Source organism: Pinus tabuliformis, chromosome 4_1 (assembly GCF_031772625.1).
Source record: "Pinus tabuliformis cultivar Carrire ecotype Pingquan chromosome 4_1, CPIR1, whole genome shotgun sequence".
Classification (NCBI taxonomy): domain Eukaryota; kingdom Viridiplantae; phylum Streptophyta; class Pinopsida; order Pinales; family Pinaceae; genus Pinus; species Pinus tabuliformis.
In genome coordinates, this window is record NC_142303.1 from 785,080,138 (window position 1) to 785,224,316 (window position 144,179).

The 144,179-nt window shown below is 37.2% G+C and overlaps 2 protein-coding genes and 1 pseudogene across 4 annotated transcripts; 1 reads left to right on the forward strand and 2 right to left on the reverse strand.

Annotated features, from left to right (window-relative positions):
* Positions 1 to 25,945: 25,945 nt before the first annotated feature.
* On the reverse strand, positions 25,946 to 75,336 carry LOC149178527 (polyubiquitin-like; annotated as a pseudogene). Its single transcript, XR_016258210.1, has 4 exons — positions 75,145 to 75,336; positions 72,720 to 74,344; positions 68,637 to 68,638; positions 25,946 to 27,145 (listed from the first exon to the last, which is right to left on the reverse strand). The product of XR_016258210.1 is annotated as a polyubiquitin-like (transcript).
* LOC149178528 (uncharacterized) lies at positions 28,177 to 29,665 on the reverse strand. 2 transcript variants are annotated; one of them, XM_089423661.1, is made up of 2 exons: positions 29,584 to 29,665; positions 28,177 to 29,373 (listed from the first exon to the last, which is right to left on the reverse strand). In XM_089423661.1, exon 2 carries the CDS (start codon positions 29,067 to 29,069, stop codon positions 28,182 to 28,184), a length of 888 nt encoding a protein of 295 aa, XP_089279787.1. In that variant the 5' UTR covers positions 29,070 to 29,373; positions 29,584 to 29,665; the 3' UTR covers positions 28,177 to 28,181. The 2 variants fall into 2 exon arrangements, with proteins under 2 accessions (XP_089279787.1, XP_089279786.1); XM_089423660.1 differs by having other exon boundaries at positions 28,177 to 29,350; positions 29,584 to 29,630.
* A 36,675-nt stretch (positions 75,337 to 112,011) lies between the features above and the next one.
* Positions 112,012 to 113,055, forward strand: LOC149178529 (uncharacterized). Its single transcript, XM_089422127.1, has one exon. It carries the CDS (start codon positions 112,012 to 112,014, stop codon positions 113,053 to 113,055), a length of 1,044 nt encoding a protein of 347 aa, XP_089278253.1.
* The last annotated feature ends 31,124 nt before the right edge of the window (positions 113,056 to 144,179 follow it).

The window sequence follows — 144,179 nt, forward strand, 5'->3', positions numbered from 1 at the left end:
ATAAAGAAGTGCATGCAAAATCTTGGTTAGTGCATTTGGCTGTAGGTACCAAGAAAAGAGTTCATCATTGAGTAAGACCTTGTATATTTGAGTTGAATGGTATGTCTACATCATCACATATAAATGTGCTTTCGTTGGGATCATATAGTATGTTATTGGGTATGAATTGATTGTACATTCATGGGACTAAGGTGGATTTTTATGATAAGGCTATTGAATGCTTGGATGATGACGAAGAGAAGAGAAAATTGTAGGGTAAGAAGAAACCTACATCAGTGACAATGGTTACAACTATGCAGGCCAAGTGTAATAGCAGGAAAGGATGTGTATTGTTGGTAGTTCATATTTCAGTGATAAAGGAAAGGATGTTGAGGTGTTGAAGAGGTACCCAATTTTGCAGTAGTTTCGAGATGTATTTCTAGCAGATATTTTAGAGTACTACCTCATAAGGAAGTAGAATTTTCTATTGAGTTGATGCTAGGAGCAACAACAACATTAAAGGCACCATACAGGATGAGCACTTTGGAATTGATGGAACTGAAGTTGCAGTTGAAAGAAATGCTTGACAAGGGATACATTAGGCCAAGTGTGTCACCTTGGGGTGCATCAGTAATGTTTGTGAAGAAGAAGGATGGTACTCTCAAGTTATGCATTGATTATAGGTAGTTGAAAGAGGTGAAAATTAAGAACAAGTACCCTTTGCTGCAAATTGATGAATTGTTTGATTAGTTGAAGGGAGCAACGATGTTCTCAAATATTGATTTGAGATCAGGATACCATTAGGTACACATCAAATAAGAGGACATTTACAATACTGCCTTTTGGATCAGGTATGGGCATTATGATTTTGTTGTAGTTCCTTTTGGTTTGACTAGTGGTCTAGTTACTTCCATGTGTTTGATGAATAGTGTGTTGCGTCCTTCTCTAGACAAGTTTGTGATAATATTCATTGATGACATATTGAGATATTCTAAGAATGAGGAAGAGCATGCAGAACACTTAGAAGCAGTGTTAAGACTGTTGAGGGAGCATCAGTTGTATGCCAAACTTAGCAAATGCAATTTCTTTTAGACAAAAGTTCATTACTTAGGGCATGTGGCTTCCAAGGAAGGTATAGCAGTGGGCCCAAAAAATATCAAAACTATCACAGAGTGGGAAACTCCTAGGAATGTGGATGAGGTTAGATCATTTATGGGGTTAACAGTTTATTACAAGCAACTCACCAGGAACTTCTCACAGATTGCCTATCCTATCACATCCTTATAGCGAAAAGGGAAGAAATTTGAATGGACAAAGGAATGTGCATCTCGTTTTGAGCAGTTGAAGAAATTTCTTACAAATCCTCCAGTTATAAGATTGCATATCCGGACAAAGAGTTTGGGGTGTGTACAGATGCTTGAAAGAGAGGACAGGTAGTATGTTATGAGTCAAGGAAATTTAATGAGCACGAGTAGAACTATGTGACACATGGTCTTGAGTTGGCAGCTATCATTCATGCATTGAAGAAGTGGAGACACTATATTCTTGGTAGGAGATTCATCTTGATAAGTGATCACAGTGGATTGAGATACTTGTTTGAACAACCAAATCTTAATTCTAGGCAAGCTAGGTGGTTGGCTACACTAAGTGAATTTTACTTCGAGATCAAGTACATTAAGGGAAAAGAGAACAAGGTTGCAGATGCTCTTAACATAAGAGTACATGTAAATCACATAGCATCTATGATCTCATATAAGCTAGATTTACAGGATTAGATCTTGCAGGTAGGACAAGAGGATGACATGTACCAGTGGCTTAAGCATAGGTTACAACATCAGGGTACATGTAAACAAGAAGTGAACTATCATCTCACGGCAGATGGTTTGGTCAGATTGAGGGACAAGATCTATGTGCCAGATAACAATGAGCTCAAGAATTTTGTCTTGTCGGAATTTCATGTCAAGTCGTATTCAGGTCACTCGGGATATTAGAAGACACTGGAAGTAGTTAAGAAGTTCTACCATTGGTCGTACTTGAAGAAAGAGTTGGCAGAGTTTGTTGTGAGATGTTTGGATTGTCTACAGTTAAAAGCAAAGTGTAAGCATCCAGGTGGTTTATTGCAACTGATTATGATTCTAGAGTGGAAATGGGAGGTCATTTCCATGGACTTTATTACAGGTTTCTCGAGTACATCTAGACAACATGATTCTATTATGGTTGTGGTTGACAGGTTGACTAAGGTAGCTCACTTAGTTCTAGTGAAGTCTACTCATTAAGCTAGTAAGGCAGCCTAGGTATTCATTAGGGAGATAGTGAGGTTACATGGTATTCCTAATAAGATTGTGTTAGAAAGAGATGCCAAGTTCACTTCCAAGTTCTAGAGAGATTTATTTGCAGGGTTTGACACAAAGTTAGCCTTCAATACAGATTATCATCCAAATATAGATGGACAAATAGAGAGGGTCAACATTATTCTTGATGACATGTTGAGAATATATGTCATGCATCTTCCACTGGTGGAGTTTACATATAACAATGGGGATCAAAAATCCTTGAAGATGAGTCTGTTTGAGGCATTTTATGGGTGGAGTTGTAAATATTCCCATCAGTTGGAGTTATCTAGTAAACAAGGTATTGATTGGACTAGACATGTTGGCAGAAATGGAACAGGAAATGTAGATTATTAAGAATAATCTAAAGGTATCATAGGATAGACATAAGAGTTATGCATATCAACACAGGGTGTTTGAGTTTTAGGTTGGGGAACATGTGTTCTTTCACATCAATCCCACAAACATCTCCTTGAGGTTTGGATCATGTGCCAAGCTGGCACCTCCGTATTGCAGGTCTTTAGAGATCCTTGAGAGGATTGGACCAGTAGCCTACTGACTTGCACTACTTTCGATAGTGAAATTCCATGACGTTTTCCATGTGTCATTGTTCAAGAAGTATGTGAAAAATGTTGATCATGTGATTGACTGGTCTGTATTACAAGTGGAGCTAGAAGGATAATTACGGCCGGAACCTCAGTGCATTTTATAGCAAAAGATGCTCATGCTCTGGAATCGAGAAATCGAGCAAGTTAAAGTGCAGTGGAAGCACTTTGGTCCCGTTGAAGCTACATGGGAGATGGTTGATCAGATGCGGGTTGTGTATCCTTATTTATTCACTGGTTGAGAGAATGCATTTTGATATATGTTTTGGTTATGTTTTTTATGCATATGTATGTAAATACCGCATCGAGTTATGTTATAAAGCTCTAATAAGTGGTATGGTGTTCATGATATGTTGGTTATGTCTTCAACAATATGATATGATGTGAATTTTGTATCGGCTTGCATTAAAAAGCTCCATGGGAAACATGTGTTTTTCTGGTTTATAAGTGTCATTGAACACCAAGGATGGTGTTCCCTCAAGGGGGACGGGTTTGTAACAACCGCTGGTTGATTTCCAATGTAAATCGATAAAAATAATAACCAAGGTCATGGGACACGTATTCCAATCTTAATGTTGGGAAAACATAGTGACAGAGATCATTGGTGATTAATTAATGGCTATGGAAATTGGCAAAGACAAAGAGGCATTAATTGGCATTTTATTTATGAAATAACGGAAAATAGGAGAAAAGGGAGATGAAAGGTCACAAATTTGCATGAGGAGGAAATTGAAGGAAAATTGAGGGAAAATGAAGAAAATAGAGGCCTCAATAATAAAAAAGGCTTTTGAAGACCAATTCATAGCTTTTAGTCAGTGTGTGAAACATTTTGTTTCACACATGCTTGGAGCACTCTAGTTTTTAGTGGATTTGGAGAAAGAAGGCAAAGGAAAGCGTGAAAGCGCAAAGGAACAAATGGATCATCAACTACAACTGGGTTGCTTTGCAAATAACAGGTTGCATGTGAGATTTTCCTTTTTGATTATGGATGCATGGTATATGCATGTTATTATCTGGTTATGATATTTCATTGGCATGGAGGATTTCCTAGATTGATAGTGGCTTTTCCTAGCCTTGCCATTTCCCGGATAGCCATGGTATTATGAGTTTTTCCATTTGATGTTTTCCTGATTAGTGCTTGTAATTTTTTTTATGGCTGTGGGTTGGAGAAAACACTTTGGAATCCCTGGAACAATTTGGGTTGAGTCACTAGTCCTAGATCCTATGTTTGAAAAATTCTTTGGAGCCCTTGGTGGGTTGAGTTACTATTCCTGGAGCTGGGTTGGACAAACATTTTGGAGCCCTGGAAGGTTGTGGGTTGACTTACTAGTTCCTGGAGCCCTAGACAACTTGGGTTAGAGACTGATCTGGTTGGTGTTAGTAATGTCTGACAATGAGGTGGAATCATTGGTTGAGGGTTGAGGTGGTTTTGCCTTTGGAAGCCCTAGTTTGTTTTGTTTGGTTTATTCCATGATATCACACATTCACTCTTGGAATATGGCACAAGGGTGATTGGCTGAAAGAGAGATTTGGTTAAGCCCAATCTATAGTCGGGTGGTACGTAGAAGTCCCTAACTTGGTTATATTTTTCATATGATAATAAAAGCTCTTTTCCTGTTGTATTTTATGAGTACTTATACTTGATATTATGTGGCTTTGATGGTTGTTCTATCATGGTTATTATTCTGGTTAAATGTTGGTTATAAGTATGGTTTCATAATAGGTTCTAGATATGGCTCTTGATATGTTCTACTTGTTGATGAATGGTTAATGAATGCATGAGCTAATAGATGTTATTGTAGATATTATGAGAGGGAATTATACATTTTTGATGATTCTCAAATAAGCATCAGACCCCTATATTTAAATATGCATTCATGACTTGTAGATTACATGCCCTCAATATGTTTGATGAAATGACTATCATGATTAGACCTGGTTAGGTCAAGTACTTGATCAAGTTTTGTAGGAATGGCTTTGTCATTTATCATTACGAAAAGTCTCACTGAGTTATGGACGGTGGTCTAGAGGCTAGCCTTAAATGGTGGCTTAGATTATGGGACCGCTACCTTTGAACTGGAGAAATTGAGTTGCAACCACATTGACACAAGCTTGTTGGAGGCTTCCAACCACGTGGAGGGCTTTTTGTGGGTGTGTTTTGGGACCTAGGTTAGCGAAAAGGGTTTCCAACTCAGGTTTTGGCCACCTGGGGTGGTTACTTAGCCTTTGAGTGACATGTGGCCCTTGTAGTATGTTATTAGATGTTAGTTTGCCTTCTGCAATCGATCCCGCTTCCTTAATGAGACTTAGGAGGTTGATTCATGTCATAAAAGCTCTTCCTCTCATGTTTACCATGGAAGACCGATGAAACTAGGTAAATGTGGGAGGGGTGGGTTACAAAATATCCTTCTGAAACACTCTCTCCCCATCATGAAGTTCCAACCACTTTTTTCGATCAGGAAGACATTGTGAGTGATGTGATTGAGAGGATTGGAAGGTCAAATTTTGATGTATCCCCATCTCATTCAACAAAGCAGCCTGGACCATCTCAAAAAAGTCCTCCAAAATGGCTCACTAAAACACTTGAAAGTGTTAATATTGATGAGATTGGAAAGGAAGGAACTAGAAGTTCCACTAGACAAAATGGAGGTGATGTAGAGGATTTTGATTCAGTTGATGATATGGATGTTTCTTATGATTGTGAATTAAATTTTGTCTACTAATTTTGAATTTACTTCCTTTAAAGAAGTTGCTTCTCATGATGAATGGTAAGAAACAATGTAGAAATAGTATGATGCTCTCATAAAGAATGGAACATGGAAGCTGGTGGATCCTCCATTTGGAACCAAACCAATTGGAAGTAAGTGAGTTTCAAGAACAAGTATAAATCTTATCTCTCACTTGACAAACATAAAGCAAGGCTCGTGGCAAAAGGATTTTCATAGGACAAACAGGTCGATTATGAGGATATATTTTCCCCCAAAACGAAATGGGCCACCATCTGGACTCGCTTTGCCTTGGAATATCAGAAAGGATGGAAAGTCCATCAAATGGATGTAAAAACTGTTTTCTTGAATGGAGACCTGAAAGAAAATGCTTGTATGTCTCAATTAAAAGGTTTTGTTGTGAAGGGACAAGAACATAAAGTTTGTAAACTCATCAAAGCATTGTATGGCCTAAAATAAGCACCACAATCCTAGTACGAAAAATTGACTAAGCATCTTATGAAATTAAATTTCGAACACTTTAATCTTGATGTTTCAACTTTTTTTTTTGTAACCTAGAGGAATCGAAAACGGGGTCAGTCTCGTACTCACAAGAATTCTTCTTCTTATAGAATCTTCAATAGACGAATTCCAAGACCTAGACCCATGATCGAGAACTCCTTTGAGACCAAGACAATGCTTCCTATTTCAATAGCTTCTCCTTCTAGCAATTTTGACCTACTCAACAACTGCAACTTCAAAAACTGCAACTTTGACTTGCCCAAAAACTGCAACTTCAACTTGCCCAAAAATTGAAGCTTCAACTTGCCCAAAAACTACAACTTCGACTTGCCAAGAAACTACAACTTCTATTCTTCACTTGGTAGATTCTCTCTTCTAGAGAAATTGGCTTCCAAAATAGTTCTTCTTGGTGACCTAACTTCACTTTTGCAACTCAGCTTCACTACAGCAATATGTGTCTTAATTCCTCCTTCCTTTGTCTTCCTCTTCTTCGCACTTCTTCTTGTCCTTATGATTGAACTTGTGTGTGAGAGTGAAGTGTCTCCAAATGATGTCGAATGCCCTATATATAGGCTTCCTTGAGCCTCCTATTAAGCCGACTTGAGATGTCCCTAGGCCGACTTGTTGCTCCATGAAGCCGACTTGATGCTAACATGTTTGGCATGGTCTTGGAGGGTATTTTGACTCTAATTTGACTCAAATAATTTTCTTACAATATGAAACATGCCCAAGAAGGGTTATTCATACATGAAAATGACTCTTTTGACTTTATAGACTCAATGACAAATCCTAGAAGCTATTAATGGGAGCTTGACCTAAATAAATTTCCCTTGAGAATGAAACCCATGCCTCAAGAACAATAATAATAAATATATTTTTCTCATTTCACTGAATACATAAAATCAACATTACATATGTCATTATGAAGACCGAACCTAGTTACATATTTCAACACTCCCTCTTAACTAGGGAGGTATTCGTAATCCATCTAAGGTACTTGGACATTCTCAATCTGAATAATTCTTATAAGAAGAGTTGGATTGGTAACCCATATGTTTAGCATCATATCATCCAACATTGTTAATAGCAAGGCCTTTACTAACCGCTCTATCTCTCCACAAGATCATAGAACAATGTTGGAGAGACCAATGATTTATGGACACCCTCATCATTATCTCTCTCAGAACATACCCCACCTGGTTCTCTCATAATATGTTCCACCGAGAGTATTCTTATCTTGGATTCCCGGTCCTCAAATAATATTGGTCCTCTATAACTACTCTTATCTTGGATTCCCTACCACATCCTCAAAGAGTATCAGATGCCAGATTCTTACCTAATCCTCCATTCTTTCTTCCCAAGTGAAGACAAGAATGACGTGTCTATCTCTCCCTCTCAATTAGGGAGGATATGACCATTCTAGTGAAGGAATCTACCCATTACTATAAAAGTAATGTACCTAATTTCCCTATTAAACAGGGACTTGACCAAGCTCCCACTTGACCGGGGACTTGCTTCCTGCAACTCTTTAGGTGGAGATCACGGGACAACCAAATGCTTGAAGAGTTGCACCTTTGGATGTCATGAACTTATTCTTCATCATTTAGGAGTCTTCATATTTTTGGTAATTCTTCATAGGAATCGACCATCCATCACTTTCATTCATGAATCATGTCATTCGTGTCATCCTTTCTTTCATTAGAAAGTGATCCATTGGTCCATATTTGGCCTTTCCTTCATACCTTTCTGCCTTCTTTGCATCATGTTTATTTTAGGATCTTTCATCCTACCACATGAATATCAGTTGAAGATGACGTCTACAAATTTTCACTTGGTATCCCTGCATTAGCCCATCCAGATATCGTTTAAAAAATAGAAAATTCATACTAAATCAAAATTACCTTTGTGATGGTCTTCCGTCATGACATCTCCTTGTTTGCATCAACATCCTGCATATATATTGACACATCTTCAGAAAGATATATAATGTCAAGGGTCTCTTTATTTTTCCGACTTTATGAGGATCTTCATATCTTTCCCATGGAGATATCATAGTCAAATATTTTATTCCTTGTATGCTAATTGTCTTCTTCATAGTTGCATTTTTCATGATCTCTTCCTTTCTTTATTCACACATTTCTTCCTAGGAATTTCCAATCATAGTTCCTTCAACTTTGTCAACCACCTCATATTTCATATGAGGACATATTATGTTGATTTCATCTAGTCAATGTGTGAACCATGCCTTCATGCGTCCTTCCAAAGGAGGAGATCCTTTTTTTTATCATGCTATTGAGGTAGAGCATCATGATATATGCAACCATATGACATGACCCAATTTTATTAAATACAATCATACATACGTCATCTTCTTCTTTTAGGTCATCTAGACTTCCTTCGTCAACATCCTTGATTGAAAGAACTCCAATCACCTTAACCTACTTCACATCTTTTGACATCATACCATCATTCCATGAATCCCATACAAGTTGGAATTCCCCGCGAGGCACTTTCTTCTTCCAAAAGGTGAACCTTCCAATGAATATTCCAACGGAGTATCTTGATCATCCTCATCCTGAAAATACTCCTCTTGAATGATGTATGATGAGTTTTACACTAGATGACTTTATTTTTCTAATAAGTACTACTTATGCTTCTAATGAGGTTAACAAGAGTTACATCCTTCTATAGGTGACTGCCATAGACTTCTATTTCAGCTATCTTTCATGCTTCTTTTATGATGATGTCACGATCTCTTGCTTTCAATCATATGCTTCTACGATGCCATCACCTAAAATGATGCATCCTATCATGCTTCTAATATTTCCTATCATGATAGCTATACTTTACAAAAACTGAAAAAGAACCAGGTGAGGAAGACTATCTCAATCATATTAGAGATCTTTTACTTCCTCCTCCTTGGATTTCTTCTTTTTAACTTCTTCCACTTCTTCGGTGACATGGGCTTATTCTTTTCCTCTTTTGTTATTGTCCTTATTGAGTTTGGGAAATTCTCTTTTGTAGTGCCCATATTCTTTACATCCATAGCATCGAACCTTTTTCATGTTCTTATTCCTTTTTTGAGGACCAAACTTTCCTTTTCTCTTTGCCATGGCAGCATATGCTTGAGTTTGCTCGTTTGATCCTACATCACTTTTTTCCTTCAATCTAGTTTCTTCAATTTTTCATAGTGACCATAGTTCATTGAATGGAGTAGCATCCTTCTTCCCTTAAATTCTTGATGTAAAGTTACCCCATTCTTTCGTTAGTGCATTTAACACTATGGTAGTCATCTCTTTGTTAGACATTATTTCTCACATTTCTCGTAGTTGATCTTTTATTTCAAATATCCTCACAAAGTATGAGGTTATTCCTGCTTCTTTTGATATTTTCATCTTGTAGAGTTCTTATCTTAACGAGATTATGTCTCCTGCAGTGCTCACAGAGAATAATTATACAAGTTTGTCATATATTTCTTTTGATGTTTCTAATTTTGATACATAGGGAATGAGGGGATCCTTGATGGATTTTATGAGAATCCTTTGATTCCTTACTTCCCCTTTCATATATCTTGCAAGTGGTTAAACATCTTCCTTCGGAGGTTTAGTGATGGAGCCCTTAACATGTTCCATGACCTCATTTTCTATAACGTTTAGATCTGTTCTTTTCTTCCATGCAAGAAAGTTTGAAGCCCCAACCAACTTGATGCTTTCTTTTCAAAAAGACATTTTGGCAAATTTAGATGTAGACATAAATATACTTACTTGTGAAGACGCTCCTTCAACCTGCTACCTTCTTGAATTTAATGATGATATAGATAATAGAAAAACCTTCTTCTTAATGAAGATGGTTTTCTTCAAGAGTGATCTTTGACTTCTAAAGAGAGGGAGATCACCTCGAATCCTTTGATGATGCCAACAAATCCTTTCTTCTTGCTTCCCTTGGATGAGTACACTTCAAGATGCTATGATTTGATAATTTCTTCAATTTAAGTAGAGTTAGAGTCTTTTGAGGTCTCCTTCCTAGTGATGATGATTTGAGCGAGGATCCCAAGAATGCTTTAATTGTGGACTTCTTCTTTGATCGATCTAGGGTTTTGACACTTCCTTCAAGATAATTATGTAGCCCTTGTCTTAAAAATGCCTTGGAAACAAGAGGATCTTATTGATTCTTTGATGACCTTTCTAGAAATTTGCTCCTTGAGTGCTTGTCTCTTATTGAGCTACCCTTCCTTGACTTGTTACCTTAGCTCTGGTTCCATGTTAAGAACTCTAGGGTAGAGATATTAGATGATTTCTCTTATAACAATAACTTCTTGTGAGGACTTTTTACTTTTCTTAATTAGGTTCTTCTTGTACTTGATTATTATTATGTGTTCCTCTTCATCAAATAGCTACCAAACCATAAAGAACAATGAGACAAAGGACAAAATATGTAAGCGATCATCCAGAGCCAAAACCTCTCCAACCCGAGAGGAAAACCCACAAGAATTCTTCTTCTTATAGAATATTTAATTGACGAATTCCAAGACCTAAACGCTTGACCAAGAACCTCTCCAAGACTAAGAAAATGCTTCCTCTTTGAATAACTTCTCCTTCTAGCAACTTCGACCTACTCAGGAACTACAACTGCAACTTTGACTTTCCCAGAAAATGCAATTTCGACTGCAACTTCTCTTCTTCGCTTGGGTAAATTCTCTCTTCTAGAGAAAGTGGCTTCCAAAACATCTCTTCTTGGTGACCTAAATTCACTTTTGCAACTCATCTTAACTACAACAATATGTGTCTTAATTCCTTCGCATGTGTGGAGAGAAGTAGCCCAAAAAAAAATCCAAAATAGCTCAACTTTTCCTCCTTCATTTGTCTTCCTCTTCTTCACACTTCTTCTAGTCCTTATGATCAAACTTGTGTGTGAGTGAAGTGTCTCCAAATGAGGTTGACTGCCCTATATATAGGCTTCCTTGAGCCTCTTATTAGGCTGACTTGATGCTAGCATGTTTGACATGGTCTTGGAGGGTCTTTTGACTCTAATTTCACTCAAATAATTTTCTTACAATATGCAACATGCCCAAGAAGGGTTATTCATACATGAAAATGACTCTTTTGACTTTATAGACTCAATGACAAATCCTAGAAGCTCTCAATGGGAGCTTGACCTAATATAAATTTCCCTTGAGTATGAAACCCATGCCTCAAGAACAATAATGATAAATTTATTTTTCTCTTTTCATTGAATACATAAAATCAACATTACATATGTCATTATCAAGACCGAACCTAGTTACATATTTCAACTATGCGGGCCTACACCTATCCTCCTCTTCGTATACTAGGTCATGACCAGGGGATTGAACATGGATCTCTTAGTTTGCACGACTTCACATCACTTTGATCACCAATTGAACTACCCCCTGGGATCTTGGTGATGCAACTTTATTTATCAAGAAAGTTGGAAAAACTATTATCTATCTTGTGGTATATGTAGATGATCTATTGATGATAGGGGTCAACGAAATCTATATTGCATCCATAAAGAAATAATTGAAGAAAGGATTTGAGGTGACACATTTTAGACATCTTCACTACTACTTGGGCATTGAAGTGACCCAACATTTGAGATATATATATCTCTCCCAAAAGGATATCTATATAGAGGATCCAATTTGTTATTATTGATTTCATCTTCAGTTTAAATTATGTGTATGAAATCATTTGTGTTTATTAATATCGTTAAAGATATTTCAACGCTCTTTAGGTTTGAACTCTTTAGGTTTGAATGTTTATGTGTATTTGTTCTTGGTTTCAAGCTTCAACAAGAGAAATAAAGATGATTAAAAATTGCAACAAAATAAATCATAGGTTAATGCTTGTTTGATGTGAATGTTTTTCTGTTAAATGATTGTGGATTCTACCTTACTTTTTGTTGATATTCTTTGTGTCTATTTCAGATTTAAGTTTCATGCACTCTATTTCCCCATAAAATTTGTTACAAGAAACTAAAGGAACATGAAGAACCATTTCCAACTATTTAATTCAATTTCTTGATCTTTGTTAATATATTTCTGTATCTATAGGAATGTAGTGAAAATTTACTCATAATCAACTAACACTTGTTGCACATTTAAAATTTGAGCATTACACCCATTCTAACATTTATCATAGGTTTTCTTCAAGAAAGTTCAAAATATAATGAGTAAATTCCATTTGAGACAGATTTCAGTTTTAGTTTTAAAGTTTATTTTTATTTTTAGAATTTGGGTAAAGAAAAACCATCAACCATTAAAAGTAATTCTACTAGGCAAGATTTCCACTAGTTTTCAGTTGGAGCATTCATGAGATTTAGGTTTGACATAAAGAACTAAAAAGGGTTTGGAGAAGGGGAAAATGGAGAACAAACCTTAACAAATTCAAAAGAGCAATTAAGAATTCCTTTAAACCTGTTAAAATCATATGGGTAGTTGAGCAATTAAGAATTCAGCCACAATAAAACATAATATTTTGAACTTTGCAATCTCAATAAAAACTCATGTAAAACTCATCAAAGGAGCCAAGATACTCTTCAACGGGATTGATAAATTTTGAAAAAATCAAAGTAAATAATCTTATTGATAACATAATTTACTTTGATTAACAACTCCATTTTATCATCATAACAAACGAGACTTACAACATAATTTTCCATGAAAAAACTTTGAAATTGTATTAATCTTGTGCAAAACTCAAAATACAAGGTGGGTTCTTAGAATTACATGCATGAGAAGAACTAACGACACAAAACTCACTTCAGAATTCCTCCTTAGATAGATTCATAACTCCTAGAAGATTGTAAAAATATTTTGACATAGCTTCCCCTACACCAAAAAATTTCTCCTTTTTTTCATTACATCCAAATGAGGTATATATATAGGAACTCAAGGCTCAAGACACTAGTGGTATCAAGAAAACCACTAGGAATATTTTCAAAATGGCAATTGTCTTATAACAAACTTCTTCTAGTTTCCTGGAAAATATGTGAGTTTTAGGGTGGGTCCATCTTGATTTGGTTGTAGTGACTTGTCTCTCTCTCTTTTGCTTGTACGTTGGGCCTCCTCTCTCTCTAGCTTAGGCACTGATTGAACTGGGCACTACTTTGGTTGGGTTTTCGACGCTTTCGGTTGTGCCAATCCCAATGCCAATGGTTGAGGTCGCGAACTGGAACATGCCCCTGTCGAAGATGCCTATGGTGTTGTTCTTCCGACACAAGATTGGGAAGGTTATCTTTGAATGGATAATCTATGTAAGTCCATGAGATCCCTCCAATCCTTACCATAGGGAATATAGCATGACCATGCATCTATAATAGTTCCTTTCAGGCTAGTAATTGCCTTAGAATCAACTTTGCATCGTTCTTTGAAAATATTTTTCAGCATCAACAAAATTTCACAATGATCATCATACAAGTCCACGATTTCTTTTCCATGAAGGGCATGATTCTCTTCCCCATAACCTTCATGATCTTCTTTAATTGCAACCAAGTTTTTCAAGGAGGATTCCTTACGATACAGATTCCCATTACCATCAAAGAAATTTGGAAATCTCTTTTGGTAAAGCATCTCACATTTCTCTTTGAAGCCTTCTATTTCTTTAGTTAGTGCCTATGTCCTCTCCTCAACCAATATAACCAATTGGTGCTTTATTTTCATTTATTTAGCCCTTTCTACCCATTCAGACCTTGTTGATGTTTGCCTTCACCACCTCTTATGGATTTGATTAAGAAAGACTATAATCACTCCGGCCTTAGAGGGAGAGTTGCCAATAGTGCTCTTAATAACCTTCATTTCTCTGTGGGCTCTTTTGACGGTCTCAATCATCTCTTGGATCAATTTCAGATGATCTCAGTGCTTATCTACTGTCTTCATTATTTGTCCCCATATTATTTTCCTAGCTGCCTTGAGGGAAGGTTTGTTGGGGTGTTATATCCTTAGAAACTCTAGTTTAACTTCAATTCTCTTGATGTGTTCCTTTTCCCGAAAAATCTCTATCTTGGTAATTTCTAGCTCTCAGTCTTGATTTGAGAGTAGGGCTTGAAATTCCTCGACAATTTTGACACTGCCTACCCACCTAGAATACAAATGGCCTTTCTCATGTCAAATATTGCTATTAGTGGGTCCCAGGCATTGGTATCACCATCATAATAGTCTTGTTCTTTGGTCTTTCCCTTCATTTGGACATCAACAAAACTTCTAGCAGGTGAGGAAGCCATTGTAACAGGGAAATGTAATGGGAATTGTTAGTTGATTGAGGAGGGAGCAGAGGACAAAAGGGAGATTCTCAAGGAATGAAAGGAGCAAATGAGGATGTGCCACATGTCACAAGGAGATTGGGCAACAAGTTGGTAGGAGAAACCTTTAAAAGTTTAAGTAGTGGAAATGAATAGCGCATGCGAAGGTCAGACTTAGGGTTTCTTGAGCTAAATGAGTTCAAATTTAGCAAATAAAAAAGGTTACTTCAACTCACAAATGTATTTATGGGGCTAATTTAATTAATTGAGGGATTTAGTTTGTCAAAATGACGGATTTTCGTCAAGGAGTGCACATTTATTTTCCAATAAGGCTTAAGGTTTGATTTTTAGAGCTCAATTCATGTGAATTTAGTAAGAGCGGGGTTTTTAAAAGGTTGAATTCATGAATGGGAGCGAAAAAACAGTTTGAAAATTGTGAATTAGGAATGAAATGTCTCGAAACTAAGAAAAATGTCCCCACGAGTGTGTGAGTCGAGCTAGAGGGTGAACTAGACAAAATGACAAGAATGGACCCCAAAATCCTTTTTATATAATTAAAATAAATTAGATGATGTCATGATGACACAACATGACATGGGTCGTGCCAATGTGGCAGGCTGATTGGGCATGGTGAGGCTATGCAACATGCTGAGTGGGTAGTGAGTTTGACGTGGAGTGGCAGGAATCAGTGTGGAATGACGTGGAGGAACACGTGGCTCCCTCCCACACCGTTTGGAAATCGACGTTTGTAATTCTTGGACTAGTGCGTAGGGAGAAAGGGGGTGCCACATATCCCTCCTCGCAACCCTCCACCGGGTTCAAAACTCTGCGGAGCGCCCATAGTCGTTGAATGGCTAGGCACATCCGTTGTTGGATCCCAGCAGCATGAAAGTTTTCAAAATTCAAGTTGGTCTCTCACAGGGGACACTAAACCAGGTCCAAAAATATACTCTCCTTAAGGGTGCAATAACTAACCAAAACTTAAAAGACACAAAAATAATCAGGCTACATCTAAAACTCAAGCCTGACTGACCTTGACAAAAGAAGCTACAGCTACGCGATCACACACCAAAACCATATGGAAATCATGTTGAGGGGTTTGAATCTAATTCTGTAACCAGGATGGGAGTTGTTGAGTCTACTGGAGTCTGTCTTGCTACTGGGGGGATTCCAAGTTGATGCTCAACCCTCCATCCTCTTGTAAGGAGTACTTGGATTCTTTTAAAAGTGATCAAGGGATCAAAAGATGTCCATAGGAGATTCATGCCAATCCATGATACTTTGCCCCATAACAAATTTCATCTGCCAATAAGGGTTAATTGTTTGCATATACTAGTTATACCTCCCTCTTGTATGACCAATATCTAGAACCCGGTTTGCTCAATTAGTGAAAACTTATATGTCTGAAAGGGAGGTTCGATGAGAGGATGCTTCCCCCTCCATGTTGGTGATTTTATCTAGAAGTAGGAGTGAACTCACAATAACAAGATGTGAAACCTTCAATCCGATGATGCATAAAATTTCACCCCAGTAGACCCACTCTTGGAAGCGACCTCTCTTCATACTCCAGCTCACTAATGTGACATAAACTAGATAGTGGAATATCCAAAGCTAATCCTTTTTTCCCAGTGACTAGGGGTAGGCCTCGCAACCCAAGATAACTACAAAATGGATACAACAAAAGCCAACAAGAATAAGAGCCAATACAACAAAATACACAAAGACTGCAACCACACCTCCAACCACCAACTTACCCCACGCCACCACTTGGCCCACTGATGAGAGAACCCCCATGAACACAAAGGAATTAGGGAGGCACCACAAGAAAAGAAAGATGAAGCCAACCCTGCAAACCAAGAAGGAAGAAACCAAGACCATATCCAAACTTCTTCACCCCAAGACTCGTTTCACCATCGAGGCTGACCACCTTCCCAACAGAATAGTTGCGTAGGTGACAAAGGGATAGTCGCTAAACAAAAGAGCCAATATAACCCAGGGATGCTTGTGGGTTGCATTAATATCTCATTTCTATGTGCCTTTTTCAAAATCTATATATTTCATGTACATCTTTTTGACTTTATAGTTGCCTATCTCCTCTTAACAAAAAAAAATAAAAAATCAAACCTAGTACAAGTGGTGAAAATAGGTGAAAATGTTTTTTCGAAAAAAAAAACAATCTTAGTTGATGTGGTTCAAAGATGAAGCCCTACAATCTTTTGAGAGCAAGCATCCAAGCAAGCTCTACTCGAGTATCCCTACATAATGTGAAACGTGATGATCCATCTATTTTGGTTAATTAAAGGTTACATATTGAAAATATGTCAAAAATAAAGAATATTACATTGATTTGTTAGGCAAGATAGCATCAATATGTTAATGATGAATAATATTACCACTATTTGCATATTGAAGGTAAATGACTAGTAATATTAAATTGTCTTATATGAGATATTGGGATGTGTTTTTCATACATTCTTTTTCATTTCGAATACCCTCTCATAAAGCATAAATGAATGAGTACCTTAAAATATACTTTAAATTTTAAAATCTAAACTTATTATTATATATTACTAATATTTTTGGTGTCTAATTTACCAATAATGATATAAAAAAACACATTAGTCCATGCAAAAGAGTGTAAAATCCATAGGACACAAAAATAACATGTTATGCAAGAGATAAAAACACATTCTAATGCTTAAAAGAATACAAAATATGTAGTTATTCAATTATTCACAATTCTCAAGGATTCAACATAGATGAAGTTATTTCTAACCACGTCCCACACAAGTTGTGAAGTTTTTCAATTAAAGATTGTTTTTAGAAGACATTTAGGAACATGGGCACTTAGCATTGTTAATTGTATCCCCTTGAGCCTTTAGTTGCCTCTAATGATTAATTGTTGATTGCATGGAATATATCATATTTAGTTAAAGATGTGTTTCTCGTTATTCAAATGATATATTCATGTTGTTGAATTAGTTAGATGAATACCATCACTTCAATTATTTCTACTTGGTCACAAATTGGTTTTCCACTTGCTTCTCTATTGATATTAAAATCATAAAGGTCTCCTATCACACCCATAATTATCATAAATATTCGTTTTTTGTTGCGTTTATCACAAAGCTATTTCAACTGTTGAACTTCAATGTCAATTATTTTACACTTACTTCCGTGTTAATGTCATAGTCATAAAGGTATACATTCAAAAACATATCTATTTTTAGTAGTAGATTTTGATTTTGTATATTACAAAGGTTTATCATCAATTGAAATTCAACCAAAATTCCTTTTAAAAGGAATATATACACAACAAAATTCAAACACATATTGGTCTTTGGGGATTCCAAAGTAGTGGTGGAATGGATAAATGAGAGTTTTTCTTTGGACATAGCCACTTTTGGTCATTGGCAACAAAGGGTTAGACAACTCTACAAATCCTTCAAGTACGTCAACATTTCACATATCGACAAGGAATTGAATGGGTGTGTTGATGCCCTTTCAAAAAGAGGCTTGATGACTCAAGTGGGCACAATCTTTGTGGAAGAATTTCGTGTTGGATGTTTAGTTTATTTAGGGAATTTTCCTATTAGCCAAGGCTTTTCACAAATGTTGATTTTTCTTTATGTGATTGTGGCCTCAACATTTCTCATTGATGATAGGAACCTTTATGGTCTATATGTTATATTTAGATTAATGTTTGGACTATTTTAACAAGATGGGGATTTCATGATACAATTTGATATTTTGATCAATTTTAAACGATGTAAACACTTTATTATATCAATATAAAGTTGTTGATTTTTTTCTTGTTGAAAAAATTCACGCACACATGGGTCTAAAAAATGTCATCATTTCTTCTTCAAATAAGTAACATTAAATACAACAACTTTGGTGTAGTCATATATACTACCTTTTACACATTTCGTTTTCGTTGAAGTATTTATTTCAAGTTATTGTAAACACTCCAAAACACCTTATTTTATAAATAAAATGTTAGTGTGTCATCTTATGTTAAATTCCACAAGTTCACAACATTTAAGTGCATTTTTTACAATGTTCCTTTACATCCAATGGGGCAATCGCTAGTAATACCATACCTACCAAATCTCTATCTAATGGAATGGTCAATCTTTATTTTTATTTTACTTCCTAGTAATTTTATAAATCATTACTTGAAACAAATTCAAAAATTTCACCTCAACTCAAGGTTCCCTAGATTTGTCCCTTGTAAACTTGAAACCTTAGAGATGAATCTAAAATATAAAATTACAATAGCATATACTTCAATTCTATCCAACCAAATACATAAAGCAACCCAAGAAAATAAACATGAAACAATTGTACCTTAACGGAAATATGTTTCCATCCCTTGGGGCACAAATCTCAACATACAACAAAGCTAATGATCGTCATTTGTTATCCTCTTGCCCTTTTCAAAATCTCCTCTTGATGTATGCAACCCTTAATACCAATCCTCCCATGTGGCCTTTTGCTTCTTGATGTGTAAAGTAAGTCTTCAACACTCTATCTTCGCCTTTAAGTTTTCATTTTGCACATTCATAAAGGAAATTTTTATTACAATTTAAGTTAACATAGACTTTTGAATGGATGTATTTCTCTGAGCAAGGCGGTATTAATACTTTTGGCACTCTTTAGTTAGTGCACACAAAAATTGAACTATTAGGGCAATGAATTATTGATGGTGTGAGTTAAAAATCTTGGAAAGTTTATTAAGTTATTCACGTTTTTGGACACTCGATGACCTTAGACAATCGAGAGGCATGTTGTAGTTCAAGGAACTCCAACTATGCAACCAACAAATGAATTGTTTTGGTAGGGAAACTTATATTTTTTCTTGATCTATTTCAATCCTTTTTGGCTGCGAAAATGATTTGCACGTTAAAGTTTCATTCACAAATTGTAACAAGGGCAACATTTGCAATCCCATGAGCCATAGATCAATCACTTATGAGATAAATAGCTTCAATTCTAGGGCATATCTACATCTTATTTGGATTTGACGTTATGATTACAGTAGAAATTTAAAACGAGAAAGGGTTAATTTTCACTACTACAAATCTAGAGAAGAGGGAATGGAAAAATTCCCACAAAAACTTATGTTACGGCAAACAATCATATTCCCAAGCCATTCTTTTGCAAAATGATATCAACTTGAATGACTTGAAACATAGTTTGGATTCATTAGAAACACTCAGACAAAATCTTAAAATTAGATGAAAAGCCCTATTTTGTATATCCAACTAAAGAGGTAAATTTGGTCCAACAAATGCATGTTTTTGTTTATAGGGGCAAGCCATGTTGTGGGAATATACATTACTTGATCGATGAGTCTTTGGAAAATCATGGGAAGTATTTCTATGGAGATGCGGACATAGGAATATGCCAAGTTATCTAGATTGGAATGGATTTGATTTTGTACAATTATACAAATGAGTGTTTGGAGATAGATTGGTTCAAGAAGAGGATGAAACAATAACATCAAATGTCTAAACAATGACCCATTATAGCAAATTGAGAAAGTTACATATAGGAAGATATCTACAAACCAAGCATATTTTTAAGGTCGTGGAAGAGTAATGTTACAGGAGGCATTTAACTTTTTTCTTGTGCTGAGAATAAACAATTCTTCTATAAATAATCTAGCCATAAAGGTGTAAACTTGGATGCAAGAGTCCTAATGAAAAATGGTATTCCTTCCCTCACAACTATTCCTTGACAGTGGGCCTAATATGTAGCATAAATTTTGTCTATATCTACAAGTCTTTTGGAGAATCTACATCTCCAAAAATCTTGTGTCATTTAAGATTGTAAAATGGCTAATAGATATTGAGAATAAAGATCATTGTGAGGTTACATAAATAGTTTCCCTCGAAGGATTTTCATTGTATTCACCCAATGTACAGGCCACAATCTAGGTGTCTATATCTACAGGTCTTTTGGAGAATCTACATCTCCAAAAATCTTGTGTCATTTAAGATTGTAAAATGGCTAATAGATATTGAGAATAAAGATCATCGTGAGGTTACAGAAATAGTTTCCCTTGAAGGATTTTCATTGTATTCACCCAATGTACAGGCCACAATCTAGGCATAAATTTTGGTTTAATACAACATTCTCATACAATTACAAAAAAAATAATAACACAATCCAAATACTATTTCATATCCAAACAAGAAACCTATTCTAATTATTTGATGTTATTTTATGTCTTGACTCATTGTTACACATTTTTTTGGACAAATTTTACTAGAATATAATGGTCGATGCTCTTTTCTTAAAAAGAAAGGTCATTTTTTCATAGTGTAATGAACACTGGTTGAGAAGATACTCTTTCTTATTGAATTGAACATTCATAAACCCAACACAATCCTACTTGCAATTTGTTTTCAATATTTTAATGGTATTATATAATGAACATTCGTTGAGAAAATACTCTTTCTTATTGAATTGAACATTCATAAACACAACACAATCCTACTTGCAATTTGTTTTCAATATTTTAATGGTATTATATACTAACATTTTCTAGAAAACAAATAGACCATACAAAATGAAACTACCTTTCATCAAACCATTTTTGAGAAAGAAAATAGACCATGTATCATTTCCCATACTCTACACTTTGTAAATAAAAATCTATCAATACAATTATTTATATTTATAAATATTAATAACATATTATGAAAATTAAAACAATTATAGAAAAATAATATTACACTATAATAAGTAAAGTGTAAATAAAAACCTCTCAATACAATTATTTATATTTATATTTATAAATATTAATAACATATTATAAAAATTAAAACAATTATAGAGAAATAATATTACAATATAATAAGTAAAATCCTCCTAGCACAATTAATAAGTCAAGTTTCCAATAACCAGTTAATTGTTAGGAGGGTCAGTTAATCTTTAGCAAAGTGGTTGGGATCAAATTTTCTTCCGCAAAGTTAATTATTTATATTTATAGATATTAATAACATATTATAAAAATTAAAACAATTATAGAGAAGTAATATTATAATATAATAAATAAAATCCCACTAGCACAATTAATAAGTCATGTTTCCAATAACCAGTTAATCGTTAGCTGGGTCAGTTAATCTTTAGCAAAGTGGTTGGGATCAAATTTTACGAGGTAGTTGTCCTTGTGCTATGAGGAAAAGACATATTAAAAAAATCTAGTTAACTTAAAACAATTATGCCTTGTGTTAAGAGAAAAAGACATTAAAAAAATCTAGTTAACTTAAAACTAGCTGAAACAATCTAGTCACTTTAAAACCACTGTGACATTATTAGAAACTTGGCATTATTGGAAGTTATTTTTTTCTTTCTAATGAATATGGAAATTTCGTGTTAGAGTTGGGACACTACACAAAAAGCTTTCGTGAAATTACTTGTCAATGAAGCAATGAATTAATAATTATTTGCTTTCAACCTCAAATTTTTGTTATTTTTTATTATCATTTAAACTTATTTATTTGTAAAGTGATTGGTTGAGTTGTTTAGTAACTTCCCTTTCTACTAATTACTAATTTTTTGTTTTTTGTTTTATTTCCTTTCTATTTAATCTTCTTCTTCTTTTCATTTTTTATTATTTCCGTTTTTATGAATTATATTTTTTTTCTCCATATTTTCAATTTAAGATGACAAATTTTAAATTGTCATCTTAAATTTTAAATTGTCTTTTTATATGGTTTTTTTTAAGATGACATGTTAATTAGAGAAAAAATAATTAAAAATCTTTTCCCGAATATTTTTTTATTTTCTTACTTTTTAATTTGACTAATTTCTTGTCTTTTTCCTTTATTTCCCTTTATTTTTCCTAACTTTGTTGAATTTATTTCATTTAAGCATAGTTTTTATCATTTCTGCCTCCAAGTATACAAAAAATTCAAGAAATTGAATTCAAAAAATTAATCTTATAACATAGGCTTTTGAATGGATGTATTTTTCTGAGCAAGGTGGTATTAATACTTTTGGCACTCTTTAGCTAGTGCACAAAAAAAATTGAGCTATTAGGGCAATGAATTATTGATGATGTGAGTTACAAATCTTGGAAAGTTAAGTTATTCAAGTTTTTAGACACTCAATGACCTTAGACAATACAGAGGGTTTTTGACACTCAATGACCACAATGAGAAGCATGTTGTAGTTCAAGGAATTCCAACTATGCAACCAACAAATGAATTGTTTTGGTAGGGTAACTTATATTTTTCTTGATCTATTTTAATCTTTTTGGCTACTAAAATGATTTGCACATTAAATTTTCATTCACAAATTGTAATAAAGGCAACATTTGCAATCCCATGAGCCCTAGATCAATCACTTGCTTCAATTCTATTTCACTCCTTTTTGGCTACTAAAATGATTTGCACATTAAAGTTTCATTCACAAATTGTAACAAGGGCAACATTTGCAATCCCATGAGCCCCAGATCAATGAGATAAATAGCTTCAATTCTATGGCATATCTACATCTTATTTGGATTTGATTTTATGATTATAGTAGAAATTTAAAAAGAAATAAGGTTAATTTTCACTACTACAAATCTAAAGAGTGAATGGAAAAATTCCTCCACAAACTTAGGTTGAGGCAAACAATCATATTCCCAAGCCATTCTTTTGCAAAATGATATCAACTTGGATGACTTGAAACATAGTTTTGATTCATTTGAAACACTTGGACAAAATCATAAAATTAGATGAAAAGCCCTATTTTGTGTATATCCAACTAAAGAGGTAAATTTGGTGCAACAAATGCATGTTTATGTTTATAAGGGCAAGCCATATTGTGGGAATATACATTTAAGATTGTAAAATGGCTAATGAATATTGAGAATAAAGATCATCACGAGGTTACAGAAATAGTTAGTCCTCGAAGGATTTTCATTGTTTTCACCCAATTTACAAGCCACAATCAAGGCATAAATTTTGGTTTAATACAATATTCTCATACAGTTTAAAAAAATAATAACACACAACCCAAATACTATTTCACATCCAAACAAAAGGCCTGTTCTAATTATATTTTATGTTTTGACATGTTTAATGAGGTTCCACAAAAAAAAAAAAAAAAGAGAGTTTATAAAGTTATATTTTCAACATATTTTGTTCACATTTTGAACCCTAACATTACCCAGCTCAAAATGAAATTGTGATCATCTTTGGCTTGCTCTGAAAGGCTGTATCATACAGAACCAATCGATCAGAAATTCTGGAAAATTTACCATCCAAAAAGATACATCGTGAGGAGAAAAGGCTGCATTTGCAGAATATATGCATCCCGCTTGCTAACCCTTCTATAACAGTCACACGAAATTGAAAAAAACACGCATTGTTAAAATCTATATGAAGTTTGGCGTGGATTGAGGAAGATAAAAAAGAGGAGAGGATTCCATGTAAAAAAGTACTAACATGAAAGTTCGTATTTCGATGGCAATGAAAATATATCTTTTACAGAGTTATAAATATTAAGTCAATAGCAGGAATGTTGCAAACATGATAGGTACCAAATCATATTTACTTTTTCAGTAGAATTCAAATCTGATAAGAGTCTCAAGTGGGTGGGGATGCCATGTAAAAGTGACTAAGATAATAACTCTCCAGCACAAAGAACAGAATCCCAACTATTCCAGAGGTTAACTCTATCAGTAATCTATTACTAACAAAAGTCTGATTTATGTAGTGTGTATACAGAATGTGAAATGGAGTAAAAAACATATCAAAATTGGGAGAGAAGGTTATTCCAAACATAATCCCTGAAAAGTTGAAAACCAAAGGGATTCATCCAAAAATGGACAATATCCTTTTGGTTCAAAAAGGCATGGTAATTAATTTGTATATGGCTAATGCTTGGGTTCGTAACTTTTTCTATTTGTAGATTCTTTTATTCGCCGAAGACACCCTTCTTCTGGGAGGAGCCTCGGCGATAATAGCGAGCAGATTCAAAGGAGTTCATATTTCTTCTCTTTCGATATATCAAAGTGAAATCATGTTCGCTCCATCAGGAGTCACACAAAGCATCGGGAGGGCAATCAGGAAGTTTCTCCAGTAATGGAGGTAAGAATAATTCATAGAAAGTGTCATTTAATAAGAAACTGGAGTACTGTAACTGCCCCAATAGATAGAAGAAGGCTAGAGCAATCAAAGAACCCCACAACTAATGAATCTGGCAATGCGAGCAAAAGGACTCTGGCGGCTAGTGTCGAAGAGTTTGTAGTGGAAGGCGGCCATTCATTAAAATTATTTGCAGGGTTAGACTCGGAGGCTTAAATCAGCCTCTTCCGAAGATCCTCAACATCGAGAGAAGGTTCAGTAACGGCATAAGCTTAACAAGGATGGTAAACGTACATGCACAGGTGGAGGATCAGCTAGAGCGGATGAAATTGTTGGATCCACAGGTTCAATAAGAATTGCAGCAACCGAACCCACATTTGATCAATTTGTTCTCAAATATACCAGTTATAAATGAGTGAGTCATACTAACCATATTAGTTGCTGAAGGCAAATAATGGTAACTCACTAGCTAAAATTACAAGAGACAAAGAAACAAACAAATAAGGCCCACAAATTAAAGTACAGGGCAACGAAAAATCGAAACGGATCATCGAATTCATATAGCTAAAATATGATGTAATGGTTACAAGCAATCAAGCAGACAGGTTAACTTTAATTGTAATTGATGAAAGAAAGCTCTTCACATCTTTGCCTGGCAAAGATATCAGCCAAGTCACTTCAAAAATTAGATCCGTATTTCTCCCATACAAGAACTGGTGACAAGATTTTGCCAGGTTTGCAAACTATGAAATAAAGATTATGTTGGATCTTGAGTAGCTCAAACAACTAGACAATCTAATCAAAGAACTGGTTGATTGGGACTTTGATTTGCCTGGGGTCCGAAATCAAGTATAAATCAGTGATGAAATTCAAAGATGTACTGGATTTCATTTTGGACATAGATTACTCTGTACTAATACTGGTTTAACTCAGATGGGTTTCATATTCGTTGCCCCATGCATCAGTATTTAAATGATTAAATATAAACAATAAAATATACATACGGTGTATCTAAATAATTAAATCCCTGAACTGCATAATATTAGTACAATTCTTATATATATAAATCATTCCTCATATTCACATGATTTATTAAATATAAACAATAAAATATACATACGGTGTATCTAAATAATTAAATCCCTGAACTGCATAATATTAATACAATTCTTATATAGATAAATCATTCCTCATATTCACATGATTCTAAAGATCATGTAATAGAGCAAACACCATCCATCAAATCTGATTCCTACCTGCTGAAACAGTTTGATAACAACAGAACATTTTTAAATATGGCAACTCACAAACTAAAATTCAAGAACTTAGAACCCTGGCTTAATCTAGGAAATAAATTCAAAGCCCCAACTGAAACTTCAGAAATCAAATGACACACATCCAAGTGAAAACAGTAACAGTAACAATGAAATTTAAAACTGGACCACCATTTAAGATACTTGCATTACAATAATATAAATCTTATTATTTCACGGAAATATGTTTTCATAGGCTTTGGTCTTTAGAGAGTTTAATGACTTCCAAAGTTAACATCATCGTATCAGCCAGAAAACCAGTGTTGGCTTCCACCAACCGCACACACGCTAACACAAACAATACCAGAATCCACAAAATATAATAAACACCAACAGACACAGACATAAACACCTTTCAATCATAACCTCCTATGTAACTCCAACAGAACGACAAATATTTAACAGTTAAAAATCACCACCACGAAGACGAAGCACCAGGTGCAGAGTAGACTCCTTCTGTTAATCAGCCAGAATACGTCCATCTTCCAGCTGCTTACCAGAAAAAATCAGCGTCTGCTGGTCGGGAGGGATACCCTCCTTATCCTGAATCTTCGCCTTCACGTTATCAATGGTGTCGGAGCTCTCTAGCTCCAAGTTAATAGTTTTCCCAGTCAAGGTTTTCACGAAGATCTGCAGACCACCTCTCAAACGAAGCACAAGGTGCAGCGTTGACTCCTTCTGAATGTTGTAATCTGCTAAGGTCCGACCGTCCTCCAGCTGCTTACCAGCGAAGATGAGCCTCTGTTGGTCTGGGGGAATGCCTTCCTTATCCTGGATCTTGGCCTTAACATTATCAATAGTATCAGAGCTCTCAACTTCCAAGGTGACCGTCTTGCCGGTGAGGGTTTTAACAAAGATCTGCATACCACCCCTCAGACGCAGGACGAGATGCAAGGTGGATTCCTTCTGGATATTATAGTCAGCAAGGGTTCGGCCATCTTCAAGTTGCTTTCCAGTAAAAATCAAACGCTGCTGGTCAGGAGGAATGCCTTCCTTATCCTAGATTTTGGCTTTCACATTATCAATGGCGTCTGAGCTCTCAACTTCCAGACTAATCGTCTTACTAGTAAGAGTTTTGACAAAGATCTGCATGCCACCTCTCAATCGGAGGACGAGGTGTAGGGTCGATTCCTTCTGAATATTGTAGTCAGCAAGGGTTCGGCCATCTTCGCGCTGCTTTCCACCAAAGATCAGACGCTGCTGGTGTAGGGTCGATTCCTTCTGAATATTGTAGTCAGCAAGGGTTCGGCCATCTTCGCGCTGCTTTACATTGTCAATGGTATCAGAGCTCTCGACCTCGAGAGCGAGAGTCTTACCGGTTAGGGTCTTAACAAAGATTTGCATCTTGAAATCGGGATATAGTTAATAAGGAAGCCCTGCAAGTCAATTCAAATCATTTTAATACTGAAACACGCTGAGTAACAAATATAAACAGTCGCGTGAATAATATTTCGAAAGAGCTGTCAAACATCACAGAATATTTAGCGAAACTTCCTACTATAAATCCCCCCGATAAAGCATAAAGCCCTTGTGTAAAACTGAAAGAAACTGAGTAGGCAATATAACCAGTGGAGTAGGCAATATAACCAGTGGCATGATAAAATATTTCGAAACAGCTGTCAAACGTCACAGAATATTTAGGGAAGCTTCCTAATATATATCCCCCTAATAATGGCACAAAACCCCTATGGGCTGCAAAACGTGTCGTAACTTTACACCATCAAAAGCCATAAAATTGAAATCTCGCAGGAAATAAATCTTAAACACTCTTTCCTCAGACAGATATTGGGGAAAACTGGTCCATTTTAAAGCGCAAAGAGTGGAAGCCATCACAAGGTTAGAAGCAAAAGCCTAAACCCTAATAACAAATAAAACACAAAAATACAAAAGCGTTAGCATATCTTGGAGATGGCAAACAAATTTACGATTAAAAAACCATAAAAGACCTATTTTTTTTTCCCTCAGAAAAATCGTAGTTTCCATTATGTGAAGATAATTACATGTTGTAACATAATTACATGTTGTATATGCATTTATGCATATGTATGAGACGCAGAGTGCCCGTCTAATATAGGAAGTATCAAGTGTAACAAAAATGGGTGCCTTATATCCAGGCAGGGATATCCACGCAGCGAGGCAATGTTCTCTGATGAAGTTCAACAAAAATTAAACAAAATTACTCTACATAGAGAGTGCACATCTGTTACATTTGATAATTTAAGCGCATGTATGAATATTTACACATGATAGCAAAAGAAACCTATAACCAGGCTCCTGCTGAGCCCTCTAGTCTGTAATGTCCATAAACTGCCCTAGTCTGTAATGTTCATAAACTGCCGGTGGTAAAACTGGGAATGTGAACCATCCCTTTGTTCCCAAATCAGCCAAGTGGCCCTGACCGCAGCTTCTTTGGATAGTAAATCGGCAGCTGAGTTTCGCTCCCCGAAGACAACGCAGCACCCATTGCCCTGGTGAGTGGAGGAGAGGGAGGACGATGAGGTGTCTTGCCGCGCTTCTTCTGGGCCTCCTTTGCAGGGGTCTCCGAAGCTGATTCACGGTCTGCATGAATCTCTGCATTTTCAAAGGGGGGATGCTCTCTTTGTGCTTGTGGTTCCTTGCTCGGAATTGCCTTGCTGGACTCCCTTGATTTTGCTTTGCTGTTGAGGGGGCAGTCTCGAAGGAGATGACCAACCTTATGGCACCTCCTGCACCTGAAGGGCACCCCTTCGTAATCCAGTTTCTGCTGCCGAGAGTGGTTTCTCCAATGGAGGGTAATGTGCTGCCGAGAGTGGTTTCTCCAATGGAGGGTAATGTGTTCATGTAAGCCATCGTTGGTATCTAAGTGTACTAGTATCCTTGCGTATGCCATCATGCCGGTCGAAAGGAAAGATTTGTCATGTTCCAGATATGTACCTAAGGCATTCCCGATGCGCCTAAAGATGTCTTCAGACCAGAATTGGAGAGGTAGTCCTGGTAGGCGGACCCAAAGAGGGGCAGCCCCAAGTTGCTCTCTCTCCGGATCAAAAAGGGGATTCCATCGGCGCAGGAGGACGGGAGCCTGTTCAATATGCCAAACTGAAGATAGGACCCAGTTTGTATGATCTTCTCTTGCAAACCTCAACGCGAACCAGCCCCTGACGAATGTCATGACAAAAGGAAGGTTGGCCAGGTGTTGTCCCCAAACTTCGGCGGTCCATTGTTTCAGCCGGGCAGCAGTATAATTCCGTCCCGGTACTTTTCCAACCAGATATCTGTCCGCAGTATCCATGGTGTCTCCCCACTGTATATCTTCGCCCAAGCTGACTATGAGGTCCTGTGCTTTGGTTTTTACCCTCTGTTTCTTACTTGTCCTGTGCAGAGGGGGGCCTGCTGAAATCCTCTTGAATGAGAGGTTTGGAGGATTTAAAAATGGCCCAGAGGGGATGGCACTGGAAATGGGAGGGACCTTGGTGAAACTGCCCGATGGGGGCCGAAAAATTCACTACGGGATGAAGCCCAAGTGAAGTGGCGGATTACAAAAGTTATACAAAAGCAACAGCCATTAATACCCTACAAAGAAGCAATATATAGACCTGTGAGAAGCAAGAACTGTCAAACAAAATACCCGAGGGCCAAAATAATACAGCACAAGATACACTAACAACACGCTCAGCAGTGGCAAGAACATCGTAACCCTAATAAAAACCACACTGTTCGAAATGAACCTACACGCCTGTCAAAATTTATCCAGAAGCAACGGAAATCATTCTAACAAAGAAATAAAGGTGGCCAAGATGCCATACCTGTGAAGCTCTCTGGTAATATATCGCACTAATAAGAGAACGCAGCAAAATACGAGGAATGGACCAAGGGAAGGTTCTATTTATAGAAGCCGTGGAAAAAAAAAACACGAAATTTGAGTGTTTTCGTGGAGTAGAGAGTTGGTTGTTGAAGGGTTAGTGGTTGAGGTGAGACCAAGGATAAAAGATTAAGGGGCATAGAGTGTTATTAGCACTTTGGAATTTCAAATCTCCTACCCGTGTTAAATGAAAATGTGATGAGTTTTGGCATTTTTCATGTTTTTTTTAATGTTTTATTTAAATGTGTGAGTGTCGACTTTTCTTTATCTAGAAATTTTCTTTGAACTAATCCTACATCTCAACTTTCTTTAATCTCTCTTAGAGTTAACATTTATGTTTCCCTGTAAAATACAAGCATACTTTTAAGATTTTATAAAGCTTTTTAGCATTTGATAGTTAATAGTTTTGATTATATACATAAATTTTGACATGTGAAAAAAACTAAAGAAAATCATATAGTTAAAATCGTGAGAATCGTCAACTACTAGTAAATGAGATGAGTGTTTTTTTTAAAGACCAAGAATTTGACTATTCTCTATTTTAATAATTTATTTAAATCTAATAATCTACTACATATTAATTTATTAAACATATAATTACATGTTTAACTTTTTCTTTATAGCTTATTTTCACCAAATATTTTATTTATAGGCACACACATCTTTATTTACTCACTACATACTTACTCAGTGCATATTTTGTGTACTGAATTCTCACCAAGATCTCTTTATTTATACCAAGATAACTTTAATCCCTATAAGTTCACTTTCAACCATCTATGAACTATTGAATAATAAATCTAGTGATGATAGCTAAATATTTTTTAAAATATTTGTATATTCTTTCAACTAATTTGATATCCATTATACATATTTAGAATACATTATTCCTAAAACCATGAAGCCGAAAAATGTCTAAACTAAACAAACTCTGCAATCTATGAGGTAATCAACTTATCATCTACATCTGAACATTGTTAACTAATCATTTTCATAATATCCTAAATATGAGCCTATAGTGTCCTCAACATAAAAAATTGAATTCACATTACTTTCCACAACATAGACGAAATATACAGCCCAACCAATTACACAAAGCAATTCTTCCTATTGAGCATTACGCTAGACAATACCATTACTTATTCTATTCATGTACTTAGTACCAATTTAGAAATAATTAATTCCTACTTGTCTATGGTTGTAATTCTCCATTTGAGGAGTTTGTTCCTACATAATAGGAATTTAGTTTCTCCTAGTTTAGTGTGTGGTTGAGAGAATCTCTCAACCACACTATTGTACGTCTAAGAGAGCATTCCTATCTTGAGACTATTAATTGTATAAATATGTGTGTAATTTCCTCATTCAAATTAATAGAATATATTATTGAGTGTCTGTAATTTTATCTTGGTATCAGAGCCTGAGGGCCTAGCCCCTCATGGGCTTGGCTGCTCCTGGGCTGAAGAGAACAAAAGTTTTGTGAATATTTGTTTGTCCATCATCCGCTGTTCATTAGCTAGGGAAGCGGTAGTTGTGGCGATTCATCAGTGTGGTGAATTATGGACCGACCTGCTGAGCGCTATATTTAATACTGAGGACCGATTGTGCGCGTTCGTGGTCGCCGTGTGTGGAAAACATCGCTGGTGTCTTGGACAGTACAACCTCTGGATTCATCAAATCTGGGCAGAAGGAGCTCTGCATGCAAGCGCTTTCGTGGCCGCAGAGGGATAACAGTGATCTTGCTGTGAGTGTTTTGAATCATTGTTCGACCGAGCTTCAGTGGGATGGATGTGAATCTGTGTGTGGTGCCACAGAACCGCTGGCCGTGGTGTGGATGCTGGGATACTATCCTGTCGAGGTGAGTAGCATGGATCAGTGTGTAAAGAGTTGACTGTGCGAGAAAAATAGTAATATTGTGGATCCAAATTGTGTGTTTGATTCAGCGTCAGGGTCTTCCTTTAAATCGAGTTGTGATGAGAGGGGATTTTATTGACTGTATTGTGTGCGGAATGGTTTAATTTTAAGAAAAATCGCTGGGAATGATTCGATAAAGGGATATCTCGAGGAAATACTGGATGTCGGCGCTAGATTTACAGAAGCCGAGACTCGACCTACACTTACGGTTGGTGATGGGGGAGGTGGCACCGGCGGTGGGCTCAAATTGACCGCTGGCTTACTTTGCCTCAATTGCCAAATTCCTGAGTTGTTGCATAGCCCCATGTGCTCTCCGTGGTAGAGTACTTCGAAATCGTGTTCTCCATGTGAGCTCTGCTCTGATCTGGATGGGCGATTTTTTTTTAATTATGGAAGCAAAGGAGCCGTGGGTAGCAGCTCTGAGGAGCAGCGTCGTTTGAGGAGGAGATCTGTGTGAGGAGCATCGTCGTTTGACTTGCTCGCTTACAGAGGTCACGCGAAGGAGATGTCGTGGGTGGACTGCTCGGAGTCTGAGCAATGAAGGAGCCATGCGAGTGGGACTATTGTTGGAAGGAGCCCGAGTGAGTGTCGATGGAGTAGAAAAGAGGCCCCGGTGGCCATGCATTTGATCCCTGGTAGCCAGCTGCAGGTGAACCCGTGGTGTTGGGTAGGTACAATGGAGCGGTGGTGGCCGTGTCAGTTCTGAGTTGCAGTTGAGTGGTGGTCATGTCGATTCATTTCAGCCCAAACTATGTGTTAGATCTGTGTCGATGGTGTTGGGAGGCCCCAAAAAGGGATGTCTCTGCCATCTGGATGGGAGAAGTGTCTTGACATGAAGCGAGGAGAAGTTTATTTCCATAATTGCATCGCTCCCACAAAGGACGCTGAGAATTCAAAAGAGCATCCTCTCAACATGAGCTCAAGATGCGTGAATTTTGGCCAATGGGACTGTCGGCTAAGACTAAAAAGCGCTCAAGTAGCTCCTGCAATGACTAAATCAAGCTCATTTACCATGCGTTTTAAGCGGGCATAGCTTCGGGCGTGATAAGGAATCGGTCGAGGAGCTGTGCAGTTCGAGCTCGTGTGGGGCTACTATGCGCGAAGACAGAAGCCTAGTTTTAAAGCGGGCAGACTTATGTAGGACAATTGAGAGTCACAGATAGATTCAGGCTCATTTGCTGCTGTTGGAGTGAAGTTTGATCCGAAGTCGTTTTCGGATATGTGCTTGCAAGGAAAGCGGATCTGAAGTCGTCTTCGGGTGGTGTTCTGGCTTACAGTGAGCGAAGTTTAGAGTGGCGTGTTAGTAGTACTTGCTAACAGACCAATGATCTGTTGTGGTTGGGAGCCGGCGGTGATGCCAAACAATCAACAGTTCTGGTAACGGTGGGTCAAAAATTGCGATGGCGCTCCAGGTCGAACATCAAAGATCTGGTAATTGAAAGTTGGACGTGTCAAATCTGTATGCTGGAAGGTTGTGAGCGGCCATGTTGGAGCTGCTCGATATATAGAGAAGTTTATGCTATTGTCGAAATGTATTTTTTAATTCTCTGATGATGTTGCAATATATTGATTAACTGTCATGACAATGAAACTAGTTGTAATTTAAGTGACAGTAGTATGACCAACTATTGTCATAATTTTGAGTGTGTGTTGGAACTGGTCATTCCAACACTAAGCAGATTTGCAAGGAATGGTGAACACATGACAGTGAAAACGACATCAATTGGAGCTACATCAGAAATTGGAGGATGATTGAGATCGTGTTGCAGATTGTTAGCGAGCATGAGGCAGTATGCTTAAAAACAGTGACTAGCCTTGATACTGTGAGTAGGGGAAGTGGCATTATGTTGCGATGCCAGGAGAATTGGATACTGAAATGCGATGGAGGATTGGACCGTGGAGTCCTGGATTATTGTTCTTGAAGGGAAAATTGTGTTCTCTTCGTGTGGCTGTGAGTGCCTATGTTCTGGTTTCTTTATCAGTGGACCCCTCATAGATGAGGTAAAGGAGCAGCGACAACGTTTATGGTGGACAACAAAGTAGATTTTTGTTTGAGTTAGTGTGGCTTGTGGAATAGACTCCCTAGCATGTTATTGTAATAGTCATTGTATGTACCCAGAAACTCCAAAATGTGGAATCAGATGTAAGATTTTTAAGGGCATCTGAAAGTTCGTGGTGATCTTAAAACCACTTTGTAATGGTTTATGGTCAGCCTGAAACCATCTTTTATCACTTGAAAGTGAGGGTTGGTGGTGAGCCAGAAACCATCTATATGGTCTTTGTGACTGAAGTGCCTTTGTGGCCAGCTTGCCTTTGTGGCTGAATCGCCTATGTGGCTTGAGGTGCCTTTGTGGCTGGAATCGTGGATGTCAATGTGTTGTTTGACAAGTTGAGCGAATCTTTCTCTGCTTGCCTTTGTGGTTGTGTGTACACGAGAGCTTTGTGCTCAATTGAGCAGGTGGACTGCAGAACACCTGGCTCGGACTCAGATGATTTTTTCTGAGTAGAAGGGGATTGGCGTGTTTTTCGCGCTGACAGTAGCGCCAGGAAGGCCAACTGGCACGTCTGTTAGGCCATTAATCGCGGCAATGGGCGCGGGTTTTCGTTGAGGATCGCGCCAATTCACCTTCAAGGGGATCCGCGGGATTAGAGAAGTTGTGGATCTGTTCGAGGGCGGCAGATTGTGTTTTTGGAGGTTTTGTACATGCAATTCGCCTGATGGTGGTGGATTTGACTATCATGACAAGTAGTCATTAGGGGGGGGAGTTAGAAATAATTAATTCCCACTTGTCTATGGTTGTAATTATCCATTTGAGGAGTTTGTTCCTGCATAATAGGAATTTAGTTTCTCCTAGTTTAGTGTGTGATTGAGAGAATCTCTCAACCACACTACTGTACGTCTAAGAGAGCATTCCTATCTTGAGACTATTGATTGTATAAATATGTGTGTAATTTCCTCACTCAAATTAATAGAATATATTATTGAGTGTCTGTAATTTTATCTATTGCATCCTCTAAATACAACTATATTAGAAGTGGTTGACAACCTAAATAGATACACTATATAAAAATGAGCTTGTAACATCTTCCATAATTATTTTTATAGTAAAAGAAATTTCATTGAATAACTATATAATTATTTTATTTTAAATTCACTACTGTAAAAATAAGGTTGATTTCAAAGCCTTTAGTAAAAAACTCAAAAAACAAAATCAGTGAAAATAAGGAAGGGCACTCAAAAAAACAAAAAATAGTCAAAGTAAGGTTGATTTCAAAGCTTTTAGTAAAAAACTCAAAAAACTAAATTAGTCAAAGTAAAGAAGGGCACTCAAAAAAACAAATATAGTCAAAATAAGGTTGATTTCAAAGACTTTAGTAAAAAAGTCAAAAAACAAAATTAGTCAAAATAAGGAAGGGCACTCAAAAAAACAAAAATAGTCAAAATCAGGACGTTGAGTTTTCAAGATGGTAATTGTAAGCTTCACTATGGAATAAATCACAAGCTATTTTTCTAATATCGGACCTCAGAGAAATTCATTTTGACAAGGGCGTCGATAATTTCAGAGAAAACAAATACAATAGGAAGAAAGAATGAAAAAAAACAACTGAATGAGATTGAAACAGATTGAAGAAGGAAACTTACTTGGGACTTGCAAACTGTTAAATCTTGTTGATTTTGATGTAAATGATGGTAATTTCGGTAGAAAGCTCCAACATTTTTTTAGTGACCCATCCTTGCGTTTCAAGAAAATAACATGGTAGTGAATACAATTTTGAAGGAGTTTGAGGTCCACCTTCTGCTTACCCCTTCTGAGAGTTATTTTATTGTCAGTTCGCTTGGGAAGGTGAGTAGCAATGGTGGACCAATTGTTTCCCAATAGAGCATGAAGTTGAATAATAGTCTACTCTTCTTGCACGCTGAACTTCCCCCTTGATATTTGGCCTCAGATAGTTAGTCAATGCAATCTGCAAATCTTCCGGGCGGCATCTCACAAACCCATCTTTCTGCCGCAGAGCCCTCCAGCTGCCATGGCCGTGCTCCAGTATGTAAGTAACAAGCTTCTAATCTTCTTAGGGCATCCGGGGGCCTTCTTGAACCCAACTTTTTCGCAGCAGGCAACCTTACCCATTATTTCTGATTTGGTAAACTTTTGATAAACCTCCCGCCCCTTTCTAATAGGCAAGTTGTCGAATTAAACACTGCAACTACCCTTCACGTCACCAGTTGTTTCTCGGATGCTTTTATTTCTCTATTGCACTTCTTTGTCGATGTTGGAAGATGGTGGGAATTGAACAAGAGGGAGAGTGTGGAACAGTTGAGGGAAGCCAAAGGAATAAAAACAAGTCCACTACCCCTTCTTAGTATTATACTCACCAGAAAACGTAAGTATAGTTTTAGTGTTTTGCAATCACCTACTAGCGTACAGTTCGATGGCTGAATTCACATTCTTGACGTAGACTAGTTGGTTGGTTCCTTGAATGTAACACCTAACTTACAATCTAGTTGTTCTTAGTTTCCCAGGGCAAGATCTCGTTTCATAAAGTTCAAATCTACAAAAAGACTATAGCCAGATAATCTTTTATACACCTCAAATCTATGAAAGTGTGGGAGGCTCCAGCGCCATGTGAGCCAGACGCACTGTATGCATTTTCCTTATGACCCTAGGCCTAGTCTTATTTTGTTGTTTTTAACTCTGACGGGTATTATAAATTTTGGTGTTTTTAACTCTGATGGGTACTATAAATTTTGACGGGAAATATCCCAAATTAAACGTCAAAATGACGGTTATTGATTGATGAGGCACATCAAATTTGACGGGTAAAAATTTACAGCAACTGTCAAATACGTCTTAAAATAGGAAATACGTCCTATGGAACGTCAAATTCCAGGCCTGGTTGTGAGTGATGATCATTCAATATCTCGATATGGTCAATGAAAGCGGATTGATTTTCATTTATATTTAGAATTTGTTTTTTTTCTTATAATGAAATTGATATTTGTTATGAAAAAGGATCGATTTTCATTTATATTTAGAATTTGTTTTTTCCAATAATGAAATTGATATTGGTTCGGTTTTGGTTTAGTTGTTGCATCATAGTTTCTTTAGGTAACTTGTATTGGTGAGTGAAGATATTCAACCTCTTGATTTCATTTGTAACAACTAAACAATAAATTTACGAAAAACATAAATAAATAAAATAAATAATAATTGGATCTACACCTACCTCTAGCCTTGGTTACAATTCTTATCAAATCTTACGGAATTATTAATTACATTTATTATTGAGCCCGTAGAACCGGACAGCTCTGAGGTTTATAACATGTGAAATGATATTACACAGATTACAACGTGGGTATGTAGATTGGATTTTAATGCGTATAGGACTGGTGGTGATTTCTCCGTCCTTGCGCAAACTTTGATCTGATGGCTCTTGAACCCGGAGACACGCGACATAAAATTGTTCCATGAGGCTGCACGCGCCTGCCAACTGGTTTCAGCTGTTAGTGCTAATTGTTAAGCTTTGCATCCATTAATTTGGTCCCAATGATCCCGGCGAAGGAAGCTTAGGGTTTAATCCCCTAACTAACTCTTCGCGCTCGGCAACTGGTTGTCTCATTGTTGCTGCTGCTCTGAGGGTTCTTGCTGCTCTGCGAGGGTTTGAACTGCTGAGGGTTTCAATCTGTCTTCTGATTCTTCTGAGGGTTGCGATGGTAGTGGTGGTTGTCCCTACGGTGGCAGGTAACCCCAATGGGTTGGTAGTCTATCGTTTCTTTTATCCGCACAATATGAAAGTTGTATATTGGGGTTTTGCTCTAGTACATTGTTTAACACTTCACATCCCCTACACAGGGATGATTCAAGGGACTTAAAACCCTGCAGGGAATACCTGGTTCCAAGGTTTATTTCCGGAAGGTGAATCCCATTTGCATTTTTTTGTAGTTTTGCATAGCTTTTCTTCTCGTTTATAGATTGTTGTTGTCGATTCATTCTTTCCTTATGGTCATTCGATTGATGACATACAGGTGGACTACACAAAGTGGGAACCTTTAACTCTCAGGTAAATGCTCCTCGGATGGCTTCGTTCTTTAGCTTATACTGTAATTTTTGAAGGTTTACTGACTTATCTTCTTCTGGTATTTATGTCAGGTATTCACACATTGTTTCTCAATTATTCATTTGACTATGGCCACTACCCTCAAGGGCTTAAGCGCTTACGGCGTCTCTGTTGATTTTTCCAGGTTGGAATCTTTACTTTTGGGCATGAATTTAAGTTATGAAAGCAAATGTTCAAATGGCCGAAAACAGAGACCGAGTCTCTTGCCGAGCTTTAAGCTGAAACTGGCTTGAGTTTATTCTTTTTGGTTTTTAATTATTTAACAATATGCAGTGATTGTTCGAATACTGTGTATGGCACTTTAAATTTTGTGAGAACTCCAGTCCTTTAGACAACGGAGGGTTTTAGGGGTTTTCTTCCTAAAGTAATGTCATGAATTATTTATGCGGTTCCTTTTGAGGTCCTGGTTATGTCGACCCATACTGGTTGTCGAGAACGTTTGAATGGAAACACTGAATGTTTAACTTATTATATTTAGAACTTGCTTAATATATTCCGCCTGTTATACATTTTGAAAGGCAATGAAATTATTTTCTTTCTAGCTTTCCTTCTAGGCCGAGAATGCCCTTCATTTTCTTATTCAAGCATTCGTTGTTTCGATTGACATTTTCTGTATGATTCCGATCAAGATTTGTTCAATATATATATATATATATATATATATATATATATATATATATATATACTACTACTACTACTGAAAAGCATTTGGTTCACTGTTGTTTCATTTATGCAGTAGTTTGATTTATCATAGCTCGTACCTGTATATGAATAAGGAATTAACGTTATATTTAAATCTTTACTATAGTCTGTAGGGTTTGCACAAATTATTCTATAGACCTCCTAATAATATCTCACATTGATTGTCTCACTATTGTACTATAATAGTTTACCCTTGATATTTAAGAACAGTTGATTGATAATGATTGAATGAGCATATTCTTCCATATTTGCTAATGTTATTTGATAATTTCATACTTGCTATAATAAATTGTCTATGATTTCATTTATGAGAAGGGTAACTTCTACTTCCTGTAATCATGCATTTTCAGGATATTGCTTTCCTGGGGTTATTAAGCTATTTAAGAAATTCTTCTAATATTAGTCCAAAATAACAAGTTCTACTCTATCATTAAATTTGAGCTCCACAGTCTAGCATTAATCTAGAAAGAAACTACCTATAACACTTATTTGTTCAACCTACAATTTCCAAATACTTCCAGAAAGTCTCTCCTCCCAACCATGAGTCTGGCAATGACATCCAAACCCTCCCCCGAGCACTTTCATTGATTCACAGTTAATATTTCCAGCTACAATCAAGTTAATATTTCTAGCTATAATCAAGTACCTTACCTTGGGCCTCTGGACTCTTGTCCTGCCTCAAGTCCTGTACTTCTTCTTGGACTGTTCTTGAGAATTCTCCCATTGGTTTGTTTCACTTAGCTCTAGGATCATCTCTTGGATTCTCTTTTCCTCATCTAAATCTCCCTACATGGCAGATGGGTAACTGTTTTCTGTAACTGTTTCTTTTAAATAATATAACGGGTTCCTATTTTTGTTAAAGTATCATTACCAATAATTTAGGTAACCATAAAATATGTTTCTTGGCCTTCCAGCCTCAATCACTTAATATTTAACACCATAATGTAATAAAACTTAAAGTAACAAATAGTAAATATCAACTCAGTAACCTTAGTAATTTTATGCATTTTGGGGGTGTTACATCATCTATTTTAAAAAATTGTTCTTTAATAAATGAAATTGATATTTGTTAGGTTTTGGTTTATTTACTAATTACGTTGATAAGTGTTTTCTTTGTTGGCTTGGGGTTGGAAAACATTATTCACCCTAGCTAATGAAAATGCTTGGATTTCGCCTTTCTAACCAATACCATCGTGACATGTGTTTTTACTTCCATCTTGCCATCTGTCAAAATATATTTATGATCACGGGCCACCTGTGTCATCCTGCCATACTCCTCTCCCTTCCGCATTTAATTTTCATGCACGTCTCAGCCACCTGCAGAAATTTTATGGCTCGCCATCCCAACATGCATCCTTCCAAGCAAAGTCTTGGTCACCTGCAGAAACTCTATCACATGCCATCCCAACATGCCTCCTTCTAAGCAAAGAAACTAAATAAAGGAGGGAAAAAATCTCTTGAAGTGTAAAAATCTCTTAGATTGCATATTTATATTAATAAGTTCATGATAACATGTAAACACATCCTAGCTACATGGATGGGTTTATGAGGTCATCCGAGAGGGAAGTTGATCAACCAGGCCATCCTCGACTACAACATGTTTCCATGGATTTTCCTCCACCTCCTCCTCCACCTTATATGTTCACTAATGTGGAGGAGAGTCACTGTGTACAACCACATGGACCAAAAGTTAAGGTAAAAATATTTATTCCTAAGATTTCAATATTTTTTTAAAGTTACACATATATGCTAATTAATTTGTAGACAAATTATAATTTGTCATTTCCATTATGTACACAATCCCATATACAGAGTGTCGTTGATGTAATTGTTATGTGGAGACATGAGTGGGATGTTGGGTTTAGAGGCACTGATGGTGTGTGTCCATCGATGCAGGCCCAAACCATCAAGCCACATGTAGGGGAGCACTAAACCCACATTCATGATTAGATCCCCATCCTATCTGGCTTGCATTTGAACTCGACTAAGGTAAGTAGATCCATGTATATGTAATTAAAAATGTGGTTTAATATCATTTATTTCCATATTGTTTATTTTGTACACATAATGATCTAATTAGTTTGAATTTGAATATGGTATATTGCAGTACCATCTTATGGACACTACTTTATGCAACATAACTCACATAGGAAATTTTGTGGTATTTAGAGTGTCATAGTTTGTATATTTTCAAGCTCATTTCATAGGGCACATTCACATGTGTGATATAGACTTCGTATATTTTCATACATGGACAGTTTATAGATGTACATCATGGACATTATTTTAGTTTATGGATGCTTATTATTTCAGTTTATGGATGTTCATGTGATATTTGTAATTTGGATATATTTTCATATGGATAGTTTATTGATACATGTATTCACTATTTCAGTTTATGGATTTGTATTAATCTTGTTTATGGATTCTCATTAATTTTTGAATTTTATGGCTCTATTAAAATTATTTCGCTAATTTAATAATTTTCTATATACTATAACTTTTATTAGTAAAATACATGTTCAATTTTGATTTCTAGTTTCATAGACTGGGAAAATAAGTACAATCTTAAGTTATGATGCAAGTCACTTTGATACTTAAAGTGAACTAAAATATATCATGTATCAATTTAATATTGAACATGGAAGAACAGTTTTTAATGCAGCTAACCACGGCTTTTGCTGCGTCTATTTTCAAACCCTTTCGATCAGTCACCATCTGGCTCTAGCACCCGCGGTCAACTGTCTCTCCAGCGGTCTCAGTGGCAGTTTCTGACAATGGACAGTATGGATTTCGAGGAGGAAGTAGACTACTCCCAGGACCCGTATCACGGGCAGTCTATCTTCCGTAGCCCTAACCCTAACCGCGCCTGCTCTGATCAATTTCCGCTCTCGGATCCGGTTTCTGCGTTGTTTGTCACGTTACTTGGTTATTCCGCATCCCCGCTTCAATTTGGATCGCTCTCTCTGGAATCTTCAGGCCTTGACTGCCCTCCGCTATCCCCCGGGACCCTCAATCTACTCACGGTTATTTCACCTCCATCGCCTACTTTCAATCGGATCCCTTCAATCTTTCCCCTGCCCTGATCCGTTTCGGACCCCCAAATCCCGCCTAACCCTAGTTCCCTCCCCTCTGGCTACTTCGAATCGCCAGTGATTAAGGTGAAAGCATCGATTCCGCAGTCGTGTGAAGGTTCAGATCCACTGCAAGGACACCCATCGGCTCCGCGATCCGGGAAAAGGAAAGTCAAGTGTGTGAAATCTACCGCGAAGGACCTCACTATCATATTTGGCGAGGACATTCCGATGGGAGAGGTAGTGGATAAGGCCAATATGGTACTAGTTGGGCATGTTAGAGGAAGGGCATACTCAGCGGCAAGATTAACAAGCTAGGTCAAGGAAATTTGGGGCAGCACTCTACAAGAGCTACCAGAGGTTCAAAATCTAGCAAGGGGATGGTTCGCACTGCATTTCTCCAAGGTGGACTACACAGAGCTAGTACTTGTGAAATATTGGCATATTGAGATGGCACTGGTCCTTCTCAAACACTGGAATCCATTATTTGATCCAGAACGGGAGCAAATAGGTGTCGACCCCATATGGGTGCGATTACCAGGTTTACCTCTTCAGTATTGGTCTGAAGCAGTATTTGTAAGGATCGGGAACGCCCTTGGGACATATCTGGATTATGACAAGACCTATGTGCAGACAAAGAATAGAGCACTGGCTAGAATTCTGGTTCATTTGGATACGAGGGAGGGTCTGGAAGAGAAAATTACTCTCAAATGGCGGCATTATACCAGAGTCTAGATTCTGGACTATGAGGGGGTTCCTTTTCGATGTAGGAGGTGCCACAAGGTAGGGCATATCTACAAGGACTGCCCTATGCTCATGAAAACAGCTGAACCCCATAGCTCACCTACGCCACAAAAAGGAAAAGCAACAGCCAAACAGGTCAGCACCCTGGTATCGGCTCACAAAGATCATAATCATGGCAAATCCTCCAAGTCTGCGGATGAGCATTACAGAACGCCATCGCCTCCACTGACCCGTGCTAGAGCTGCTGCTGCTGCAGAGGCCGCAAGTAAAGTGGGTACATCTCTCTCTTCATCCCCTATCTCTCATTTTACTTCTATCACATATGCTTGTTGTGCATCATTAGATTCGTCATCAGCATTGATTAAGTCACCTGCTATTTCATGTGAGAATTCCCTTCCTCTGCCCCTCTGTTGAAAAGTGTGCAACAAGAAATTCTTGTTGAGATTGCAACAAGATGATGGAGCTTAGTGAAAAGAGTCGCCTTCACTAAGTGGGCCCGCAGGCTATTTTTGGCGCAAGTCTATTTTTAGACATATGGATCATGTCTATGTTTATGGATGATTGATCAAGTTGGGAAAAATAGATGGACTTCTATTTTTGATGAAAGTGTGAGTGATCACAGTGTGAGTGATCAAAGTCTATTTTTAGACTGGCTGTCAAAAATAGAAAAGTCAAATATTATTATCTCACAATAATATTTGGACTATAAACTTGATCTTATTCTCTTGGAGCACTTCAGTTTGAGCTACAGAGGTGGCACATGCAGCTGTCAGAAGGAAATACGCTTTTCTTATGAGTCAGTTGAGTTGTTGCATGCATGACTTCAGTTAGAACTCAAGTGAGTTGAGTTTAGTGGACTGGAGGTACAGTTGATGGAGTTGTGTTCAGTTTAACTTAGTTAAACTAGTTGTAGTTAGTCTAACTGCAGATAGACTAATGATGAGTTGTTAAACTAATTATTAACTCATAATACAACTAATGAATACATCAGTTAACTCAGTTGCATGTCAGTGCATGTTCAGTTCAACAGGGACAAGTGGTAGAGAATCAGATTGCTATCAGTTGTGACTATAGTTGTGCATCAGATCTTGCACAATCAAGGGATTGAGTATGCCAATGAGTTTGCTCACGTATTTGGCCCACATTTTAGCCTTTGCTCACGTCCACAAAGAGTGAGTGACTATTTTGCAGGTGAAAAAAGAGTTTGGGAAGCTATTCTCATCAGTTCTTGAGCAGGTATTGAGCAGTGGAGGCAGGCAAGCAGTGGAAGAGATTTCAGATCTGAGCTGTATTGTGTGTAACAAAGGTGGAGATACTTGTGAGAAGTATTATGCGGTGTAATGTTACATGAGTCAATCAATATAATATACAGATAGTGTGGGGTTTTTAGCGAGATGCTTTCCCCGGGATACATACTGTGTTTATGAGTTTGATTGATGCTTCTATGTGTGCCTGTGAATGTTTCTGCTTCTGTAAATTGATGATCAACGTAGAGGAGATTATGTATTATACATGTTCCGCTTATAATTGTATGATCAGGATAATCTCTGTGAATATGTGTTAAATTATTCAAAATTTCTACACCCTCATCTCCACCACCTCTCCATCTCTACCCTCCCCCCCATCCTCCTCCCTGCCATTGGGTTTGAACCATCCTACTTTGCCCCACACATACAACCTTCGTTCTCGTTTCATCCCGGACACCAGCCACCAGACTGGTCTCGGTCTCACCATCCATGGGCCGACCACTCTAGTGACCCGGGGCCGTAAATCTAATCTTTCCAAAGCTATTCTAAAGGCCAGGGTAGAAGTAGTCTCTGGTAAACAGTCCACTATGGAAGGGGTTCTTAGAGCAATGAACACCCCTGGGAGGGTTCCACCATGAAATGCCTCTCCTTTAACTGCAGAGGCATGGCTAGTGCCTCCAAAAAACTAGCCCTGCAGAGGTTATTTGAGAATGAACCTGTCGATATTATCATGCTACAAGAAACCCTGGGAAATGCTGAAGCTATCAATCAAACCCTAGCTGCCATTAAACCAGGTTGGCATTTCCTCTCTCTGGATGTTGTGGGTAGATCAGGGGGTATAGCCATCGAATTTGATCCTCGCTCCATAAATGTATCAGCCTCTTGGGGAGGAGTGGGATTCATTGGACTGGATCTATTCTCGACCGATCTTGGTTTTTCCATCAGAGTCATCAATGTATATGGCCCCTGTCAGCAGAGAGAGGAATTTTGGCAGCACTTCCTAAATACTGAAATCACATCAGTGGATCAGGTGATTATAGGGGGTGACCTTAACTTCTCCTTGGGTTTTGGGGAATCTTGGGGATCACAAGCCCAAGTTGACCCTCTGTCAGATTTCTTCAGGGACATCCTGGATCAGCACAATCTCACTGATGTCCCCATGATCAAGCCTTTGCCCACCTGGAGAAATCGAAGAGTTGGGGATGCAGCTCTGGCTAGAAGGCTTGATCGTTTCCTGATTAAAGTGCCTTTGCTTCAGCAGCTAAATAGATACAGACAATGGGTTGGGTCTGGGGGAATATCAAACCACTCACCTATCTATTTGGAAATTCTTGGACCTGAAGCCAAGCCAAAGTCTCCTTTCAAATTTAATCACATTTGGCTCCAAGATCCGGGATATACCAAGTTGGTCACGGACTATTGGACTTCCCATCCCATCTCCAGTCATAGAACTGTGGCTGAAGGATTCTGCCATAACCTATCTCAGCTAAAACATTTATCCATCACTTGGGCAAAGGAGAAAAAATCAAAGGATGATCAGACCATAACAGCTATTGAAGCTGAGCTGAACGAACTTTTGGATGACAGCAACAAAGGTTTTGCTTCTGCAGACGAGAAATCAAATCTGATTGAGCTCAAAAAACAGAGAGATAAGATACTAAAGGAAAGAGAAGAAACATGGAGACTGAAGAGTAGAGCAATATGGTTACAGGCCGGAGATGATAACACAAAGTTCTATCAGAATTTTGCAAAAGGAAGGAAGATAGCAAATACAATATGGAAAATGCCTCTCCCAGATGGAGGGGTGGCTGACACTTTCAAAAAGCTATCTCTGTTAGGCACCTCTCACTTTCAGAATCTTTTCAGATCCCCACAAGAAGCCAATCTTGCTGATATCATTCAAGTGGCAGGCCATTTTCCTAGATATGTAGGGGAGGAGCAAGCGCTAGAGCTCAACTCACCGGTCACACTTGAGGAACTTGAAGGGACCTTAAAGTGGTTCAAAAAAGACAAAAGCCCGGGTCCAGATGGGTGGACGATCGAGTTCTACCTGGCTTTCTATGATCTTTTAGCACATGACCTTCTCCAGGTTGTGGAGGAATGCCGGACTTCTGGCAAATTGTATAATGCCATCAATTCCACCTTCATCGCCCTCATCCCCAAATCTGATTCCCCCTCATCCTTCAATGATTTCCACCCCATCTCACTCTGTAACTGCCTCTACAAAATCATCTCCAAGATCATTGCAAATCGTATTAGACCTATCCTATCTCATCACATCTTACCTGAACAGTTTGCCTTCCTGGAAGACCGATAGATCCACGAAGCCATTGGCACTGCACAAGAAGCTATTCACTCAATTCGATCCAAGAGACTCAAAGGGATCATCCTCAAGATCGATCTAGCTAAAGCCTTTGACCGGGTTAGCTGGCTTTACATCAAAATGCTCCTTATTCACCTGGGTTTCCCGCACCTATTCACCACCTAGATCATGGCCTACATTTCCACGCCAACCTTCAGTATCCTTATTAATGGCTCTGCCTCTCCTTTTTTCCATGCTGAAAGAGGACTCAGGCAAGGATGCCCTCTTTCCCCTCTCCTCTTTCTGATTATCATGGAAAGTCTGAGTCAGCTAATCTATCATGAAAAGCAAAGTGGCAGATTATTTGGGCTGAAGATCAATGAACAGTGCTACCTCACTCATCTCCTTTTCGTGGACGATGTTATGATATTTCTGGATGGAAGCATTCGAGACTCAATAGCTTTTGATAAGATCCTTGCCATCTTCTCTAGGGCCACTGGTATGTTGGCAAATCATGCAAAATCCACAATCACTATGGCTCATACCTCCGCACAGGAATCCACCTTCGCATCACAGCATTTTCCTTATAGCCCTCGTCCTCTTGAACAAGGCTTCAAATACTTAGGTTTCTGGATCAAGCCCCTGAGCCAAAAGATTGCAGATTGGAATTGGTTGGTCATCAAATTAGAGAAAAGAATTACAAACTGGTGCCACCGCTTCTTGTCCAGAGCTGGCAGACTGGTGCTAATCAAATCTATCTTGGAAGCTACTCCGGTATTCTGGATGGCATTAGCATGGATCCCCAAATGTATATTGGCTCGTCTCAAACAGATTTGTTGCAGATATCTGTGGAACGGCTGTCAGGACAGAAGAGTATTCACATGGATAAGTTGGAACAAGATTGCTTTACCCAAAAAATGGGGAGGATGGGGACTCAAAGATCTAACCCTATTTGCACAAGCTTTGGCTGCAAAAATGGGCTGGACCCTTCTAACCAAGCATAATCTATGGACTTCCATCTCTTATCACAAATATATTTGGCCATACCAAATTATGGATTGGATAAGGATGCCGCAATGGAAAAGGACAGGCATATCCTCGGTTTGGAAAGCTCTTCTTCACTCTCTCCCGCTCATTCGTAACCACCTGGCATGGAGGATAAATGCAGGCACTAGAGTGCGCATTGGCCAGGATCCCTGGACTGGGGGGGAGGTAGATGCCAGCTCCCAAGAGAACTCACTCTACACTTAAATCAACAAGACATCAGGGTAATTGCTCAAATCGCAGATCAGGAAAATACCTCTATTTTTACTCAAGCATGGAAATCTGCTACACAGCTAAACCTTCCTCCTCAATGGCACCTTACTTGGAACAATTATACTTTTGCATTGACTAAGTCACACATCCGTATCAAGGATGGATCGGATGAACTCATGTGGTGCATGGAAGAATCCAGAATCTACTCACTGAAGGAAGGTTATCTGTGTCTGCTACAAGACAAAAAACCTGATCACTTGCAAAGTTGGTGGCAGAGCATATGGAAGCTGAAAACTCCTCCCCGAACCAGACTTTTCTTCTGGTGCATTCTTCGTAACAAAGTACCCACCAGGGACACTCTCACACACAGATCCATATATGGACCTCATTGGTGCATTCTATGTAAACAAAACTCAGAATCGACTGAGCACCTGTTCCTAAATTGCAATACAACTAAACATATATGGAGAACTGTAGCTGCTGAGATATGTTTCACGGGAGAATGGAAAGGAGATAGTATATTAGCAGCTTGGGAAACCTGGAACAGCGCGCACGCAGGAACAAATCTTCCATGGGCTATATGGCTGGCAAGAAATAAAATGACTTTTGAGAACAGTATGATTAGGTGGCAGAGCATCACTGCAAAAATTGTATCATCCTACCTTGAGCTACCAGAATATACTCCGCCTCGTCCGCGCAGATCTATTGCTCCTGAACCAATAGACCACTCCACACCATGGGCATTTTTTGATGGAGAAGCCCAACAACAGGGGTGCGGGGGGTTTCCTTCTCTACCTCACTGATCATCATTTCTTCAGAGTCAAGCTGGGCTTGGGAGAAGGAACAAATAATTTTGCGGAATTGATCACTCTTCGTCATCTATTACATTTTGCTCTTAGCCATGAATGCAGAGATATTCAGATTTTTGGTGACTCAAAAACTATTATAAATTGGTTCAACAATATCACAAGATGCCACACACACACACTTATAAACATTCTGGATGAAGTGAAGCATTTCAAATCTCTTTTTAACTCCATTATTTTTCATCATATTTACAAGGAACATAACGATAGTGCTAATGGCCTTTCCAAGGAGGCCACACACCTGCCAAGAGGACAATGGATAATCCATGAACAAAGGGGTACTACACAGTACCAGTACTATCATAGACCATACATAGATCAGACATATCATCAGGTGGATGGCACCTAATTTTTTTAATGACTTTCTGCTACATATGATGATGTAGATATTTTAGTTTATTTATGCACATCACCCTGCGAGGTGTATACATTATAGAACTCTATACAGTATCATCCTGCGTGATGATTTTTTGTTTTTTTGTTACAGCCATTCACAGGAATGGGATTGTGGATATTCTGGACATACTCCAAAACGACAAGTAATGCATATGCTGTCAAGCATATACTATATGTAATTTTTCAATATTAATGAAAGATTATGATTTTTCCTTGGGAAAAAAATATTAAACATGGAAGAATTCCAATCATGCTTCATATTGGCTTGTAGAAAGTGTCTTTGAGTGCAATCAACATGTATGTTATTACAATTCAATTTTAAAAATAAATTGTTTGAATTATAAAGGCATATGTATTATAATAATATGTGTGTGTGTGTGAAAAATTTTCACCCACCCATATATCATTGCATGGACAATTTTTTTAAGTATTTCAACCAATTTATTATCTCAAGGTTCAAGTAAAAAACGCAAATAGGATTGAAATAAACTTTATTCAATCTTAATATAAAAGATGTCATGCAAACAACAAATAGGCTTTATTCAACATTATTTTTTTTAGATTATCTACAAGAGCTTAGCCATAACATGATATAAGTCAATCGTATTGAAATTTAATGAACAGGTCAAAAAACAATATATAGCAACATTTCTATAATTTTATACAATGTTATTAACTTTCCTAAATTTACAAATAGTTATCCAAGTATTTCAATCAATTCCTTAAGATGGAAATATATTTTATTCAATTTTAAAGATTGAAATAAGTTATATATTTAATTTTAAAAACATGGAGGTATAAAAGTTACAAATACAAGTTTTATTCGATTTTATTTTGTTTGGGGTTATCTACAAAAGCTTAGTCATAATGCACGTCATCAATAATTTTGTTGTGCTTGCACTAAAATCAATGCACAATGTTAAACTAATTACCTTGAAATTAATGTACACCATATATCTAGTTACATCATTTATCAGAAATCAACATCTTCACTAAAATCAATGCATCTAATGCAAGCAATCAAATAGGATGAGAAATCAACATCTACACTAAAATAAACACATCTTATGCACACAATCAAATAGGATTAGAAATCAACATCTACATTGAAATCAATGCATCTGATGCTATAAGCAATTAAATAAGATTATAAATCAACATCTACACTGAAATCAATGCATCTAGTGCTAGCAACAATGTAAACTTTGAAACGGGAACTCATACAATTACCCGTTTCGTAGAGGTAGCAAAAAAGTGACCCGATTTTGAAAATGGGCGATGCAAAATACACATATATTTTTTTAACATAGTTTTTGGCACTTTAAATTTTTTATGTACATTACTTTTTAGAAGTTTAATGATTTGCATGCCGATTTAAAAAAGTGGTGATTCTGCATAAGGCCATTTTTTTAAAAGATCTATTTTTTTTACTTTAAATTTTCTAATGTATGAAATGTAAATAATTATTTTCTAAATTTAACAATTTTTAAAGTGGTTTTTTTCTTCATATATATATTGTAGTGAGGTTTTTATTGCTTTGCATATTTAAAGAAGAAGGTTGATGTTTTAAAGTTTCGATATTCTACATATTTATACATCGTTAATTATTTTTCAATGCACATCAAATAAATGTCTCTAAAAAACAATAATTTTTAATGATTGACATAAAAATAACCATTTTCAACATAAATATAACTAAAAAATTGCACATTTTGATAATTTTTTGCTAGAAATGACATGTCAAAAACACAATTTTTAAAGGAAAATTTTAACTAAAAATAGTTAAATAATAGTTTTTTTTATGAATTTCATGTCAAAAAAATAATAATAATTACTGTTTTTTTCAAAAAATAATGATTAACATAAAAATTAATGTGAAAATTACATAATACAAATATTGAACACATAACAACATTAATTGAATGTTTATTCTTCTCATAAAATATCAAAGTCAAAACATTACAAGTATAATTAATTAATAGTTACAAAAAATGAGCTTGATTTCCAAGTATAACTTAAATTTAATCAACAATATCACATAATCCAAACTCTTCATTCTCTAGAGTTTCATCATTGTTTTCTTCCACAATATTTTTTGCTTCATTTTACTCATTTTCCTCTTCTAATGGATCTTTGATGTCTGCGAATCTCCCAATGTATGCATTTACAATCATTCCATGTAATGGTGGTTGAGGTTCATTTTCCTTTTTTGCCACACGTGATTGCATTTGGAAGATATTGAATAGCATTAATTCTTTGTTGAATAAAATTGCATTGTACTGGATCTTTTTCAATGGCAATCCAATTTCTTCAATTATTAAAAGCAACATGTTAGTGTTGTACCTAATTATCAAGCACAAAAGAAATAATGAAGTAAATTTGTATAATGACATATAAATTAAGAAATAATATATTGAAATTCAATTCCATATAATAAAACTTACTTGAGCGAGAAAATAAATCCAGAACTCAATCTCCTTTATTTGAACATATGTCTATAAGATAGATGATCAATAACTGTGGTTTTTTATAAATGTTAACTATATCTCATTTTGTTTCTTTGTCTTCATATGTTAGTTTTCTCACAACAACATCATAAGCCAGTACTTGGCTATGACTCTTTCCATCTACCCGATTAAAAATCATAAAAACATAGCTATCATCTTTTGCCCAACTATCAATATGGATGAACTCACAATCATTTATAAATGGTTTATCTTAACTGTTAAGAATATTTGACTTTTTCTTATAACATGAAATAGTAAAAGTTCAATTAACTTGTACATAAATGAATTTTTTAACATTAATCAAATATACATTTTCAATGTCTTACCATATAAGCTGCATCCTTGAATTTGTTTTCCCCTTGAAGCTTGACAATAACATTGCTAATTGTATGTCTGAATGAAATGTCACAAATCTATATAATAGCGATGATGTGACTTCTAGAAATCCTGCAACCACTTTACTAAGAGCTTGATAAGTATAAGGGTCATTATCATAATCAATGTTTGAGATATTGAAACCATGGGGAATATCTGCAATAACTAGGGCATAATACTCTTTAAGTATGAGTTTAGCAATGTCTTCACAGTCGCCTTGTATTACTTGATATTGAATAGTGTCAAGCCCATTCCAAATAAAATGAGTAAGAGTTGGAACAAGTTCAACATTCCTAAGACGTCGCTTCTTCAATCTTTCGATCTTAATTTTTTCAATAAAGGTTCTAAAACTATCTAGTGCTCCATTTGCTTCATTCCTCATACTTAATAAAATAAACAAATATATGTATAAGTTATGAAATAAAAATAGTATGCAAATGAATAAAAATGAATGTATAAATCAACATACATATTTAAATGCAAAAAAAAAATAGTGTTGTTGTAGAACTTGAATCTGGATAGTTGCGTACAACATCATCTCAACTATCTTCATTCAACAATTTAACCATTTGTTCTTGTGTTTTCATGTAAACTTTGTGACTGCATAAATAAAGTAAAAAAAATTAATCTAATGATATGTATAACAAATATTACCAAGAACAATATGTTATATTTAAAAGAAAATTATAATATAGAAATAAGTAAAAATAATTCAACAAACTTACTTTTGAAATTCCTCAGACATTTCCTCCAACGATAATTCCCCTGACCTCATACGAGATAATATTGCTTTGACAAGTTTTTCATTTTTCACTTCTTGCAATGCTCCCCAAGGTGTGATAGTCTATCTTCTGGAAGTTGCTTCATTTCAAGACATGATTTATTGTTGCTACATATCACTGGTTTAGACCTTTTGGTCCTCTGGTTTTTAATGCCAATGTTCTCCCACGTGGTAAAAATCTCATTAATCAATTCCCATATCTCTCTAGTTCTAAAAGCCAGCTGGAAAATGCTATCAATACCTTTGAATAAATCAATATTTACTCTGCCGCCTTTTGAATTGATTTTCTTCTCAATTTAATAACCTATTTCCATACAACATTCCTTTTGGAAATCTACAGTAACATCTATCTTATCCCCACCACATTTTTCTTCAAATTCACTATGAATAAATGTAACTCTTTGGATGAAAGTCATAGACATTCTATATGCATTATCTGAATTATGATCCCATGCCACTAACTTTGCTTCTGTATCTGATAAACCAGCATAAATGATACATTTCGTTGTTTCAAAACATGGGTTATTGGGATATTCTTCCATCAATTGTCTTTGAGATTCTACAAAATGGTTCCCTCCAAGCACATAATAATTGTATTCAAAACATTTTGACTTATCAAATGCTTCTTTGTTGGGAACTTGAACTTGATCAACAAAGAGCACATGATTAACCACATGAGCATATGGATTGTACCTCATCAATGTCTTCAAGTTGTGAACATGTAGGTGGTGTGGATTTCTGATTTGATATTTACATTGTCCTTCACTTGTCTTATAGATTTGTCTCACATTAAGCTAAAATGTACAACCACCCTCAATTAAGTTTCTCTTTGTCAAGTTTTGTCGAATGGCATTTTGTTTTGTTTTAATAATGTCATATTCTAAATCAGATCCTGGTGTAATGATTTCTCTGCTTTATTTTTAAGTTTCACTAAGATCTTCATTGTTGGTAATGACTACTTGAGAATGTTCAACTTTACTTCTCTTCCTCATAACATTCTCATCATTAACTAAAACAGATTTATTCATAGGCATTGTTACTTTTGGTCTTTTATGACTCTTATCCTTTCTAACATCGGTTCCAATGTCATCCCCAGTAACGAAAACATATTCTTCAACGTCGGTTTCAACTTCCTCATCTTCAAAAGTAACATGTCTACCTTTGCTAGATTTATCCACTAGAGGCATTTTTTCTGATCCCTTGGATGTAGTTTTGTAGCATCATGAATTACTACCTTTTGCTTGTTTTCCATATCTTCTTCTGACACTCAGTGGAAACTATTGACAACATTCGTAATATCATGTTCTATGAAATGAATGCCTCCCAACATAGTTGAAACACTTTCGACAAAATTCTGTTAAACAAAATACTATATGTCAATAAAAACTAAGTTATAAAAATATAATGAGACAGTTATAATAACGCAAAATACAAATATAAATAACAATACTTACGATATTTTGTGTAATCTCATTTACGATTTGTTTACACAACTTTGTAGATACCTCTCTCGTGTCATACAATGAATATAATAATTGATATTTAATCCTTTCATGTGTCTTGGATGCTTTTGTAAGTATATAAAAAACTTCATTGTCTGATACCGAACACGTGTCTATGACCTTTCCCAGCGCCTCATAAATTCCATAATCGTTAGGTATATCAACATATAGATATATTTGCACATCTCCGCTTTTTCTTTCTTTCACATACCATACATTTTCTGGAAGTTTCACTTCTTTTGATTTATTCTAGTATGAAATCGCTTTCTTATCATTCGAGGAACTTGAAAGATTTGTAGCTATCAGCTCAAGTTTGGTTCGTTCAACAATGTTTTTCGAGGATCCACCTTTAACAGCCTTTGGTCTAGAAAGATTCACAGATTTTTTTTTTGATGCTATTTTCCTGCAAAAAAGACATATAAATCAATAAATTACAAAAAAATAATAGCTTAAATTAGCAAAAAAAACGATAAATGATAATTAATTTTGTAAAACATAACAATTTAAAAATAAAAAATAAAAATAAGAAATTTAAAAAATATAGCCCCCTGTCGCTCCACCCCGGAAATCAGCCCGCCACCTAGGCCAGTTGTTGGGTCACCGGAGTGGGGCGAGGGGCCAGTCTCCAGCCCCCCTACCCCACCACGGCGGCCCAACGGCCGGCCCCAACCCCCACCCTGGTGGTGCAACGACCCGCCACCCAAGCCATGCCCGGCTCCCCACCGCACCTCGGCAACCCAACGGCCCACCGGATTCTCGACCAACCCCCCGCCCCACACCAACAACCCAACGACCCGTCACCCGACCGACCGTAGGGCCGCCGGGGTGGTGCGGGGGGCTAGGCAGCCAACCCTACCACCCCTCCCCCACAGACTCGTTGGGCCGCCAGGAGCATGATCGGGCCCACCACACCCATTACGGACATAATGGGTAAATATGTATCATTTAAATTTAAAAATAAATAATCAATAAACTTATTTAATTTTAAAACTTACAAAAAATAAAAATAAAAAAATCTAACATTTCAAATGCGGCAATCATTCGTTGAATATGTTGTTGATAGAAATGTAGTTGCTCCACAAATTCGCCCCAAGTCTTTTAACGAACCTCGAAAAACCTTGATGTGATGTGAGGAATAGTGATAATGAAATTGATTATATAGCAGAAATTATGGAATTATTTTACCGTACGGTTAATGTGGGACTAATTTGTTTTTATAAAAAATTTAACATATAAATTTTAAAACGAACATTACGGAATTGTTTTACAGCACGGTGAATGTGAAATTAATCTGTTTTAGAAAGTATAATAAAAATTAATAAAAAATTCAATTGTCTAGTAAATATTATATAGTGTAAGTAATAAATTAATTTAGGTAAAAGATTTAGTTTACAATTTTAATTTAAAAGATTTATTTCATAAGAAAATTTTAGTTAAATTTTTTCAATAAATTGTAAAAGAAAATTATGGAGGGAAATTTTCATTCTTTAAGCTATATTATCATTAGGAGAGTATGCATTTGTATCATTCAAACTCTTCTATTTGAAAGACATGGATTCTTCTGATAGTGAAGTTTCGCTTTGTGAAGCATCAACATCTTCATCACGTAACAACTCTATTCATATTGATGAATATAACAAAAATTCTTCCACTATGAAGAGAGAGTCAAATCTTCCATTTAATCCTAATTCTAAGGACTATGAGAGAAACATTGATGCAAGACAGGATGAAAAGATTCAAATCAATAAAGAGTCACGGTTTCCTCTTAGTCCTAATCCTATGGATTATGAAAGCATCAGTGATGAAGAGCATGATGAATAATTTCAAAAGAATGGAGTGTCACAGTGTCCACTTAGTCATAATCCTATGGACTATGAGAATAGCAATAATGAAGAGCACGATGAATAATTTCAAAAGAATGGAGTGTCACGGTGTCCACTTAGTTCTAATCCTATGGACTATGACAGCAGCAGTGATAAAGAGCATGATGAAGAATTTCAAAAGAATAGAGTGTCACAGTGTCCACTTAGTCCTAATCCTATGGACTATGACAGCAGCAGTGATGAAGAGCATGATGAAGAATTTCAAAACAATGGAGTGTGTCCACTTAGTCCTAATCCTATGGACTGTGAAAGCGGCAGTGATGAAGAGCATGATGAATAATTTCAAATGAATAGAGTGTCACAGTGTCCACTTAGTCATAACCCTATGGACTATGAAAGCAACAGTGATGAAGAACATGATGAAGAATTTCAAAAGAATGGAGTGTCACAGTGTCTACTTATTCCTAGTCCTATGCACTGTGAGAGCAATAGTGATGAAGAGCATGATGAATAATTTCAAATGAATAGTGTCACAGTACCCACTTAGTCCTAATCCTATGGACTATGAAAGCAGCAGTGACGAAGAACATGATGAAGAATTTCAAATGAATAGAGTGTCACGATGTCCACTTAGTCCTAATCTTATGGACTATGAAAGCAACGGTGATGAAGAACATGATGAAGATTTTTCAAATAAATAAAGAGTCATAGTTTCCACTTAGTCCCAATCCTAAGGACTATAAGAGCAGTAGTGACTAAGGATAGCATGAAGCACTTAGTCCTAATCCTAAGGAATATGAGAGTAGCAATGACAAAGGGCAGGATGGATAATTTTCAATAAGTAAACAGTCACATTTTCGACGTAGTCCTAATTCTATGGACTATGAGAGCAGCATTGACAATGCACATGATGAATAATATCCAATAAACATTGAGTCAAATTTTCCATTTATTCCTAATTCTAAGGACTATGACAATAGCACTGAAGAAGGAGAAGATGAAGAATATCCTCCAAGTCAGTATTTCAAAAGCACATATGATCATAGTGAAGATAACATTCCTCATAATGATGATGAAAATGCTTATACAAATGATGAACCAATGATGGAGATGTTGCCAAGAAATCTTGTATCGAGGAGTAAGAGCAAACCTTTTCGTATCAATCCAAAATGTTCTAGTTATACAAGGGGTAGATCAGAATATCTTACGAGAAGAAGTTCTATCAGCGCTCTCATTTCAAGTGAATGTTGTAAAAAAGATTGCTTGAAACATATGGATTTCAAGTTTGCATTAGAGAAAAGGAAGAGATATTTTTCAATGAATAAAAGCATGCAAAATTCATATTTATTGGGGTGCATGCAATCTACATTGTCAGGGTATGATTATCATATTAGGTCTTTATTTATTTGTAGAAAGGCTTTCAAAATGTTTCATTCAATGGGTAATTTTCGTCTCTCAAGAATCCAAGAAAATTTGGAAAAAGATCCTACATTTTATTCAAAAGAACGTTATAAACAACAATTTGGATCATTATCAAATACTGCAATGTCATGGATGAAAGATTTCTTTTCAAAGCATGGAGAGTGTACGCCAAATAGAGAGACAATACATATTCCAGATAATTTCTCAAGACGAGAAATCTACAACTTATACAAAAAATATGCAGAAGGTGTGGAGGGACATGGTCAAATTATTACATATCAATATTTTGTGAAGGTATGGAAGAAAGAATTCAACAATGTATGTATTCCTAAGAAGACAAGGATGGGGATTTGCAGTACATGTGCTTCTCTTAAATAAAAAAGGGATAAATGTGAAGGGTTAGAAAGAGGTAAACATTCATAACTTTATCTTTTAAAATTGTATAGTCATCAACTATGAAAACGTATTTCATAATGACTTTCTTTTATTTTGTGTAGATTCCATTGTCAAAAAACTTCAGGAGCATCGCAAACAACAAACAAGTGAAAAGAAAAAGTTGTACAAGAATCGAAATAAGTGTTATGATAATTCGAATAAATATTTAGGTTTGATAATTGATGGTATGGACCAAAAGAAAACACTTTTTACCACATTTTGTTTGCACACCCAAAAATTTATAGGAAATTTTTTTTATTTAGTTTCACTTGGTGAGTTGTATGGTCTTCAATGGGAAAATGTTGCCAAGGGTGTACTTCATAGCTCCAAATATTCATAATGATGCAAATCTGACAAAAGCATGATTCATGATGTGCTTTCTCATTGGTCTAGTAATCTTCCTAAAGTTTTGTATCTACAATTGGACAACACTTGCCGTGATAAAAAAAATCAAATTGTTTATGGATATTTAAACATTCTTTTTGAATTGAGAATTTTTCAGAAGGTAAAGGTTGGTTTCCTTCTTGTTGGGCACACTCATGACCATATTGATCAGATGTTCAGTCGTTTTTCAGTCACATTGAGGAGGAAGGAAGTTGGGAGCTTGTCATCATTAATTGAATATATTGAGAGGTCATACATGTCAGAGCTTACTTTTGATGTGTTCGAAGAAATTGTTGACATGCGAAGGTTTATTCTGGGATCGCATGGTGAGGAGAAATGCATTGAACAACTTAATGACATTAGCTTCCAACATCAATTTCATATCAAAAAAAAATATGGGAAAACACTAATATGGGGCAAGAAGTATTCAACTATTGCAGAATGGGCACCATCATCAGGTTTGGAATTTTTGAAGTTCATTTCATATCATCCAATGTTTGCATCAAATATATTGTTATTACAATCAATTGTTGAACTTCATAATACACGCAGACAGAATAGAGATATAAATTATTCTGATTGCCTAGAATAAATTAAAAAATATATTAGATATACATATGAGTACTTTGATATTGTTGATTCAATTTGGTGGGAGTCTTTTTTCAATAATCAAAGTGATATCATTTCAAGAACAACAAATGAAGATATACCTTTGAAAAATCCATTTATTTGGACACAAAATGTGTCAAATGAACATGAGGAAAGAAACATTACTGAACAACAACAATCTCAAGGTGTTATTAATTTTTCACAAGTAGAGGAAAGCAAGATGTATATTGGTTCCAAAAGATCTTGTGCACAACATGAAGCCATGGAAGACCTTTACAAGGATTCGGTACAAGATATTATGGAGGGTTGCATGATCCAGTGCTAGCAGATGGAGATCCCAATCGCTATCCATTTTGGATTGCTAAGGTTATAAAGGTTATCATAGAAAATGAAGATGTTACAGGTGTTGAAGTATGTTGGTATGCCATAAATACACACCCATGCAATGGTGTGTATAAGCCAGAGATGGTAGTTGATAAAAAAATTGGCGGAAATAAAAAAAGAAAAGGTACAAATATAAATCGTCGCCGCACAGACCTCTTAAAATTGGAGGATGTTGACATACTTGTTTATGACTTCAATTTAACAAAGCGGAGAACTCTTCGCTTGAAGACAATAGAGATTTTGAAAAGGTTGTTACCAGAAGGAATAGTGTTGAGATGGGAGTCTGCTGAGACCAGTGATAGATCCAGAAGAATTTTGGACCCTGAAATGGTGGGCATGCATGTGGACTCAGATGGGGCACTAGTTGATGAAAGAGAAGAATATGGAATATCTTCATCTGCATCCAGTCATTCATATAAAGATGTGAATTCTGATGGTGTGTAAGAAAATATGAGTGATTCTGAATAATTGTCTAAAACAATTTATATAATTGATGTTTGCATCGTATCTTTAAATAAGAAGTTATGAGTCATTTTTATGTTTGTTGGATTATATGTTTTAATTATGATGATTTTTATTGTTTAGAATATCTACAATGCAACAATAACTTAAATATATAATATATGTTTCATTCAATCTACAAATAATGACATTTTGATTAATTTAATCATGTAATTTGTTCATAATGTCATGGTTTTTTAATTTGATGGTTGAAAAATTTCCAATTTTTTTTGTATCTTTGATGTTATGGTTGAAAACAATTAGAATTTTAGCAATCTTTAGTGTCAAGTTATTATATGTTTAACAACATGGATGAAAACTAATATAATTTTCATGTGTTTCAGATCTCATTATTTTATCTTTATCGCTATTACTAAAAACATGTTTAAATTATACTTGAGAAAGAAAAATCCAATGTTTTTTCTTCAAAAACCACTGTTTTTATGCACATAAAAAATTGGCTTTACTAACATTTTTTAAAAATGTTGAAAATTGACCCTCAAAAAAAATCATCGTTCCAGTATCAACACTTTTCGTTTTGAGGGTGTTTTTTGCACAATTTTTGCACAAAAAAATTGTTTTCATTGCCATTTTTAAAACATATTCAAAATTGACCCTAAAAAAAACCATCGTTCCAGTAAATACACTTTTCGTTTTTAGCACTGTTTTTCATGTTTTTTTGCCAGAGTTTCCATTTTGAATTTATAGTTCTCGTTTCAAAGATTACATTGTTTAGCAATCAAATAGGATTAGGAATCAAAATCTACACTGAAATCAATGCATCTAATGCAAGATCAATCAAACAAAATTAGAAATTAACATCTTTAATGAAATGAATGCATCTAATGAAAATAATGAAATAGAATTATAAATCAACATCTACACATAAATCAATATATATAATTTGCAAGAAATCAAAGAGGATTAGTGTAAGGACAGTAAAGCCATTGAAAATACAGTAAAGGGTTTTTCATCATGAGCCTGTGATCAATTTCCTGAAATTTTATAAATTAGCTAACAGAATTGACGAGGGTACCTACCTGTACTCCTGTGGTTGACGATGCCTCAAGCTACTCTACTTTGGTTACCAAAAGACTGAAACCACCCAACCAAACTGAGCAGAACCTCGCTACTCAGTCCAGTAAGCTTCTCAGTTGACGCAGACTGCTCCCCCATGCCCAAAAACCTCAGAACAATATGCGCTCGGTAACTCTAGTTTATGGATTTCCTCCCTTCTTCAGTATCCCCTTCCTTCATTCTTTCTTCTTCCTCCCGCATCCCCTCCAAAATTCTTCTCTGTGGTTTATATCTTGTTTCTTGGCAGTCGCCGCTCTTCCACCAGTAGCCCACCATTTTGCCTCCTTGTGACACCCTTCCATGTCACGTATCATATATATTTCTTTTAGGTATAATAAAATACTTCTTTTTAATATAAAGATCCTAAGGTTATACTAAGTACCTTATCTTTAATTAATTTATTATATGTTTTAATCATTTTATTAATTTATTAATATAATTTTATTAATAATCTAAAATATATAATTATATAACCATCTTTTAGGATTTAGTTTAATTTTTAACATCTATCCTTTTATAGTTATATTTACATTATACATTTTAAATTTAGTATTTACTCATTAATCATGATACATTAAACAATATGGGTGTTGATGGGTGAATAGAACTTCTATTTGAAGAAGTGTCATGATATTTAATACTTATAGTTAATTTAGTATATAAATACTAGTGCAGTGCATGCGACACATGCATATGTAGCTATCATATGCATGCATCGTATGCCTGCGATTATTCTTGTGTTCTCCATATTTATAGATAGGTCGTTACAATTAGAAATTAGCATTTTTACACTGAAATAAATCATATAGTGCAAGAAAATGTCTTCCCTTTCTCTCCCCCCTCCATCTATATCGATATCTCCCTCCATTTCTCCTTCTTTGTTTCTCTATCTCACCCCCCCAGAAACACACACTCTCTCTCTCTTCATCTTTATCTATCTCTCCCTCCCTCTTTATATATCTCTCTTCTTCCATCTATATCTATATCTCACTCCATCTCTCCTTCTTCATCTCTTTATATCACCCCACAAGCATACACATTGTTTATCCATATCTATCAATATTTCCCTCGCTCCCTCTCTCTTCCCCTTCTCTCCCTCTATCTCCCCTTCTATCTCTCTTCCATGCTACTCTCCTCTCTCCCTCTCTCTCCATCTACCTTGTCACTCCCTCTCTCTCTCTCTCCATCTCTCTTGCCACTCCCTCTATCTCTCTCTCCAACTTTCTCTCTCTATATGTCTTTTTTCTTACCTCCCTCTCTCCCCCTCTAACTCCGTCTCTCTCTCCCCTCTCTCAAGTCCTCTCTCTCTTCCTTTCTCTCCCACCTCCCTTTGTTTCTCTCCCACGTCACTCACTCTCTCGCTCAAGTTTTCTCCTGCAACTTTGTTGACTATCTCCCTCCCTCTCTCATTCTCTCTCCCCCTTCTCTTCATCTCTCCTTTTTCTTTCTATCTCAACCCCAAACATACTCTCTCTCCATCTCTCCCTTGTCACTCTCTCTCTCTCTCTCTCCACCTATCTCTATATATGTCTTGAATTTCTTCTTTCCCTATCTTTTCCTCCAACTTCATCTCTCAAGCTCCCTCTCTTTCTCGAGGACTCTCTCCTCTCCCTCTTTCCATCATTGTGTCCCCATCTCTCTCTTACCCTCTCTCCCACTCTCTTTCACTCTATATTTCAAAAATGTTAAAGTTTGATAATTAAAATATTATGTTTAAACATTTATTTTATTTTATTTTGATATCATACAACAATTTAATTTTTATATGGTACTTATTTAAAATGCAAGATTTAAAATGTGTGATGTACATTCACCTGAAGGGAAAATGATAATTTTCCTCGGAATTTTAAAATGAGATAAAAGCTTAATTTTAGATCATTCAATTTTTTTTATGGATGCTCGATCTAGCCTTTTAAGTCCTAAAATCCACAATTTCAACACCCCTTCTGCAAAATTTCCTACAACTCCATTTTGTACCCTAGCGGACTTAGAGCTAAATTTGTCTTTAAGTGGCGGAGTTGATCATGTTCGATTCATGAAGGAATCCTCTATCCAATGGCATATGATAGTGACATTTTCGAATTCATATGATATTTTTCATCTAATTTCTTTTAAACATAATGTTTGACATTTTTTTGCACTGTTTTAAAGAGATTGAATAAAAAATCAATATCATAAAATATACACAACAAAAATTTTCAAAAAATATCACTATCTTCTTTTACAAGTCCTCTTCAAAATGGTACTTTTGGTTTTCAATTTATTTAAATAGTTGAAAAAAACTTACATGAACACGTGTCTACAAAATGCAATTGAAATATTATTTCGTCAGCTTCGAAAAATAATAAAAAATATATTTTTGCATAAAAAAAAAAAATAATATGAAAAACTTAGCTCTCTCCAGGTAGATCATGCTCATATATATTTTTTTAAATTGCACATTTTAGACTAAGTTATGCTACGTGAACACATGCATACCTCTTAAGATGTGTAAAAATTTTCAAGGACAAGCATCTCATTTAATGGAAAACTTACATATTATACGACACTAAATATTTTTGCAAAAAATATCATTAGGACAACAATACAATTCTCCACAATTTGTCTTTTTACTTTGAATGAATTTTGAGGGCTTCAATTTGATAAAAGAGGAAAAACTTGAAATTTCATCCCCACATTTGGCCCGAAAGTGTAACCCATCTTCATGATTTCACCCAATAAACACTAAAATATTTTTTAATTAACTAAAATAAAAAATAAAAATATTGTAACCCAAAGGGAGCCTGCCTGACACATAACTATTAATAAACCTCTGGAGGGCCTATGATTTGTGCAGCGCCCTATAGGCACGAGTTGTCTCTTAGGGGATTGCACAACATTTTAACCCAAAACTTCTTATTCAGTAAGACTTCATTTTTACAACGTTTACCAATTGAACCACCTCGCAAACAATTAAATATAAAATTTTAAATAGTTATTTATTTCATATTTTTTCACATTTAAAAAAAATGAAAACTAAAAATTACATTGTAATGAAAAAAAAACATTCCCATACCATTAAATAAAACGAAAATAATATTATTTAAAATATATATATATATATATATTTTGATGAAAACAAATCATCATAGCTTTTGGATTGAGTGAAAACAAATTGGAAGCCAATGATTGGTTATATCTCAAATTTCCACATCCATGTTAAGGGATGGTTTTGTGCAATTTTTCGTGCTGAAAGTGAGGTCCATGAAATTCTTATCAAAGATTGGCATGGGGAAGATTGGTTTAATAGTGTATCGATAAATTCTTATCAAAGATTGGCATGGGGAAGATTGGTTTAATTGTCTCAATAGTTTTTTAATTCGAATTCCCTAGAATCTCTTTGGTCCCTTGAAGTCTCCAAGATATTGGATGGAATTAGAGAGCAAGTGTTCTTTAACGTCTATGATGCCTAGACTAGCGAAGGGACCCAAAAAAAACTCCACTTTGCATATTTTTCTAATTATTTCTTATGCATTGACTTGGAAAACCCAAAAAAAAAACTCCACTTTGCATATTTTTCTAATTATTTCTTATGCATTGACTTGGCCAAAAAAAAGGTTTGATCTTAGTTTAATATTAAAAAGTATTCTCAAACTTGTGAGTGTTTTGTGCGGCCCAAATCAAATTATAAAGGGGAGATAAGGGAGTTGGTGGAGCCACTTTGATCAAGGCATTAGAAGTGTGTGTTCGCTTCAGCAATTGCAAACCAATGAGTTCAATCCTAGGGTTTTACTTCTAGCACAGATAGGCAAAGGAAGAGAGGCTCTATAGCCCCTAGAACTACCATATTAGCATTTTCAGCAAGAGGCCTGAGAGTACCTTCACAGAGGAGCTATGCAGCAGGTCATACAAGAAAGTACATATTTTGTAGTACACAGTAGGAGCAAGTCGAGAGGGCTAAGCCGATTCCAATTGGGCGCGGAAGGGATTTTGCAGGCTACTGAGTGTTAAGGGTAGTTTTCCCTCTTCCATGTAATTTTTATAAAAAGAGCAACCGCTGAAGAAATCAATAAAGAACACACACTTTGCAGGGTTTCCCCAGTTGGGATTTCCTAAGTAATTCCAGGTGTTTCATGTCTTAATGTGCTTGTGTCTTCAGAATTATTTTCCGCTGCAAACTTTTAGTTAGAATCCTCAATATATTTAGTGAATGCATTTGGAAGTCCAACTTCAGTTTATTTCACTTCTGAAAATTCATTAAATTAGCGTTGGGTATTTGAAATATAACATGGTATCAAAGCTTGGCCTCTCATTGAAGACCGGAAGCAGTGTTTATTTCCTCGGGAGTAAGTTAAGGCAATGAAGGGACAGTTTATCAGTCAAGACCAGTGCTAGTGTTTTCTTAAAGCATAGCTGCGCTAGAGTTTCTGAGTAATTCAAACAACATGGCGTATTTGGGGTTGATATTTGAGGACCGCCTAGATGGGGCCTCAAATTTCTATTCTTAGAGGGAAAGGATATGTGTAGTGATCAGAGGAAGGAGGAGTTTGGGAGTTTGTGGATAGTCCACCAACCCAACTCGCTAACCCTCGGTAGCTAGGTCAGCACAACAAGAAAGACGTGAAAGTTGGAAGAATTATCCTTGAAAGAGTCAAAGACCACATCATTCCTCACCTTTTTGGGAAAAAGATCGTTGAAGCCATGTGGGGAGTGGTCAGAGGACTATACGATTTGAGTGAGGCTAAGAAACTACTTTTCAGGGACAAACTAAGAAACATCAAGATGGCGAAGTCTAATTCCTTTCACTCATGTGATGGACGAGCTAGCAAGAGTTGGGGAGACAGTCACCCACAGAGACCTTGTCAATTTGGCAATGTTGGTTTTTCCCAAGTCATGGGAAAACTTCAATGATATAGTGAGTCTTTTTCAATGATATAGTGAGTCGCAAAGAAAAGCTTACAAATTGGGAGTGGCTATGGAGTCACTATGTCCAGGAGGAGATTCAAAAGCATGCTAGATATGGGTATCATGTCAAGACAAAAGAAGAGAACTTTGCCCTAGTCAATAAAGGGCACAAGGACAAGGCTGTTGGAGCTAACCAGCCATATATTGGGTATTTAATGCCCTCAGAGCAGCACGCCACTTAGCCCGATAACACGGGAGCGGGAAAATATTATTTAATGCCGAATTTGCCCGCTCCCGTGTTATCGCGTTAAGTCGCGTGCTGCTTTGAGGGCATTAAATACCCAATATATGGCTGGTTAGCTCTTTCCCAAGGACAAGGGCAAGAAAGGTGCAGGAGGGGCAGAGTCTAGTTCCGAAGACGAGAAGAAGAAAAAATATCTCAGCGAGATAAAGTGCTTCTTGTGCCATCAATGTGGGCACTACTCCACCACATGCTCAAACAAGAAGAAAGGGTCCAGGAAGGACTAAGTGGCAAGATCCACAAAGGTGGAGGAGTTCTCTTCTCACTTTTGAGAGGGGGTTCTCTCTCATAGCTTGCATGGAAAGCTCATTGGATAGCAACATGTGGTATATTGACAATGAAGCACCCTATCATATGACCGGGAACAAGTATTTCAACAAGTGGACTAAAAAGGACATGTAGTTCCACATAGTGCTGGGAGATGATGGCAAGTACCTCGCCATGGGTGTGGGTATTTTCAATTTTGAGAGGTACACTGGGAAACCTCTCTACATCATAGATGTCCTTTGAATCTCAGGTTTGAAGAAAAATATTGTTTGTCTCAACCTTAGAAAACAAGGGTTATGAGGTTATCTTCAGTGGAGGAAAGGCCTTTATCCAGCGTTCCATCTCCAGAGCAGTGAAGAAGATTGAGGTTAGGGTGAAGAACCTTTACATGCTTTAATTTGAGACAACCACAACCTTGAGCAACATAAGGGTCAATGAGCAGAGTTGTGACTTCAAAGAGCTTTGGCATAGGTGTATGGGTGACTTACACCATCAAGCATTGAAGATTCTCGAGGAGATTATCATAGGGCTACCACAGTGCAGTGTAGACCAACGTGACATGTGCAAGGGTTGCATACTTGGCAAGTATGCCAAGACATCCTTCCCTAGCAAAGCCAATAGGGTCAAGAGCATCTTGGAACTGGTTCAATCAAGTTTTTGTGGTCCATTTTCCTCTCCATCCCTCATGGGATACATATACTATGTCACTTTCATTGATAACCACTCAAGAAAGACTTGGATCTTCTTCAAGAAAAAGAAAGATGAAGTCTTCTTGAACTTTGTGGAGTTCAAAGCCTTAATGGAGAACCGGACCGGTAAAATGATCAAGGAACTAAGGTCAAACAATGGTGGAGAGTACATTTCCAACGCCTTCGAGGATTTATGTGCCAAGGAGGGCATTAGGCGACAACTCACCACACCATATAACCCCGAGCAAAATGGGGTGGTTGAACGTAAGAACCAGAGCATAGTTGGAGTAGTTAAGGCCATGTTGCATGACCAGGGGCTGCCAATAGCAATTAACAATGGAGTGTTTCTGCAGAACATGAACCCATCGTAGGGTACTAGAGGGGGCTTTCACAAGCAAGAAGCCTGACGTATCTCACTTCCAAATTTTTGCTAGCCTTGTTTATTTCCATGTGCCTTCTGATAACTTGAAGATGTTGGAGCCCACAACAGAGGAGCATTTTTGTAGGTTACAATGATATGTCTAAGGCGTACAGGGTGTACATCCCAACACTCAGGAAGACTGTGATCAGGCATGACATGAGATTTGAGGAAAGGGTTCTCACAAAGTCCTTGGAGTATGAGAAGGCAACAACATAGGGTGAGGATCAACAAGCTTTGAAGCAGGAAGCTCAACCAACTCCATAGATTCAGTGATAGCTAGTTGTTGGGCAAGTCAAGCAACATGCAAATGAGGAGACAATGCATGAACAAGAGAAGAGAACAAAGTGAGTGAACCCCACTCTCCCATTGACTCCTGACACAGGGAGAGGACATACCAAGTGGGAAGATTAGTTGATCAGATAGGCTCTGGAGAGATTTGGAGCCCCCAACTTCACATTCAGACAGAGTAAATAGCCACAAAGATATACAGGGTACACAACATTGATGATTCAGTTACTAGACTCTAAGCCTTCTTATTACATTGAGGAAACCTCTCAGCAGGTATGTTTAGATGCCATGGTGGAGGAATATTCCTCCATCATGAAGAATAACTACAAAGAGGTAGTGCAAAGACCAATTGGCAATCAGGTTGGGTCTATATAAGATCATGCACGAGGCAGATGGGAGTGTGGAGAAGTACAAGGCTAGATTCATGGCCAAACGGTTCTCTCAAGGTAAGGGGATATACTACAATGAGACATTTGCACCTATGGCCTAATATTCGTCCATTAGGACCATATTAGTGATTGTAACACAAATGGGTTGAAACATCCACCAAATGGATGTAAACATTGCCTTACTTAACAAAGTTGTTGAGGAAGAGATATATGTTGAGCAACCTAAAGGGTTTGAGGCCTTCAACAGAGACATGCATGTTAGTAAGATGAAGAGTTATTTATGAGCTCAAGTAGACATTGAGGGCTTGGTATGCCTAGAGAAACAACTACCTTCTGGGATTGGGCTTCACTAAGAGTGAAGGAGACCCCAACCTGTATTACATTGTAGTTGGAGGTATTCCGCTCATTCTAGTGTTGTATGTGGATGGCTTGATATTGACAAGAGCAAACAGCGTAATCCAAGACTACAAAAGAGATCTTGCAGAGGAGTTTGAGATGAAGGATGCAGGTTTGATGCGTTTTTTTCCTTGCGCTGGACGTATGCTAGGGTGATGAAGAGATTTTCTTGGTATAGGGCAAGTACACACGGGAGATTCTCAAGAGGTTCCACATGCAAGTTTGCAAGCACATGACCATGCCCATGACCACACCTTTGGTCACAAACAGGAGGTAGGTGGAAACTACCAAAATAGAGCGAGTTGATGCCACTCTTTATAGGCAACTTATAAGGTCATTGATGTATCTAGTGAACACATGGCCTAACATTTGCATATCACAGTTAACCAATTGAGTCAATTCATGGTTGAGACGACCAAAGTGCATTGGGTTACTACCAAGCACGTGTTGAGGTATCTCATGGCCTCTGCAGATTATGGGTTGTTGTACATGCAAGTTGATGAAGTGAGGCTTCCGGGCTTCACAAATGTAGATTGGGTAGGCAATTCCACGAACATGAAGAGCACTTTAGGTTGCACTTTCAGTGTTGGGTCAACAACAATTTCTTGGTTTAGATCAACGACATTGAGCTCAACCAAAGACAAGTACATGGTTGCCAACCTGGCAATCTGTGAAGCCATCTAGTTAAAGAAGCTACTTGCTGGGTTGTTCAATCAAAAGTTGGAGCCCATCATCATCCAATGTGACAATTAGAGTTGCATTAAGTTCTCTCAGAATCTAGTGTTTTATGACTAGTCCAAGCACATCAAGATCCAGTGTGTGTTCAAAGAGGTAAAATCAAACTCCAATATGTGCCTATAGAGAAGCAGTGAACAAATATACTCACCAAGGCATTGGAAAACGCAAATTTGTCTACTTCAAAGATAAACTTGGCATAGTATAGAACCCCTTCAAGGGAGTCTTGAATAAAGTTAGAAAGCAAGGGTTCTACCTAGTCTATGATGCCTAAACTAGCAAAGTCACCACAAAACTCCACTTTGTAGATTTTTTTAATTATTTCCTATGTATTCACTTAAGAGAAAATTATTTTTCTAAAGTCAATTGATAATTTGATCTTAGTGTAATATTAAAAAATATTCTCAAACTTGTGAATGCTTTGTGTGGCCCAAGTCAAATTATAAAGAGGATACAAGGCAACTGGTGGAGTCAATCTGCCCAAGTCAAATTATAAAGGGCAGACAAGGCAACTAGTAGAGTCAATCCGATCAAGCCATCAAAAGTGTGTGCTCTCTTCAACAATTGCGGGCCAACAAGTTCAACCCTAGGGTTTTACTTCCAACGCAATGAGGCGAAAGAAGAGAATTCATGCAATCATCATAATTTCAAGATCAACATTTTCCGCAAGAGGCGAGAGTCCCATAGAGAACACACTTTGCAAGTTTCCCCAATTAGGGTTTTCTGGGTAATTTATGGTGTTTCATGTTTTAATGTGTTTGTCTTCAAAATTTATTTCCCATAAACTTGATTTAGAATGCACTTGAAAGTTCAATTTCAATTTCAATTTCTCACTTTAAATAATTCATTAAACTAGTATTGAGTATTTAAAATATAACCTGAGAAAAATACTTGCTTAAAGAGAATAGCTTTGGCGTTAAAAAGCAAAACTACAAGGCAACAATAATACAAAGTTCTTTTGTATTTTTCGAAAGCCAACAACACGATTTGCGAAATGAAGGCAACAATAATACTAAGTTCTCTCATATCTTTCGAAAGCCAACAACACAATTAATACCAAGTTCTTTCATATTTTTCGAAAGCCAACAACACAATTCGGTAAATTGAGGATGAGGATGGGAATAAGGTTAAAATCTTTTGCAGACAAAGCAAGTGTTGCAGCCAAGTATTTCCACTTGCTTTTTATATATCCCCTTCCATGTCCTATCCTCATGCTTTCACCGAGGAAATGAACAAAGTTTTGGGAGTAGAGATCTTGGGGTCAGAAGTTTTAAGTGCACTCTCCTCCATGCAAAAGGTGAATTGTCCTGATCCGAACATTTTCACAATGGAATTCTACATTTCTATAATTTATTTAAAGGGAACATGCTCAAGGTGGTGAGGGAATCCCAGAGAATGGGATGTATGCATGGCTTTGTAAATCCAATCTTCAATTGTCTTATTCTTAAGAAGCAAAATACTCACTCTTTTAGTAATTTCAGGCCAATCCCCTGCTGCATCATGATCTACAAACTAATCACAAAGACTATATCCTTGAGATTGAACCTCATTTTGAGTGCTTTTATACCTAAGGAGCAGTTTCACTCTCCAAAATAGACAAATACATGATGTTGTGGCATTGGCACAAGAAATTCTTCATTCCATCAAGTCTAAGCACTCTGCTGCGATTGCTTTAAAGATCAATTTATCGAAAGCTTATAACCACCATGTCTTCATTTCTCACCTCCTGTTTGTAGACGACATTTTCATTTTCAGAGAAGTCATTTGCATACATTACAGCTTCAAAAATAATCCTCCCCACTTTTGAATTGGTCATGGGTATGAAAACAAACATTAAAAAATCCACTTTGTCCAAGGATTATCGTATTGACGCTTCCCCCTTTTCATATAAAAGATGTACAGGAAGGTCTTAAATATCTGGGTTATTTCATTAAACCTAACACTTTTTAGAAAACATGCTGTTTTTGATAAAAACATGAAAACCAGAATTCTTATTTGGACCAATCGACTTCTTTCGGGTGCTGGGTGCCTTGTATTAGGGAAATAACCTGGGGAGTGCATGCCTATCTACTGGACTTCGATAACAGCTATCCCAAAAAGGGATTATAAACAAATCAGGAGATTAAGTTTAAGATTCTTATGCGTTGGGGCCTCGTAGGGCTTTTCCTTTGCATTTCCCTGCTATTTTCCAGGATAAAATCATTGAATCCACATGCAATTTTTTCAGAAGTGAGATTAAAAGGTAGAAGCCCAGAGTTCTTTGGAAAATTATTAAAAATAAAATAAAATTGATAAAATTGCGAATATATAATACAAAAAAAACTTAGTATATTTTCAGATTTTAGAGAAAATCGTGGGCTATTTTATTGGAAATCCATGATGGCCCATTTCTTAATATATTCTTTTGTTTACTCGAATATTGCCTACATTGCCATTTGTAACCTAATTCTGGGAAGATATATACTGCAATAAAAGTATTAGGACACAAAGAAACCTAACCTAATTCTGGGAAGATATATACTGCAATAAAAGTATTAGGACACAAAGAAACCTTAGTGTTGAAAGATCACAAGGGCCTTTGTAGTAAAGTAACCCGCTTTGTACTAACTACTAAGATGGCAATTATTCTTTGGATAAGAAGTCAATACTAAATTTTACAATAGCATATGGAAAATTAAATATCTGAACTTCAGAAGCTAGCTATATAATGTACACAATCCTCATATACGCTTATACAAAACATTGCAACACAATTTCCACAAGCTGCTTAAATCTTTTCACTAATAATAAACAATATATAAAATCCGTGAAGTACTGTACATTTAATCAATTTGATCTCAAACATACTAAATTTTACAATAGCATATGGAAAATTAAATATCTGAACTTCAGAAGCTAGCTATATAATGTACACAATTCTCATATTCACACGCTTATAAATAAATAAAAAAATGCAACACAATTTTAACAAGCTGCTTAAATCTTTTCACTAATAAGAAACATTAAATAAAATCCGTGAAGTACTCTGTCCATTTAATCAATTTGATCTCAAACATACTAGTTAATAAGTAAAATCCGAAGCAATGTCCATTTAATCAATTTGATTTCAAACATACTAGTTAGCAAATAAAATCCGTGAAGTATACTGTCCATTTAATCAAATTGATCCCAAACATACTAGTTATAAATCTGAGAGTCATCCTAAAGAAAATAATGGGAAACAAGTTGAAATTACAGAAAATTTTGAGAGACTAGAAAAAAAGACCTGAAAATTAAAGTACATGGCAACAAATAAACGAAAGGGATCGTCAAACTCATATACCTAAAAGCAGAAATGTTAACTTTAATAAAACCTTTAAGTCTGTCAAAATAAAGCCAATTTTGCCAGATTGACATCTTTTCCAGCGAAAGTCCCTTGTAAAATTAGATCCATCTTTCTCCCATACAAGAACTGAATTTAAAGCCTTGAGCCTTGAGCCTGGTGTGCATACTGTGCAATAAAAATTATGCTGGATCTACAGTAGTTCAAACACAACTAGACAATCTAGTCGAAGAACCGGTTGATTGGAACTTTGATTTGCCAAGGGTCCGAAATCAAGTATAAATCACTTATGAAATTGAAGGAGTAATGGATTTCATTTTGGACAGATTATTCTGTACTAGTACTGGTTTAACACAGCTGGGTTTCATATTCGTTGGCCTCGTGCAACAGTATTTAAATGTTTAAATGTAAAAAGTAAAATATACATAGAGTGGCATCTAGAAAATTAAATCTCTGAACTGCACAATATTAATACAATTTTTATATAATTGACATGACTCTAAAAATCAGGTAACACGGCAAATACGATCCATGAACTCTGATTCCTACCCATTGAACAGTTTGATAACAAACCAAAATTCCAAAACTTAGAACCCTGACATAAAAATTTCAAAACCCCAACCGCAACTTCAGAAATTAAATGACACACTTCCAAGCGAAAACAATAACAATGAAATTTAAAACTGCACCAGCATTTAAAATACTCGAATTACAATAATATAAATCTTAATCTTTAACAGAAATATGTTTTCACAGGCTTTGTACTCATAGAGTATAACGACTTCCAAAGTTGACATCGTACCAGAAAACCAGTGTTGGCTTCCACCAACCACACACACATAACGCTAACACAAACAATAACAGAGTCCATTAAATATAATAAACACCAACAAACAAAGACAGAAAAACCTTTCAATCACAACTGCTACGTAACCTCAACAGACCGACATATCTTTAACAATTAAAAATCACCGCCACGAAGACGAAGCACCAGGTGCAGAGTAGACTCCTTCTGAATGTTATAATCAGCCAGAGTACGTCCATCTTCCAGCTGCTTACCAGCAAAAATCAGCCTCTGCTGGTCGGGCGGGATACCCTCCTTATCCTGAATTTTCGCCTTCACATTATCAATGGTGTCGGAGCTCTCTACCTCCAAGGTAATAGTTTTCCCAGTCAAAGTTTTCACGAAGATCTGCATACCACCTCTCAAACGAAGCACAAGGTGCAGCGTTGACTCCTTCTGAATGTTGTAATCTGCCAAGGTCCGACCGTCCTCCAGCTGCTTACCAGCGAAGATAAGCCTCTGCTGGTCTGGGGGGATGCCTTCCTTATCCTGGATTTTGGCCTTAACATTATCAATAGTGTCAGAGCTCTCAACTTCCAAGGTAATCGTTTTGCCGGTGAGGGTTTTAACAAAGATCTGCATACCACCCCTCAGACGTAGGACCAGATGCAAGGTGGATTCTTTCTGGATATTGTAGTCAGCGAGGGTTCGGCCATCTTCAAGCTGCTTTCCAGCAAAAATTAGACGCTGCTGGTCAGGGGGGATGCCTTCCTTATCCTGTATCTTAGCCTTCACATTGTCGATGGTATCCGAGCTCTCCACTTCCAAAGTAATGGTCTTACCTGTGAGAGTTTTGACAAAGATCTGCATGCCACCTCTCAGACGGAGGACAAGATGCAGGGTAGATTCTTTCTGAATATTGTAGTCAGCAAGGGTTCGGCCATCTTCGAGCTGTTTTCCAGCAAAGATCAGACGCTGCTGGTCAGGAGGTATGCCTTCCTTGTCCTGTATCTTAGCCTTCACATTGTCGATGGTGTCCGAGCTCTCCACTTCCAAAGTAATGGTCTTACCTGTGAGGGTTTTGACAAAGATTTGCATGCCACCTCTCAGACGGAGAACAAGATGCAGGGTAGATTCTTTCTGAATATTGTAGTCAGCAAGGGTTCGGCCATCTTCGAGCTGTTTTCCAGCAAATATCAAACGCTGCTGGTCTGGAGGGATGCCTTCTTTGTCCTGTATCTTGGCTTTCACATTGTCAATTGTGTCCGAGCTCTCCACTTCTAAAGTAATGGTCTTACCTGTGAGGGTTTTGACAAAGATCTGCATGCCACCTCTCAGACGGAGGACGAGATGCAGGGTGGATTCCTTCTGAATATTGTAGTCAGCAAGAGTTCGGCCATCTTCGAGCTGCTTTCCAGCAAAGATCAGACGCTGCTGGTCAGGGGGAATGCCTTCCTTGTCCTGGATCTTGGCCTTAACATTGTCGATGGTGTCTGAGCTCTCAACCTCCAAAGTGATTGTCTTACCAGTGAGAGTTTTGACGAAGATCTGCATGCCACCTCTTAGACGGAGGACAAGATGCAGGGTGGATTCCTTCTGGATGTTGTAGTCGGCAAGGGTTCGACCGTCCTCGAGCTGCTTCCCAGCAAAAATCAGACGTTGCTGATCAGGGGGATGCCTTCCTTATCCTGGATCTTGGCCTTTACATTGTCAATGGTATCAGAGCTCTCGACCTCGAGAGTGATAGTCTTGCCGGTTAGGGTCTTAACAAAGATTTGCATTTTGAAGTCGGGATAAAGTTAATAAGGAAGACCTGCAATTCAATTCAAATCATTTTAGTACTGAAACAAACAAACTGAGTAGGAAATATAAAGTCACATGATAAAATATTTCGAAACAACCCTCAAACGTCAATTTTAGTACTGAAACAAACTGAGTAGCAAATATAAAGTCACATGATAAAATATTTCGAAACAGCCGTCAAACGTCACAGAATATTTAGGGAAACTCCATAATATAAATCCCCTAAAAAAGTACAGAACCCTTATGGGCTGTCAAAAAGCCATAAAATTGACATATCGCAAGAAATAAACCTTAAGCGCTAATTCCTCAGACAGAATATTGAGGTAAACTTCTCCATTTTAAAACGCAAAAGAGAGCAAGACATCACAATGTCTGCAAAACCCTAAACATTTATCACAAATGAAACACAAAAAATTACAAAAGCCCTAGCAGATCTTGTAGATGGCAAACAAATTTACGACTACAAAAACCACAAAATACCTAAATTATCAAAATATCGGGGGATTACAAAAGTCATACGAAAGCAACAGGCATTAATACCCGACAAAGAAGCAATATATAGATCTGTGAGAAGCATGAACTGTCAAACAAAAGACCCGAGGGCAAACAAAAAACAGCACACATAAGCTAGCAACACGCTCAACCGTGGCAAGAATATTGCAACCCTAATAAAAACCACGCTATGTTGAAATACTGCAGGAAATGAACCTAAAAGCCTGTCAAAATTTATTCATAACCAACGATTAATCTCCCAGTGTAAGCGCCGATGGTATTCTAACAAGGAAAAAAAAAAACCTCGAGATGCCTTACCTGTAAAGCTCTGAAAATATCGCCGGTTATCGCACTGGTAGGAGAACACAAGCGAAAATATGAGGAATAGATGAAGGGTAGGTTATATTTATAGAAGCCGTGAATGCAAATTGACATTTAAAAGAGAGTTTTAAATCAAAATTCGAGAGACTTTTCGTGGCGTGGAGGGTTAGTGGTTGAGCTGATCGACCAAAGATCGATGACCGATGGGCGTGAAGTGTTGGTGACTAAAGATTATACGACCCCTTGATGTGGTCAATGGAGCCGAATCGACTCTCATATACCTATATTTTATTTTTTTAAGAGGTTGAGTTTGGAAGTAGCGGTGGGAAGAAGATCAATCTATTCACAATGGAATGTTTATTATCAAATTGTAACTTAGATTCTTTCGGATGTTTATTATCAAATCGTAATTTAGATATCTTTTAGAAGCGTAGTTTTTCAAAGTAGTTTAAGGCAGGTATTAAATCTATGCAAATCATCTCGTCTATTCCTCATAAATTGAAATTATTATTTGTTAGAGTTTGCTTTAATTGTTATGTAACTTGTAAAAATATAAAAGTTAAGTATATTTTATACTTCGGATAAATTAATAATGAATTAAATATAAGTTATAAAAGTTAAGCGTATTTTATACTTTAGAGAAATTAATAATAAATTAAATATAAGTTAATAATCATTATTTATAAAAAATTATGATTTATGTATTCAAGTTTATGTGATCCATAATGAATTAAACAAAGTTTTTCGGTAGAAATCACATGAGAGAATTTTTTGGCCGACCCATTTCAAATCAACAAGTGTGGTTCATCATCAGGACCAGACTTAATGAAATGATGAACCACACTTGTTGGTTCAAAACGCGTCGGCCAAAAAATTCTCTCATGTGATTTCTACCGAAAGACTTTGTTTAAAAAATTATGATGTTGTGGAAATTAAATTACATTAATGATTAAAATAAGAGGATTTTGTTTAATGGTTTGGAAGGGATTGGGGAAAACATAACATTCAATACAGCTTATCATCCTCAAAAAGATGGATAAACAAAAAGGAAAAGTTAGATTTTAGTAAACATTCTCTGTCTGTAAGTAATGAGCATATCGGCTAATGATAGTTCAAGAGATGCTTGCGACACAACCCAACTTGCCATGAAACTCTAGTGAGGAACCCTGGTGTGAAAATGGTGAAACCCCCGGCCTTTGGGGAAGCATATGAGTGAGTGGCTAACTGACAATGGAGTAGGCAGACATGGAATGGAGTAACAGGGGCACATGACCGCGATGGTTATGAGTTTTTTATTGTTTTAGCGTGAATTAACCGGGTCAACATGCAATGGAGATCGAACAGTGGATGATAGATTTTGAACAATTGGGCCAGAGCTTGTCGGGTTTTGCAATAAACAACAAAGCATAGGGACATTAGAACGGCAATAGTGGGAACGTCGTTTGTATGGAAGAGGAACTCGTCGATTACTCTTCATATTCAATGGATGCTACCCAAATTTGGGCGAAGGATCCACATCAGCAACCAATTGGACGGACACCAGAGCCACCCCAAGAACCAGAGGTCTAGATAGAAGCATATTTAACGGAGATGGTCGATGTAGAGGGAAACATCAATGACCTAGGGTTTATTCACCCGAGTACAACTGCGAATGTGAAGTACCTTCACTACTAGGAGGACCAGACTCACCCGATTCTGCAAATTTCATTGCCATCTAAGCTCTAATACTGGGAATTTGAGTAGCAAGGACAAAAGACAAATGTTCATGGTAAGACTTTCGAGGCGAGTGGGAGCACGAGTGCATTTGGGGCAGGCACATTTTGCAATGACAATATAAGGCATATCACACAAGGATTTACAGGTGCCAACCCACAAGGTGTGAGACCTCCACACTCGGCTCGCACATTTGGGTGCTTTTATGGCATTCCATGTCAGGAACAAACAAATGAGGATATCAGAGCATCAAATTCAGACGAGAATCAACTTAATGAGACTGAAAAAAATATGGTAAACCACTCACAGAGTTTAGGGGGGAAGAAAAAATCCAAATGTACCAAGGTGTGTGAACGAGGGCAACTACTGGTATTCAGAGAGGGCATTTGTATGGCACAGGCCGTAGATACTGAGAGCACTGTGATTGTTGGTTGGGTTAGGGTCCAGAATTACACCCCTGCAAGGTTAAAGAGTTGGATAGTGGAGATTTAGGGGCACCTACTGAATCAGTTACCGGCAGTTCTTACCGTGACGAGAGGTTGGTTTGCACTTATATTCGCGCGACCAGACTAGGCCAACTGGGTTTTGTCCACGTATTGGCACATTGAGATGACTCTGGTTCTCCTCAAGTGATGGACGCCACTGCTCGACCCAAAAAAAGAGAAAATGGGAGCAGGGCCTATATGGGTTAGACTACCAAGATTGCCCCTACAATTTTGGTTGGATGATGTTTTCAGATGCATTGGGGACGACCTGGGCATTTATCTTGATCATGATCGATCATATATGGAAACTGACAGCCTAGCCATTGCCAGGATTCTGGTACATCTAGATACTAGAGAAGGTTTAGTTGAGAGCCTTTGGCTACAATTCAGGGATATAATAAGATAGCAGATACTCGATTATGAAGGGATTCCATTTCGGTGCGGAAGGTGTCTTGAGGTTGGGCACTTGTATAAGGATTGCCTGCTGATTTCAAATGTGCATATCGAGACGCCCAGAAGACTAGTTACAACAGACACTCAGACTCAAGCGGATGTTGACTCGACTTCTACACCGAACATAGCAGCAGAAACCTGAAGAGGGCAAAGGGTGGCTAGGGAGGAGCTTCAATAAGCGGTTACCCGGACACCTGATGCTCGAGTCACTCGATCACGCTCAAAAGGGCCTGAAATGATTTCGGGTACTCTCATATCCTCTCCTTCCTCTTCTCATAATTTTATGAATACTGGTATTGTTATGTTATCTTTAGAAGCATCGGGTTTGGGTTTAGATGCATGTAATTTGAGTCTCATTACTTATCCTATTGCATCGGCACCCCCCACTATACTGGCTACTGAGCCTTCAATTATCATGGGTTCACCTACAATTCATCCTGAACGGGAGGATTCTTTCACAAACAACTCTCATAGATATAACCTCCGATCACTAGCTCACCCCAAACCCCACACCTACGGACTGGGTGAGGACCCCCCCACAAAAGCTCAAAAATTACCCAGGGGTAGGCAATCCAACATTTCAAAAGCCATCCATAGGGCTGGTATCGAGGTGGCGACTAGTATACAAATATCCATTGACCGGGTACTTAGAGCACAAGGCAACCCTGATAGGTTTATCCCATGAAGTACCTATCCTTCAATTACATGGGTTTAGCCAGCCCAGACAAGAAACTAGCACTCAGAAGGATTTTAGGCAATGTTAGGATTGATGTTTTATTTCTACAAGAGACTTTGGGAGAGGGGGGAACTATCAACACTATACTATTGACCATTCTCCCTGGCTGGACATTCCATACACTGGATGTGAGAGGGAGATCTGGGGGATGCGCCATGGGATTCAATAACAAGACTATCAAGATCGACAATATATGGGGAGGTGAAGGATTATTGGGAGTTGACATTACAGCCATTGAAATTTATTTACCACTTAGATTGATTAATATATATGGATCCTGTCATATTAGGGTGGGATACTGGGATAAGTTGATGACTACATCTCTTATGAATAATGACAATATCATTATAGGAGGTGACCTGAACTTCTCCTTGGGACATGCCAAATGATGGGGAAATAGGGCTCAGACTAATCCCTTGACAGAGTATTTTGAGCACCTGTTGGATAATAATAACCTCATGAACATTGACTCGGCCAAGATACAACCTACATGGCAGAATAGGAGAATAGGTGAGGATGCACTAGCCAGAAGATTAGATCGATTTATTATTAAAGCACCATTGGTGGAGAGGTTGGACATAATAAGACAATACGTGGGATCGAGGGGTATATCATATCACTTCCCGATAATATTTGGAAATTATGAATTCCAATTATAAGTCAAATTCTCCTTTCAAATTTAACTCGACTTGGCTGGTGGAAGAAGAGTTACACAAAATAGTAAAGGAATCCTGGATTCACTATGGACAAGATAATAACTCCACACCGACTCAGGTGATAGCCAACAACTTAGTCTAAATCAAACACAGGACTATAATATGGGCTAAAGGGAAAATTAAAAGGGATGAAGCTACTATTTTGAAAATTGAATCTGACATATTAGAGATGGAGGACACTAGTAATGCTAGTTATTCATCATTGATGTTGAAAATGGCAACAAGAAATGCTAAAAATAGAAATGTTATAAATAGCATTGCTATAAATAACAGTTCGGGTACCATTGTTGGACATAGCAACAAGGAATGAAAAAATGGAAATGCTAAAAATAGCATTGCTATAAATAGCATTTCGGGATGGATTCCAATTTTAGTTAGTCCCTGAACTAAAATTGAGAAGTAAAATTCGAATTTGATCTTAGCAGCTGTTTGTAAAATAATTAATTAATTCATCTTGAGTTAATTAGTTGGAGAAAATCAAACATGAAGTCTATGTGAAGACATGCAACAATTTCTTCATTGATTGAGGAAGTTATCCCTTGATTAAAGGAGATCAGGATGAGTTGTACTTTGAGTTGTAATTAGTTAGCTAGTTAACTGAGTTAAGTCCAGTTAGATTAGTTCCAACAGTTTGTGGAATTAATTATGAGTTCAGTTAGTTAATGCATGCATGCATGTAACTGCTACACTTCAGATAACTGAATATTCTCTCATAAATAACTCATGTATGTCAATTCAGAGAAAGACCCAGTTGAGATTAAAGACAGGGACATTGTACTATCAGTTGGAGGATTTTTCCTATAAAGGAAATTCATCCATGCAGAAGGAATTATCTCCTTCAGGTTTGCGCAGTTATTTCAGAGGTTAGTGAGCAGTGTGTGAAGTAATTACACACAGGTGGCAACTTGAGGACCCAGGAAAAACTGCACAAGGAAATAGGAGGCTTGGAGGGCAGAGGAGAAGGTTTGTGAGAAGCCTTTGACTGTCTATGAGCAGCAGTGAGGGATTGTACTGAGAGATGGATAGCTTGTGAGCTAAAGCTTTCTGTAATCCTGAGATATTTCCACTTGTATGATAATCCAGATAGCAGGCTTTTTAGCTGAGGCTTTCCCCAGATTATTCTTCTGTGTTCATGTGTGATTGATTTCTTATTCTTTGTTATATGCATTCTAATTGATCTTGCTCAAAATCGATTAAGCTTCCACAAGTTTGTTTGTAGAAGTAGATCAAGTATTTTGCTTTAGTATATTGCATTATCAGGTGATCTACAATGGGAATTTCTACATGGTATCGGAGCCAAGTTTATCGGAGCTAAGTTTATCGGAGTTGTGAACAGTATACGAAGAAGAGAATTCGAAAAATAAAAAATAATAATAATAATAAAATAAAAAAAATTGGACCGCAAGTTTGCAGAGCATATCTGAAATTTTTTGTGCAAAATTTTCATAAAAAAATAGCAGATCTAGATTCCTTGCGGAAAAAGACCCAAATTCAAAAAAAAAAAAAAATCAGCTGAATCGGAGTTCGGATGAGGGAGATATCGTTGATTTAAAATCAGCTCTTTTTCCAGAAAATTTCGTGACGGCTGGAAAGATGAAACAGATTGTTGTGCTATCCAACAACTTGTATGCTCTTGAGGTTCAAGATGCATGCAAAGCCTTGAGGAGCAATGCAAATGTTAGAGACTTGGTGGTTGAGAGGGAGAGTAAATTACCTCTCAACATGCAGTGCCAGAAGAAGTCTCAGAGAATTGTGGAGGAGCCACAATTGAAGCAGCTTCAAGAGGTTGTGGAACAACCACAACTAGAGAAGCTGAGAGGAGATCGAGTGGAGGCATCCACTCATGCAGAGACCTCCAGTAGGGGGGAATTTCGAGCCAAGTGGGCAGAGGGATCACATGCATCCATACCTCCAGGTAGGAGGTGGGGCGATGTGGAGTGACAGTCCCAAGAAGGCTAGAATAGGGGCAAGATCATTGAGGTACCCAACCTCTTTGATTAGACCTTGCTACGGGAGCCCCGATGAGGAGTAGCAGGACTGGCTGAGTGGGTAGAGACAGATGCGGATGGAGCGGCAGAGAGAGCTACAGTGTAGGAATCCCAAGACAGTGCAGAGCTAGCAGGCTGCAACAATGCGAGAGGCACAGGAGTGTTGCACCAGTGCAGGATGGCACAGAGAGGTGTGCAATGGTGCGAGATGCATGGAATGTTGCAGCAACTCAGAGGTCACAGAGGGAGCACTTGTCAGCGGCAGAGGAAGCTTCAGCATCAGAGGATGTTTCTAGCCCAACAGAGAGGTCAGTTGGGAGTTTTTTTGTTTCTAGAGTCGCTGGAGCAACAACACTAGGTAGAAGTGATGCATGCAGAACATTCCAAAGGTTCAGGATCGGGTTCGAGTTGAATGCCTTTCTTGTTGAGAGGGAGTGTTGAAAATGGCAACAAGAAATGCTATAAATAACAATTCGAGTACCAGTGTTGGACATAGCAACAAGGAATGAAAAAATGGAAATGCTAAAAATAGCATTGCTATAAATAGCTTTTCGGGATGGATTCCAATTTTAGTTAGTCCCTGAACTAAAATTGAGAAGTAAAATTCGAATTTGATCTTAGCAGTTGTTTGTAAAATAATTAATTAATTCATCTTGAGTTAATTAGTTGGAGAAAATCAAACATGAAGTCTATGTGAAGACATGCAACAGTTTCTCCATTGATTGAGGGAGTTATACCTTGATTAAAGGAGATCAGGATGAGTTGTACTTTGAGTTGTAATTAGTTAGCTCAGTTAACTGAGTTAAGTCTAGTTAGATTAGTTACAACAGTTTGTGGAATTAATTGTGAGTTCGGTTCGCTAATGCATGCATGCATGTAGCTGCTGCACTTCAGATAACTGAATATTCTCTCATAAATAACTCATGCATGTCAGTTAAGAGAAAGACCCAGTTGAGATTAAAGACAGGGACATTGTACTATCAGTTGGAGGATTTTTCCTATAAAAGAAACTCATCCATGCAGAAGGAATTATCTCCTTCAGGTTTGTGCAATTATTTCAGAGGTTAGTGAGTAGTGCGTGAGGTAATTACACACAGGTGGCAGCTTGAGGACCCATGAGAAACTGCATAAGGAAATAGGAGGCTTGGAGGGCAGAGGAGAAGGTTTGTGAGAAGCCTTTGACTGTCTATGAGCAACAGTGAGGGATTGTACTGAGAGCTAGATAGCTTGTGAGCTAAATCTTTGTGTAATCCTGAGATATTTCCACTTATATGATAATACAGATAGCGGGCTTTTTAGCTTAGGCTTTCCCCAGATTATTCTTTTGTGTTCATGTGTGATTGATTTCTTATTCTTTGTTATATGCATTCTAATTGATCTTGCTCAAGATCGATTAAGATTCCACAAGTTTGTTTGTAGATGTAGATCAAGTATTTTGCTTTAGTATATTGCATTATCAGGTGATCTACAGTGGGAATTTCTACAATTGGAAAGAAAGGAACACCTGATAAAGTTGGAAACAAAGAAGATTCGACTCTTGAGACATTAAGAGGAGACTTGGAGATTAAAGAGCAGAGCTATATGGCTAAAGGTTGGGGATGAAAATTTGAAATTCTTTCAATAATGTGCCAGGGGGCGGAAACTGAGTAATACAATTTGGACTTTAAGAGATCATAATGGAAGGGAAGCCAATACATTCAATCAGCTTGCCGACATGGGTACTAGACATTTCTCCCAAATGTTTAGGGTGCCTAGAGAAGCTACCATTGTAGAAGTACTCTGAATAGCCAGGACATTGCCTAGATTTGTGGAGGTAGAGGAAGAGGAGACACTAAACAAGTCGGTCACATTGGGGGAGATTGAAGTTGTACTAAAGTGGTTCAAAAAAAGAAAAAAGCTCGGGACTAGACAGATGGCCTATTGAATTCTACCTCACCTTTTTTTATCAATGGAGTTGATCTTCTAATAGCAATTGAGGACTGCAGACTATCGGGGAAGATGCACGAGGGGTTCAATTCTACATTTATTGCACTCATTCCCAAAGCTGATAACCCTCAAACATTTGATGATTATCGACCTATTTCCTTATGCAAATGCATATATAAAATCATTGCAATCCGCATCAAGCCCATCTTATCTAAGATGATATCCAACGAACAATTAGCATTTCTCAACCATCGCTAGATTCATGAATCCATAGGGACTGCACAAGAAGGGATCCACTCCATTAAGCTCAAGAACACTAAGAGTATCTTACTCAAGATCGACCTATCAAAAGCATTTGACAGAGAAAGTTCGACTTACTTACAACTTATACTGACCCAGATTGGCTTTCCTCACTCTTTCATAAAATGGATTATGTGTTGTTTTACATCTACATCATATAGCATACTCATCAATGGGGTTGCATCCAATTTTTTCCATGTTGAACGTGGCCTTAGACAGGGGTGTCCATTATCACCCCTATTATTCCTCCTGATCATGGAAGGGTTAAGTAGACTCATATCCAATGCTCGTGTTGATGGGTCATTAGGTGGTGTCAAGATGACAAATGTTTCCTATCTAACACATCTATTATTTGTAGATGATGTACTTATTTTTTTAGATGGATCTATCTGTGACACCACTTGCTTCAAGAATATTCTATCCCTGTTTTGTAAAGCTACATGTATGGTACCCAATTACAACAAATCAACCATTATGTTGGTGTCATGTTTACAAAACGAGCAAAGACATGCACTTCATCAATTTCAATTCACGAGGCAAGAAATGGAGGTTGGGCTCAAGTATCTTGGCTTCAGACTCTAACAATTACAGCATTACGGACTAGACTTGGCTTATTGCAAAAACTGAAGGTCGCAACAACATCAAGCAGTAGAGATGGCTATCTAGATAAGGCAGACTGACACTTATAAAATATGTATTGGAGGCCATACCAATATACTAGATGGCGCCGACCTAGATACCAAAAGGCATCATCAACAGAATACAACAATTATGTTGTAGATTCTTATGGAGAGGGAAAAATGTCAGTAGGAAATTTGCATGGGTAAAATGGGAGAGAATTGGAAAACCAAAAAAATGGGGAGGATGGGGCGTAAAGGATCTGAACAGATTCGCAATGGTGCTTGCAGCAAAGATGGGGTGGCATATTATTACATCTAATAGCTTATGGAAAGAGGTGGTTTATTTCAAATATATATACCCTCTATCAGTAATGGAATGGATTCGTAGGCTGAACTGGGATATCACTGGTTCCTCCATCATATGGAAAGATATCACACACTCCATATCTGTCATTAAGCGAGGATTGGCATGGCAGGTTGGAAATGGTGAACTAGTTCGACTTGGCATTGATGCTTGGTCGGGATGTGGAAATAATCATATCTTACCACTGGAGCTCAGACAGGTACTTGAACTAGAAGGTATCACTCAACTCTCACATATTGCAGATGGAAGGAACACATCATGGCTCTCACAGGGATGGTTATCTGCAAGGGATCTCAGGTTACCGGAGAGGTGGAGATTGGATTGGAACAAATTCATTGGGGCACTAGAAGAGTCACATATTAGGATTACTGACTGGGAGGATGAAATCATATGGGCTGCAACACCTCATGGTCGCTACACTCCCTGGGATGGATACACTTTTCTTATATCAGAACAGGAACTTGTGGGGGTGGATTGGTGGTGGCGACCTCTCTGGAAGCTAAAGGCACCACATAAAGCACGAATGTTCATGTGGTGCATATTATCAAACATAGCGCCTACCGATGATAATCTCAATCATCGTGCATTTCATGGTCCATCTCGATGTTGTCTTTGCAAGGATCAGGTTGAAGACATTGATCATCTCTTCCTACACTGCCCAGTGACATGTCAGGTGTGGCAACAAATTTATCTCTCCCTTAATATCAAGATCAGATGGAATGGGACTCATCTCACAAATGCTTGGAAAATTTGGTGGAATTTTGCAGCATCACAGAAAATCAGGAATCTCCCTCTGCTAGTATGCTGGGGTATATGGCTAGTCAGGAATCGATCCATATTCTAGGATGCACCCTTTCAATGGACAACGACTTGCAATCACATTGTCACATTATATCACTTGATTCCTGAGGAACTGGCATCAAAACCCATCCGTGTCATTAGTCCTGAAGTAATTGATCATACTTTCCCTTGGGCATATTTTGATGGGTCGACACAAGACAACAGATGTGGGGGTGGAGCAATACTTTACATTACAAGAACACATTATTACAAGCTCAAAATGGGATTGGGGAGAGGCACTAACAATTATTCTTAACTCAACAGTCTCAGACACCTTCTCATCTTTGCACTGGAGCAAAACTGCAATAAGATTCAGATCTTTGGGGACTCAAAACTTGTTATCAATTGGTTCAACTCTGCATCTCATTGTCACATGCACACACTCAGGGGTTTACTGGATGAAGTCATCACTCTAAAATCACATTTTGATTTTATTGTATGCTCGCATATATACAGGGAAAGGAATTCGATCTCTGACGTTCTTTCCAAGGAGGCCGCATAGGAACACAGGGGGCAGTTGATAATTCAAGAATGTTGAAATCAAGATATTTATTAGTACTTCCATCGGCCTTTCATAGAACAGGATGGGGATGATTCCGAATGATCTGCCATGATTATTCGACAGCTATAAGCTTTTTTGTTTTTTTTTGAACTATATTATCGGTTTTGATGATATCTAAATGTATATATTTATGTCTTTTATGTATATATTGATGGTCCTAATGAACTTGGCACTGGATAGAATGGCTTGGTCCATTTCTAATATTTTGCATATCCATTATGCAGATGATACAACATGTAATTTTCTTTTTGATAATGGAAATTACAATTTTTTTCTTTGGAAAAAAGAGGATTTTATTTAATATATTTTCTTGTTATTTTCCATCAATTTATAGTAGTGACGGTGAATTGTGTTGTACCAAATATTTCTCTCTCTCTATTCATAGCATTAATGGTGAATTATGTAGTGTCAAGCATTACTCTCTCTCTTTTATCTCTTTATAGACCAATTTAAATTTATTAAGATTTATATATAATATTTTTTAGGGTCCCTTTTTGAGATCTAAAATTAAAATAGATTTATAATGGTATATTCAATCTAAGCTATAGCTCTTTTATATGTTTGAGGGAGATGTTTGATCTCTATAGCCTTATCAAAGGCATTCAACAAAGTTTAAGTGGACATTAATATCATCCTTTTTCACTTTATGAGTGAAATTCAGATATCCTTAGTAAATTTTCTAAGGATGACACAATTCAGATTCAATAGGGAATTATCAATATGTTGTTATGGGGATAGACCTTTCATTCCACTTCAGTATCCCATACCACTCAAGATGCCTAATCATCATGTGACATTGGAAAAACCTTGATAGTTAAGCATGACCATCAACCACTTGTATCACCCCAAATACACCTAACTGACATGTCATGACCAAACCCAAGCCATGCAACTTCTACCATGTGGAATGTCAGGTTGTTTGTTTCACCATGGGTGATGTTGTGCCATGGCCATCAAACCACAAACAACCTATTGTTGCCTCCCTCAAGCCAAGCATACTTGAACAAATGATTGCCCAATGTGCAACTATGTTATCGCCCTTTTGAGCCTACACATGATAGTACAGGAAGATCATGTCCCTCATCCATCAGGAATTCACATATCTTTGATATACTTATCAACATTGTTGCTTTGCTATGGAAAATACACACAATCTATCATATTTTCTAGTCATGTCACCTTCTGTCAAATCCCACTATATGGCACCTTGTTGATCATCTATCCTACTCGAAAATAAATCCTTGGTCCTACTAGTTGTAACAACCCCTAGTTGATTTCCTATGTAAATGAATAAAAATAATAACCAAGGTCATGGGACACGTACTCCATGGTGATTAATATATGGCTATGGAAATTGGCAAAGGCATTGGAAAAGGCAAAGTGGCCTTTATTAGCATTTATCTATGAAAATAATGGAAACTATGAGAAAATGAAGGTGAAAGGTCACATAATTGCATGTGAGAAAAATAGAGGAAAATGAAGAAAATAGAGGCCTCAATGATAAAAACGGTTATGAGGATCAGTTCATAATTTTTTTTTAATTGAAGCTTTTGCCAGTTCAATTTTGGAGCTCTCTCTCTATTCTCTCTCTCATACTCTTGCACACTTAGAGAAATCTTGGTGCATTGTTGGAGCATGCTTGGAGCACTCTAGTTTTCATTGGATTTGGAGAAAGGAGGCAAAGGAAATGCAGGAAAGCACAAGGGGACAACAGGACCAACAACTACAGTGGGATTGCTTTGCAGGTATTGAGTTGCATGTATGATTCCCTTATTAGTTTTGGCATGCATGGTATATGCATGTGGTTATTTGGTTATGATTTGTCATTGACATGGAGGATTACCTAGATTGATAGTGGTTTTTCTTAGCTTTGTCATTTCCTGGATAGCCACGGTGTTGTGGGTTTTTCCACTTGTTGTTTCTGATTGGTGCTTAGGTTCCTTATAGTTGTGGGTTGAGTTACTAGTTCTTGGAGTCGTTGGTTGGAACAAACGCTCTGGAGCCCTGGAACATCTTGGGTTGAGTTACTAATCCTGAAGACTTGGTTGAAAAAACACTTTGGAGCCCTTGGTAAGTTGAGTTACTAGTCCTAGAGCATTGGTTGGACATACACTCTAGAGCCTTGGAAGGATGTGGGTTGAGTTATTAGTTCCTGGAGTTGGGTTGGGACAAACGCTCTAGAGCCTTAGACAACTTGTGTAGAGACTGATCTAGTTGATGTTAGTGATGTCCAACTGCGGGGTGGAATCATTGGTTGAGGGTTGAGGTGGTTTGGACTCTGGAAGCGATGGTTTAATTTTGTTTGGTTTATACCATGAGATCCCACATTCATGCTTGGAATATGGCACAGGGGTGATTGACTGAAAGAAAGATTATTTGACACGATTATTTGACTTAACAATTTGGACCCCATTAAAACCTTTTTCTGGTAAATAAAAGAAAAGATTTATCTTATTGAGAATTTACAAAGGAGCACATCCCATCATAGTAGAGACTAGACAACATTTCATCTAGTTTAGTGTTCCTATACCATAGTCTGTATATACAACATTTGCCGAGAAAATATCAAATTTCTCTTGTGTATTTCTTGTAATTTGTAAACACTACAAAAAGAAAGGTTGTTATTTGAACGTAGACTTCTATGAGTAAAATCATTTAGAAAAATGTCTTTAGTAGCCATAACATGAAAGTCAAACCAACTAATGTGGTTCATCATTAAGACGATAAGATGGAGAAAACTTGATCTAGCAAGGGTATATAAAGAGAAAAAAGACTTAAAACGACAATTAGAAAATTATTAAAATAAATCAAAATAACCACTAGAAAATAATAGTAAATTAATATAAACAATTATTATAATTATTTATAATATTAATAAAAGGAATTAGGGGGATAATCTTTATTACACTGAGGGTCACATAGTATTTGGAAATAATTATATACTAAAAATCGGGGAAATAAGATAATATTAAGGATAATTAGGATAAAACAAGGAAAAGTAAATTAATATATTAGAATAAATAATAAAGGGAAAAAAATAAGGAAAGAATAATATTGAGGAAAAATATGATAAAAACCAGGAAATTTTGAAATAATAAGGAAAAGGATAATATTGTGGAAATATACGATAAAAACAAGGAAATTTCAAAAAATAATAAGCAAAAATCTAAATAGATATTATATTGATACTTTAGGGTAAATATTGGGGACAAAAGTTTAGGATAATAGAATATAAATTAAGGGTTAGGATAAAATGTAAATTAACAGCAAGAAGTAAAAATATTAAAATTATATATATATATATATATATATATATATATATATATATATACACGATACCAAATAATAAACAATATAAGGGATAATTAATTAATAATGAAAAAAAATAGAACCTAAGAACAAGAGAGTTTCAAGAATTTTAAGGGGAGAATAGGGATTTGGTTTCTACTGATTTTCCAGCCAACATCCCTGTTTAGATTGTTGGTGGCTCGCTTTTTTATCTCAATTGTCTCTCTGAACTTACTATGACGAAAATGAGAGATCCTAGCAAGGATAGAAGCATCCTCGATGCAAATGTGATGCTTTGTTTTAAAAGAAAGTTCAGCAAGATCCAAAGTGCGAGAGCGATTATGTCTAATGTCTGCAACATGCTCTTGAATTCTATGCTTGATAGGCTGACCAATTTACCCTATGTAAGGTTTCCCGCAAGAACAAGGGATCATGTAGACCCCTTTAGTGTTAGAGGGGTCAATTCGGTTTTTGAAAAACCTAAGGGAGGATTTAATAGTATTAAGCGGATTAAAGGATGTAGAGAAATTGTTTTTCTTAAGAATACGAACTAACTTGTCCATTGTTCCTTGAATAAAAGGAAGGTAAACAATGGCAATAGAATCGTTAAGATTACCCTTAGCTCTAGGTCCTTTTACCACTTTTTGGAAGGCTTTCAAACCTTGATGCTTACTATAACCATTTTTCATAAAAACCTCTAAAGGTGAGCCTTCTCATCACTAACGTGAGAATCATCAGAGATCCCAAGGGATTTGGTAGCAAGAGTTTTTAAAACACCAAATTTTTTATTCGACTGGTGATGGAAATTGGCATGGAGATATTGTTTAGTATGAGTTTTTTGCAGAATACTTGATGGGAGATAGAGCCATCCTCTCTCCTGGATGGTTGTTCATGTCCATCATAATTTACCACGAATGCATGAGTATAACAAGTTTATTATATATGCATTGCAATAACAACAAGGAGGTTGCTCTCTTTATTCCTCTCCAAAGACCCAAATAGGTTGTAATAAGTTCTCTTGCTTGAGAGATAGCGAGTGAATGATTAATTGAATGATGGGGGTATAACCCATCACTTTATATGGATTTGAGATTTGAGGGGCCCCAACCTTGGTTGTAGATAATGGTCTTGCATTTAGAGTGTATAGACTCGTGCTTGAACGCCTTATTTGCTGCAAACGTATTCATAAAGATTCATCAATTTATTTGTCATCATCATATATATCAATTTGTAGATAAAAAATTGAACCCAAATTTATGTTTCTCAAAATGAAGAACAAAAAACTAAACCCATATTTTTATTGAATAATCTACAAAAGGAATGGATGATTGAGCACTTACAGATGATAGTGGCGAGAAATCGTCGACTACTTTCTCTGTCCACTGCCAAAGCCGACCCGGAAACCTTGAATCCTCAACAATATCTCTCCCCATATCCCTAAGTTGGTTATGCATATGTATGTTATTTAGACGGTCCACTTCTATAAGACTCTTATCCTCTAGATTTTGAAAACCACGCCTTCCTTTCCAGCCTGATCCATCCCATATTCTAATGGTCGTATCTCTATTTTGTCCAATGAAAAAACATGCAATGTCTAAGAATATTTATTTTTCCTCTACAGTGAGTGAGTTATAACTTCTCATAAATGTTTGCTTTATCTCATTGGGAAGTGTATGTTGAAGACTTCCAATTTCGTCTTCCTAGTCAAATATGTCTCTTCCATAAATAAGTGCCCCATATACTTTCAAAGATATGGGCAATCCATTACACGCTTCAAAGAAGCTCAATCCATTCCATGCTTCTAAGAAGCTATCGACCATATATCCAAATCCTGGAATCGGATAGGGTTGGTTGAAGGCATGGGAGAAGAAAAGCTCTAGGGAGTGTTGTGGGTTCAGCCCAATTAGCCTATAAATTGATGTTTTTTCAACTGTTGAGTTTCTGAGAACATGCTTATCTCTAGATGTAATCAATATTAAGGTACCTAGGCGGAGATCATGAATTTGAAGAGGCAAAAGTGCATCAACCTGATTCACATCGTCAACGTCATCCAAGATTACCAAGGCGTTAGAAGATTTGAGAGGGTCTATGAGCATCCCTTTACCTTCATCAATGTTGTCTACTGGTTGATCCAATCCAGTCAAGCGATTAAGAAGCTTTCTCTGCAAGAGATTTAAAGAACCTTTCGCAGCATGATCTCTCACGTCAAATAAGAAGCAGGATGTTTCATAATCTGAATTCTTGCTATTGAAGAATTCATTTGCCAACGTTGTTTTTCCTGCACCACCTAACCTCACGATCCCCAAGACCCGAGGTTTCCTTCTCTGCCCCAGTTGTTGCAACAACACTGTATCTTAAAAATGTTTGAGCATGTCATCTAAACCTATTGGATATTTTGCAACGTACAAGTCTCACTTTTTCACGGACACAAACATTACGTTCTACCACATTAGCTCGTCAGTTATTAAGAAGAAAATAAATAGAAGCAATACTAGGCAAACCTGCATGGTCTGACCATTGTGGCAACTGAAGGCAGTGCCCAGAAAAGTGGTCATTCATGGCAATTGAAGGCATGACCAAAGCCAAATGGTGACCTCTCTCTCTCAATTATATTCAAAAGCCACGTCGAATCTATGCTGGAGCAACCTGCATGGTTTTACCATTGTGGCACTGCACAGAAAAGGAACCATCAATGGCAATTGAAGGCAACTCCAAATGGTGGCCTCTCTCCCCTTCAATTATATTGATAAGCCACGTAGCCACATAAAACAAGCACTAGGAAGGTTGCATGGTCTTACCATGGTGGCACTGCCAGACGAGGAATCGTTCGTGGCAATGGGGCAAATCCTAAATGGTGGCCACGTAAACCCTAGTTGAAATATTTTTTAATTTTGACTTTTTATTACGTTAAATGAGGCCAATAGAACAAAGATCGGTAGTACTGTCATGCCTTTATTCCAATAGAAGTTTAAAATTTAACAATAAAATTTTCTCTTATATACAATACATTTGACATGCAATGGAGACAAATTGAGAAAATCCAGAAGCGTTTGATTACAAACAAATTTAAGATTAAAAGTGCAGTTCCTTATGATATCTTGTTAAGTGAAACATGGACTGCTCCTATTGAAGCAATTGCTATGGTGTGAGTCATAAGGTATTTAAAAAAAATTGAGCAAATGGAAGAGGGTAGATGGCCTAAGATTGTCTTTAATGATAGATTGTGCAAGAGCAAAAAAATTGGATGCAACAAAATAACAAATGGTTTAGTAAATTGGGTATTTGCTTGAATGCGTGTCCCATAAGCAACGAAGAAATAAAATCTTTTATTATGGAAAAGTTCCACAAGCCTACTTGGGATAAGGAGCTAGGAAGAAAGAAAAATTACTATATTGAAGTGTTTAATCCAACTCATAGTCATAAACCAAAAGCATACATAGAGGCCAATATCCCTTGGAGAGCCAAAATTCTTATTGCTCAGTTAAGGACTAATTCTCATCAACTCCGTTGTGAAAGAGGGCGCTGGAAAAGGCCAAAGGAAGTGTGGGAGGAAAGTGTATGCATTTTTGTTCTTACGGAAAAGTGGAAACAGAAAAACATTTCATTTTAGAATCTGAGGCCTTCAAAGACAACAGGGAAAACAAATATGCTGGTGGCTAGCTTTTGGGATAATCTATTTAGCGAGGGGTTTGTCGAGAAGCTGGGAGCACTTATTTTGAAGCTTCACAAAAAAAGGGCTGAATACATCAAGCAAATGAAGAAGCAACATGTCCCATAGGCTATCTTTAACCTCGTGGATGTTAAAATAATTTCTTTCTTTCTTTCTTTCTACGTCAAGAAAAATAAAAAAAATTGATAGATAATTTGTGAAATGCAAAATTATATATCACAAATTTAGAAAATGATAGTGCTCACCTACTTTCCAAAATCAACCAAATTATGTTAATTTTCTAACCACAACAAAACAATTATTTTTAATATATATTTTAAAATATAGGAAAATATTTTCTATATTGAAAAATTTTCATATGGGTTACTTAAAAACAACGATTCAAACTTTAAAAATATAAAAGTAAAAATGTTATGTTTTTTAACAAACATATAAGTTCGAAGATCTTTTAGAGTCCAATGTAGATTTTGGCTTAAGAAAATTACATATTTTTGCCCCCCAATCTGGAATGATATGATTTTAACATAATAATTAATAATTAAATAATACTAAAATATATAATACAAAATTAAATTATGATATATTGATATTTTATTAATAAATTTTTATTTTATTTAAATTATAAAATTAATTAAAGTAAATTTATTTCAAATTATTAGTCTTTGTTAAGCGGGATTCTTGTAATCTATTTATCTGTTAATGATTATTAGTTTAGTATTGATTAATGCAAGTTATAATGTTTAATTATGAAAAACAAATATTTGTTTTTCAATCTTATTGAAAAAAAATATTTTCCAAACATTTGATTGGACCATAACTTGCATGCCTTATTAAACATTTACACAATACAATGTTTGCATCATATTTTTTTGTCATAATTTATGCATGCAGTTGAAATATTTATGATATTATTTATAGATATTTGTGCATTGATTTTGCATGATTAAGCTTCATAGGAAAACCACCCAAAATTACTCATGTAAATAACATATTTACCATCATTATCAGAATGTATTTCAGATTAATCACATCTTTGACTCAAAAACGAAGATGTGATTAATCTGAAATACATTCTCATTACCATATGGATCACAGAAGTCTGAAATCAGTGATATTTACCATCAGTTCCTGCCAACCATAATTTAAGCAAGTATTTGGATGTGAATAAATATACTTAGCAATTAATTTTCCCACTTAAGTGGAAGGACTAAGCTGCCCTACAACACTTGTTTAAAATGTATTTTTTTTCTAGATTTTTATTTTAAAACATCGATTATGCCACAACTGTAATATCCCCAATTTTGATTTTCCGCACTAGTCTAGACAATTTTTGGAAAAAGGGGGACATTTCAACACTTGTTTAAAATGTATTTTTTTTCTAGATTTTTATTTTAAAACATCAATTATGCCACAACTATAATATCCCCAATTTTGATTTTTCACACTAGTCTAGACAATTTCTGGAAAAAGGGAGACATTTCTAGCCATTGGGACGTAGGAGGAAAAAGGAAACTTACACCGTTAATGGAGAGCAAGGTCCATAAGGAGAGAAAATTAGACCCAAGAGGCAATTAGAACTAGTGAGAAGGGAGAGAGAAAGGAAGGGGTGCCACTTAGTGGAAGGAAAAAGGAAAATTGTAGCCTTAATGGAGAGCGAGGTCCACAAGGAGAGAAAATTGGATCTAAGAGGCAATTAGCACTAGTGAGAAGGGAGAGAGAAAGGAAGGGGCGCGACTTAGTGGAAGGTGGGGACCATTGAAGGAGAGAGGGCCAACAATTACAAATAGAGCTTGGAGGCCTCCATTTGGCATCTTGGATCATTTTAACTTTCATCACTAGTTCTCTTGAGCTACTGAGCCAAGACAACCTTTGTTGTTTAGCATAAGGATTTCCCAAGCAGAATTCCACTCTACCTTCAATAAACTTCAAGTGTCACCCTAGGAGAGAAACAAGGAATCCATTCAAGGCTTTTCTAGGAGCCACAACACATAACATTTACTAGCTAATATTTGTTTTTCCCAAGGTGCATGAGGAGAAATTCATAGGAGTAAGAAGAGCCAACAATAGTCGAAATTTGGGCCAGGGATTTTTGCAAATAATCCAACCACCAACAGCTCAAATTCCTTGTAAATTGGCTGGGGTGATTTGGTGGGAATTCTTAGAGCCAAATTTATTCTTTCCGAGCAAGTGTGCATGAGTTCTTGGAGGTGAATTCGCAAAGTTTTATGGTTGAATAAGGAGCGCGAGTCTCATTGTTAAAAAGGGAAAAGGGCTATCGTATCTTGTTGCTAATCGTGCTACCTCTTTTCTAGTGTATACCTGGGCTATTAAGCTTGAATCTCTTTATGGGTCTGAGTTTCTACTGAATATTTTTGTCCTGGACATAGTTTATAAACTCAACAGCCAAAGAAATGCTTCTTGGTAAGGTTAGAACCTGATATATATTATTGAACTGGACATGTGGTGTCAACTTGGAAATCTTGACTGTTAACTTCTTATTTGGGCAATGCATCTAAATTGAAGTGTTTTAATATCACACGAGCACTGTGATCTATGTCTCTGTTAGCAACCAATAATACCATGTTCTCCTTATGTTACCAGTGCATTGTATTATCATCCAAATGGCCATAAAACTATTTGCTGAGTGTTGATATTTATGTATGCATTATGGGTTCTTCTATACTGAAGGGAGACTTGTACAGTGAATGCAAAAAGGGGTTGTTCCAAATTATATACATTACGATATTGTTATGTATCAATTATATTTAATTTTTCGAGCATTGAATATGCCCGTTGGAACGTTTTGAATATTCATTTTGGATGGATATTGTGCACTGTGTTTATTTATTTGAGTTAAAATTGTGAGAATGCACATACAACAGTTTGTAACCAAACCATTTGATGAAAGGCGCCACTATACCTTAATACAAACCCAAAATTTTATAAAAGGTTGAGGATTTTTCAGAAGGGAACATTATAGTGGTATCAAAGAGATGATTTTGTTCAGTTATGGGTTTGCATCGTGGTATCACCAAAGTTGTTATTGTTGGGCTAAATTCCAGAGGTCGAAACGCTAGTCCAATGTTATTCTCCATATTGAACTTGTGCACAAAAATGTCTCAGTAGGAGGAATTCCTTGAGAAATTCGAAAATTATAATAGGAATTTCAAGAAAATGGTGGAGTTATTCAAAGAATAGGTACCAACAAGGGTCGCAAGAAGAAAAAGCAGTTGCAGACCTGCAGGTGAAGATACTGAGAGGATCATGATTTTTGAACAAAATTCCAGTATGAATACTGCAAAAACAAAGACTAAAGGTGAAGACAATGATGAGATAAGAGAAGACATACCCCTTGAGGAGGGAGTTCACCCAGATACGCTCCAACCAACTAATGCAGGGGCTTGGATGAAGGAAAATTATGCATTGCCATTGATTGCTATTCATTTAGAAACACTGATGAGTTAGAGGATGCTAAATATAAACAGGATGTTGATACCACAACACAACAAGGAATGCTACTCCAATCCCCAAACAAGAGATGGGAAATGATGGTAACATAAAGGTAGTCAGCTGTGAGGACATATATCTAACAATTGATTTGTCTAATGAAGTAATTGTTCATGAGCCTACCTGTGCCTTTAATTTGGAGAACCAATTGAAGGTAAATCCTCACAAAATTATAGCAGCCATAAAACATCATGATGATACACAAGAATTAGTGGCAGAATAATGTTGGAGAAATGCAACGACACCTAACAGCTTGAGAGGGGAGCCTTCACTTGTAGACTTTCACACACACAAAGAGGCATTGGAAGAAATGAGATCCAATTATCTACACCTCCTCTCAGATAGAGATCACTTACTCATGCTTGTTGAGATGTACCATGATGCACTAGAAGAGAAAGAGAGGGAGGTTGATCGACTTTCCCATGAGCTAGAGACTACCTAGAAGTCTTTGAAGAGCACCCATATGGCTATTCAAGAATCTTAGTTGCAGGTTGAGCAGATTTGTATGGATGTGAGTTATGGATATTCTTCATTTCCCATGACAAACAATCAATCAACTCTCGCAACAACCGCACGAGGGGGTGATCGCACAAAGAAGCCTCTTATGATATTTGAGCATGCGGAGAACCCAGATGAACAAGCTCTTACAAAGAGATTTTTTCTAGTGGGATCTGATCATGCATATGTGGGCAGCAAAGACATGTATATTTCAAACAAGGATACATCCACTTAGGACTTGGGCTCAATTAACACAAGTGGAGTAGATATTGGGAGCATACGTTGGCAATGGGATCCCGGAGGGGCTTCCTATCAGATACCAGAGATGGAAGATGGCTATGGCTTCAATGAGATAACTGACCTAGAGATTGAGCACATACATTCCTTAGGGGAGTTTCATTCAACACTAATGACCAATTAGTTAATGGACAGACCCCTTGGGTTGTCTTGGTATGATGTTTGTACCTAGGATCACAAGATGATTAACATACTCTAATAGGAGCTTATCGGAGGAGGTGGCAATAACAGGCCACCAGAAAATTACTTGTATGGGGCCAAGGGTTCTTCCCAGTTATGTGGGGCATAGTGATCACAGAGGAGCAACATAATGGTGGCATAACCACTGGTACATAGGGGGATTCACCTCTTGTGTCTCTTAGGGAGGATTTGGAGGTGAGGCCCACACATCATAGGGTATGGTGATGCGATAATGGAAGTGGAGATACTAGTAGGGTGCGACCGACGTGCATTGTCATAGTTTTATATCATGGCATCCAATGGTGTGTAGGATCATAAAACGTTGAGCAGTGGTTTGCAGGTGAGCATGGTGGTGCATGACAGTGTGTCGTAGTGCATGGATTTACATCATGGGATAGGGGAAGTGAATCACACCACATTAGGTTTGTTAGTGGAGTGACAGATGCTTTGGTGCATATGGGACACCCGACGGTATAGGGTGATACAACAGTCGGTAGGGAAATCCAGTGGTGTATAGGGACAGTTCGCGATGTGCAATGGAATGCCGAGGAATACAGGGATATGATGAGCCTTGGTATTGCAACAAGAATGCTGCAACTCCCAAGGCTACCGACTTTAATTATCAACCCGGGGTTTGTACAAACATAAGAGGTATCAACACTATATGTGCAACATACAATGTGTCCTTCCTTTGTTGTCATGATGTAATGGAGTGCATGTATTAAAGTCAAATCCTAAACTAATTGCAGAAAATGAAATGTTCGAAATGGAACCTTAACCTATTGCAAGAAAGAAAGTACAAGGAAATAAACCTATTCTAATTACATAAAGATCATGAACTAAATGTAAAAGAAACCTAACTTAACCCTATGTATCACATGTGATGATTTAAACCAATTGAGCATGAAATCTGATCTAGAGAGTACTAACTGTTGTGTGCATGCGTAAATATAAAAGAACTCATTTTTTAAATCTTTTTGCTTTATAAATGCAAATGCTAATATTTTCTTGATCTTTGGCAGGGGAGACAGGTGTGGAGCAAGTGGGGTACAATGATTTTGATGGCTTGGAGATCAAGTAGGGACCTAATCATAGCTTCAATGATGATTTTTCTCAATTCGGGCTCAAAACATGCCGCTACAGGATTTCCTACAGGATGTACTAGTTCTCCTACAGGATCTCCTAGTTCCTCTACAGGATCCCCTAATTTACTACAAGATGTTACAAATTTACTATACGAAATTATAATTCATCGAATAAGCAAGCAAATCAAATCCAAATTGGATGGGACAAAAAAAATTATTGACTAGGATGTTTTAGGTCCCCATTCCAAGTGGAAGCACTCAAAAAGACCTTTTTTAACCCATGTTAAACAATAGCACAAAATTACTAGTCGAAAATCTAGAAATTCGAGAACTAGTGAGCTAGTAAATCTATGAAATGCCTAACCTAATCAAGTGAAAATGCAGTGGGGTAATTTTTGCTATGAACTAGAATTTTTTTGTGATCTAATCCAAGTGGAACCAACTCGATTAAACCTCGTTAGAATGCTCTAAACAATAACAGAAATTTACTGTTTTTTGCCACAAAGGAGTTCCAGGAATCTAGATTTGGGAATAAGAAAGCTAATCCAAGTAGCTCAATGATTACTATGACATTCCAAAGCTTTTCCAAGGATGAAATGATGCTTGTATCCTGCAAAAGAAATTACATAAACCATTTAATCCAATCCTACAACAAGAAATCATTAAATACTAAATGCAGAAATAGAAAGAAATAAAAACAAGAGATGCATGTGAATAAGAAGTGAAAAGAAGGAAAAAAAGGATACAAAAGGGCTCTGAGGCTCCTAGGATGTCCAAGCCCAAGGAAACTCAGGGACCTATGGAGGAGAACAAGATTTAGAAGCTGAACATGACATCGATCTTCATTATTTTCATCAATACAATTACATCCTTGAAGAAAATACAATGGAGTTGCAAAAATACGAGTTCTCTCCACAAGAACATTAATGAAAATATCTCTCTAGAGGCAAATTCGACTTGGTACTTATAAAAAATGATTAGGAATCATTCCCCGTGAATGGAGGAAGCTTTTCCCACCAACATCCCTTGATTAGTGGATCTGGTTCCCAATACTAGGAATTGCGTTAAATGGCAAGGAACACATTCATGATTTTCTCAGTCATTGGAGTTCTACAATATGTGCCATAATTCCATAATATCTTGTTGATTTATTATTTAATAGTGATCCTTTTGTAGTAGGGAGCAAATCCCTAAATTATCTCCTCCTCCAAATCTTCATAATCTGCCCAATATTCTAATAATATTCCACAAAAATAAATAATATTAGGCACAAATATGCAATTATTCATAAACCTTCCTAATGAATATATTAAAGTTAAAAATATATTATCTAATACAAAAAGAGAGGTTTAATGTGCTGAAGGATGGTCATAGGCCTTAGTTTATGTTTAATTTAGAGACATAGGCTTTAATTTATGTCTAATTTAGAGGCCCATCATACCCCCTACTAAAAGTGTTGCTCATCCTCTAAGCAACTTAGTGACCTCGTTGTGCCTCATTCATGTCCCTGGTGACCTCTCTCTTGTGTATTAAGAATCTTGGTTGTAAGTTCTGCAAGGACAAGCCCAAAAACATATTTGTGTAAAGAAAAATCCTTGTTTCTTGAGACCATTAGTTTGCCTTCTTCTTCTCTCTTGTGGCCTAGATGGTTGCATAATGGCCTTGGAGTTCTCTGTTTTGATTAGGTCTCTCTTAGGGACTGTCATTTTGGGTTTTAGCACATTTTTTTGTTTCTTCCTTCTTGTAGCAACATTCTGTCTTCTTGTGGTAGCCATTCCTTCTTCCTTCAAAGTCTTCTAACTATATGGGAGTGATGAAAAATGATGTAGGTTTGTGAAAATAGAGAGGTTGCTCTGTTTGTTTTTTCAAGAAATTTTCAGGGTGAGATAGGGTTGTTCTTGAAATTATGAAATGGGATGGATGAATGATGGATAAATAGTGAATATGAAGTGCATGGAGGGCGTGGAGTGTTGTGGTGACTTGGCATTTCAAAAAAATTCTTCTTTTAACTACTGTCCTCATTCATTGAAATCATCACCGTTTATAATTTGACTTTTCAACATTGCATGAGTAAAGGAGTGAGGTGCAATTAACTAGTTGAAGGCGGCTGAGACTGCTGACCCATCCTTAGCTTATAAAACCTCATCTCTCATGCATTGTCAACAAATTTCTAACTATAATATGCTCAAGAGAAGAGGTCAAGGATATTGCATACCTGTACCTACCTTATGGTCGTTGGAGAGATATGCATGTTGTTGTTGAGTTGATGTTGATATGTAGGTGTTGGGGGACCTATATCAACATTCCCTAAAGAATACCTTTGACACATTTCTCCACCATATTGCCTCTTGTAGCTTCTTCTCGGCCTTCCTTTAGATTTTCAGAACTTCCTGTAGTACTGCAGGAAACTCCTGTAGTAATTCAGGACAACCTCTTGTAGCAGACTTGTTTTGTCCATATCTCTCAAACGGTAGAATGGATTGACCTGAAATTTTATGAGCATGTTTCCATCATCATTATGCACCTCTCCATAAAAAGAAATTGGTCAATGGATGCATGAATTTCGAGAAAAACTAAAAATAGTTGAAGGTGATGGAGGTCGATTTCTTGGAAACCGTGCACTGGAATTTGCTGAAATTTCTTGGGCATGTTACCATTCTCCATATGCATCTACCCATGAAACAACTTTTTAAATGGATGCACGGATATCGAGAAAATGCAAAAATGGTTGTAGGTGATGGAGGTTGATTTCTCAAAAACTGTGCACTAGAATTTGCTGAAATTGCTTAGGCATGTTACCATAATCCATATGCATCTCCCTCTGAAAAATATTGGAAAATTGATGCATGGTTTTTAAGTTATGGCAAAAACAAATTTCTACTCTATGTATTTTTGTTTCGTGTAGTAAAAGAAAGCCTTCCTGTAGTTTTTTAGGACAACCAACAAACTGAATGGAAAAGGTTGTAGAATGATGGGCGGATGGCGGAAATAGATGGGGGTGATGGATTAGCATGGCTTTGGCCTTGTTGGACCATTTGAGAAAAGAATGAGAAGCAAAATTTGACTTCTTTTGACTAGGCTTGACCAATTTTTATTTTTTTGGTACCAACTTGTTTTTGTTGCTTGCAGATGTTGGAGAGCACATGCATTCATTAGAGAGACACATGGAAGAAAAATTCATTATTTTTTCTCTTGTTTATTTTTAGGCCTACTAGCCGCCTCAATGAGGTTTTCGAGGTTTTCACCTAGAATCTTTTCCTCTTTTTTTTCTTTTCCTCCAACCCATTGACCGCCTCATGGAGGTTTTCAATTAATGAGCCAATCTTAGATGCCTCAAAGGAGGTTTTCACCTAAGATTTTTATGTTTTCCTCTTATTTTTCATTTTGTTTTTCTACCCTACTCTACTTAAAAAATAAAATCACTTTCAAGTATAAGAATACTTCCAATGGAGCCATGTGCACATCAAAATGACAAAAAAATTGATGTGCATGGTTGAAATGTATGCTTTGACATGTACTTGGATTTCAAAGACCAAATGATTTGGCTTTGAAAGAATCAAGCATAGTTGAAGAAGAGAGTGATGCTCCATCTTGTTGATTTTTTGGAACCAAACCTCAATATAACTTTGATGTCCTTGGTTTTCTTGTTTATCTGGATTATTCTTCATGATTTCTTCTACCATGACCTTCAAATCTTCCTCTTTTTGTTGATTGTTCTCTTGAATACATGGAGGATTTGATGGTAACCACGAGGGAGCTCTCTCGATCTCTGATTTTGATGTCTACTCTTCATCAAGTGCAACCCATGATTCTGTGGTCTTTTCTTCTTCTGGATGTGGTCCTTCAATTATATCAAGATAATCTCTTTTTCGCAATACTCTTCCTGAGCTATGGTGAATACCATTGATCTCAAGAAGAGATGTTTGGAAATGTTGTACCTAAACATTGTAAGTGGGTTGAGCTACTTCAATGTGTGGGTTGGGAAATGGTGGTACAGGTAGTTGAGTGGGAGTGGATATTTGAGATGAGTGTGGTTGGGGTTGTGGTTGTGGTGGAGATAAATGGTAGGGATAACATGGAGTTGGGTATTGAGGATATTGAGGAAAATACTGATGATATTGTGGATGGCTCCTATAAGTTCCTTTCCAACCTTGTTGCCAAGATTGGTTTTAGGGTTGAGATGGCCAATGTTTCGAATGAAAGGGTGTGCTCCAATTACTTTGAGGTGGACCTTTTTATCCAACCACAACTACTAATCCATACTCAATACTGTGTGACAAGCCTGCGATGGCGTGAAACAACTCGATGCTATGTAAAAAATATGCTAACAGAAGTTAGGAATGTTACTATCTTCTATTACTGACTGGAAGTGCTAGGTTGAACCAGAGAGAAGTTAGCTTCTATGGTGGCGGTGGCACACAGTGGGGCAATTCATGGCTCCTTCAATAGTGGTTGTTTCAATGGTCGGCGGTTCGAGAGACCAGCGACGACCCACTTCTTCCTTGTCTGCGAATTGTAGGTAGATTCCTATGGAGACTGAGCCGAGTAAGCTACCTTGTATTAGGATAAACATTGTTGCTGGCTTTTTCCTAAGCTCAAGTTCTGTCTGAAAACAATTATAAACAAGCTAGTATCTGGTTTCAAAGGAGAACAACTCCTGTAAGTTGCCGAAGGGGGAACTGGATTGAGGACTTGCAGAGAGGTCATTGGTGGAATGTGGGAATTTTGTCTGTGATTTAGTCTTCGGGACAGAGGATTCTCCAGCTTTCCCAGAGTATGATGGCTTTAGATATTGTGGTTTATAATGGAGAAGATATCACATTTCACGGGTGGAGATTATTATGGTTTCAAAGGAGATCATACACAGTTGACAAAATCTGAGAGAAACTCTTACTAAACCACCATGGGAAGTTCGGTGTGTTAATCGACAGAACAAAGTTGTAGTAGACTTGTTGTTGGAGGTGATAAGCTTGACTTATAATCATCAACCGATCTGGCTATGATAAGGGGCTCTTAATATGGTCACCGCAGAGACAACTGAACTCTGACACATGGCACACCTGAAGAAGCCCTCCTGCATACAGACTGGAAGTGCAGGTCTGAGAGACAAAGGTAATTGGGGTTTACTCACAATGGAGGCACAATCACCGAATATGGACCTTGATCTTGACATACAGGGGCTGATCGACATCATGATGGCCGCTGAAAACTCCTGCAGAATCAAACAACATACCAAAAAACATTGGTCATCATCCACAGTCGGTGGCGAGAGCAGACTAAGAGGTTCAGAAAATGTTGGGACCAGTGGTCCACATAAAAGCATTGATCTACCTGACCCTGAACTAAACTTGGAAGTGTCGATGGTAGACCAGGACCGAAACAAGACACAATTGGACCCGAAGCTAAATCATAGGAAGGAAAAAAGCAAAAAGCATGTTCGAGCAATGGAAGAAGTACAAAAGCTCATACTGGGGGTAGACCTATATTGGGAGAATGTGGTAAGATTACGAAAGAGAATGTTGGTTGGCATATGGGAGTTCACCCGAATGAATGGCGTACAGATAAAAAACTGTGTACAAAATAGCTGGGCTATGCTCCTTGGATACCATCCTAAGGTCAGTGTGATGGTGAACGACTGGTTCAGATTTCATTTCCTAGAAGAAGATGATGCAATCAAAATTGTTGCTTTACCCTGGGTCAAGGGGAGAGGTTTCTTGGTACTACAGAACTGGAAGGTTGGTTTTGATCCAGTAATGGAGGTCCCCAAGAGGAAGATCATTTGGGCTAAATTGCCTGGACTTCCAATTGAACTATGGACATTAGGTGTGATTCGAGAATTGGCTAGCAAAATTGGCAACTTGTATTATGTTGATGAAGGTTGTATGGGGCTATTGGACAAGAAGGTTGCATGGTTCCTAGTTGAAGTCGACTTATCTGGTGGACTACCGACTGCCATTGACATATTCTGGGGCACATTCTACAAAAGCATGTGGATTACTGGGGAATACCCTTCTAATGTCTGATTTGTCACAACACTGGACACCTCATGGCCAACTGTCCTAATCGTATCCGGGGCTCCATATGGAAATCTAAGGAGATAATACTTGACAGAAATCCATCTACCTGGTCAGATCATGTACTCAATGGTTGCCTCTCTACACAGAGTTCTGTTGATCTGGCAGTGGGCATACCACATATGCGACAGGATAACATTGGAACGATGGATGAAATGAATTGAGCTCCAAACAAGGGAGGATTGACAATGAACAGGGGAAAAGTCTCACAGATCAACAATAATTCCAATATTGTTCGGTCTCCTCCTAACATGATGGGCAATGAAATCGAAACCCAAGCCCAAAAAACAAGCAGAAACTCCTTATTGTCCCCTATTTGTAAACGGAAAGGAAATGTCACCGAAACTATTGCAATCTCAGATGATGAAGATCTTCAGGCATTAAACAGATTCCCAGGCTTGGACATCACCCCTCTCACTGTAAAGAAAAACAACAGGAAAACCAATGTATCAATGGAGGAAGAAGGGAACATTGGCTCAGGCACATCCAACAAAAATAAGAAAGGGACTAGATACAAAAGCCTTTCCCTTTGTGGTACATTGGGCACAAACCTTAACAACAGATTCGTAGAGGCAATGGAAGAAACACTATATCCTTCATTTGATCTTGGACCGTCGAATGGATCCAATGATTCTATCGAGGCTTCATAATTTCGGGACCTTAGAGCACCATTCCCCGACTCTTCCATTCCATAATGAAAATCATGTCACTGAATATTAAGGGCCTAGGATCTGCCCAAACCAGAAGGTCCTTGGAATATGGTATTAGATCTAAAGAACCCACTATTGTACTACTTCAGGAAACAATGATAAGCAATGAAATGGTGACAAAGATATTTCTTTGGATGTGTCCCAATTGGCACCACTGTGCAACCAGCTCACAAGGAAACTCTAGTGGATTAGCTGCAATCAGGGACCTGGACATCTACAACTTACAAGCATACAAGTCATACATGGGCATCATCTTGACTAGCCACTGCAGAGGATCCCCACATAGGATATAGATTATGAACATTTACGCCCCATACTCCAACCGCAAAACATTCTGGCCGACACATATGGGCTACTCAACATCAAACCATTGATCATTGCAGGAGATCTCAACTTCATGATGGGGTCTATGGAATGCTGGGGACAAAAGGCCAAACCTGACCCATTGGTTGGACATTTCAGAGACCTATTCCAACGCAAATCACTCAGGGACATAACATCGATCCCTCTATGCCCAACTTGGAGAAATGGACGTTTTGGGGATGAGGGTATATAAAAAAGAATAGACAGATTCTTTGTGGACTCCCAAACGTGCCACTGGATGCACCAAATTCACTCCTGGACATTTTTCTCGGATATCTCTGACCATGATGCCATAATACTGGAATGGTGCGATGAACTAGACCATCTGAATCTACCTTTCAAATTCAACACAATGTGGATAAATGACCTAGACTTCGAGTCCTTAGTCCATCAAACATGGTGCGCCCCTATCACTGATGATACAAACAATCCTATTCTGCGGGTTAGGAACAAGCTTATGCGGCTCAAATCTGAAGTCAAAGTCTGGATATATAACCGCCAATCCAACATGAAAAAGGAGCTTCATTCTATTGAAGTCGAAATTGCTCATCTCTCGGATCCAATTCTTCCAAATTACTTCTCTTTTCAGCAACAACAGGCAATATTGGACTTGGCACTCAAGCGAGATAAAATTCTCAAACTCCAGGAAGAGGAGTGGAGACAGAAAAGTAGGCTAGCATGGATTAAAGGCGAAGATTGCAATACAAAAAAATTTCACCGTGTTGCGTCCAAGCAGAGAAAAATAAACTCCATCTGGGAGATGCTAGATGCTTCAGGGAATACTCTATCCAATAACAAAGACATAAAACTAGAAGCTTTTCGCTATTTCAGACATCAATTTTTGGACAGGGAAACAGATTACATCACAGAAAAAATGGATCTGGTGGACTTGTTCCCAATAATGCTCAACGATGAGGACATAGCAATCATGGACACTCCTATTAATGAAGACAAACTGCTACATTCCATCAAGGAGATGGCCAAGGACAAGAGCCCTGGCCCTGATGGCTGGCCTATCGAACTATTTCAACATTTTTTTGATTTGATGGGCTCTGAGCTGGTCAAAATGGTGGAGACTGTCAGAACTGATGGACATATTCCAGGTGCCATCAACTCTACTTTTCTTACCTTAATTCCCAAAAAATCAAACTCTTTACTTTTCTCTGAATATCAACCAATTTCTCTCTGCAATTATGTATATAAAATGATGTCAAAACTCCTAGCCAATAGGATAAAGAAGATTATTTCACCATATATTTCGTCGGAGCAATTTGGTTTTATGTCTAACAGGAGAATCCAGGATGTCGTTGCCATTGCTCAAGAGTGTATTCATTCTGTGAAATCCAAGAAGCTAAAATCTTGTCTCATGAAGATTGATCTCAAGCATGCATTCGACTGTGTTGATTGGGAATTTCTCACAATGATTTTATACAAGATTGGATTCCTGCATTGTCATGTTTGGTGGATCATGGCTTGCATTAAATCCACTTCCATGGTCATCCTCATCAACGACGAACCTACATATTTCTTTAAAGTTTTCATGGGACTCAGGCAAGGCTGTGCTCTATCCCCACTACTTTTCATATTGGTCATGGACGTCCTCAATAGAAGTATCATTGACATGAAGGAATCTGGACAAATTACTGGTTGTAAAATCTCAAGAAACTTTGAGGTGACCCACCTCATGTTTGTTGATGATGTGTTGTGTGTTGGGGCCACTGAGATCACAGAATGGGACACATTCCACAAGATATTTGACAAATTTGGAAAGGCATCTGGTTTAGTCATCAACTCCTCCAAAACAGAATTAATCACTGATGACCAAGGCTCAGACATAATCTTGGCTATTGCTACATCTTTTGGGATAAATATTTGCTCCATGACTGATGGCTTCAAATACCTGGGATGTTTTTTGAAACCAAACAAACACCTCTCCCATGACTGGGAGTGGCTTATTACAAAGTTCAAAAACAAGCTGACTTGCTGGGACCATCACTGGCTCACCTTGGGAGGTTGTGTTACCCTGATCAAAGCAATTCTACAGAGCATCTCGATGTTTTGGATGCATCTCTTTCATATCCCACAATCCATCATCCGCCACATTGACAATATCATTGCTACCTTCTTATGGTCTAGCACAGAGCAAAAAAAAGATACACCTTGTCAGTTTATGTACCTTATTGAAAGCCATAAACTTTGGTGGCTGGGGACTCCTTGACTCCTAAGGCTTCAATATTGCTCTCCTTGCCTCGTCCCTCTGGAGGATTTTTTATGCTAGAGGCCTGTGGCATAAAATCATGTTCAACAAATACATTGCACAGACAAATATGGAGCATTGGGTGGCTGTTGGGGCACCCCCTACACCTGGTGCATCTATCGTTTGGCGTAATCTTCGTCGGGAAATTCCATGGCTATGCAACAACTTGCAGTGGATGGTTTGGGATGGTAGCAAAATTCTTGTCAGCCTAGATGTCATCAAAGGTATGAATGGTTGCCATACACTTACAACACCCTTGATTCATTTTTTGCACACACAGGGGATCACTTCGCTTGCAAACCTTTGGGACAGGGCTTGTCTCCCAAACGCTACTCCTGCTTGGCCACATGCTAGGCAGATTGGCCTACCAAACCAACTGGTCGAGGAATGGGATGAATACCGCCGCTCTCTCCACATGGCTAGAATTCGTCCCACTCTATGCTCAAACCGACTGGTGTGGAGGGGACATGTTGCGATGACTGCATTGCAGTCAATGAAGTATATGCCCACATCACTTCTTGTTCTCAATCACTGCCATTTGTTGCTACTACTACTACATGGTGGAAGTGGAATGCCCCACTTAAGATCAAGTGCTTCTCATGGTTGGCCCTACATAACCGTATTTTTACTTGGGACCAGCTGATTGAGAAGGGTTTCATGGGCCCCAATAGATGTCCCATGTGTGGGTTGGATTCGGAGGACTGCACACATCTATTCATAAAATGTTCTTTTGCTGCGGCTGTTTGGACGGAGGTCTCCATACTTCTTGGTGTCCCTATGCCCAATGACTCTGTCTCGATTATGGACTGCTTCACCACTTGGTCTCTACATGCTAAGGCACACCGGACTGTCCCACTATGTGTTATGGGGCATATGGCAAGCAAGAAACATGCTTATTTTCTAAGATAAACAACCTCGTGTCCAACTAGTGGCATTGAACATAGTTGAATATCTCCAAGAAGTCGACCCCTGTATACACTTGGATCCTGGAAGGAACATCACTCACGTTGATCTAGACAACATCTTCCCCATTTGCCATTTTGATGGGGCCACCTCGGGGGATTTTTGTGGCTGTGGGGTTTACCTTTCACTTGATCACACAACTCATTACCACTTTCACTGGCATGGTGGTGATGGCGACAACTGCAGAGCGGAATTGATAGCTTTATGGGGTGCACTGCAAGTTTCCTCATGGCTGGAAATGGACAACCTTCTGATCGTGGGTGACTCACTGACAATGATCAATTGGATTCATGGGAAACACTCGTTGGAGGTTCCCTCGCTGTGCAACTGGATGCAACAAACCAGTGATCTCCTGATGACCTTCTCCACTGTCACCTTTCAACACGTATACCGGGAACAAAACACTTTGGCGGATGCACTTTCCAAATGAGGTCTTCCTCTTCCCCTCGGCTTCATGGTATACGAGCTGGAGGTTGATGGCTGGGAGCGATCACTGGACTACTTTGAGATCTAATTTTGGAGTATCATCCTGCATATTTTCTGGTATATTTCTCGTCCCACGGAAGATTTTTTCTGTAGACTGTTCCCCTTGATGGGACCAGCTTTTAAAAATGTCTCGTTCGGTTCCTAGAACATATTACATTTTTTCTGTTGCAGTGTATCGTGCACTGGTCTGTTTTGAGTTTTCTGATGTAAACAAAATTTATACTCTGCATCTCACTGGCCACACCTGATATCTGTTCTCTAAACTGTTAGAGGGGATAAAGCACCTTGCCAATGAGGTCTTCCTCTTCCCCCGGCTTCATGGTATACGAGCTGGAGGTTGATGGCTGTGAGCGATCACTGGACTACTTTGAGATCTAATTTTGGAGTATCATCCTGCATATTTTCTGGTATATTTCTCGTCCCACGGAAGATTTTTTCTTTAGACTGTTCCCCTTGATGGGACCAGCTTTTAAAACTGTCTCGTTCGGTTCCTAGAACATATTACATTTTTTCTGTTGCAGTGTATCGTGCACTGGTCTTGTTTTGAGTTTTCTGATGTAAACAAAATTTATACTCTGCATCTCACTGGCCACACCTGATATCTGTTCTCTAAACTGTTGGAGGGGATAAAGCACCTTGCCATTGTAAATGAATAAAATTTTCGTTTTTTTTCTTCTGAACAAAAATAAATCTATCAGCCAAGTCCCTTAAAAAATTAAGGTATTAGAAATGGTGACAAGATTTTGCCTGGTTTGCAAACTATGCAATAAAAATTATGTTAGATCTACAGTAGTTCAAACACAACTAGACAATTTAGTCAGTGAACCGGTTGATTGGGAGTTCCATTTGCCGAAGGTTCGAAATCAAGTATAAATCACTGATGAAATTCAAAAAGTACTGGATTTCATTTGAACATAGATTATTCTGTACTAAAGACTGGTTTTAATTCAGTTGGGTTTCAGATTCGTTAGCCCCCCCGCATCAGGATTTAAATGATTAAATCTAATCAATAAATATACATACAATGGCATCTAGAAAATTAAATCCCTGAATTGCACAACATTAATACAATGCTTATATAGATAATCATTCTTCAGATTCCCGTAATTCTAAAAATCATTGAACACAGTTAATACGATCCTTCAACTGTGATCCCCAACCATTCAATCAGTTTGATAAAAAACGGTAGAAGATTTTTAAATATGGTAATTCACAACCTAAAATTCAAGGACTTGGAACCCGGACTTAATATCAGAAATGAATTCAAAAGCCCAACTGAAACTTATTTTCTAAGTTGAGAAATTAAATGACACATTTCATGGTGAAAACAGTAACAATGAAATTTAAAACTGCGCATCTTTTAAATTACTTGAATAACAATAATACTGATAGAGGCTATAGACTAACCACTCAAAACTTTTTAAAACTAAGGATAAATGAATTCACTTTAATCACCACTCCACTAAATTTTAGGTGAGGCTGACCTCAAAGGTCAATAAAATTAAATGATATTATTCTGGTAATATGATATTATTGTGTAATATGATTTTAAGTTTGTATTGTGTAATATGATTTTCACGATTTACAGAAACTGAATCTGACATTGATTGAGGTGGTATCCAAAATATTATCCAAAATCCATTTAGTTTGTAAGAAGCTGACATTGATTGAGGTGGTATCCAAAATCATTTAGTTAAACTGGAAACTTATCCAAAATCCATTTAGTTTGTAAGAAACTGACATTGATTGAGGTGATCCAAAATATTATCCAAATTCCATTTGGTTTGTAAGAAGCTGACATTGATTGAGGTGGTATCCAAAATCATTTAGTTAAACTGGAAACTTATCCAAAATCCATTTAGTTTGTAAGAAACTAACATTGATTGAGGTGGTATCCAAAATCCATTTAGTTTGTAAGAAACTAATATTGATTGAGGTGGTATCCAAAATCATTTAGTTAAACTGGAAACTTATCCAAAATCCATTTAGTTTGTAAGAAACTGACATTGATTGAGGTGGTATCCAAAATCATTTGGTTAAACTGACATTGAGGTGGTATCCAAATTCATTTAGTTAAACTGACATTGACATTGATTGAGGTGGTATCCAAAATCATTTAGTTTGTAAGTTCATATTTTGTAACATGATCTCCAAGATTTTGTAATACAATCTTCAAAATTTTCAGAAACTGCCTATTGATTGCGGTGGCATCCAAATTTAGTTTGTAAGTTTATATTTTGTTACATGAACTTCAAGATTTTTAAGGTATGCAAAGTCCAAGTAGTTTGTATTTTGTAATTTTTAGAAGTCAGAACTCTATTAACTACAATAAATGTGGTGGCATCCAAATTTAGTTTGTAAGTTTATAGTTTGTAACATGAACTTCAAGATTTTCAAGGTATGCACAGTAGTTTGTATTTTGTAATTTTCAGAAGTCAGAACTCTATTAACTAGAATAAATGCAACTAATTGGAACTAATGAACCTCGAGATTCTGGCTCCATTAATGAATTATGCCACCTTTTTTCTCAAAATGACATAGCGGCGGCAGGCTCCCGTCACCTTTCTCCAAAGGGCCTTCATTTAGATTATTCTATACTTTTGGGCCGGTCCTTTTCTCGTCCCTTATTGTCAGTGAACCTTCCCTCCAGGCATCATCCTCCGTCGGTTTCTCTCCCTCTGACCAACTCTTGTACGAGGGACTCATCTTCTGGCACCTTCCTAAGTACGGGGGATCCTTTTCCAGGGATTTTCTCCTGAAATCCGTCTTCACATTCTCTCGGGATGGCCACTGACAGCGACTCACCAGCCACCAAGGAACTTTTTGCCGCGGCAATTCACGCTGAGTCAGTCCTCAATCTAACCAAGAGGAATCCTCGATGGCACTCAACGCTATCTGATCTCCTGCCACCTGGGCTGAGAGACCCCCCCCTCCCGGGATCTATTAATCCAAACAGGAATTCACAGGATCGCCACAAGCATAAACGTCCAGTCAAAACAGTCCCTCAGCCGGCTGTCTCCGTTTCTGGACCAACTCTGGTAGATCGGATAGAAAGCCTCCATAAGTTCGCCCTTGTGGGGAAATGGTACTTTCCGGAGCTCGACGAATCTCAGACAAGAAGTTGGGCGTCCAAATCCTGGATCCCCTTAATCGGTTACACTCCTATCATCTCAAGGCTAATGAAGGATTGGTTTTCGTTTCATTTCCAAAAAGAAGAAGACCTGGAACTGATCCTGAACCGGCCATGGGTCTCTGGCCGAAGCTTTCTTCCTCTCTCAAGATGGTACCTTGGTTTTGATCCGCTAAAGAACACTCCCACCCACAGCATGATATGGGTCAAACTGCCGAATCTTCCTCTGCAGCTGTGGACGCCTGAGATTCTTGCCACGATCGGAGGTGCCATAGGAAAATTCATTTATGTCGACCCATGGGTCCGTGGTGAAAAGGACAAGCGAATTGCATGGATACTTATAGAAAGACCATACAAAGGGGGCTATCCGGATCAAATAGAGATCACGTGGGACGGAACAAAGATCCTCCAAAGGTTAGATTATTGGGGCATTCCATTCCGTTGTTCTGCATGCCATCGCACCGGCCATTTAGTCAAAGACTGCCACTTTCGCAGACGTAGGCTCCGCCCCCTCTCTCGGGCCAACAAGAACATTGATGGATCCCTCTCTCTCTCCGAAAAAGAAGGCCCCATGGGGGACCATTTTACTTTTCAATCGACAGAATACAGATGTTCTAAAGAGGCCTCACAGTCCAGGCGGACTCGCCTATTTTCACAGGTTTTCGAAGCACTCCGGGCTCGGGGGCTACTGAGCTGATTCCTTCTTCTCCCAACAACACGAGGGAAGATTTTTATAGCTCCCTGTCTATGAACAGCACGAAGAGGCTCCTGTTTCTGCCCCCCCGCCCATGAATGTCTCAGATTTCGTCGTGGGCTCTCATCCCATCACCATCTCCTCCTCCACGTCCCCTCCCTCTGCTTCCCAAAAAGGAAAAGGTCCACTCCACTCCCCGACCCCGTTCAATTCCCCTTCAGACTCCCCGGTCAACAACCCTGACAGTGACATTGAACGCCTCCTCAGCTGCAATCCCCCTGTGTTGGAACCACTGACCATTCATAAACCAATCTTCCCCTCCATCAGCCCCAACTCGGCCAAAAATATCACTGTTAGAAAAAAGACCCGTGGTGGGAGTCGCCACTATAAAGGTCGGGCTATTACCTCGGAATCAGATTTAACAAACCTTCCCCTCATTGACGTCCCAATCTTTGAATCCCCTCCCCCTCAGCCCCTTAGAGCAAGCTCGGCTGGACAGCCGTCCAAATGACCTTCCTCATCTCTTACAATATCAGGGGCCTTGGAGCCGGCCCTAAGTTCTTGGCTCTAAAGGGCACTTTCCTCTCTGCTCGGCCCTCCATTATCTTCATTCAAGAGACTATGCACCCCAGTTCGGTCTCCCTTGCTTTCTTCCGCAAAATGTTTCCTTCCTGGCATATCGTTGCCACCAACGCGGATGGTCTCTCGGGCGGTTTGGTCTCTATGTGGGATCCTTCCTTGATAAAGGCAAAGGCATTCAAGTGCCTTGCAGGCATCCTTCTCTATGTATCTATTCGTGGGCGGCTGAATTCAATCAAAATGCTGAACATATATGCCCCTTACAGGCACAGATCCCCCTTTTGGGCCTCTCTTTTCTCCTCAGGCATTATGGACATGCACTCTTTGCTCGTCGCTGGCGATCTCAACTTCACACTAGGCTCAGAGGAATGTTGGGGCCACGGCATTCCTGTAGACAGATTGGCAGTTAGAATGAGGATGGAGTTATTTAACCGAAATCTGGTCGACATCTGCCCGGACGTCATGATCCCCACCTGGGACAACGGTAGATTGGAATCTGCCTATATAGCGAAAAGATTAGACCGCTTCCTCCTCCATCATAGCATTATTCGTCAATGGGGGATGCCAAAGGCAACGACAGGCGGGGAGCTCACCTCCGATCATAAGCCCATCCTCCTAGAATGGGCTCAGGCGCATCGAAGGCTTGGCTACTCATTTAAATTCAATTCCATACACCTCCAGGACGAATCATTTAACGAATTTATTAAGAAATGCTGGGAAGAAATCATCAACTCGCAAGACGCCTTCCTTTTAACCTTCCGAGATAAGATCCAACTCCTAAGGGTCAAAACGAAGTCATGGCAGCATTCAAAAAAGATTATGGATGCACAGGACCTCATTGGCATCAACTCTGAAATAGAGCGAATCGTCTCCTCCATTCACAACAGTGGCAGAACTCTTGAAAAGGCTTCCTCCCTATGCTCCCTCGAAAGGAAAAAACGGGCGTTACTCCTTAAAGAAGAGGCCACCTGGCGGCTCAAAAGCCGGGCCATCTGGCTTAAACACGGTGACAGCAACTCCCGTTTCTTCCACTCCTTCGCAAACGGTCGCCGCCTCAAAAATTCCATCTGGAAAATTAAAAATGACCAAGGACAGAGCTTCTCCTCTCAACACGACATCGCCGCGGAGGCTACTCGCTTCTTTAGGCATCAATACTCGAGACAACACAATGACCTCAATGACTCCTTTTGGGCGGTTGAACATCTACCAACCATGTTCGACGACGAGGCTAATGATGCATTCTTCAGGTCTGTTTCGGAGGAGGAGCTTTCGGCTACCATCAAGTCCTTCAGCAATGATAAGTGCCCCGGCCCTGATGGATGGCCGATGGAATTTTTTGCACACTTTTTCGAGCTCTTTAAAAAAGACCTCCTGTGCATGGTCGATATGTCCCGCCTGTCCGGGAACATCAACAGTGCTCTTTTAGCCACTTTTATCGCCCTAATCCCAAAGTCTGAAAATCCTTCCACTTTTGGTGATTATAGGCCGATTTCGTTGTGCAACTCTCTGTATAAGATCATCTCTAAAGTAATTGCCGACAGGTTGAAGAAGGTCCTCAACTCATTTATATCCAAGGAGCAGCACGCCTTCCTCAAAGACAGGCTCATAATGGATGCGGTGGCCATGACTCAGGAGTGTATCCACTCTATCTGCTCCAAGAACATCAACGCTGCCGCTCTCAAAATTGACCTCAAAAAGGCCTTTGACTGCGTTGACTGGAGTTTTCTCAATATTCTCCTCTCAAAAATCGGATTGAGGCCTCCGGCTATCAAATGGATTATGGCTTGCGTGGAATCCGTCCAGTTCTCGGTTATTATCAATGGGGTTCCATCCACTTTCTTCCATGCTGAACGAGGACTCCGCCAGGGATGCCCTCTCTCCCCGCTCCTCTTTATCTTGGTTATGAACTGCCTCAGCTCTCACATCAACTTTGCAGTGGGCGAAGACAGATACAAGCCGGTCCGCATATGCAGGGACATCTCCCTATCCCACAATTTCTTTGTTGACGATATCCTCCTCTTCGCCATGCTCTGTAAGCAATCATGGATTTTCCTCTTTTTGCTTTTCAAAAGATTTCAAGCTGCCACTGGTCTCTCCATCAACTGTGGAAAATCAGTTTTGTATCATAATAACTCGGATCCTGCGCTGGCCCAATGGATAGCTGATCGCTTTGGAATCAATCTTGCCCTCTTAAAGGACGGCTTCACCTACCTAGGCTTTCGCCTCAAAGCAATGGGGACGCAATGTTTAGATTGGGCATGGCTGGTGGACCGCTTCCTCCACAAGATCTCTAAATGGGAAATGCGTCTTCTCACTCTTGCGGGCAGATACATCCTCATTCGGTCTGTCCTCACTCAATTGTCTGTTTACTGGTGCCACCTTTTTGTTCTTCCATCTTCTATTATCAAGCAACTGACCTCCATTGCCGCTATTTTCTTATGGAGCGGTCGTTCCTCACCATCAAAACTCCATCTGGTTAAGATGGGTTCCATCTCTCGGCCCAAAGAAAAAAGTGGATGGGGCCTTCTTGATATGCAACACTTCGGTAAGGCGCTCATATGCAAATCCATACACAGGGGTTTCTTTGGCAATGGACCGTGGAGTCTTTTGATGAAACAGAAGTATCTAAAAGGCCGGCCTTTGGCTTACTGGTTCCACCGATCCTCTCTTGGCATTCGTTCTGGCTCCCCCATCTGGCTCTGCTTCAAAAAGGTTCTCCCTTTCTTCAGGAAACACCTCAAATGGACTCTTTTCTCTGGCTCCTCAATCCTTATTGGCATAGACCCCACTCTCTTCAACCTGGAGTCTATGATCCCCCCTCCTCTTCTCCTTTTCTTCCATTCCAGAGGCTTATTCACTTGGAACTCCCTCATAGACTCCTGGTCGTCCCTTCATCCCATTTGGAAAACTGACCTCCAACTTGCCATCCCTCCCCCCCTCCGGCCCTTGTGGCTCTCTTTCACCTCCCATTTCTCTCATCAGGGGATCGTCCAACATGGCAATAAAGACTCCCTCATCTGGTCCACCGACTCCAATATCCATCTCGTCTCTGTCCGAAAAATTTACTCCTCCTCCATTGCTGATCTCCCCCCTCTCCCCTCCATTTTTCCTGTTAAGCTCTGGAAGGCCCCTTGCCCTCTAAAATCCATCCTTTTCTCTTGGCTGCTCTTCTTCGACAAAAACCTCTCCTGGGATGTTTTACAAAGGAAAGGCTGGCACGGGCCTGGTAGATGTGTTCTCTGCCTTCAGGAGAATGAATCCAACTTACACATGTTTCTACAATGCCCCGCTGCTCAAGCATTCTGGTATGATCTCTCTACTCTTCTCAGTTTTCCTCACTGTTCATTCTCCTCCGTTCAAGATGCCTTTACATGGTGGGCGGATCAAAGCTCCGACAGACAAGCTCTCTTCTGTCTCACATGCTGGAATATTTGGACGTGGCGGAATCGACGCATTTTTCAGGCCTCCTGCCTGCCATTGCTCTCTATTCTGCCTCTTATCATGGGATCCATGCCCCCTCAGGCTGACTGAAGATGCTCCATGCGCCTTGGCGCTCAGGTTTCTGCATATATCTATTCGGCTGTTACATGCTTGTTATTCTCATGTTTTTCCATTGATCTGCTGCTGCAGATGCTCTATATCTTTTTGATCCATGCCCACTCAGGCCGACTGAAGATGCTTCATATCCATGCGCCTTGGCGCTCAGGTTTCTGCATATATCTATATGGCTGTCTCATGCTGTTTCTTCTCATGTTTTTCCATTGATCTGCTGCTGCAGACGCTCTATCTCTCTTTGATAACGGGCCGACTCATTTTCTTTATGCACAGCAACTGCCCTCTTCCACTTATACTCCCATGTCGTCTCATGCTCCGTCTTTCTCTCTATCAGGCACTCATTCTGTTAAGTATCAGTCGCACCTACATGTGCGCTCACTCGGATCTTTCATCCATATATTTTTCCAAGAACATGGTTCTCAAAATGTAACATGATCAATATATTATACTCAATATATAACATGCCGATTTTTTCCTTCTGAAAAACTACTTTGTAAGTTTGTATTTTCATTGTATTTTGAAAATGAAACTGATACTGATTGAGGTACCGAATTAGTTTGTAACTTTGCATTTTGTAATATGATTTCAAGATTTTCAGGTAATCCAATTAGTTTGTAACTTCGCATTTTGTAACATGATTTCAAGATATTCAGGTATCCAATTAGTTTGTAACTTTGCATTTTGTAATACGATTTCAAGATTTTCAGGTATCCAATTAGTTTGTAACATGATTTCAAGATATTCAGGTATCCAATTAGTTTGTAACTTTGCATTTTGTAATATGATTTCAAGATTTTTAGGATTTCGGGAAACTGATAACTCATCGAGGTATCAGAAACTGATACTGATCGAGTTATCCAATTAGTTTGCAACTTTGCGTTTTGTAATATGATCTCAAGATTTCCGGAAACTGATATTAATCGAGATATCAACTAATTTGTATTTTGTAATACTTAAAATAAAAAAGAGTACATCTTCAACTCATTTTCATTGAATGGCTGGAGGTTCATTTTCAACTCATTTTCATTGAATGGCCGGAAATATTTCAGAGATAAATTAAAAGCTTTTGAAGTGCAGAGTCATGATCTATCTCACATAACGGCCTAAAATTTGGCCAGAAAGAAATATCGGACTTGGTGGGTTTGTAATAGATATATGCCCAATTTAGAGTCTGAAACCAAGTTTTTCTCATGCTTAATCTTGATTAAGAGAGAAAGCACATAGTCATGATCCATCTCATTGAAAAGAACAAATAAAATAAATACTCTCAGCATATCATCCATTAGTTATGAATGATACAAACAAACCAGGAGGCAAGCGTACAAGCTAAGCATGAGCACAGTCATATAAAGAACTCAGCCATTGCTATTAAAATGAAAAGAACTAAGAAAAGTAGAACAACTTGTACATAAGGAGAGTTTCTCTAAGGAAGTATCTATGATTCTCTATATTGACAAGAGCTTTTTAATATTAATAAAGCAAAGTCTTCCAAAGTCCGTAACCAAAGAAACCAAACCATATCTACATGGAGTAACATCTTGTGATCAAAATAGCCAACCAGGGTTGTAATTTAATTGAAATTCACACTAATTTCGTTGCGAAACCGTTTTTCAATTTGCTTTGCATATCATGTCCAGCTAAGAAATCTTGAGCTCCCGCACTTGTTGGCACACCTGTTCAAATATTCCTTCCCCCCATCGCAGTTTGGGACAACCTGATATGTAAAGCTCTTTTAACAACATACAGTGTTCAACGCCTTCCAACTCTTCTAACTCATCGCAGTCATAAACATAGAACGATATGAGCTTTGTTAATTGCGCCAACCCTCGTATGCTCCTTTGCTTCACACATTTAGATATCCACAATTTCTCCAAAGATATAAATGTTTCCATGCTTGGCAGAGTCTCTACTTTTGGGCACCCATCAACGACTAGCCTTCTAAGTTTTGCAAGACCCCAAAGGCCCTTTATTTTCCTCAAATTAGAACACCAAATAAATTCCAATTCGGTAAGTGTATTTGGTGATAAATTAAAATTTCAACAGCGATTCTGTATGTGGAAAAACTCAAAGAATCGTTAAAACTTAATGCCCAGAAATATAAATTACCTCCAGCCATTGGTGATGTTCTTGATGCAAACCACAGTCCACTTGCTTTTTTACTGAAAACAATGCTCCAGCTTCTATCCAGGAAAAAGAAAAGAATACAGAAAGTCTGAAGGCACTTCCAAGCTCTGCTCTCTCAGCTAGATGGTGTAAAAAACTGAAGGGGATTGAGATGCTAGCTTGGGGACCAAACGGATAAATTTATAGCCAAGCTTCCATCAAGCTTCTGATGGCTATGTGTTAGGTGTTCCACAGATCAAGGTAGAGAACTTCAGATGGAGTAATGGACCACTTCAGAAGCTCCCAACAAGAAAATTAATTAACTGCAGTTGATTTCCTTAATTTAAGGAAATTACTGCAGTTGGTTTCCAGAAATTAAGGAAAGACTGCAGTTGGCTTCCACAATTGTAGGCAGCAGTTGGTAAAGAACTTAATGGAGCTTAACATTCTCCCACTTGGTCCATACTTCCAAACTTAATGTCTCAACTTAAAACCCATTGATAATCTGTATTAAGTAATAGATACATGAATCATGGCGATAAGTCCTCTAAAGACAAGTATTATCTTCCATGTATTACTATGTATTTATTTTTATTATAATTTATGTGGCAACAATTTCTTAATGAATAAACCTTATGTTTATTCTTGGTCCTTCTTAAATAAATTTTCTCAAATCAACTTAAGGTGCACATAAATATGAGAAAAAACATCACAATAATTAAGAATTTCATTAAAATAACATTGTCCATACAATGAGAAACTACATAATGGAACCAAGTCCCATATTCATTACATGATCCTTGAATTTAAATGGTGGCATGCCCTTAGTCAAAGGATCAGCAATCATCAACTCAGTGCTGACGTGCTCAATGACCACTTTCTTTTCTTTAACACGTTCCCTTATAGCTAAATACTTAATGTCGATGTGTTTATTTCAACTCCCACTTTTGTTGTTTTTAGCCATAAAAACAGCAACTGAATTATCACAATATATTCTCAATGGCTTAGAGATAGAATCCATAATTCTAAGCCCAGAAATGAAACTCTTAAGCCATACACCATATAAAGTAGCCTTAAAACAAGAGACGAACTCGGCTTCCATACTAGAAGTGGCAATCAAGGTCTGCTTGGCACTCCTCCATGATACAGCTCCACCGGCCATCATAAAAATGTAACCTGATGTTGATTTGCGTGAATCAACACATCCAGCGAAGTCAGAATTTGAGTAGCCAATTACTTCCAAGTTGTCTGTCCGTCTATACATAAGCATGTAGTCTTTGGTTCCTTGAAGGTACCTCATTACTTTCTTTGCAGTTCTCCAGTGGTCTAAACCTGGATCACTCTGATATCGTCCCAACATTCCCACAACAAATGCAATGTCAGGTCTTGTGCAGACTTGAGCATACATTAGGCTTCCGACAGCAGAAGCATATCGAATGTTCTTCATTTGTTCTTTTTCAAGGTCGTTCTTCGGGCATTGGTTCAAATTGAACCTATCACCCTTCACAATGGGAGCTACACTTGGTGAACAATCCTTCATCCGAAATCTCTCTAAAATTTTATTAATATAGGTTTCCTGTGACAGACTCAAGATGCCTCGAAATCTGTCTCTATGGATCTTAACGCCAATGACATAAGATGCCTCACCCATATCCTTCATATCAAAATTTTTAGAGAGGAATTGTTTCACCTCATGTAGCAAACCCTTATCATTGGTTGCTAGCAAAATGTCATCCACATATAAAACAAGAAAACAAATTTTACTCCCACTAACTTTCAAGTATATACATTGATCCATAATGTTTTCTACAAAACCAAAAGAAGAAATTACATCATGGAATTTCAAATACCATTGGCGGGTGCTTGTTTTAAACCATATAATGACTTATTGAGCTTGCAAACCAATTGCTCACCATCACTAGAGGGGAATCCTTCAGGTTGTTTCATGTAAACCTCATCCTCTAGATCTCCATTAAGAAAAGCCGTTTTCACATCCATTTGTTGCAACTCCAAGTCAAAATGGGATACTAATGTCATAATAACACGCAAGGAATCTTTCTTAGATACAGGAGAAAAGGTCTCCGTGTAGTCAATTCCTTCTTTCTGAGTGAATCCCTTAGCAACAAGTCTTGCCTTGTATCTCTCCATGTTGCCCAATGAGTCTTTCTTTGTCTTAAAGACCCATTTACATCCAATGGCTTTTGCACCATTAGGCAACTCAACAAGATCCCAGACTTCGTTACTCTTTATGGAATTCATCTCTTCCTTCATGGCATTGTACCATAGTTCTGATTCTTTGCAACTCATGGCTTGTGAAAATGACTTAGGATCATTTTCGGGTCCAATGTTGTAGTCAGATTCTTGTAGATACACAACATAATCATTAGGAATTGCTGATCTTTTTGGTCTAGTAGATCTTTTTAATGTTGTACCATCATTTTCCTGAGAAGTATGTGGTTCAACTTGTTGTTCAAAAGTTCTTGGCAACTCTTGAACTCCTTGATCTACTGGAATATCGTCAGCAGCTTGTGGAACTTCAACAATTGGTTGTTCAACACCAGTTTGTACTTGATGGGTGCTATGAATAATAACCAATCTATCACTTGAAGTGGAAGGTTAAGATTCTGAATGATCCTTCTCAGAAACTATGTTTCTCGTTTGATCGCTCCCACTAATCAAGTCATTTTCAAGAAACTTTGCATTTCTTGATTCCACAATCCTAGTGTTGTGAGATGGACAATAAAATCTGTAACCTTTAGACCTTTCAGCATATCCAATGAAATACCCACTAATGGTCCTTGGGTCCAGCTTCTTCTCTTGTGGATTATAAATTATCACTTCAGACGGGCATCGCCAAACGCGCATATGTCGCAAACTCGGTTTCCAACCTTTCCATAATTCAAATGGCGTTTTAGGAACCGCCTTGGTTGGAACTCGGTTTAATATATACACTGCCGTCTTAAGTGCTTCGGTCCACAAGGATTTAGGAATATTGGAGCTGCTAAGCATACTCCGCACCATGTCCAATAATGTTCGATTTCTTCTTTCTGCTACACCATTCTGGTCGGGTGAACCAGGCATGTTGTATTGGGCAACAATCCCATGCTCTTGAAGAAATTTAGCAAATGGCCCAGGTGCTTGTCCATCTTCTATGTATCTACCATAATATTCTCCACCTCTATCTGATCTCACGATCTTAATTTGCTTGTCGCATTGTTTCTCTACTTCAGCCTTAAAGATCTTAAAGGCATCTAATGCTTCGCTCTTTTTATGAATCATGTAGAGATACATATATCGTGAGTAATCATCTATAAAGGAGATGAAGTATCTCTGACCATGTGAGTCCATGTCTGGACTACATATATCAATATGTATGATTTCTAATATGTCCGAACTCCTATTGGCACCTTTCTTTGACTTGTTGGTCTGCTTTCCCTTTATGCAGTCCACACAAGTCTCAAAATCAGTGAAATCCAGAGTATTAAGTACCCCTTCATTTACCAATCTTTTAATTCTTTCTATGGAGATATGGCCTAGTCTCCAAGGCCATAATTTAGAGGAATCTTCATTAATAACACATCTTTTAGTGCCAGTGTGAACATGCATTGAATCATAAGTGACATTGTTTTGTAAATTAATGCAGTAAAGACCATTAGACAAAATACCATTCCCAACATAATCAGATTTATAGAATAGACTGAAATATTTTTCTAAAAAGTTTAAGGAATATCCAAAAGGTACAAGCCTTGAAACTGAAATCAAGTTTCTAGAAAAACTTGGAACATAAAAGGTCTTTTCTAATTCTAAAACAAAGCCACTACTTAAAGTTAAATAACATGTTCCTATAGCTTCCACATGCGAGCCCATCTTATTTCCTGATAAGATGCTTTGCTCACTTCCCACTGGCTTCCTTAGGTTTTGCAAACCCTGCAAGGAATTCAAAATGTGAATTGTTGATCCAGAATCAATCCACCATGTGTTAATATTAACGTTAACCATATTAGATTCATAACAAACAAATGAGATTAAATTACCTTTGTCCGTAAGCCATTGTTAAATTTCTATATTAGAATTCACTTACAATTAAAGTTCAAAATCACGAAGGCTAATCACTTTAAGACAAGTTTCGTTCCTTGTGCGGTTAGTGCATGAGCCATGGTGTGCGCTTTAGTTTTTATATATTTGTATTCGGACCTAACCAGAAATGACTATGTTAATATTTCATTACAACAGATATAAATGAAAGGTACCCAGTTCGATTCTGTGCTCAGACATTCAGTCGAATAAATGAAAATAATTTTCTGTATACGGTTCAAATCAAATCACTTCAAAGTATTCGAATCCAAGGCAGAGATAAATAAACATTAGCTCTGATACCAAATGATAAATTAAAATTTCAACAACGATTCTGTATGCAGAAAAACTCAAAGAATCGTTAAAACTTAATGCCCAGAAATATAAATTACCTCCAACCATTGGTGATGTTCTTGATGCAAACCATAGTCCACTTGCTTTTTTACTGAAAAGAACGCTCCAGCTTTTATCCAGGAAAAAGAAAAGAATACAGAAAGTCTGAAGGCACTTCCAAGCTCTGCTCTCTCAGCTAGATGGTGTAAAAAACTGAAGGGGATTGAGATGCTAGCTTGGGGACCAAACAGATAAATTTATAGCCAAGCTTCCATCAAGCTTCTGATGGCTATGTGTTAGGTGTTCCACAGATCAAGGTAGAGAACTCCAGATGGAGTAATGGACCACTTCAGAAGCTCCCAACAAGAAAATTAATTAACTGTAGTTGATTTCCTTAATTTAAGGAAATTACTGCAGTTGGTTTCCAGAAATTAAGGAAAGACTGCAGTTGGCTTCCACAATTGTAGGCAGTAGTTTGTAAAGAACTTAATGGAGCTTAACATTTGGTAGTGTTCCAACCTTACAAGATCACCGCACTGTGAGATGTGAAGCTTTTCGAGGTTGGGGCAAACCCCTTCGGTGAAGGGTACTTCAGATATTTTTGTGTCTACCAGTGATAACTCCTGGAGCCGGGGCCATGTATTTCCTTCAATATCCTTTTCAAACATAAATCCGCGTAAGGGACATCCAAATACTTCCAACTTAGTCAATTCACTCAACCGTCCAAGAGAGGTCGACAAACATTTCAACTCGTTGCAGTACCATATACAAAAATCCTTCAAGTTTTTTAAGTTGCCCAACGAACAGGGCAACCTGTCCAGCGAAGGGCTTCCTACTCCCAGAACTTCCAAATTGTGTAGTTCTCCAATTGCACTTGGCAATTCTTTCAAGTTCGTGCCCTCCAAACTTAGTGTTACTAGGGAGCTTTGATGTAGGACTTGCTGAGGCAATATCTTAATTTTTTCACATTAGTAAAGACTTATGTACTCAAGCGTGTTTACGTTTCCCAGTGTTTCTCCGCTGATAGTTAATCGGTTGCAACCACACAAATCAAGATATGTAAGCTTAGTTAAATTTCCGAACGAATTTGAAATCCTCTTCAATTTCTTGAAGTGACGCAGCTCCATGTGTTGGAGGTTTGATAAATGACCAAAGTAGTCTGGTAATGAAATTATTTCTGAGTAGTTTGTTAACACCAAGGCCTTCAGTGACTTGAGAAGGAAGACTTCTTGAGGCAATTTTGTCATCTGCCCTCGTCCATCCACCACAATCCATTCAAGATCCTTCAGCTGCCCTATGGACTTCGGAATATTCAACAGGGGTGTAGAAATATCTAACTCCCGCAACTGCAAAGGTGCCTGCAAAATGTTTACTTTAGAAGAGATTATATATATTATGAAGGTCCCTGCCTGCAAAATGCTTACTTCAAGAAAATATTTTATAGATAAAGATGTTTTATAATACCGTGAAAATGATATGACAATTTATTGTAAATGTAAATGATGTTTTATTTTTTCTAAATTCTTGTCATGCTAATCTTCCTAATCATAAACAAAAATATCCATATGTATGTGTGAGAACTGTTAGATTCATTCAATGCCCAGCCGTGTACCATGAACATTAATAACAAGTAATCACTCAGCAGCAAATTCCTATTTACCTGTGATTCGTCTCGCCAGAGTCTTTTTAATTCGCTCCCCGACACTTGAAGAACCCTTAAATTTTTCATTGGAATTGAAGAAGGCAAGGAAGAGCGATGACACTTATTCCAGCGGAGCCATAAGAGATTTGGTAATTCCACCCTCTTTAAAACACCATCCAAGAAAACACCTTCAGTATCAAGAAGTTGCAACCCCATCATAATAGTAGCGCCATATAATTCATCGTCATAATATTCATCAAGAACCATCCTAACTCGCACGGTTCTTATCTGTCCATTCTGAAAAACGATATGCAATAGCTATTAACTATTGCGGCTTGCAAAAATGGAAAAAGAAGTAAAAAATTGAACCCAAATTTTTATTTCTCAAAATGAAGAAAAAAATTGAACCCAAATTTTTATTGAATAATCTACAAAAGGAATGGATGATTGAGCACTTACAGATGATAACGACAAGAAATCGTGGACTACTTTCTCTGTCCAACACCAAAGCCGACGCGACAACCTTGAATCCTCAGCAATATCTCTCCCCATATCCCTAACCTGGTTATGCATATGTATGTTATTTAGACTGGCGAGAAATCGTGGACTACTTTCTCTGTCCAATGCCAAAGCCGACACGGAAACCTTGAATCCTATTTCTCCCCATATCCCTAACCTGGTTATGCATACGTATGTTATTTAGACTGTCCAATTCTACAAGACTCTTATTCTCTAGATTTTTAAACCCTAGCCTTCCTTTCCAACATGATCCATCCCATATTCTAATGGCACTATCTCTGTTTTGTCCAATGAAAAAACATGCAATGTCTAAGAATATTTCTTTTTCCTCTACAGTGATTGAGTTATAACTTCTCATAAATGTTTGCTTTATCTCATTGGGAAGTGTATGTTGAAGACTCCCAATTTCGTCTTCCCAGTAAGATATGTCTCTTCCATAAAGAAGTGCCCCAAATACTTTCAAAGATATGGGCAATCCATTACACGCTTCTAAGAAGCTCAATCCATTCCACGCTTCTAAGAACCTATCCACTAGAGATCCAAATCCTGGGAGCGGATAGGGTTGGCCGAAGGCATGGGAGAAGAAAAGCTCCAGGGAGTGTTGTGGGTTCAACCTAGTTAGCCTATAAATCGATGATTTTTCAACTATTGAGCTTCTAAGAACATGCTTATCTCTAGATGTAATCAATATTAAGGTACCTGGGCGGAGATCATGAATTTGAAGAGGCAGAAGTGCATCGACCTGATTCACATCGTCAACGTCATCCAAGATTTCCAAGGCGTTGGAAGATTTGAGAGGGTCTATGAGCATCCCTTTACCTTCATCAACGCTGTCTACTGGTTGATCCAATCCAGCCAAGCTATTAAGAAGCTTTCTCTGCAACAGATTTAAAGAACCTTTCACAGCGTGATCTCTTACGTCAGATAAGAAGCATGATGTTTCATAATCAGAATTCTTGCTATTGAAGAATTCTTTTGCCAACATTGTTTTCCCTGAGCCACCTAACCCCACGATCCCCAAGACCCGAGGTTTCTTGCTCTGCCCCAGTTGCGGCAACAACACTGTATCTTCAAAATGTTTGAGCATGTCATCTAAACCTGTTGGATATTTTGCAACGTACAAGTCTCGCTTTTTAACCATTTTGGACATAGATGTTACCTTCTTCCACATTAGCTCGTCAGTTATTCAGAAGAAAATAAATAGAAGCAATGCTAGGCAAACCTGCATGGTCTGACCATCGTGGCATTACCAGGAAAAGTGATCATTTGTGGCAATTGCATGGTTTGACCATCGTGGCCTTACCTGGAAAAGTGATCATTCGTGGCAATTGAAGGCAGGTCCAAATGGTGGCCTCACTCTCTCAATCATATTCATAAGCCACCTCCATTGAATCAATCCTGGGGTTTGCTGCATCGTGGTGTTGTATTTCTGAGATGATAATGGTCAGCTATCATGCCAAAGCATCTAAGATAATTGTTTTGGGGTTTTGTTTTAATTTGGAGGACCAATGAATAACACAGATGTAACACTGTAATACCTAACCTTTTGAATAATATTAATATCAAAGCAGAGGACTGCTATAAAATTTCACATGGTGAAATAGCTTGTATGATGGTGAGCAGAAACAAAGAAATAATATGATTATCACAGTGTTCAAACTAAAAATTAAATAATCATAAGGGGGAAAACCTTTAAACGATGTTCAGAAGGTTTAAGAGAATATGCTTAAGCTTACAAAAGATGCTGATGATTTATTGATTCAGAGGGAATTAATTAAACAGACAATCCATTAATTCATTCTCTTTATAGATTATCACTTCAAAAGCTTATAGGAATAGATTGAAACAAAATTATTCCTACCTGGTTATCTCTGTAAGACATAAAAATATGAAGAAAAACATAATGAGTAATACTGGAAAAACTTACAGGAAACACAAACTGTGTAAAACAGAATTCATAATCCTTTGCTTTGTATTAAGGTTCTAGAAAAGTCAAGTACATCAAATGTTTAGAAATGCTTCATCAAGGGTGCAACCCTTTAATAACTCGTGGAGAGAGTTATTTATACAACAGTAGAACTAAGAAAATATCCTAAACTGTTTTTACAAAAATAGATTATTATAAAATCAAAGTAAAGATTGTTGGCATTATTTTGATGCTGCGCTGTTGGTGACTATCACTGAAAAAACTGAAAATTGTTGAAGCTGGCTGATTGTTCCTCCAAAAGCTGAATGTTGTTTGATTTTCATGTTGGATGTCATATTTACTTATGACCTTTCATTTGATACATTTCATCTATTTGTCTTTCATATGTATTTCTTTATCTGCCTCCTCTGTTTTATCTTTTACTGTGTAAATTGTCTGTTTTAACATTTACTGTGTAAATTTTTTCTTCTGCTCTGTCTCTGGTTTAAACTTTTTTTAGGGAAAATCATTCGAATTCATTTCTTGAGAATCTGGAACAATTTAGTGTATGGACGGAGTCCTGGCAGTGTTTGGAAGGTAATCAGAGGTCAAATTGAGTTGCATAGGTTCAGGGTGGCGCATGAAGGGTTAGGTAGGTTTCACTGTGTAAACGGGTGAAAAGAGCGAAAACGAGGGTCTTCGGTGTTTTAACGGGTAAAGTTTAAAATTTGGCGCGGAATTCGATAAGTGAACAGTGGATGGTTTCGGCCTATGTGGGGAGGCGGTTTTGGAGGCCATCACACCGCTTTTGAGTGAAGGGCGGTATTTTTTGGAGAGCACGCGAGTTAATGTAAAGCTGCCACGTAACTGTAAGGGAACTGAGCAAAATCACGAATATCGCGTGCTCTCGGGCCGATAAAGGTCGGAGATAGGGAGCACGCGATATGGATGCGCACCGTTAGATCTGGAGGTGAAAGATATAACGGCTATCACGCAACGGAGTTGCACAGAGGGCAATCAAGTGGAGATTAGCGGGGCTCGGGGTTTAATTACGAAGAATTGTAATTATTTAATGACTAAAGCAGGTTAAAAAATATAATAGACGAGTTAAATACAATGGGACCGAGGTTAAAATGTAGCGGAAGTTTATTAATCGCACCAAGGGGGTGGGTTAAAAGGTTTTATATATCGGGGGGCACACAAAACTTGGGATAAAGGGTTTTATGGGTTTTTAGGCGTTTTGATGGGAAAAATATGAATGATTGAGTTTAATTAAATAAAGCGGAGGGGGAAATAAAAGTTAGAATAAGGGGTATTTATGGGTTTTTAGGGAAATTACAAGGGGAAAGTGAGTTTTTCAAAGAGAAAGGGTTTCACACTAGGAAAAATGGGTTTTTGGATAGGAGAATGAGTTTGGAGAGTAATTTGCTAGGAAAATGTGTGAAACCAAGGGGCAAAGGTGAAAATGAAGGGAAAAGGGTATTTTCTTAGGAAATGATGGGATAATGAGCAAATTAGTAAGTATATAGTGGGGGATGAAATGAAATGAGGGGAAATTAACCAAATCAACTTGTGAACAACTTTTCACTTTCATAACTGCTCCTGCACACTGAAACATTGGATTAAGCATGATAAATGTGTTGATGCTTCAATCAACTTTGTACTTCGGCAACCTTTCTTCTACCTATCCTTTACTTATCCTAACATTTTTTTTTCACTTAATTGAGTGCATTTAAGCTAGCAAACCCTTTCCTTTTGAAAATCAAACTATCTAATTCTAACCTTATAACATCCAAGGGCTCAGATTACACTAATGAGCTCCTTATTATTCTCTACTTAACTACTGATCTGCCAATATTAAACAGTTTGGCTAGATCTTTATTCTCTAACTATAAACATGAAATTTAAAGCATGAACTAGTCAAGATTAAACTATTTGACTATCATGGGTTGCAGCATTTATGACAAGATGCACACAACCATTATTTTGCATAATAAAGTAAAAATTAGTTGCACTTGGACTTGCACACTTTCATGATCCGTTTTTTTTTTTGCTTTTCTCTCTAACCTAACATTTTATTTTTCCCTTCATTTTTTAGGGCATCTATTCTAACATTTTCTTTGATGTGGACATATTTATCAAAATATTTCCTAACATTTTTATTGAGTTTTCTTTTTGTCCATATCCTAGCTTAACATTTTTTGAAAAATATTTTCATTTTTTGGAATAATTTATTCTCACTTATCAAAATCAAAAAATGCTACAACATTGGCTCCATGTCGGGACTGCTTTCTGCTATAGAATGCAGAGAACCTGCAGATCCATGTGCCTTCTCCTCGGGCTATGGAGTCTTTTGCTTTAAAAAATCACACTGACAACTTGAAAAGTAAAAGAAATCGAAGTTTTTACAATGGTAGTAATGAAATCTGTTTCAACTTCTCAGTACTGAATGTAATGTTTGAGAAACCTTCCATTTACAGGATAAGTGGAATATAGCCCCTCAAGATTTTGTAGCACAAAAATGTTGTTTCCCTTCACTTCATCAATTGCTAAAGGTCCAAACCACAAGTTGTCAAACTTGCCATGTTTTCCTTTTTCTTCTCTCCTCGAATCCCATCTTAGAACTAGATCACCTTCCTTGAAGTCTCTTTCCCTGGCTCTTCTGTTAAACAGGCTCTTCATCTTATTCTAATACTTTTTCAATTTGTATTGAACTTCATCTCTGTTTTCATTTAGTTCAATAATCTGATTTATTCTCCTTGAAAAATCATCAGGTTCATCTGTTGAATCCTGCAGGAATTTTAAAACAGGGAAGGCCAAATTGGTAGGGAAGATTGCATCTTTCCCATAAACTAACTGGAAAGGAGATTTTCCAGTAGATCTCTTTGGAGTAATTCTGTTTTCCCATACTGCATAAATTAAATGAGAGTCCCAGCTCTTTTTATGATCTGCTAGAGTCTTTTTTATTACCTTTACCAGACTTTTATTGGAGGATTCTGCAAGGCCATTACCTTGTGGGTAATATGGAGTTGAATGATGTAACAGAATCTAATATTTCTGGCAAAACTCAATCATTTTAACACTAGAAAAAGCTACTACATTATCAGTGACGATTTGAGTTGGGCAACCAAATCTAGATAAGATGTTTTCTTCAAAAAATTTGATTACTACTGAATCAATAACATTTCTCACTGGAATTGCTTCCACCCATTTAGTGAAATAGTCTGTTGCAGTGAGGATCCATCTATGCTGATTACTTGAAGTGGGATGAATTTCCCCAACAAAATCTAATCCCCATTGGAGTAAAGGTTCTGAGGCTATTGATGGAACTAGTGGAAGAGCTGCTAATTTTTGCTTACCAAGAAACATTTGACAAGGAACACAACTTCTGACCTTTGCTCCTACTTGTAAGAACAATGTTGGCCAATAAAATCCTCCTCTTAATATCTTATATGTTGTTGCTCTCCAAGCATAATGTCCTTCACAAAATCCTGCATGAAACTAGTCAATGATTCCTTCAGTTTTTGATTCTGTTAAACATAATAACAAAATATTTAGTGGGTCTTTCCAGTACAAATTTGCATTTATGATACAGTACTTGACTGCTTTCAGTTTGAGAGTTTTACACTGGCTTTTGGAGAATGATGTTGGACATTCAAAATGGATCAAGAAATTTACAATGTCTTGGTACCAATCTGACAACAGAAATTTGTCATCAATGTATAAAGGGTGGATCTGATCTGAAGGTAAAAGTTCTCGTGGATTCTTTTCTTCAGGATGAAGGGAAGGTTCTTGTGGATTATCCCCTTTTGCAAGGACAGAAGGTTCTTGTGGATTCTTCTCTTATATCTCTAAAACAGAAATTGATTTTGAGCACTTTATAGTTGGATTCAGCTAGAAGATTAGCTAATCCTTGGCCTTTTACTAGCTTTGTAGTTTTGATAGTTAGATCAAACTCCAGTATTTGAGTGATCCATCTACCTCTCTTTCCATCAGTGTCTGGTTGAGTTAAAACGATTTTCACAGCACTGTTAGGAACATAAGTAGTAATAGGAGAATGTGGACATACATTCTGAATGATTTTAGGATTTGAATAAGGGCATATGCTTGCTTCTAAATTATGTCATACTTAAGCTCAAAATCTTTCATAACTTTACTGAAAAAGGCTATGGGTTAGTCATGGGAATCTTCATTCTTTTGTAATAGAACAACAACAAGGGTTGTTTCTGAGGCAAAGGAAAATACATTGAATGATTTAGTGTAATCAGGGCTGGCCAAGGTGGGAGCATCAGAGATAGCTTTCTTGATTTGATCAAATTCATGCCTGGAAGAGACAGTCCATTTAACTTCATGATCTTTTCAGAGCATGTTAGTTATATCTTTTACAATCTCAACATAATTTGGGATGAATCTCCTTAAAAAATTAATCTTTCCTAGAAAAGCTTGAATCTCCTTCTTGTCTCTAGGTAAGGTCAATGTTTTAATGGTAGACATACGATTGGGATCAATCACTACTTCTTCTGAAATTATATGGCCCAACAGTTTTCCTTCTTTGATAGCAAACATAGACTTTTTAGGATTCAATGATATTCCGAATTTTCTACACTTGTCAAAAACCTTCATCAAGTGCTTTAAATGTTTCTGATCAGATTTAGAAAAAACAGTTATGTCATCAAGATAAATGACCACAAATTTATTTACTTGACCGACAAAATCTATGTCCATAGCTCTCTGAAATGTTGCTCCGACATTGGATAGGCCAAATGGAATTCTAGCATACATGAATATACCCCAGGGTGTCGTAAAGGTTGTCTTCTCTCTGTCTACTGAATCAATATTTATCTGATTATAGCCTAAAAAACCATCAAGCATAGAAAGTCTTTGTGCTCCTGAAACCATTTGAAGTAATTGATCTATTTTGGGCAAAGGATAGTTATCTTCTAATGATGCTTTGTTCAAATTTCTAAAGTCCACACAAAGTCTGATTTCTCCATTCTTCTTTCTATCAGGAACTAAATTTGCAACCGAATTAGAATATCTAAGAGGTAGAATGATCTGGGCATCTAGCATTTTCTTAATTTCCTTTTCTACAGTTGGTAGAAGAGTTGGATTGATCCTCCTAAGTTTCTGTTGATAAGGAACTGCTTCTAGCTTTAAAGGAATCTTATGTTGTATTAATGAAGTATCATAGGTTTTTAGATCAGCATAGGTCCATGCAAAAATATCCCTATAATTTTGAAGTAACTTAAGATATTGAGCTTTGATCTTAGGATCTAGAGATGCACAGATTTTGATGTTTTTAATATCATCATTTGTTCCAATATTAATTTCTTCTATGTCATCTTGTGAAGAAATGGACTGAGGGTTTCAGAGGACATCATTTTGATCAAACAATTTTTCTAAAGGAATGAGGCCTTTGGGAATAAAATTGTTAGACAATTGAATAATGTCATGATCAAAAATTTTTGAATTGAAATTTGAAGTATCATTTCCATTTGTATTTTCATTTATTTTTGTTCTATCTTCATCAATTTGTAGAACTGAAAATTCATCTATAACCTGCAGAAAAGATTTCAAATGTTCATCATCTTCAAATATCTGCCAGTGTTTTAGATTGTCTGGGATGGATGGTCTATACTTGACTTGTATTTGATAGAGTACATTGGTCTGATCAGGAATTTTAAATGAACTAGCAGAAATAGCTAAGGCATCTGCATGAATATTCTGATTTCTAGGAATATATGTCAAATTAAAAGCATCAAAAAAGTTTTCGACTGAATCCCAAACTTCATTTCGATAAGACCTAAGTCTAGGATGCTTAGTCTAACAAATATTTCTCACTTGTTTGACAATAAGTTCTGAATCAGTAAAAACACTTAAGTTTTGAACCTTTAAGCTTTTGGCTAATTGCAGTCCCAAAAGGAAAGCTTCATATTCAACCACATTATTTGTAACTTCGAAGTCGAGTTTGCATGATTGGGTGATATTTTATTTTTCTAGTGAAATTAAAACTACCCCAGCTCCTGCTCCATCTTTTGTACAAGAACCATCAAAAAATAGTTTCCATACATCAGTTTGATTTGGTTCAGGACTTTCAATTACATCTTCTATTTTAACTTGAGTTTCATGTATTTGGTTTGAAGAGAATTGAAAGCAACCAAAATCCTGATCAATTTGCATAAATGGGATGGTTGCTTGGCCGGTCTGTTTTGCAAACAATGTGCACAAATCTTACCTCTCTATATAACCTTAGTTGTTCTCCCTCATAAACTGGAACAGTGGCATAAGACATATCCATATGAAGAGTTCCCCCTAATTTGGCACAACAAGACCTAGAAAGGAGCATTCCAAATTTGGGAAGAATATCTGTGACAACTATATCAAGCACTACACTTTTCACTGGAATTTGGGCAAGGGTGACTACTAAATCCTTAATCAATCCTAAGTAGGGCACCCTTTTAAAATCAAAGGTGTACAAGTCATGATAGGATCTAGTTATGTCAAGTTTCAAATGGTCCATGATAGTTTTTGGCATGAGGTTATGTGATGGTCCAGAATCAAGAATACAATTATATAACATGGAATTATTTGTCTTAAGAGTTATATAGAAATGAGCCACTATTTCATCTATCATATCTGAGCTAGGACCAAAGACAACTGCTGGTTTTTCATCTTGCAGACTAATGATGTCACTTTCAGCATCAACCGAGGTGTTTTTTATCCATTTGAGACTTGATTTTTATACACAGTGTTTTTGGAAAGTTTTGAAAGTGGAATTGAGATTTTAACTCTTTCTAACTCTTTTTCAACATTAAATGTAGTCAAAGCATTTTTATTATTTTGAGCAGTATCAATTGACTGTTTTATTGGTAGAATAACAGTTGTTTGAGTTTCACCAACTTTGGTACGAGGTTCAATTATTGGAGTCTCCTTAGGAGGTCTTCCAGGGCCAGGTCTCACTACAACAAAACCAGCGATTAGCGTCCCTTTTTACTTCTTTTTTTGCATCTAGAGCCCATTTTTGGTGCTATTTGCATCCATTTATCAAATATGGTGCAAAACTTGACACAAAATTTGCATCAAGTTTTGCACCAAATCTTACACCAAGTTTAGCACCAGGTATTGCAATAGGTTTTGCACCACGTTTTGCACCAAATTTTATGCCAAGTTTTATGTCATCCTTTGCACCAGGTTTTGCATCAATTTTGGCATCTATTTTTGTTTGACATACTTTTGCATCCTCATTTGCATCCACTTTTTTCACCTACACTTGCATCAACTTTTGCATCGACTTTTGCATCCTTTTTAAAATCATTTTTTGCATCCATTTTTTCATCCATTTGTGCATCACTTTTGCGCCACGTTTTACATCGAGTTTTGTGTCTAGTTTTGCATATAATTTTGCATCTACTTTTGTTGCATCCACTTTTCCATCTTGTTTGGCATCCATATTTACATCCTCTTTTTCATCTATTATTGTACCCATTGTTGCATCTAATATTTTTGTGCCACAATTGGCGCCTAGTTTGGCACCTCCTTTTGCACCCACTTTTGATTATAATTTTGCATCCACGTTTGCATCCTCATTTGCATCTAGATTTTCATCAACTACTACATCTATTTTTGCAGCCCTTTTTGTATCCAATTTTGGACCAGGATTTGCATCGGGTTTTGTGTCTCGTTTTGCATCGACTTCTATTGCATCCACTTTTGCATATAATTTTGCATCCACTGTTACACCCATTTTAAATTTCACTTTTTGCATCCCTTTTTACATCTTCATTTGCATCATACTTTGATTCTTTTTTTTCATCTATCATTACATCCACTTTTTTTATGCCATAATTTGCACCATGTTTTGCACTCACTATTGTATCCACGTTTGCTTCCAATTTTGCATCCATGTTCACATCCTCTTTTGCATCAAATATTGCATCTATTTTTGCATCCACTTTTGTGTCAGGTTTATGCATTGGGTTTTGCATCTCGTTTTGTATCTACTTTTGCATCTACTTCCATTGTATCCATTTTTTTCATCCAATTTTGTTTTGCCTGTTGCATCAATGTTTGCTTCCACTTTTACATCCATTTTTGCATCTTATTTTGCATATTTTTTGTCTATTGTTACATCCACTTTTGTTGCACCATATCTTGTGCCTACCATTGCAACCACATTTGCTTCCACGTTTGCATCCACATTTGCATCCTCTTTTGTGTTCAAGTTTGCATCAGATATTGTGTATGTTTTTGCATCCCCTATTGTATCCACTTTTGTTTCATCCATTTTTGCATCTACTTTTGTGTCCGTTGTTGCATCCAGATTTGTTTCCCCACAGTTTGTGCCAAGTTTTACACCTACCATTGGACCCATGTTTGCTTCCACTTTTGCCTTCATGTTTGCATCCAAGTTTGCATTGACAACTGCATCTACTTTTGCATCCACTTTTGTGTTAGGTTTTTCATGTTGCTGTGCATCTATTTATGTTGTATCCACTTTTCATCCAATTTTACTTCTATTGTTGCCCCCATTTCTATGTTGGCTTTTGCATCCCTTTTCCAACACTCATCATATTTTCTGCATTGATGATATTCCTTATGGCATTGCCAATTATGAACAATTGATGACAATGTCAATAATATTGACAATGATGAAAATGAAGATGATGGCGATGACATGAATTGTGATTATGATGATAAAGACGATAATGGTTACAATGACATTAATGATGATGATGGCAATGATTATGATGATGACGACGCTAATGACCTTGGCGAATCTTCCCAATTTTAGATGTTGTCATTGTCATAATCATAAGCATTATCTTTGGTGTCATCATCATCATTTTCATCTAGGTCATCATCAAAAACAATAATGGCATGAATGATGATGATGATTACAACAATGTTGATAGAAATTACATTAATGATGATGATGGGGATGATAAAAATGACAATGACGATGATAATGGTGGTGATGATGATGATCATCGATCATCTCTCAAAAATAGAGTTGTTATTTCTCTTACGTATATCAATGTGTCCTAAACAACCCTTTTCTAGCACTGATCACATTTTTTGGGTTGATGATATTTCTTACAACGTCTATAATTATAAACAATTGCAAACAATGTCCATAATGATGATGATGATGGAGCTGATGATGATGGCATGAATGGTGATTATGATGATAATGTAATGATGGCAATAACGATGACAAGGATGATGGTGATGATGATGACAATGATTATGATAATGAGAATGAACAATTACTAGTTTCACTACCATCTTCTGGATACATATTACTATCATACTTTTTAAATTTTCTGTCTCTCTTGAGGTATCTTACTATAATGGTGTTGTCAACACTAGAAATATATCTTGTTGTAATGGTGGTTCTAATGTTAGCACTAGCAAAGTTTTTGTTAAATTTTGGTTAAAAAAAATCGATTTATGCAATTATTTTGACAATCTATGTAAAAAAGTAAATAACATCCAATTATTTTGACTGTAGTCCCATTGATTATCATGAATTCACCAGTCTGAAGACCATCTTCTACATACATATTATTATTAAACTTTTTGCATTATATCCCTCTTATATCTTGTTGTAATGGCAGTATTAGCACTAAAAAAATATCTTGTTGTAATGGTGATGTTAGTATTAGCACTAAAAAAATCACTAAATTTTGGTAAAAAAAAGTTTATCATTTATCTATTTTTAATTTGGGAAATTTTTGTTTTTAATTCTATTTTTATGCAGTAATATTTTTTTTGGTTGAATTTTGGTAGTAACTAGTTTTTGGTCGAATCATATGTATTAACCATGTTCTTTATGCTACAAGTCTAATTGTTGGGACAAAATTGCTCTTTCAAATAAGTTGCAAAAGCTATTTTACATCCATTGTTGCACCCATGTTTACACCCACTTTTACATCCCTTTTTGCATCCTATTTTTCATCTTCATTTGCTTCTTTTTTTGCATCTATCATTACATCTACTTTTGTTGTGACAAAATTTGTTCCATGTTTTGCACATACTGTTGTACCCACATTTGCTTCCAATTTTGCATCCATCTTCACATCCTCTTTTGCATAAAATATTTCATCTATTTTTGCATCCACTTTTGTGTTGGGTTTTGCATCTCATTTTGTATCTTCTTTTGCATGTACTTCCATTTCATCCATATTTTGCATCCAATTTTGTTTCTCATGTTGCACCCGTGTTTGCATCCACTTTTACATCCCTTATAGCATCTTGTCTTGCATCTAAGTTTGCATATTTTTTTGTGTCTATTATTACATCCACCTTTTTTGTGCTATTATTTGTGCCATATCTTATGCCTATCATTGCAACCCACATTTTCTTCCACTATTGCATCCATATTTGCATCCTCTTTTGTGTCCAAGTTTGCATCAAATATTGTTTATGTTTTTTGCATCCCATTTCGAATTTACTTTTACATCCACTTTTGATTTGTCTAGTTTTGCAACTAATTTTGTGTTCACTATTGCACCCATGTTTGGCCCATGTTTACATCCCTTTTTTCATCCAAGTTTTCCTCATTTTTGCATTCAAGTTTGTGTCCCTTTTTTTTACATTCATTGGAGTATCCACATTTGTTTCACCACAATTCATGCTAAGTTTTATGCCTACTATTGTGCCCATGTTTTCTTCCACTTTTTCATCCATGTTTGAGTCCTATTTTGTGTTCAAGTTTGTATGAACTATTGCATCTACTTTTTCATCCACTTTTGTTCAATTTTTCTGTCTTGTTCTGCATCTACTTATGTTGTGTCCACTCTTCATCCAAATTTACGTCTATTTTTACCCCCATTTTTTTGTTTACTTTTACATCCATTTTCCAACACACATCATATCTTTTGCATTGATTATATTTCTTATGACATTGAAAATTATGAACAACTGATGACAATGTCAATAATTATAACGATGATGATAATGAAGATGATGACGATGACATGAATTGCGATTGTTATGATAATGACAATGATGATAAAGACGATGGGAGTTACAATGACAATGATGATGATGCTAATGACTTTGGCCATTCCTCCCAATTTTTAAATGTTATCATGGTAAAAATCATAATAATTATCTTTGGCGTCATCTTCCAAGTCATCATCATCTGATCATCATTATCATTATTTTCATCTTGGTCATAATCAAGAACAATAATGGCATGAATGATGATTATGATGTTCATGATGAAGATGACAAAAATTATGATAAAACTTATATTAGTTATGATGATGGGGATGATGACAATTATAATGACGATGATAATGGTAGTGATGTTGATGATCATCAATCATTTCTAAAAAATAAAGTGGTTATTTTTCTTTCATATATCATGTGTCCTAAGGTTGGTGATATTTCTTATGATACCTATAATTATGAACAATTGACGACAATATACAAAATCATGATGATGATGATGATCATGAAGAAGACATGAATGGTGATTATGATGATAATGAAATGATGACAATAATGATCACATTGATGGTGGTGATGATGGCAATAATGAAGATGATGACCCTCCCTCTAAACTAGCGAGGTACTCATAATGAGACAAAAAAGTACTCTCAAGTTGAAATATTCATATAAGAAGGGATCTAGATTGATAAGCATCAATGATGATTTACATCATCATAGCCAAAATTTTCAAAATAGTAAGGCCTTGACTAACAAGTTTATCTCTCCATTAGATCAGAGCACAATGTTGGGAGGCATAAATTTGGACACCACTGCCTTTCAAGGCACTTACCCCACCAAGATGTTTACCAGGTATGTCCTCACATGATCATTTCCTAATCCACTATCATAATATTTGACACCAGAAAATGTCAATCCTCATGACTATTCTTATCTTGGATTAATGTACTTGACTTATGGCGATTAGTCCTAGTCAATGTCCAAATTCTCAAAGAATATTGGTCCCAGATGTTTATCCAATCCACCATTATCCCTACTAGTGCCTTTACTAGGCTTACAATTGTTAATCCTATCCATAGTACATGACACATGGATAACATGGTGTCTACCCTCACTCCCTCTCAACCAGGGAGGAAACATCCACAAGCATAAGATTTTCTCAAGAATACCCATCATTTTCGTAGAGAATAACATCATTAATTTGTTTTCATCACATGACGACTTTATGATTAAGCATTCATAGATTTGTGGCAAAATATTTCCCCTTTTGTATTTGTGATGAAATACAATAAAAAAGTGAAAGCCAAAATCATTAAACATACACTATATTGATTTATCTAAGTCTAAACTCTAAGGTTGAAGTGAAAATTCATGTAAATCTTATATCTATGAGTTGTGCCAAACTTATGAAAACCTTATTCCCTAAGTCCTATATATAAGAAAATGAAAAAGAAAGAAAAATAAGGGCCAATAAATGGTAACTCATGTATTCACTCCCTCTTTGGAAAATATATGAATATATACACTCCTAGTCACACTTGATCACATGTATGTGATGGTTAAATCATGAATTCTTCTTTTCTCCTTGCATTTTCACTTGATCATTTAAGCACCTAATTGAGGATCTAAGGAATGTTTGTTTCCTAAGGCTTTCATGTCTACTCTTGGTTTATTTATGTCACACTACTGTCAATTTATGTGACAGAGTGAAATACATAAGTTTGTGGAGTTATTATAGAGGTGTATTGAGTTCGTAACCACACACACATGTATTACATCTCATTGATCCACATGTGTGGGTTGGAGACTCATTTCTTGACAACTTTAATGGAGACTACTTTGTGGCTTTAATGGTATAGCTTACAAAATATCTTGTTAAACATTTCGATTCATTCTTTCTTTTCCTCGAGACACTTATAATATTGAAGTCACTCCCAACAATCCATAGAGATGGGGAGTATAAATTACTTTTGCTAGAAATAGAATTGAGGAATAGAGGTTTTCCATTTGCGATATTGGAGTCATAGACATTGGATACATGGTAGTAGTCCTCAATGTCAATTAACTAAAATTGTATTGTCATAATGCGAAAAGAGGTAAACATATTGGTAACCTTGATGTCTTAATCATTTCAAATAATAACCATTCCACCCAAGTATCTCTAAGCATCAATCACTACTACTTGGAAATTCCTCCCCCATTTTCTAATTATATGAGGTTGAACCTCACTTAATATTTTTGCTTCTTATATCAACATTATTTATGGGTGCTTTGCATACCATTTTTCTTTTAGGAGTTTGTTTTCGCTTACTATTGACGCCCCTCATGTTCCAAGACTATTTTCATAAAAAATTTACATAGAAAGAAAGTATAAAGTGACTAAAAAGAAACATGTCTCAAGATTTAAGTGCTTGGACAATTCCACTTCATGACTCCTATATTTCCTTAACCTGGGACCAAATGGTGAACTTGATGGCCTTAAGGGAAATTGATCAATGAAAATTTAAAAAAGAGGTGATTTTTGACTTTATCACATACAATTTAATATACTAAAAAAAATATCCATAACAATTTCATCAATCAATGAATCATTAAAAAAAAAATCCAAAAAAATTTCATCAAGCAAAGAATCAATGCATTATAAAATACAATCTATAAACATTTTGGGAAAGTTTTGCTAAAACATGCTTAAAAATCAGCATTTTTAATATTAATATTTAATAATAATATGGACAATAACACATTTTGATAAATTAAATAACATATTATCAAGCCTAAAAAATGTCACTAACTGAAAACTACAAAGCATGCAACTAATGGAAGTGACCACTCAAGGCCACCACAAGACAATTAATCTATTAAGACCAAGATTAATGGGGACAAAGATCTATAAAGGACAAAGGAAAACCTATTTTAACTTTATTGTTTTATTAGCCTGGTTCAAGATGAACATTTCAAGATATCATGAAGAACATAATTAGTTTTATTTCATTAAGAAAACCCAAGCACATTCTATAACTTAGCAAGAAAGAGATGTATAACACCCATCTCAGCAACACGACACATGACATTAAGTTACTTTACTATATATAATTTAAACTCCTATCATAAAATCACAAATTTAGCATGAATGGAATGTTTAAAATCCATTTTTATAAAAACAAAATATAATTTTTCTTATAGAAAAATATACCAAAAACTAAATATATTTTTCTAGAAAAAAAAATATTAAAACTAAATATATATTTAAAAAAAAACTAAAACATAAGCAAACTAGAATTTGAATTTGACATTCTTGGTCACTTTTGGAAACATATGGTGGAATGTAATCTCTTTATCCTCATCTTTAGCTTTTTCCTAACAAATAAAAGCATACAAAAGTGGGAAAGAGCCATAAAGCATGGGGAAGCTTTTTCCTAAGCACAAAAGCATCTAAAAAGTGGAAAATTCCTTTTTTATATGAGGAAACATTATTCACCCAAAAGATTTTTCCCAAATTGAACTAATGAGGAATTTTGGAAATCTTCATAGCCTCCACTTTCCTATATATTAGAGGCTTGGCCATTGAAAAAATGATGGGAATTTTGTATTGTCACGCTCTTGAGATCTGTCTTGAGAGGGAGAGTTTTGGAGCTATGAGTTGGGGGAGGTGATGTTGCAACTATATCTGATTGTTGTAACTTTCCTCCAACTCCTTTATTCATATAGATTAGTTGTTCTTCCTTCCATATGTTTCTATTCATTCTTTACTTCTTCTATTTAACTAATGTATGCATGGGTTTTTGGTTTATATTTATTTATTCAATAATATTTATATGTTTTTTATAGTTTTGATTATTAAGATATTATGTTGTGAAGGTTGCTTTATTCTCTCTCTTATGTGTAGGACCAAGCTTTGAAGCTAGCTAGGAGCGCTTCTTGGCTATACGAAAAACTCCAAGAAGACCTGCATGCGAGGACTCACAAGAATTCCTTCTCTTTTTCTTAATCTATACTCTACATCTTGATCTACTAAGAATCCTAAGCCTTAGAACAACCTTTCTCTTAATTGGTTTGTCCTAGGTTTCTGAGATAAACTGAGAGGGTTTTGTTTTCATCTAACCATGCATTAAATCCTACAACAAAATGATATTTAGAAAATTTAATATATTTCACTATGTAAATGAACTTAGTAAAATGAACCCATAGAGGTCGTCATAAATGGAAATAAAAGTAAAACTCTAAACAAGAAGCCAAAAGTGGATTTAACCATGGATGAAAAATTGGGAGTAGAATTGGATGTTAAACTAGCCATCAAAACAATATGCAAACAATGACACAAAAAGATTTTTAAAGTAAAATTAAAAAAGGGTGCAACACTAGACACAAAGAAGGGAACAAAATAGGGCATATGAAAGGATACTGAATTGGGTGCAAACAAGGATGCAAAAATGGACACCAAAATGAGGATGCAAAGAATGGTGTAAAATTAGGATGCAAAATGATGTAAGAAAAGACACAAAAAAAGATGCAAAATGGGACTAAAAAATGGTGAAACCAAGGATGTCAAAGATGATGCATAACTAGATGAAAATTCCAACTAAAATCTAGGTGCAAAATGAGATGCAAATGTGGACACAAAATGTGGCAGAAAAAAGGATGCAAATTTGGAAGCCAAAAAGGATGAAAAACTAGATACCAAAAAGGATGCAAATTTGGACATAAAAAATGGTGCAAAATTGGACACAAAAGAAGAAAAAATGGTGCAAAAATGGGCATAAAAATGGCTCAATTTTGGATGCAAATTGAGATGCAACATTGGATGTAAAATGATGCAACAAATCATTCAAAACTTGGTGCAAAAACAAATGCAAAAGTAGACGAAAAAATGGCTCAAAAGTGAACGTAACAATAGACACAAAATGGGATGCAAAGGTGGATGCAATATATGGTTCAACATAGGATGCAAATTTAGATGCTCAAAAGGATGAAAAATTGGATGCAAGAAATGGTGTTAAAAATGATTCTAAATTGGATGCAACAAATGATGCAAAATTAAATACAAAATATGGTGCAAAATAGGATGCAAAAAAGGGAGATAAATAAAATGCAAAAGTGGATGCAAAAAATGGTGCAAAAATGCATGCGAAATTTGGCACTAAATCAGATTCAACATATGGTGCAAAATTGGATGGAAAAGATGGTGTAAAAAAAGGCAGAAAAATTGGCACAAAAGTAGATGTAAAAATAAGTACAAAATTAGAAGCAAAAGATGGCATAAGACGAGATGCAAAAATTGGCACAAATTGGATGTAAAAAAAGGCACTAAATAAGATGTCAAAGATGGTGTAAAAATCGATGCAAATTATGACACAAAAATAGAAGCAAAGAATTCCACAAAAGAGGAAGCAAAAAATGATGCAAAAATAGATGCAAAAAAGGCACAAAACTAGAAGCAAAACCTGTTGTAAAACCAAATGA

Coding starts and splice junctions, on each gene's coding strand:
- LOC149178528 (XM_089423661.1), bottom strand. CDS start 29,069: ATGGATACTGCGGACAGATATCTGGTTGGAAAAGTACCGGGACGGAAT.
- LOC149178529 (XM_089422127.1), top strand. CDS start 112,012: ATGGCCACTGACAGCGACTCACCAGCCACCAAGGAACTTTTTGCCGCG.